The sequence below is a fragment of the Malus sylvestris genome, chromosome 6 (assembly GCF_916048215.2).
Source record: "Malus sylvestris chromosome 6, drMalSylv7.2, whole genome shotgun sequence".
NCBI classification, from domain to species: domain Eukaryota; kingdom Viridiplantae; phylum Streptophyta; class Magnoliopsida; order Rosales; family Rosaceae; genus Malus; species Malus sylvestris.
Window position 1 is genome coordinate 15,124,106 of NC_062265.1, and position 144,179 is coordinate 15,268,284.

General features: G+C 37.8%; 3 protein-coding genes across 7 annotated transcripts; 2 read left to right on the forward strand and 1 right to left on the reverse strand.

Moving 5' to 3' along the window:
• The first annotated feature begins 21,720 nt into the window (after nt 1-21,720).
• Nucleotides 21,721-110,333, forward strand: LOC126626447 (uncharacterized). Its single transcript, XM_050295772.1, has 2 exons — nt 21,721-21,948; nt 109,750-110,333. The coding sequence occupies exons 1-2, from the start codon at nt 21,765-21,767 to the stop codon at nt 110,238-110,240; spliced, it is 675 nt and encodes a 224-aa protein (XP_050151729.1). The 5' UTR covers nt 21,721-21,764; the 3' UTR covers nt 110,241-110,333.
• LOC126626446 (AT-hook motif nuclear-localized protein 26-like) lies at nt 94,415-96,324 on the forward strand. 3 transcript variants are annotated; one of them, XM_050295769.1, is made up of 2 exons: nt 94,415-94,764; nt 94,996-96,324. In XM_050295769.1, exon 2 carries the CDS (start codon nt 95,017-95,019, stop codon nt 95,941-95,943), a length of 927 nt encoding a protein of 308 aa, XP_050151726.1. In that variant the 5' UTR covers nt 94,415-94,764; nt 94,996-95,016; the 3' UTR covers nt 95,944-96,324. The 3 variants fall into 3 exon arrangements, with proteins under 3 accessions (XP_050151726.1, XP_050151725.1, XP_050151728.1); XM_050295768.1 differs by having other exon boundaries at nt 94,416-94,764; nt 94,947-96,324; XM_050295771.1 differs by having other exon boundaries at nt 94,416-94,764; nt 95,057-96,324.
• Nucleotides 103,516-118,947, reverse strand: LOC126626444 (kinesin-like protein KIN-UA). 3 transcript variants are annotated; one of them, XM_050295765.1, is made up of 19 exons: nt 118,406-118,946; nt 117,616-117,722; nt 117,403-117,525; nt 116,151-116,336; nt 115,829-116,050; nt 115,537-115,693; nt 115,059-115,208; nt 114,586-114,674; nt 114,184-114,387; nt 113,772-113,918; nt 113,354-113,485; nt 113,130-113,261; nt 112,634-112,769; nt 112,436-112,528; nt 105,338-105,463; nt 105,099-105,224; nt 104,405-104,548; nt 104,058-104,186; nt 103,516-103,975 (listed from the first exon to the last, which is right to left on the reverse strand). In XM_050295765.1, the coding sequence occupies exons 1-19, from the start codon at nt 118,611-118,613 to the stop codon at nt 103,815-103,817; spliced, it is 2,772 nt and encodes a 923-aa protein (XP_050151722.1). In that variant the 5' UTR covers nt 118,614-118,946; the 3' UTR covers nt 103,516-103,814. The 3 variants fall into 3 exon arrangements, with proteins under 3 accessions (XP_050151722.1, XP_050151723.1, XP_050151724.1); XM_050295766.1 differs by having other exon boundaries at nt 117,616-117,716; nt 118,406-118,945; XM_050295767.1 differs by lacking the exon at nt 104,405-104,548 and having other exon boundaries at nt 118,406-118,947.
• Between the last annotated feature and the right edge of the window lie 25,232 nt (nt 118,948-144,179).

Sequence of the window (144,179 nt, forward strand, 5' to 3'; positions counted from 1 at the left end):
TGAGTCACCACTTATTTACCCATCCATGCCCTTGAAAAGTGCTTTTTGCAAGAGGTGAATTACCTTCTGTCGCCCATCACTTCTCAAATAAGCTTGTTGTCTGTTCCTTGCAAAAATGGTTTTTAATTCTTTACGGGCCATCAATTTGCCCAAGCCCAATCTTCTCTTTGCTTTTTGTGTTCTTGGGCCTTCATCCTCATTAAGCCCAATATTAAATATCCACGCAAGTAGGATCAAGATGGATTTGTGATAAGATTTGGATTAATCACCAAAGTATTAGGATTGGTGTTTGATAATGAATGAATTCATCATGTAATATGACCAAATTCAGAGTACTAGTTTAAGACGAAGTAAATGAGCCTTGGCAGTGATATAGTTTTGGTGGAAGAATGTAGTAGTATCAGAACTCTATTTAAGCATCAAGAAGTCTGTCCCTATATATACAACATGATTTGCAACATAGAGAGAACCTTCAACTCAACACACAAATCAACACTTTACGCGAAACCCTTTCACACCTTTTTGTTTTAACTAACTACTTTACTGACCGTTTAGCCCAAATTTTGACTAGATAGACAGGTTTGCATTGATAGTCGACAGACGACGATCCACTGGATATATGCGATTTTCCAAAAGCAACCAGTGAAACTGAATCTGTAGATTTATTTTACCTTAGGAGTTTCAACCGGCTAGACAAACGAGGATTCTCTATTAATATATGGATGGTTAGCTATCTTAAAGTCTCAGCCGCCGAAAAGTCTTTGATTCTTCTCTAGCAAAAGTCACTTCATCAACCTTTTCAGCAAAGTGAGGTGTTGTATGATTAGTTACTCTCAGGTTACATTTAGAGTTCGACATACAGATGGCCGAACCTTTTTCACGATTAAGATTATCATCTCTTTTTAAGTATCTTTATCTATGTAGTTTGTTACTGATCCGGCAGACCTATATTCTCATTAATATAGTCGAGGCTACCGAACATGGTGTACAAGATCGAAAACTTCATAGCAATTTGCATACTTTGTCTTTAGGTTGGAGAACTCAAGGTTAAGAGTATTTCTTCTTCGGCCACAATCGCTTGATTCAAGATTTAGCGGTGCCTTTTGTTGGAAGTATGCCCACAAAGCCAGTCATTTGATGTAATAGCTTTTGGAATACTTATTGTATTAAACTTTTATATGTTTAATGAAGGGCAAAGCTTATTGTTAATCACTATTTATTGTATCTTGTGTTTAAGCAATAAGGGAATCCAAGGAATGTATTTGATCTAAGAGATAAGTGATTTAAGTAAGTTAGATTAACGAGACCTTTCTCTTATGTTCATTCCTAAAACGTTCCTAGCCATAGGATTGTCAATTGGGCATTGACAATCCGCTAAGGTTAGTATGTGTTATGTCAACTCCAGCGGGAGTGTGACAAGTCTCAAGCCATAGGATTGCCAATTGGGCATTGACAATCCGCTAAGGCAAACACATAGGTGCTCGAAAGAGTGATCGAGTACACGGAACAACGATCAAAAGAGAGTTCGAACATACATGTCATGTAAGAACTCGAGAGTTGCAATATGCAAAGTAGTCCTTTGACCTGAGGCATCATAGATGTCTAATGGTTAGGTCCTTGATCTTTGATCATGTTAAAGGCATTCCATTGGAATGTCCACGACATTGTTGGGGTCAAGCTATCTAGTCGTGTAGGCATATGAATGCACAACAAGGGATCTCTAACCTTCCATGGTGGAAGGAGAATACTCTAAGATATGATTCGAAAGTCTTTGGCCAAAGCATATGAATATGACTTAGGAAGTTTGTTCCAAATCATATTCAATTGAATCATATAGATAAGTATCACATTGGATAGTAGACATGAAACAAACTATCACTCAAACAATGTGATTAAGAGTATTGTATTAGAGAAGGACCGTATTGCATTGTAGTTGTAACTGGATAGGTTCTCCAACCACTTCTACTTAGCTTGGGTAACCATGATATGCTGCTAGGTGTCACTCATGGTATGTGGAAGCCCTAAAGATTAGCAAACACTAATTTTAAGGGAGAATTGAAATGCAATCGATCGTTAAGAGTAACAATCGCCCACTACCTTGCTAAATGGAACCTAATGGATCGTACACCGAATAAGGATGTTGGTGAAGAAATTAAATGAAATGGATAAGCAATTAAATGGTTTAATTGAAGAATGGTCAAGATTAATTAATTAGTTAATTAATTATACGAAATGTTCGTATTGGGCTTATATGTTGGTTTTGGGTTTCGCGGCCCAAAAGCGTTTTGGTCCACAAGGCCCATTATGTTTAAGTTGTATGACAACTAAAACAAAATGGGCAAATTAGCCCAATAACAAGGTAAGGCCAGCCATAGGGTGAGGGGTTGCAAATTTGGATTAATTACAAGTTTGCCACTCACATGTGATGAAGTATAAATTCAACTTTATAGCTTTATTTTCATTTAGGGTTTTTCTTGGTGAAATGAGGTGAAACACTTTCTCTCATTTTCTCTAAAGAGACCGGCCACTTAGAGGAGTTTTAGCTAGCAATCTATTCTTCTCTAAGTCATCCATTTCATCTTCACAATCACATCCTTGGTGAAGAGACTTAGAGACATCAAACTTTTGGTGTTTTTGGAGAACAAATCCTCAAATCCTCAAATAAGCAAAGGAGCACTAAAAGGAGGAAAATCACAAGGAAGATCCAAGGAGCAAGGAGGTGACTTGAAGGCCCTCCACTTGGGTGAATCCCTTGTGTAAACAAGGATGAGCTTCAAGGGTAAAGAAACTCTAAATCTTACATTCTCTTTAAATGTTGTTAAAGAGTTTATTGGTTCACCATATACTAGGCTTTGAAAGTCATGGGTTTTATGAATTGTTTTTTAATGCATGCCTACTTTAATGTGTTAATAGTTTGCATATGTATTCAAATGTTCTTACTTGTTCTTAGCTAGGACAAAATTTTTTCCTTCACCTTTACCACATCACCATATAGAGGATTACTTGGTCGATCAAGCTCGGTTAGTGAGTTGGCACGCCAGCATCAGCATTCAAGCCACCAATGTAGTTAGCTCTTAGTTACTTCAGCATGTGTGTGACATAAACTGTGTAATTTTAAGACTCAACACAGTCACAACAAAATCTTTGTCCATGTTGGAGGTATGACAAATTGTGTAAGCAACATTAATTTGAAGTTCAATTAAGTAAAGCAACAACCTTTGGTCGTTTAGATATGGGAGCATAAGTCCTAAAGGGGCATGACATGGAAAGAAACTTGTATTATTTGTCCATTCTCAAGGGCTTATTATTAACCCTTCAATTATGTTTGGGTGAGGGATTTTCCAATCACAAGGAATTGATGTCATGTTAGCAAAGAATTTATCATAAAAAATTGAGATCTTTCATGAAAAGGGCTTGGGCTAAGTTTATTTTAATAAAAATGACAAACAAACTTAAATTTTAATGAAAATGACACAATTTTAATAATAAAAAAAAATTGACGTGCGGGATCCGTGCCTCCATCACAGACACTATTTATAAAACTGAACACTATTTATGAAACTAAACACTATTTATGAAACTAAACTATTTATGAAACTGCACTATTTATGAAATTGAACGGTATTACACTATTTATTGGTGCAATTTCATAAATAGTGCCTAGTTCTTGGTCATGTTTCATAAATAGTGCTTAGTTCTTGGTCATGTTTCATAAATAGTGCCTAGTTCATGGTTTTGTTTCTTAAATAATGCCTAGTTATTGGGTCCAGTTTCATAAATAATGTATAGTAATTGATACAGTTTCATAAATAGTGTCTTTTTTTTGTCTGGTTCATAAATAATGCCAAGTTACTGGTCCACTTTCATAAATAGTACCTAATTGTTGGTCATGTTTCATAAATATTGTCTAGTTTCATAAATAGTTTCCACCTATTAGTTTAGTTCTGGAAATAGTTCCTAATTCTTGCTTTCGTTTCATAAATAATGTCTACTTATTGGTCCAGTTTCATAGATACTGCCTACTTATTGGTCTAATTTCATAAATAGTGTCTATTTATTGGTCAAGTTTCATAAATAGTGTTTAATTTTTGGTTCAATTTCATAAGGTTTGAAACTTAGACCCTTTTTGGTCCTGTAAAAGCACCAATTGTGCCCGTATCATTAAATAAAGTTAGTGGATGATTTTTTTATTAAAATGTAAATATTTGAAGCCATTTTCATAAAATTTTCTTAAAAAATTAGAGGCGATGGATCATGAGGAGTATGAACTTGGGCTCATGCTCAAATTAAATTAATTACATACCTTTGTAATGCCCATGGAGGGCTTTTATGAGTCTCTCCTATCTAATATTTTGTGATCTATTTCTTACTACTTGAGCTCCATCCCTTACCCAAACCTAGCCTTAAGAAATAATATGTCACAGCAAGAGTTTTGGGTTAAAATTATCATAACTAAGTGTTTATAATTGTGATGAAGGATAAAGATTGCTTGAAGGTACATAGATGACTAAGCTATCTTTCATGCATTATTAGCCCCAATTACTTGTGTATGAATACACATTTGTGGTTTTCACTTGCGCACAAATATTGGAAACAAATATTGTCTTTAATCATCTACGTACCTTCGATCAATACTTTATCCCTTATGTTACTCATTACCAACATTTTATCAAAAAATTTCCAACACCAAGTTGCGATGAAACAATTGATTTCCTTATAGAAGGCACCTTGAAGCAGACAAATTTAGGTGGCATGCTAGTCAATTTGACATCAATGTTTTTGGTTTAAGAAACTTCTATGATAAAAATGATCATGAGGAATGTATTACTAATGAGTGCTACTATTACCCCCCCCCCCCCCCACCTCTTTTTATCTCTTCACTTCAATTATTTTGTCACCCATCATTAAAAGTAAAAATAAGAGAATACTATTTCCTCATATGAAAAGAAAAATCCAGACAACCACCCAACCATACAACTATTCCCTGCCCCTCCCACTCCCCCCCCCCCCCCCCTAAAATTCTAGCTACCCATCCCTCCCAAAATCCATCTGCACAACCACCCTGTACACCACATGTGCGCCCACAAACACCTAGAACCCACCCCAGTCTCTACTTTTGCAGAACCACCACAGCTCCCAAACCGCCTACTTCCACCCATCTAGACCTCCTCTGTACACATTTCTAGTTGCCGAATTCAAATCAATATGGCAAACTATCACGAAAGAGAGAGTGTGTATGTGTGTCCGGGTGGGGGAGGAGGGGGGTGGGGTTGAGTGATGGCTTGGTAGTCAAGGTTGGTTTGTGAGGGTTGACAACGTTAGGGTTTTTATTTTAGCATTTTCAATTAAATAGATGGTACAAATGTGGTATGAAAAGTGGTTAGAGTAGTATCTTTATTTTCAATTTTAATTTTATTTAGAAGTCTTTGTGTAGGTCTTTCATGGTCCTTTTGCAAGAGGGCCGTCAACAAAATATTTAATTTGATATGGGTGAGAAAATAAGATAAAGGAGTGGGGTTAACAACACTCTTACTAATAAATAAGTAATGATAATAAGAAAATAACAACATGTACCTATACTTAGGTACTTCCCATAATTCAGTCATGCTTCTTCCACTTATAACGATGACATTTTTCTCCAACAATTGTTGAATAAAGAAAAAAGCTCCATGGTCATCTTACAAAACAAATCACAACTTATATAAAATGGTTCTACTTCAAATTTCATCGAGCCCTTTTGCATAAAACCCCATCCATTGAAGATTGCACAAGTACTTAAGTGGGAATAATATTGATGCAACTAGTGGTGGATCGCAGCACATCTTTCTAAAACTTTAACATGGTATCAGAGCGGGGATTTGGACCTAGGGATGGCCATTTAACTCGTCAAATCCGATCCCCGCAAGTAACTGATCCGAATGGTTCGGTTTCTGACACACCCCAACCCGGAATGTCCACCTGGACTCCAAATCGAGCTGTGTTGGCCGACACCAGAAGGGTGACAAAGCCATAAGGTGTAGTGATGTGGAAAATGTGAATAAATTTAAATCTAAGTGCCTAAATGTAAGAGTGCGCATGTGAGCGGGAATGAACCCATTTCACATGTGATGTCAAAGCATAAGTAAAGTACAGTAAAGGTAAAAGAGGAATTATACCGTCGGTAGTATTCCCACAACAACAGTTTGCCAGAAATCCTCGTCGACATGATAGCTCGGCCACTAAAACCTTGAGGGGCGTAAAACAAGGGTGAGTGGTCCTAGAAATAAAGTTTTATAAAAACCTTTTTCAGAACATTATAACCCCTCACTGTAAAACAAGTATAGTTCCCAAAATATACATAAAACGTATAATATGAAAGTACTTACCATAACCTGCAATATCTCAATAATTTAATACAGCACAATATCCCATAAGTAACACATGACGTCCGTAATCACATAATCTCGCATAAGCAACCTATCATATCGAGTGCTTATTGACACATGTTGACACACGAGTTCATGCAAAGGTATTCTGACATGAACAGGACTGAGTGATATACATTCTAGTAGTACAATCACATGAAGACTGGCGTTATACGCAACACATACGAGTCCTAATTGCCTTTAGCACTCTAGGATAGGACTAGCACCTACAATGGATCCAAAGTTAGTGTACGGTGCGATGTGCACATACACGTGAAAGACTGGTCCTGGCCTGGGTGAGTACTAACACTGGTGCAGCATATAACATAAACAGTCATGCCATAGTGATTTGATAATTCACATCGACATAACAGTAATAAATAAAATATTAATCATGGCCATAATTAAAATCCCATAAACGTACACATACCTAAGCATCTCGTAGGATTTACGATGATTTCATAATCTTTCGTTATTTCGTTAATTCTTATAAACGTTAGTCTAATCTAGGCATACGTAGGAAATTCCTTTTCAAATGTATATATATACACACACACACACACACTATATGAAAGAAAAGACCCATTCACAGTTACTTGCAAGGTCACAGCCGTTCGAACTAGGATAGCCGGAGTCTCCAATAGTAATCGCACCTAAGCATAATATGGGGACCCATTAGTAAAACTCCACTAAGACAAATAAATTTGGGAAAACAGAGTGTGGATTTGGAATCAGAACGTTGAAATACGCTAGGGAGGGTCCCCGGTAAATTTGTAAAAAATCAACGAAAAATCAACCAAGACGCCTCGATGGTCAACTATGTTAAAACTTTAGAATTTCACTAAATGGATGTCAAAAACGGACTCAAGGTGTCCAAAATAGCATAGGAGGGTTTCCGAGAAAATTTTGACCAGTAAAATTCCTCGGTTCCTATTAGCTCGATTTCACAACCATTTTCAACACAAAATATATGGATTTGAAGCTCAGAGGGAAAAGCAGGATTATATACCAAAATCATGTCGAGCCATGGTCAGTATCGACCGAAAAAAGGCCTGCAAAACTCCAATGGTTCGTCAGATAGCTGGGGAAGATTTTCCCGAGGTATTTCTGCACCAAACATGATCATTTTTCATATGGTAATTCAGAAGTCAAGCCATCTCATCGAGAAGAAAAGAAAGGACGAACCTCGAAGCTTACCTAGGCCGTAAATGGAAAAGTTACGCTGGAGAAATTTAGCTTAGGACGGACCTTTCCTCAATTCGTGCATAAACAAAGAGTACAGATCTCGAGTGAGGGTTTGGTGGCTTATAAAGAACTGGTGGTTTTGTGGTCTAGGTTGTTTGCCGTGAAAAATGGTGAAAGGGTGGTGGAGAAGCTTTAGCATGGTGGAGCAGAGAAGGGGAGAGTTAAAGTGATAGGGTTAGAGCGAGTGAGGGAGAGAGTGAAATGAAGGAAGAGAGTTCATGGCTATCAATGGTGGTTCACGATTAGTTGAGATTCTTGGTGGTAGTGATCATCATTTTGGCGAGACTGGCGTGGTGTGGTCTTTGTGTTTGCAGGGAGAGAGAGGAGAAGGAGGAGAGAGAAAGAGGAGATCATAAAGAGAGAGACAGAGAGAGAGAGAGAGAGAGAGAGAGATTGAGTGACCTATGAGAAGTGGGCTGGGAAAGTGGGAAAGAGGGAGAAATGAGGCATGGGCCCCACTGGCTCACAAAAGAACTCAAAAAATATCTCCCAACATAACTTACCAAATTGCCCTTCACGTTTGTAAATTCGTAAAAATCTCCATCTTAGCTCTGATTTCGATTTCGTTTGTGCGCACGCATTCGTATCTTTGCATACTACGCAAATGTGCTAAAATAATGAGTCATACATCTCTCTGAACGATGGTCAACTAAATTCAAAATCATTGCCTCTAGGGGCATTTTCATAAATTCACTCATTTAAAATTAATAAAATCGTAAAATGAGGGGCAGGTTGTCACAGTTTCGGGCATAAAAGTTCGGGTATTTTACGATTATGGGTAACCGTCAGGTAAAATTTTTAGTTTCGAGTTTAGCTATGGTTATTGGGGTATCCGCCCTTAAACCCATACCCGAAACTAAACTATTTCATCCATGAATAAAAAAATTATAAATATTTATTATATGAAAAGGGTTGGTAATAATCATGCATTATTAAATATGAAAATAATTATTTACTTTTATATCATTAATAATAGAAATTATATGCTTATAATTTTAAAGAGTGTAAATGTTTTCTTAGTAATATAAATTTTTAATATTACTTATTAGATGCATTGTATCAATTGTATTAATAATAGCAATTTATTTAATATCATTTTTTTTAATATTCTTCATTTAGTTAATAGGGTGAGCATTCAGGGAAAATAAACGAGTTCGGGTATAGGGATGGCACATCCGAACCAAATCAACCCCATTGCCATCCCTATCTGGACCAAAATTATTGGGTTCACTTACAAACAAAACCAATGTAGCTCCACATGTGACCCACTCTAGAGTGGCCCAATATGAGGGAGCGTGTTGAATAAAACAAAAAGTCTGACATTAGTCCTCACAAAACAAATTACAACTCATATCAAATGGTTCCACTTGTAATTGCATTCAGGCATGTTACATAAAAAGCTCACCATATTGATTGCATGAGTGATTAAGTGTAGACAATATGAATGGGACTAACTAGACCTCACATTTTGGACCCGTCCCGACCCGACCTGTTAATATTAGTATTGGGTGGATGCTTAACGGGTCGGGTCACTAATGGGTGAACCCATTAAATAACGGGTCACTTTGGGTCAACCCGTTAGCACTTGTTAGTGGAGGATGTTGAGTAATTTCACTTTAGGTCACTTCGGGTGCATGTTTCTCATTTAATGCTTTATTCTTGCTTAAATACTACTCAAACACTTTTGGGGTTGCCTGCATAGGCTGTACTTAGAAATGAGAGCGGTCCAAGGGACAAGTTTTCTCCTGGGCATACATATTGATGAGGTGGTTGGTGACATAAAGGTTGGGTAGGTGGATGGGGTTGTGGGCGATCATGTAATGGTGCAAAGAGAGGTCGTCTTGAAGGTGGCGGTGGCGGCCACAAGTGTGGAAGAGAGTGGCGTAGGTTTGGGGGCAGTGGGTTGGTGGGGGATGAAGGGAGTAGAAGAGTGAGAGCGCTTCCTAGAGGTGGCCGTAGGTGGCGAGAACCCGCACCTAAGATCATTATCATTGGTTTGCACGTCGAGCAGGGTAAAAGATGAGGTAAAGGTTGTCTGAAAAAAGATGTGAGATGATATGGTGGGAGCACATGGGCGTAACATGACACTTGTTCGTGTGCAGCTTCCTCCTCGACCTCGACCTCCCAGCTAGTCAGCAAAGCCACTAACAGTCAATGGCAGCACCGACCAAAAAAAAATATTTGTTAACAGGTGTTAACGAGTGAAATGGGTGACCTATTGGATTAACGGGTTGGGTTTGGATGACCCGTTAGCTTAACGGGTCAAGTTTAGGAGACATGTTAGCATAACGGGTTGGATTGAACCCGACTCAAACCAGATAAACCCGACCCATTTACAGGTCTAGGACTAATGATGGATCGCAGCCTTTCTCTCTCTTTGAAAGGTTAAAATAAATAGATTAAAGAATTAATATTAATGATCAAAGGTCATTATAGTTCTAATAAATGTCAATAAAAACAATTCTCCTATTAAACCAAAGGACAATAAAAATATTTTTTTTTCCAATTAAGATCAGTAATACTTACTATTACTTCCCTTCATTGATAGCTTTAAAATTATAAATGTTGATTTATTCAGTCCTAAATCCTAATATTAAAAATATTTTTTTAAACTTAAACAATTTCCCGTGAAAAAGTCAAAGGAGAAATTAATGAAAATTTGGGCACATTGTGGCCTGCTTTGTGGCCATGGGCGTTTCTAAGGTGCAAACCTTACAAACATACCTTGTGTACGGATGACAATCAGGCAATCCTGATTTCTTGAGCTCATGATAGAATAGGGTTGGTGTGACCCAGTGGAACGAAAAAACTTTTGAATTTTTTTCAGCGGGCATCTTTCATTCAAAGAGAAAGGGGGCTGAGAGTTCGCGCGTTCAAGAGGGAAAAAGACGCAGAAATAGTAAGCTGGGGTGAAGATTGGATTTGATGATGATGCATCTATTAATTCCCTTAATGCAATGGCTATTCGGGTGTTAATAGATGTGGATGTTTGTCTGCCACTTAAGCGAGTTCTAGTGGTGAACGGGAAAAGTTGCCAACTTTTCTCAATTATGAAAAGCTGTTTGAGGTTTGCTTCTATTAGGAGAGACAAACAGTAGAGAATTGTGGATGTGATCAGAAAGAGAAGGATGTAAGTTGGTCAATGATCAATAAGATGTTCGGGGATGATCCAAACGTGCTGTCGAATGAGGATGTAAAGGGTTTAGGGTTTGCATTGCCAAATAGGGAGGATGATCTAACTTTTGCTTCCCTCAACCATGAATTATTAAGGAAGATAGGGTTGGGGATAAGTCAAGAGTAGGTCCGGATGACGACGACAAGACAGTCATTGAGTTGGGTGGGGCTCATCTAAAAATAGAAGAAAATATCTATTAAGTGAAGGTGCAGGCTGTAGGCAGGTCGTGGGTGAAAATCAATGATGAAGGCATTCATTTGGTTTCATATGAAAGTTTATATTGTTTAGTTTTAAGTTTTAGGTTTTCATGTGTAATACCCTGATTATTTTTAAATGGGTTGTGATTTTCACACACTCTTAACTACTTTTCCCACACCCCTATTTTTTAGTACTTAATTGGTATCCTACTATTTAATCTTCCATATATACCCCTCCCTATTTAATCTTTCATTAATTACCATCAAAAAGTAGGAAGGGTATATATGGAAGATTAAATAATAGGATACCAATTAACTATTAAAAAATAGGAAGAGGTGTGGGAAAAGTAGTTAAGGGTGTGTGAAAATCACAACCCTTTTTAAATATGTGATTTAGTTACGAAATTCAAATTAATTGACGATTATGAAATTTAAATGGGGGGAAATGTGAAATTTTGTTCTTGGATTTTATTATTCAATATTTGGTAGTCATATTTGGAGTTATGATACATTTATATTTATGGCGTATATTTGTTCAACAAGTGGAAAAGATGAAAATGCCCCAAGTTGGCTAAACATAATTATACAAGAACGTATTTCTTAGCATATGATTTGTAAATGAACGTATTTCCTTTTATGATTTGTTGTATTTCTTAGCATATTTCGATAGAGCTTGATCCCACAAGCGCGTAGGTGAAAACCATTTGCTAATCGAAGTTATAACGAATGAGATGTAAATGAACAAAGATAGGGGCAAAATGGTCATTTGACCATTAATCTGGAAGGTTGCTAAAGCTGTCACTTGGTGCAGAAAAGCCACATGTGTGGCTGGGATTAGGGTGAGAAAAGAAAAGGAGGGTAGGGGACCAATCAGAAGGGAAGAAAAGAGGGGAAATGGGAGTAAGGAGGGGAGGGAGAGAAGATACCCAGCGAATCGAGTCAGAGACACGACTCGCGTGACCCAGTTGCCGACCCAACCACAACAACAAATTCTGACGCCTTTCACAGCATTTGCCCAGTGAATCAAAATGATCCACCATCACCAAACAACTCAAAGTCGTATTCCTTTTCATTTCCCACCTAAACTCGAGCTGATTTGGTCATATTTCATGACAAATTTGTGTTGTTGGTGTCTCGAGATCACAACGGCAATTCTGCCTTTCCCATACTTTCTGTCATTGACCACGACCCTTAACCCACTCATCTCGAACCTAGGAGAAAACCTAATCAAAATTTAGGGCGTTGGAGCTCAGGAATTGTCGAATCGAAATGAGCCCATTTATAAGGTTTATGGTGATCCATGCTAGATTTCAGGTGTTTTTCGGCCGAATTGTACTTTGGTCCCCATATGAAAATTCTTCCCCTTGACTTGTTCTACAAGTCTGTGAAATTTGGTAATTTTTAGAGTTAGTCGGAAAATTGGGTTTCCGTTCGCTGAAAACTACCACCGCTGAAAACTGCCACCTGTGGCGACGCGTGTGGAGGCGCATGGCTAGTTGGCCGACTGTGCCTTTTTACGTTAAATTCGATATTCTAAATTCATATTTGATATTCATTTCATGTGATTCAATAATTGAACATATTCACCACTTGAATATTTTTAGTAAATGGTTTAACTTTGACGGCGACCTACGAATAACTTGATCCAGTTTAAGGGTACATAGGCAGTCCAATGAGGAGGTTAGATGCAGCCATAAAGTAACAAAAATAAAATTTAAAATAATTGTTTTTAAAGGAGATTTAACATGGTTAATAGAGTAAAGATTAACCATGACTTTATTTTGGCCTATCATCAGATTTTGCTTCCGAATAATTTTTAGGTTGTTACATCATGTTTTAACTAATGTTTTAGGGTTTAGATTGTTCAGATTGACATAATGTTTCGTTGGGTGTTTACGTTACAATGTTTTTTTTGTCAAATTTCCTTTTACTTTTTGGAATGTAACACTTAGCAGTCAAACTTCCAATCCTTAATATATTTTCTTTTGTAATCGTTAAGTACATGTTTCATAAACATTCACATATTTTGATAACATACAGGGGTTGGTTGCTAGAACTGTCAAAACTTCATAAGACATAAGTTTGTGCTTCATTAACGTTCACAAACTTTCATAACACACAAGTAATGGTTTCATATACTATCACAAACCTTAATGACCTATAAAGGTTAGTTTCAGCAATTGGCACACAATAATTAAACATAAGGGACGGCTTCAGATATTGTCCCAAACATTGTTTCCATATATAAAATTGCAAGGGATGTCACTTACGCCATCCAAAATAAGTAACAATCTGGAAGGAAATGAAAAATGTAATAATATAGAGAAATCAGCTACAAACATCCACAAAACAAGTTGTCCAACAAATTTAATTCATCCCAACTAACTACAAACTGTCTCAACAAAATAAAATTTTCTCCAACACCATATATGTATATAATACTTGTTTATGGACTACCATTGTTCTTCAGCGGTTATTCTACACTACACAGTTTCTAAACTAAAATTTTCAATCATGCACCACATACTACACATTGTGAAGCCCGTGCAACATGTCGATCGCCATCCTCAGTGGGTTATTAGGGATGTTGGTGGGCGTAATTCTATCCAAAGAAAGGCCACAAGACAAGAACTCAATCACTTTTAAAGTGAAAATGTCGCAATCCCCCTATGCGATACAATAATTCAACAAGTTTCAATACCAATATACAGACAATTCAATGTAAACTCACTAACAATTTAATAAAATTTGAACTCGAACTCACCCATTGTCTTGTTGTATGGACCTTAGACTTAGGGCTAGGTTGGGATTGTGGTGCTTTTAAAAAAAATAAACAACTTATTAAAAAATCTGTAACATCAAATGTGATTTTTCTAAAAACTACTGTTAATGACAGTAGAAAAGAATAGAAAAGTAGAAGTAGGGTTTACTATGCTTTTAAAAAAAATGTTTTTTTTTACCTCCTTGGACGGGCTTCAGAGGACATTAGGCAACAGTAAGTGATGTGACCTAATTTAGCAGTCACTTAACATGTTGGGTTTTAGACATCATTGAGTCGTACACCATTATTCTCCCAGCTGCAAGATTCATCTCAACAACAACGATTGGTGGTCAAGGTTGAGGGGCATGTAGACCCTCTCCACATCAACCAACCATGATGTATAAAATGGCTCCCCTCCCTTTTCACAGTCTTTAACAGCACTGGTAAGAAATTTTTAGACGCTTGCCTTTGTAGCCTCTAGTTGTTCTTTGAGCTGTCCTCGCATTATAGGAGCGCTCAAACTACGACTGTCCACAATTGGAAAATAAATCAAAAAACATGTACAACACGTAAAACATTCGAAAACACACCCAACATCACAATTTGAAAACTTTAGAATATTAGTAGAAATTTGGTCGGATACTTTACCAAAAATTAGTCGGTTGTGTTGGTGCTCAACACTTTTCCTATCCTCCAACCCTTCTCGACATGCTTCTTCAGGAGATGCAACTACAAATGAAAGTGTGGCAATACTCAAATTTTAATAAAACTATGACCCCAATGTAATCCCAACACATTTATATAACTCCAACCAAATAGGAATTAGTGACTTACATTGGTTGACATCCACCATTCCTTGTCAAGGAGCCGCCTCAAAAAATCAATGTGTCTAACCATTGTATTCTTCAACTGGGCAACCGAACAAACAATGTACCCAAAAAAAATTAAGGCCCATCATTCTAATCATTTAATCAATATAATTTTCAACGTATAAAATCCAAACATCAATTATCGTTTACTTGTTCTGATTCTCTTTCACCTTTTTGAATTGATAGAAATACTTGACCGCCTCAACCACACAGTTTCTGTCCATTGCTTTAAGTACTACTTCCCTTTGCAAAACATTCTTCTTCGGCTCACCGTCTTGGAGTTTTTTTCACTTTGTGACGTCAAAGATCAAGGTTGCGTGGCAAACGACTTTCATCTTCTTCTTCACCCTTTGTTTCATTCTCAAAGCCTTTGATGTCCCACTCATGTACTGGCCTTTCCTTTTCGTTCTCACTTACTCACCAATTAACAATCTCATCGTCAGAACTTTGGGCTTCTTCATACTGCTTTAGTACACATTCTCCAATCAATCCAGCCATTTCCATGCATACAGCTTCGGGACTATCCCACTTAACAATTTGTAGAAGCTCGTTCAAACATTCTTCGTCCACACCTCTCATAACCTCCTTCTTTCTTGATCCCTTAGCCTCCCCTCTTTTTGCTTTCATCAACCTCATTTTGACCACCCTCTTTTTCTTCTTCTTTTTCTTCTATTTTCCTTTTCATCAGTTTCTTGTTTTGCATCTTCTTCTTCTTCTTCTTCTTCTTCTTCTTCCTCATTCTTCCCATCCCCATTTCATCTTTTTATTATTTTCCATCTTCTTCTTCTTTTTCATCCTCTTCCTCTTGCTTTTCCACATTTATTTTTCTTCTTCCCCATTCTTCCCTTCCACATGTTTTACCTTAACTCCCCTCCTCAATTCCTTGACCTCCTCGATCAACGATTCCACCTTCTTCAATATCTTTATCTCTGAAATATCCTTCTCATGCGCCAAATTCGCTAAAGTCACCTTCAACTCTTTTATTTGTACTATCAACTCATCGACATCATTTACATCAAAGTGAAGGTGTCAGGCATCATTACATTGGCATCATCGCTCCATGTCCAGTAGCCTTTGTCCCTCTCTGATGCAGTCGACACAATCTTTCGAATCCCCACCACCTACCATTTAACACAACTTTTCATAATTATATTTCTCACACATATAGTTTTCACAAACATACACCAACATTCACAAATGTTCACGTTCATTCATAAAGTTCATACAATTTCAAATGAAGTCATACCCCTTATCTCTTATTTATGTACATCTACAACTGCTCATAGATGGGCTGCTTGTAACATCCCACATCATCCAGGAAAGTGGATCTTGTAAGCCTTATATGTATATTCTCATCTTTACTTAGCACGAGGCCTTTTGGGAGCTCACTGCGTTCGGGTTCCGTAGAAACTCCGAAGTTAAGCGAGTTCACACGAGAGCAATCCCAGGATGGGTGACCCACTGGGAAGTTCTCGTGTGAGTTCCCAGAAACAAAATCGTGAGGGTGTGATCGGGGCCTAAAGCAAACAATATCGTGCTACGGTGGAGTCGAGCCTGGGATGTGGTAAGGGCCCGGGCTGGGATGTGACATTGCTTCTTCAATGTCAACCACTACATAATTCTTGGGATGGTTGCCAGATCAGTCATCTTGTAATAGCGTAATGGCTTCTCTAGTTGGGGAATTATTTTGTAAACCCACACTTATACGTACACTATATTAGTACTCAATCACAATAATTTAACCATTATTACTGCTCAATCAAAGCAACAAATAGTATCTGAAAAGCATAACTAAACCCTTTGCAACCCCATCTGGATCTCTGCCTCCTTTTACTTCCCTTGCCTTCTTCCTTTTTTGTCTCTTGATGTCCTTCCTCATCATCATCCATTCTTCATCTCCCTCTTCTAGAAGTAGCAAAAGAGAGGTTGTCTTGTAGTTGCTCAAACGATATCACACTTGAGGAATAACTATTGAACCTATCCATGTCATTTAGGAGCTTGTCTTGGGGACGATCGATCTTTGCTTTATATTTTCCTTTCCTACCCTTACCATTGCTACTCTCTCCTACAAAACCAAATTTCTCAAGAAAATACTTAGTTAAAAGCCTAATGTTGGAAGACACAATCTCTATATGATAGAGTTTATCATAACAAAGCCCTGTAATGAGCCAAAAGTCCATCTTCGTGAGCAGGGTCACTTTGTAGCCTATTAAATATATGAGTCCCTCTAAATCTTTCACCCTTGATTACTCACTCTACAGAGTGACAATTCATCCACCAATTGATCACTAAAAGCTAGTCTATCGACACTCTCTAAGGGTGCATTTGTTTACACTCACTAGATTGAACTGGACTAAGTGGCAGTGCCATCTTTGTTACATGTTAGGACAAGCATTAATGAGACTCACCCCGACTAAACAGGATTAAGAACTTCGCTAGAGGGTCTTAGCGACGCCCCCCCCCCCAAAAAAACAACGGGATTGCTAGTCTTGCCTCCTTCGTCTACAAGTAAGGTCTCACGAACCAACATGAGCAGCATCAACCCCTCTTCTCTAGTGACCAAACCAGAAATGGTTGTCGTCAATCTCCATTGTCCCGCAAACCTAGCACCATTTTGGCATTTCGATCAGCAATTTGGGGCCTTTCGTCATCTGGTCGACCTAAACGACGGCAAAGATGGATCTTTTGCTACCCCCACTTCGCTTTTCCCCTCCCTTCTCCTCCTTCCTCACTTCCCACAACCTGAAAACCCAGAAAATTGAACTAAAAAACCCATAAAACCCAAAAGATCAAACCCATAAAACCCAAAAAAAATATGTGAGATGAGCTTGAATCAACGATGGGAGTGATGTAGATTGCAAACTAAACCCAAAAAACATAAAAATCGTTGGAGAAAAATGAGTAGAGATAGTTTGACTAGAGAAAAAGGGAGAGACATAGAGACTTCTAGAAAAAAAAAAAAAGAACAATAATTTTTATTATCCTGCTCTTTAGTCCGAAACTACACCAAACACTTCACTAAGTTAGTCCAGGTTAATCTATTCTAAGCTTGTCCAGCTTAGTCCTTGAAGCCAGTCCAGTCTGAGATAGTCTGGTACAAAAAACACACCCTAAGTATCCAAAGCATGATGCCCTAAAACCAGCAAGTTGTGTGTCATTAAACTTTTAACGCACGACTCCTAGAAAGTAACTTGGTTGAGAAAGGTTGTTCACTTTTCCCTTATACGATTTTTTCTCTTTTGTTACTAAATGAACCCTCTGAGTTGCCATGTTTTATACACATAACAATACAAGCATTCAGCACAACCAAATTGAACAATATATACCTTGATAACAACCAAATTTAACAATGTATAACATTAACACAACCTTCATGACTTAAGTAATATCAACTTCTACAGTGAACAAACATTCACGACTTAAGTAATATTAACTTAATTCATAAGATTAACAACGATTTCATCACCACAAACCATTCCCAACTCAATAATATAACTTCAACAAAATAAAATTGAACGACGTATCTCTTATACATAACCTGTCATCAACAAGTTTTCATAACACTACATCTACAGCGAATAAACCTTTATGACTTAAGTACTATCAACTTAATTCATAAGATTAACAATACAACAACAACAACAACAAAGCCTTTTCCCACTAAGTGGGGTCGGCTATATGAATCCTAGAACGCCATTGTGCTCGGTTTTGTGTCATGTCCTCCATTAGATCCAAATACTCTAAGTCTTTTCTTAGGGTCTCTTCCAAAGTTTTCCTAGATCTTCCTTTACCCCTTCGGCCCTGAACCTATGTCCCGTAGTCACATCTTCGAACCGGAGCGTCAGTAGGCCTTCTTTACACATGTCCAAACCACCGTAACCGATTTTCTCTCATCTTTCCTTCAATTTTGGCTACTCCTACTTTACCTCGGATATCCTCATTCCTAATCTTATCCTTTCTTGTGTGCCCACACATCCAACGAAGCAACCTCATCTCCGCTACACCCATTTTGTGTACATGTTGATGCTTCACCGCCTAACATTCTGTGCCATACAGCATCACCGGCCATATTGCCGTCCTATAAAATTTTCCTTGAGCTTCAATGGCCTACAACGGTCACACAACACGCCGGATGCACTCTTCCACTTCATCCATCCAGCTTGTATTCTATAGTTGAGATCTTCATCTAATTCTCCGTTATTTTGCAAGATAGATCCTAGGTAGCGAAAACGGTATCTCTTTGGTATTTCCTGATCTCCGATCCTCACCCCTAACTCATTTTGGCCTCCATTTTCACTGAACTTGCACCCCATATATTCTTCTTTGATTGGCTTAGGCGAAGACCTTTAGATTCCAACACTTCTCTCCAAAGGTTAAGCTTCGCATTTACCCCTTCCTGAGTTTCATCTATCAACACTATATCGTTTGTGAAAAGCATACACTAAGGAATATCATCTTGAATATGTCCTGTTAACTCATCCATTACCAACGCAAAAAGGTAAGGACTTAAGGATTGTTAATGCATAAAATCAGTGAGGACTTTGGTACAACAGAAAGTATTAAGTTTGTGATCTTCGCTAGATTGCTCCTGTCATTAGTGTGGATAAGTATGTAACTGGATAGAGACAGGAAAGCAAACACAAGATGTACGTGGTTCACCTAGATTGGCTACATCCACGGAGTAGAGGAGTTCTCATTAATTGTGAAGGGTTTACATAAGTACATAGGTTCAAGCTCTCCTTTAGTGAGTACAAGTGAATGATTTAGTACAAATGACATTAGGAAATATTGTGGGAGAATGATCTCGTAATCACGAAGCTTCTAAGTACCGAAGTATGATATCGTCCTCACTTGCCTTATCTGTCTCATAGGTAGATGTGGCATCTTCTCTTGAAGTACTCTTCCTCCATCCAGGGGTGGTATCTTTAACTGGTGGAGATGCACAAGGTAATGTATCAATTTCGCTTGAAGCTTACTTGTAGTTTCAGGCTTGGTCAAGCGCGATACAAACAATGTAGTAGGAGTCCCCCAAGTCGTCGAGCTAGGGGATCTGCTGAAAGAGGTAACAGACAAGGTAAGCAATCAGAGCTCCAAGCAATCAGTCCTAGATCAGAAGTTTGATTTCGAGTTCCGCCTGATTGTTCTCATTCTCCCAATCTTGAAGGCAGCATGAAGGATAAAGAGAAGAAAAAGGAGAAGAGATGATATGAGATACTTTTGCTTTTGAAGAAGTAACTTTCCACAGGCTTATTCTTGAACTGGGCTAGAGGGTTTTCTGGTTTCCTCTAGAGTATAAGGCTGACTCAAGAATTTGAAGGTCAAAACAGGTCCATCAAATCTAAAGTACGTTCGACCTTACTGATATAGGATACTTTTGCTGTTGACAAAGTAGTGGATGTATCGGCATGTGTTCTATTATGCTTGTCATCACATGCTTCCTTGTATCCTTCTGACTTGCCCTATCTGTTCCTCAGGCAAATATGGTATCTTCTCTGGAAGCATAAGATGTTGAAGATGAGTACTCGAGAGCAATGCCAGGTAAGTAATCAGGTAAGGGGTTCCAGGCAGTCAGTTCCTGACTGGAAGCTTGATTCCAAGTGCTGACTGATTGCTCTCTTTCTCTTTGTCTTGCAGGTAAGAACAAGGCCAAAGGAAAAGACAGGGAAAAAGCATGATATGGGATACTCTTGCTTTTAACCCTGATAATATGAGATATTCTTGCTCTGGTGTAGCTTGTTTGCAGAGGTATTATCGGGGGGAAAGAAAGCTGAGTATTTCGAGAGGCTTCGTTGGGAGTGCCCTCTCAAATATGACGAAGGGTTGAGCATTTTTGCAGGTCTGCCTGTCTGTTGAGGATGGAGGTCGACATATATAAGAGTCTCCCTAACAACAAGTAGTAATGCTATTCATTTACCCTGCTTGGTCATAGCACGATAATGGGAGCTGCCAGCTTCTTGTGTTTTAACTCTGTCAGAGCACTTTGAAAAAGTTGTCCGTGGTATCAGGAAAGCTGATGTTGCGTGTGAAGATTACAGACAAGCTTTATCCAAGGAGATCTGGCTCTCGAAGTTGAGAAAGCAGTGCCTCTTCGGTTTTCAAACAAGCAATCCTGTCGGGGATCTAGCTCTCGAGATTCAGAGAACGGTGCCTCTTCGATTTTTAAGAAAGCAATCCTGCTGGGAGTCTAGCTCTCGAGATTCGAAGGGCGGTGCCTCTTCGAATTTTGAGAAAGTAATCATGTTGGGAGTCTAGCTCTCGAGATTCGGAGGGCGGTGCCTCTTCGATTTTGGAGCAAGCAATCTTGTTGGGAGTGTTTTCTCGAATGTGAGTAAAGGTTGGGCATGTTTGCTAGTCTACCTTGCCACGGAGCACAGAGGTTGACACACAGGGACTTTCCAATTATCCAGCAGTGGTGCTGTTCCTTTACCCTTGTGGGTAATAATATGGTAGCTAGACCTTCAAAATTTATGTGTCTAAACTTTGTTAGTGTTGTTTCTTTGCTATTCTTTTACCCTTCTTGGTCATAGCGATGTAGTGGGAGCTGCAAGCTTCATGTGTCTAAACTTTGTCAAAGATCTTTGGCAAAGTTATCTGTGGTACCCTTGAGCTGATGTTGCGTGTGGAAAGTGGATGATTGAACCGTAAGATTCACGTGCTTTCTACTTCACCAGAAATCTTCGACAGAATGCCTGTAATTTCCGCAAAGCTGAGTGTGCATGTGACAGGTGCTAACAAGGCTGAAAAGGTAGGTGCCTCTTCGATTTCTGAGATCGGCCCTCGTGGTCTCTGAGCAGCCCAGCTTTTGAGAAAGCAAGCGCCTATTCAATTTCTGAGATCGGCCTTCGTTCTCTTTGAGCAACCCAGCTTTTAAGAAAGCAAACGCCTCTTCGATTTCTGAGATCGGCCTTCGTGGTCTCTGAGCAGCCCAGCTTTTGAGAAAGTAAATGCCTCTTCGATTTCTGAACAGGCACCTCTTCGATTTCTGAAGCTTCGTCGAGTGCAGATTTTTATAGGGGCTGGCATTAAGTTCCAAAGCACACCAGTAGAAGCTCTCTTCTTGCACTTCTAAGATCTTGATTTGTCCAACCTCTTCTCTCTTCAACACCTTTGAAAATGTCTGGCCCCTCCGACCGTCATTTTGACTTGAACCTTGTTGAAGAGGCAGCCACGCCTTCTCCAGACAACATATGGCACCCATCCTTCTTATCCCCTACTGGTCATCTGACCGTTGGGGATTCCATGATGAAGAATGATATGACCGCTGCGGTGGTGGCCAGGAACCTTCTCACTCCCAAAGGTAACAGACTACTTTCCAAAAGGTCTGATGAGTTGGCTGTTAAGGATTCTCTGGCTCTCAGTGTTCAGTGTGCCGGTTCTGTGTCTAATATGGCCCAACGCCTATTTGCTCGAACCCGCCAAGTTGAATCATTGGCTGCTGAAGTGATGAGTCTCAAATAGAAGATTAGAGGGCTCAAGAATGAAAATAAACAGTTGCACTGGCTCGCACATGACTATGCTACAAACATGAAGAGGAAGCTTAATCAGATTAAGGAATCTGATGGTCAGATTTTACTTGATCATCAGAGGTTTGTGGGTTTGTTCCAAGGGCATTTATTGCCTTCGTCTTCTAGGGCTGTACCGCGTAATGAAGCTCCAAATGATCAACCTCCGATGCCTCCTCCTTCTAGGGTTCTGCCCAGTACTGAGGCTCTAAATGCTCCCCCTCCGGTGCCTTCTCTTTCTGAGGCTCTACCGACTGCTGAGACTTCTCCTAAGCAACCTTTGTTGGAAATGTGCCCTAAAGCCAATCATATGATGATACTTTACGGACATTTTACATGTTAAACTAATCTAGTTTAACTATAAAGGGCAAAGATGAAGGATAATTTTGTGAAAACATGTTCATTTAAGCAACATCATATAGCATGCAATTAACAATTAAAGGCGGAATCATGCTAGCATGCACTTAAAAACAAAACATTAACCAAGAAATTCAAAGCCTAGTAGATTGGTGAACCATTAATCAACTCAAAACAAAGTGAGTTGACATTTATACCTTTGTAGATTCCTCTTTGCATAAGCAAAGGCTAATCACCCAAAGAGAGGGCCTTCATTCCTTGCATCTTAAATCTATATTTTTGGATGGAAGAATAGGTTTCTCCAAGTTCCCAAAGTAGGGAACCTCTAAGTCTCTTCACCAAGGAGAGATTGGAGAAGAAATGAGTGACCTTGGAGTAGTGGGATTGCAAGATGCACCCCCCAAGGGGGCCGGCCTCCTAGAGAGAAAATGGAGAGACAAGTTCTCACCAATTTTCTCTAAAAGAAACCCTAATGAATAAAAGGCTATAAAGTCATATTTATACCTTTATTCATTTGAGTGGCAAACTTGTAATTAAAGCAAGTTCACTACCCTTCCTCTAAATGGCCGGCCATGGGGTGTTGTTTGTGCTTTTGGGTCTTAGTGAATCATTATTCATTAAGTTGTCATACAACTTAAGTCAATGGGCTTGACGTTCGAAGCCCATTGGGCCTTAAGGTCCAAAACCTATCCCGAGGTCACAAATGCAATACGGTCTTTCTCTAATCTAATACTCTTAACCACATTGTTTGGTTTGATAGTTTATTTATTCAAATCTACTATCCAATGTGATTCGTGTGCTTATATGATTACCTTGAATGTGATTTAGAACGACTTTTCTAAATCTCATTCATACTCTGGCCAGAGATTCTAAATCATATCATAGAGTATTCTCCCTCAAACAGTTTGAAGGTTAGAGATCCCTTGTTCCGCATTCACTTGCCTCCATGACTAAGTGGCTTAACCCCAACGATGCCGTGGACACCCCGATAGGGTGACTTTGACATAATCAAAGATTAAGGACTTAACCACAAGACAACTGTGATGCCTCAGGTCAAAGGACTACTTTGCATTATCCCAACCATGAGTTCTCATGTGACATGAGTATGAGAACTCTTCGTTAATCGCGTTCAGTGAACTCATTCTCTACTGAGCACCTACGTACTTGTCTTGATGTCACACACACCAATGACTCGAGACTAGTCACTCTCCCTGAGAGAAGACATAGCACGTACCGATCTTGACGGACTGTCAATGCCCAATTGGCAATCCTATGATCAGGAACATTTAGGATGTGTCTACGAAAGAATGGTCTCATGAATCTAACTTCATTAGATTGCATTCTCCCAATCACATATTCCTTGGACTTTATCGTTTAAGCATATAACATTTATATGAGACGGCTCAAACAATAATCTTTGCCCACTTGCAATGTCCGTAAAGTATCATCACATGATTGGTTTTAGGGCACATTTCCAACAATCTCCCACTTGCACTAGAGCCAATCAGCTTAGTCATCAGTGATGATACCTCTTATGTAGTCATTTCATAAATGGCTGAATAGTAGGCCTAGGCAATGGATATCTATATGTTATCCCTAGAAGCAACCTTGAGAATAACGACGTCACCATTATACATGATTCTCAATCATGTGGTTCAGTCTCTCATTTGAGTTTGGACCTTGATGAGACCTTGATTCCCTGGCTTGAGCTATCGCCCCATTAGTGTCATACACTTTCTGGTTGGAACCGAATAGGGAGTTCATAAATGAACTTTCCCATCCAAACAACATTGTTGTAAACTTCTATATGGCAATATATTTTGCATTCATAATGGAACACACTAAAGTCATTACTTTAATGTTTCCATCCAAATATCTCTTTAGTCATAATAAAGAGATATCCGTTTATCTCTTCATTAGTAATGAAGAAACATCCAATGATGTATTAGATTCATAATTTAATACATTTACGATTCCATTACGTTACTCTTATTCTTCCTCAATCTTTGAGGAATTTATCCTTTAGTATTTCTTAAATACTTAAGGACTTACTTGACAGTTGCCATGGTTCTGATCCTGGGCTTACACTGATATCGTCTTGTACCTTTCTAGGTACAACCCATATCAATGTTTTTCATACAATATGAAATACATAAATCACCTTTCTGCTTACGCATAAAGGATTCTATTTACGCATTATTTCTTTGGGAGTCAAAGGGTACGTTCCCTTTGAGAAGAGCTACCTCCTAGTCTCACTAGAGTTGTTCTTCTGATTAAAGTTTATCATCATATGAGAAACTTCCTAGCATCTTTTGTCTATTATTAGGGATTTATATAATCAAATTATATCCTAAAATCTATCAATATAGATTTCCATCCCATGTATATAGACTATGTCTCCCATATACATTCTATCTTCATATAATGTTTAAAGTCATAACTTTAACGAAGAAATATTCTTTTCATTTCCAAAATTAATATATCATACATATATTCATATATATCACATAAATATATATATATATATATACAAATTTAGGAATATGATTAACTCCCACTAATCTTTTGTAAAACTAGTAAACAAAAGATTCATTTACATCTTTATGATAAATCAAACGATTTGACCTTTCTCTCATAAGACGCTTATAGCTCCCACTAGCTTGCTAAGATCCATGATGGATGGATCTCTACAACTTATATGTCTTGTGATTCATAGTTTTAGACATATATTATCAAGACTATCTTAATAATGGTTTCGGAAACCCATATTATGTCCAAACATTGAATCACCATTTAGTTGTAGCTAGCAATCTTCGAATTAATTGAAACTAAGACTACGTCAAAAATGGTTCCTTCAAAGTCAACCATTCTATTTGATTGTAGTCACCTTAAGCTACCAATTAGCTTATGAAGGTTTCATTATTTCGGGTCAAATGGTACTTTACCATTCCCATGAGTATATATCGTATATGCACTCAATGTAGTCATAAGGATTTTCATTCTTATTTCTTTCGAATTAAGAGGTGCAACTCTATGACATAGTCATAAAGTTCATACCATTCAACTGAGACGGTTTATAAATCCTTCTCGACTACCTTGGAGCTTGTGGTATAGGAACTAGGTTGTTATATTTGTTGATTACTTTCTTGTCTCTCAAAGAACCATTCTTTGAGTTCTATCCTTCGTTCATTTGCTCTTAGGCAAATCACATTGTAGGATTACAATGAACTACCCAACAAAACAACATTTGTTAGTTGGTTTATAGAAGCGATATCCAAAAGTTAATTTAAGGATATCCTACAAGATTGTTATCAAACAAATATTGTGTATTAACACACAACCCCAAATCTTAACATGCTTAAGATTTGTCTTTCTTTCCAACTACATCTTATGGAGTCATGAAAAATTCGGAAGATCTTCTAATTGACAATCATATTGTTTTTAGAAGTATATATCCTATATATATGGGTAATTGATAATATCCAACGAACTAAATCTTATTCAAGTTCGTTCTTCTCCTAATGGAGAAATCCATTATCTTATGATGCTTCTTTCCTTGATATCTTTCAAGAAAACTATTCTAAAGTGTTACCATTCCTTGGATCAAATCTGAGGATGTAAATACTTTAGACGTCTTACTCATCAACTTACATTTCTTGAATTCTTTGAAACATTTTGCAAAGTATTCGGACTTGTGTTTATTCAAAAATAAACTATAGTCCAACCGAGAGTGATCTTCGGTGAATGTTATCCAACATGAGTAGTATTATGTTTGTGGACAAGTGCCACTAACATCTAAGTGAATTAACCTCAACAACTTTGTGATTCTTTCTTCTTTCCAAAAGAATAAAGATTCGAACATTTCGCCTCTATACAATTTTAACAAGAAGGTATTGGATCCGGATCTAATGATCCAAAGCGTCCATCTATGACCAACTCGTAATTTATGTTTTAGAGGTATCACAACTTTAGTTGGGATTAGTAACTACTTTGCAACCTTTTGGGTTTTAAGCATCGTTGTATTCTAAACAGTTAACACTACCATATCATCTCTACTATAGAGACAATCAATTAGATTACTATAATCCAATCATTGATTAATAAAGAACAATGTTTTGTCAAACAAAACATTCATCCATCTCTACTATAGTGACGGAATTAAATTCCTTAAAATTGGAATGTAAAGACAATCTTTGGTTTTTCCAATTTCTTTGGTAGTTCATATGAGGAAGTAAGTATCATCTGCTTTCGCAGAAATCTATATTTTATTCGCTTTCCGAATGTGAAGTACTTTCTCTTCTCTCATATATCTTCTACTTCTTATTAGCCATACTTTTACAACGATTGTAAAAGTTAGTTACTAATACGGAATCAAACATTCAAGTAGAAGAACCAACTGTTTTGAACTATTCAAGAACAATTTACAACGCCTTCGAAAGGTGTGTTCTTGACACTTGCAAGACATTTCTTGCAAATACCCCTTCCAATGTCCATCCTTTCATAAAGAAAGTTTGTTCCCTTGGAGTTATTTCGCTTTCTTCATTTGACTTCTCCTTTGACTACCATAGTCAAGGTCCCTAAACTCCCACTATCTCTCTTGAAATTTATTTCAATTGTGTTATACACATCAAACATTTTGGAGAGCATGTGGTTATTGTACACTACATAGTTTACAATAAACTTAGTGAACGATTAGGATAGGGACACAAAGGTGAAGTCCTTGCCTAGTTCCCGTCTCTAGAAGTGTTTTAATACTTCAACACTCAATGATTCAAAATCATCATAAGTCCATGTTGATGGACTATTTTTGTCAACCAACCATTATGTTCTAAACATAATTACAAACTTTCAAGAGTTGTTCAAAGCAACTCTCATTTCTTCATACAACAATTTGTAAGTGAAGAATCATGGCACATTAAGTGTCCATGCCTTTGTGCTTTCTTCTTAAGTTCTTTGTTCATTTAACAAAGAAACAAGCACTAAGTGTTTGCATTGACTAAGGGTTGTTCAAAACAACTCATTATTTCTTCATACAACGATTTGTAAGTGAAGAACTAATAACACTAAAAGTGTCCTTTTCTTTATGCTAATCTTCGTAAGTTCCTTTGTTCATATAACGAAGGAATAAGCATTGGTTGTTTGTGTTGTCCTCTTCATGATAGACTTTTCTAACATGTTCTTCCAATGATACATTATCATTAGGAAGATTGTGAGGATGAGACTACTTAGATACATATGCAATCCTTTTAAGACATTCTTTGGGATTGTGGTACCAAGTCCGGAAACTAAAACATTCGGTTTTATTTGTCAAGTGTTGGATAGCGTTTGCAAATATATTGGTAAACAAATACATAATGAATATAAATTGATTGATTTTAAGCTTTTTGATTCGGGTCTTTAAATCAAATAGCACCACCCACTATTTTTGGCAAATTCCATATCCCTCAAAGGAATTCGAGAGTTTTGGATGAAACTCCTAGTAGGTTATGGGAGGCTCACTATTACCAAGCCCACCTCACAATGATATGATATTGGCTAGCATTAATAATAATGAGAGAGTACGCTTACTCATTTGCAACTAATGCAAGTACCCATCTTATTTGGCCTCTAGAGAATGTTACCTCACAATGATATGATATTGGCTCCATTGCACTTAGTTAAGTCATTCCCACCATGCTTAGTTCATGAAGGGGTTCAAGAATAGCCTCACAATGATATGATATTGGCCATCCTCGTTGCCTACACCAACCTCATCATATGTTTATGGATTCCTCCTGAGTATAAGCATGCACTTTGTACTCCCCCATGATAGGGTGAAGCCGGTGTACAAGTCATAAACGATTGGATCCCACCACGGTGGAAGGCCTACGAAAGAGTGTTCTAAGCACTCTCACGCTTATCAACTTAATAATGGTTTGGTTGAGGGTTTTAGGTCTCATCACATATAAACATACATTTTAATCTCTATTAAAACTATTTTGGTCCTATTACAACTATTGGTCCATATGATTGTTTTTAGTTGTATATAATACTCCCACTATGCTTATAAAATGGTTTTTAAAGCAAGAGTATATGATACTACTAACATAACCTTTGCATTCATTTGATGGACTATATAGTTGCCTTAGGGCCTTAGGATGACTATGAACCTTTCTTTAGATTCAACACGAGCCTTGTGTTGAATCTTGGTCTAGGGATGGTGATTGATTTTAGTTACGCGTTTAATCACATTAAGGCGTGTTGTCTTAGGGGCGTTGGACCCAACTACTTCATTTTCATGCATATCATATAAAGCAAGAAAGAAGTACTTCAAAGTAAAGGTGAGCTTATGCTCATTACAACATTTGCATAAAACAAATTACTTTAAAGTAAAGAAGAGCTTAAGCCCTTTTACAACATTTGATCAAATCAAATTACAACCAAAATCTAATCTACACATTCCCATGGTTCAAACAAATTTGAAACGGCCTTTCACATAGCTCAATTATATTAGGCTTAGGTTCATAATCACCCTTTAATTAATTAACACTTTAACTAATTAAATTGAATGCAACATTTTCATTTGGTTTTTGTATCCATAAAATTGATTTAAATGGAGCTAAACAAAATGAAAATCCAATTCTCATTTAAAGAGACAAAACAATTTTTGTTCTCTACTTAATTTGGGCCAATATGCAATAACCACAACTTTTGGGCCATAAAGCAATTAACCTCAACTTTTGGGCTATGTTGCAAAACTTTTGGGGACACTTTGTAAAGACACAAAAGTCCACTACTTCATGTAATTACAATAGAACCCAAAATTTAATCAATGCAAAAACTTCATTAAAGGATCAAAACAATTTGTCCTTTAGCGTTTTTGGACCTAAACGTAAAAACGTAAACTTTTGGGCCAAAGTGCAAATACACAAAAGTATCAAAACTTTATGTAATTGCATAAAAGACCCAAAAGTACTCCCACTTGAGGGAGGGCCAGTTTTGGAAGAAGAAATGGAGTGATGTGTGTGTTGATTTGTAGTTTGACATAAAGCATGCAAGTGAACAAGTGGTGTGTGTGAAAGGGTTTTAATCCTTTCAAACCCACCATTATTTCTATTGCCATTTAAACAAATATCTAAAACATTTAAACATTTGAAAATGCATAAAACATAAACTTTATGAAATAATTCAAAACTTTGAATCAAAACACAAACCTTTTTGTTCTTGGCAAAAATGTCAAGAACAATGAAGAACATTCATGAAAAAACCCAAAATTTTTCCATGAACTTTTTCCACCCAAAAACATTCCAAAACCATTCAAACTTTAGGGAAATAACATCTAACCAAACTAGGGTACATAGGGGTTCCAAAAGTCACTTGAACACTTTTAACAAGTCAAACAAGAACCCAAAAATCCACCCTTTGTATTTGGCCGAAAATTCCCAAAGTCATGGCACCAAATTTTAGCTCCAATATTCATGCTCATATGAACTACATCTACAACATTTGAGATGGCAAATTTTCCAACAAAATTTACATTCAAAGAAACAAGAATAAAGCTTGTAACATATTACAACTTTTAAATCACAAACTATGAACTACAAAACCCAAAAGGATTCACCAACTACTAGACCTAGGCTCTGATACCACTTGAAGGATGATTTTGTGAAAATATGTTCATTTAAGCAACATCATATAGCATGCAATTAACAATTAAACGCGGAATCATGCTAGCATGCACTTAAAAACAAAACATTAACCAAGAAATTCAAAGCCTAGTAGATTGGTGAACCATTAATCAACTCAAAACAAAGTGAGTTGAGATTTATACCTTTGTAGATTCCTCTTTGCATAAGCAAAGGCTAATCACCCAAAGAGAGGGCCTTCATTCCTTGCATCTTAAATCTATATTTTTGGATGGAAGAATAGGTTTCTCCAAGTTCCCAAAGTAGGGAACCTCTAAGTCTCTTCACCAAGGAGAGATTGGAGAAGAAATGAGTGACCTTGGAGTAGTGGGATTGCAAGATGCACCCCCCAAGGGGGCCGGCCTCCTAGAGAGAAAATGGAGAGACAAGTTCTCACCAATTTTCTCTAAAAGAAACCCTAATGAATAAAAGGCTATAAAGTCATATTTATACCTTTATTCATTTGAGTGGCAAACTTGTAATTAAAGCAAGTTCACTACCCTTCCTCTAAATGGCCGGCCATGGGGTGTTGTTTGGGCTTTTGGGTCTTAGTGAATCATTATTCATTAAGTTGTCATACAACTTAAGTCAATGGGCTTGACGTTCGAAGCCCATTGGGCTTTAAGGTCCAAAACCTATCCCGAGGTCTTTAACGAACTTATTCGTTTGATTAATTAACATATTAATTAATCCTTGCCATAAATAAATGATTAAACCATTTAATCATTCTTACTCATCTCCGTTTAATCTCCAATCTCCACCTCTTATGGTGTGCGATCCATTAGGTTCCTTTTAGTGAGGCAGTGGGCGATTAAAACCATTTCAAATCGATTGTGAATTCAAACTTACTTTCAATTCTCCCTTTAGTGATTACACACGTTTAGGGCTTCCACAAACCATGAGTGACACCTTGCAGCATATCATGGTTACCCAAGCTAATCAGAAGAGGTAGAGAAAACCTATTCAGTTTGGGATTACAAATGCAATACGGTCTTTCTCTAATCTAATACTCTTGACCACATTGTTTGGTTTGATAGTTTATTTATTCATGTCTACTATCCAATGTGATTCGTGTGCTTATATGATTACCTTGAATGTGATTTAGAACGACTTTTCTAAATCTCATTCATACTCTGGCCAGAGATTCTAAATCATATCATAGAGTATTCTCCCTCAAACAGTTTGAAGGTTAGAGATCCCTTGTTGCGCATTCACTTGCCTCCATGACTAAGTGGCTTAACCCCAATGATGCCGTGGACACCCCGATAGGGTGACTTTGACATAATCAAAGATTAAGGACTTAACCACAAGACAACTGTGATGCCTCAGGTCAAAGGACTACTTTGCATTATCCCAACCATGAGTTCTCATGTGACATGAGTACGAGAACTCTTCGTTAATCGCGTTCAGTGAACTCATTCTCTACTGAGCACCTACGTACTTGTCTTGATGTCACACACACCAATGACTCGAGACTAGTCACTCTCCCTGAGAGAAGACATAGCACGTACCGATCTTGACGGACTGTCAATGCCCAATTGGCAATCCTATGATCAGGAACATTTAGGATGTGTCTACGAAAGAATGGTCTCATGAATCTAACTTCATTAGATTGCATTCTCCCAATCACATATTCCTTGGACTTTATCGTTTAAGCATATAACATTTATATGAGACGGCTCAAACAATAATCTTTGCCCTTTATATTAAACTAGATTAGTTTAACATGTGAAATGTCCGTAAAGTATCATCACATGATTGGTTTTAGGGCACATTTCCAACAAAAGATTATTGTTTGAGCCGTCTCATATAAATGTTATATGCTTAAACGATAAAGTCCAAGGAATATGTGATTGGGAGAATGCAATCTAATGAAGTTAGATTCATGAGACCATTCTTTCGTAGACACATCCTAAATGTTCCTGATCATAGGATTGTCAATTGGGCATTGACAGTCCGTCAAGATCGGTACGTGCTATGTCTTCTCTCAGGGAGAGTGACTAGTCTCGAGTCATTGGTGTGTGTGACATCAAGACAAGTACGTAGGTGCTCAGTAGAGAATGAGTTCACTGAACGTGATCAACGAAGAGTTCTCATACTCATGTCACATGAGAACTCATGTTTGGGATAATGCAAATTAGTCCTTTGACCTGAGGCATCACAGTTGTCTTGTGGTTAAGTCCTTGATCTTTGATTATGTCAAAGTCACCCCATCGGGGTGTCCACGGCATCGTTGGGGTTAAGCCACTTAGTCATGGAGGCAAGTGAATGCGCAACAAGGGATCTCTAACCTTCAAACTGTTTGAGGGAGAATACTCTATGATATGATTTAGAATCTCTGGCCAGAGTATGAATGAGATTTGGGAATGCGTTCCGAATCACATTCAAGGAAATCATATAAGCACACAAATCACATTGGATAGTAGACATGAATAAATAAACTATCAAACCAAACAATGTGGTCAAGAGTATTGTATTAGAGAAAGACCGTACTGCATTTGTAATCCCAAACTGAATAGGTTTTCTCTACCTCTTCTGATTAGCTTGGGTAACCATGATATGCTGCAAGGTGTCACTCATGGTTTGTGGAAGCCCTAAACGTGTATAATCACTAAAGGGAGAATTGAAAGTAAGTTTCAATTCACAATCGATTTGAAATGGTTTTAATCGCCCACTGCCTCGCTAAAAGGAACCTAATGGATCGCACACCATAAGAGGTGGAGATTGGAGATTAAACGGAGATGAGTAAGAATGATTAAATGGTTTAATCATTTATTTATGGCAAGGATTAATTAATATGTTAATTAATCAAACGAATAAGTTCGTTAAAAGACCTCGGGATAGTTTTGGACGTTTAGGCCCAATGGGCTTCGAACGTCAAGCCCATTGACTTAGGTTGTATGACAACTTAATGAATAAAGATTCACAAGGGCATAATAGCCCAATAATATCCCAATGGCCGGCCATGATGTTTAGGGTAGTGAACTTGGACTTATTTACAAGTTTGCCACTCAAATGAATAAAGGTATAAATATGACTTTATAGCCAAAATTCATTAAGGGTTTGTTTTGGGGAAAATTGGAGAGAACATGTCTCTCCATTTCTCTCTAAAGAGGCCGGCCCCTTGGGGGGTGCATCTTGCAATCCCACTACTCCAAGGTCACTCATTTCTTCTCCAATCTCTCCTTGGTGAAGAGACTTAGAGGTTCTCAATTTTGGGAACTTGGAGAAACCTATTCTTCCACCCAAATCCTTAGATTTAAGATGCAAGGAATGAAGGCCATCTCTTTGGGTGATTAGCCTTTGCTTATGCAAAGAGGAATCTTCAAAGGTATAAATTTCAACTCACTTTGTTTTGAGTTGTGTTTTGGTTCACCAATCTACTAGGCTTTGAATTTCATGGGTAATGTTTTGTTTTTAAGTGCATGCTAGCATGATTCCGCCTTTAATTGTTAATTGCATGCTTATTGATGTTGCTTAAATGAACATGTTTTCACAAAATATTCCTTCAACCTTTGTGAAGGCTCCCTCTTGTTTGTTTATTTTGACTCATGTATATGTACATATTTGTAACTTATCGGAGATATCAATAAATAAGATTTGCTTCATTTCAACGTATTGTGTTAAATACACCAAAGCCTTCTTCACTAAGTTCTTTGAATTTTTCTTTTGTTGAAGCTTGTATGTTGAAGCTTTGTGAATGGAACATGTAGGTTGAGGTAGTGTTCCCTTAATTTCCCGAGTGAGGAAAACTTCTCGGTTTGAGACTTGAAAAATTCAAGTCACTGAGTGGGGTCGGCTATATGAATCTTAGAACGCCATTGTGCTCGATCCTGTGTCATGTCCTCCATTAGATCCAAGTACTCTAAGTCTTTTCTTAGAGTCTCTTCCACAGTTTTCCTAGGTCTTCCTCTACCCCTTCGGCCTTGAACCTCTGTCCCGTAGTCGCATCTTCTAACCGGAGTGTCAGTAGGCCTTCTTTGTACATGTCCAAACCACCGTAACCGATTTTCTCTCAGCTTTCCTACAATTTCAGCTACTCCTACTTTACCTCAGATATCCTCATTCCTAATCTTATCCTTTCCCGTGTGCCCACACATCCAACGAAGCATCCTCATCTCCCCTACACCCATTTTGTGTACGTGTTGATGCTTCACCGCCCAACATTCTGTGCCATACAACATCGCCGGCCTTATTGCCGTCCTATAAAATTTTCCCTTGAGCTTCAGTGGCATACGGCGGTCACACAACACGCCAGATGCACTCTTCCACTTCATCCATCCAGCTTGTATTCTATGGTTGAGATCTCCATCTAATTCTCAATTCCTTTGTAAGATAGATCCTAGGTAGCGAAAACGGTCGCTCTTTGGTATTTCCTGATCTCCGATCCTCACCCCTAACTCATTTTGGCCTCCATTTGCACTGAACTTGCACTCCATATATTCTGTCTTTGATCGGCTTAGGCAAAGACCTTTAGATTCCAACACTTCTCTCCAAAGATTAAGCTTCGCATTTACCCCTTCCTGAGTTTCATCTATCAACAATATATCGTCTGCGAAAAGCATACACCAAGGAATATCATCTTGAATATGTCCTATTAACACATCCATTACCAACGCAAAAAGGTAAGGACTTAAGGATGAGCCTTGATGTAATCCTACAGTTATGGGGAAGCTTTCGGTTTGTCCTTCATGAGTTCTTATGGCAGTCTTTGCTCCTTCATACATATCCTTTATAGCTTAGATATATGCTACTCGTACTCCTTTCTTCTCTAAAATCCTCCAAAGAATGTCTCTTGGGACCCTATCATACGCTTTTTCCAAATCTATAAAGACCATGTGTAAATCCTTTTTCCCATCTTTTTATCTTTCCATCAATCTTCGTAAGAGATAGATTACCTCCATGGTTGAGCGCCCTGGCATGAACCCGAATTGGTTGTCCGAAACTCGTGTCTCTTGCCTCAATCTATGCTCAATGACTCTCTCCCAGAGCTTCATTGTATGACTCATTAGCTTAATACCTTGATAGTTCATGCAATTTTGTACGTCACCCTTATTCTTGTAGATAGGCACCAAAGTGCTCTTTTGCCACTCATTTGGCATCTTCTTCGTTTTCAAAATCCTATTGAAAATGTCAGTGAGCCATGCTATACCTGTCTCTCCCAAGACTTTCCACACTTCGATTGGTATATCGTCTGGGCCCACTGCTTTTCTATGCTTCATCTTCTTCAAAGCTACAATCACTTCTTCCTTCCTGATTCGACGATAAAATGAGTAGTTTCTACACTCTTCTGAGTTACTCAACTCCCCTAAAGAAGTACTCCTTTCATGTCCTTCATTGAAAAGATTGTGAAAATAACCTCTCGATCTGTCTTTGACCGCGTTCTCTGTAGCAAGAACCTTTCCATCCTCATCCTTGATGCACCTCACTTGGTTTAGGTCCCTTGTCTTCTTTTCCCTTGCTCTAGCTAGTTTATAGATATCCAACTCTCCTTCTTTGGTATCTAGTCGCTCATACATATCGTCATAAGCCGCTAACTTAGCTTCTCTCACAGCTTTCTTCGCCTCTTGCTTCGCTCTTCTATACCTTTCACCATTTTCATCGATCCTATCCTTGTATAAGGCTTTACAACATTCCTTCTTAGCCTTCACCTTTCTTTGTACCTCCTCATTCCACCACCAAGATTCCTTTTGGTGTGGAGCAAAGCCCTTGGACTCTCCTAATACCTCTTTTCCTACTTTTTGGATACAACTAGCCATGGAATCCCACCTTTGGCTAGCTTCCCCCTCTCTATCCCACACACACTGGATGATTACTTTCTCTTTGAAAATGGCTTGTTTTTCTCCTTTTAGATTCCACCATCTAGTCCTTGGGCACTTCCAAGTCTTGTTCTTTTTTCTCACTCTTTTGATATGTACATCCATCACCAACAAGCGATGTTGATTCGCCAAGCTCTCTCCCGGTATAACTTTGCAATCCTTACAAGTTATATGATCCCCTTTCTTCATTAGAAGAAAATCTATTTGTGTTTTTGACGATCCACTCTTGTAGATGATCACATTTTCTTCTCTCTTCATAAAGAAGGTGTTGGCTAAGAAGAGATCATATGCCATTGCAAAATCCAAGATAGCTTCCCCATCCTCGTTTCTCTCCCCAAAACCATGGCCACCATGAAAACCTCCATAGTTGCCTGTCTCCTTGCCCACATGTCCATTTAAATCTCCTCCTATAAATAACTTCTCCGTCTGAGCAATTCCTTGCACCAAGTCTCCTAGGTCTTCCCAAAATTTCTCCTTCGAACTCGTATCCAACCCTACTTGAGGTGCGTACGCACTAATCACATTGATGAGTTCTTGTCCTATTACAATCTTGATTGCTATGATTCTATCTCCTACCCTCTTGACATCTACAACATCTTGTGTCAAGGTCTTGTCAACGATGATGTCAACACCGTTTCTGGTTCTATTTGTGCCCGAATACCAAAGTTTAAACCCTGAGTTTTCTAGATCCTTTGCCTTAAGACCAACGCACTTAGTTTCTTGTAGGCACATAATATTTATCCTTCTCCTCACCATAACTTCCACTACTTCCATAGATTTTCCCGTTAAGGTTCCTATATTCCACATTCCTAAACGCATTCTACTCTCTTGAACTCTACCCTTCTATCCTAACTTCTTCACCCTCCCCCATCTAATAGGATCAAAGTACTTCTTTTATGTGTCTTGTGTAAAGTTGATAGGAGCATATGCTCCCAAACAACTTTGAGTGGAGTCGTTCGAAAAGAAGTTTCTATGGCCCCCTTGCTCATTTAACACTGCATCCTGGTGCCGATGGAGATATAGCGACCCTTGCTCACTTATCACTATGCTCGGGCCACACAGCGCACCACTTACGATTGACGTCCTAACTTTAGCGCGATTTCGTTCTGGATTCATTTTCATAAGGATTCGACGTAACCGAGGAGTGCCGGCTATCGACTACCTGACGCCCTTCCCCTCCTCCTTTATCCGGGCTTGGGATCGGCAATGTAAGATAAACTTACACAGGCGGAGTTAATTCATAAGATTAACAATGATTTCATAAAAAAAATAAAAAATCATTCCCAACTCAACAATATAATTTCGACAAAACAAAACTAAACGACCTATCCGTTATAGACAACTTGTCAACAACATTTCATAAACCTACATCCCACAAAAATTTTCCAAAACTTCCACAAAAATCCACCAATTTCAACTAATTTCATCAACCCTAAACCCATTTTCAACTAATTTCATCAACCAACTGCCATAATTAATCAAATTAACATAAATAACCAAATTTATTTCTAGGGTTCCATATTTCCTAATGATGAGTTGATTTTATACTATATATTTTCCCCTATTCTTGGTATGTTTTGGTGAGCTTTTAATGTTTTGTTATGTATTTTCAATGTAGGACATGCGACTTCCTCTTGAGCAAAAAGTGATCAAACACCAATTGAAGGATGTTCATGAGTCCTTCAACTTGTTCATGTCAATGTTTCAGATTTTTCTACTAAGCGGAGAATTTATGTCGAAGTAATAAAGGAGCAGCGCGTAGCATTGTCAAATTGACCCTTTGAAATTATTTGGGCTTTTGGGCATCCAAGATGGTGTTTTTGCTATTAGGCTCTTCTACGAACTTGGAGAGGGCGACCTAAGTTTTAATTTGGAGCCCTGTGGTCCAAAAATGTGGGATTCTTTGTGCACCCAGATTTCCCAAAGTTAGAATAGGAATGTATTTCCTAGCTATCTTATTTTATTATGTTTCTTGGTTTCTAGAAGACCTTTTCTAGGAAGGATTTTATTTTGTAGTAGTATAAATAAGGCTATTTAGCATTAGGGTTCTATATGCACTACTTTGAAGTATTTGGCTTAAAGAGCTTTTGACAATTCAAGTTTATTTACAAGGTGTTTTATGTCCATGTACTTAATAATATTTTTCTTTATGATTATGCATAACTAGTCCAATAGATGGATGCATGCTTGCTTTGAATTATTGATTACCGTATTTGAAACTATCTAATTGTCTTAATGATTCACGCCCATTTGGGTATTTAGACAAGTAATTTGATGAACTTTTTGTTGGAACATCACCCTGAAATTGAGGATAGCCTCTTGTGATTAGTAATTGTAAGTTCACTTAAGGAAAACATCATGCTCTTAAGGGTTTCATGGTTTTTCAAAGGGTTTTCACAAAACTTAATTAGGCTTGCATGTATATTTGATCTGAATATTATAGACGGGTTGCATGTTAGATATACGTTTTCACTTGAACATCACAAGGAGGATATGCATTAGGAAAACCCAACATTCAAAGAATGTATATGGAAATTCACAAGTGATTGGTAAAATTTTATAAGATTGTTCATGACGACGGCGGAAACCGTAGTGTCTTTTTAAATTGATTTTCAAAACCATTTTCTTTTAACTATTTTTCAAATTTTTTAAATTGTTTGTATTATTTTTAAAATTCCAAAATCAACATTTTTCAAACTTTGTTTTAAATAATTAATTAAGAGTTGGTTTTAAATACAGATTATTCATTCAATCCCTGTGGAGGACGACATTGCTTGAGCCGTTTATACTACAACTACCTTGTTCTCTTGCAAGTATTTTTAAGTGTTTTTATCCCTTCTTTTGCATGTGGTAAAAATCCTATCACCAAACTCACCAAATTTCAAATTTGCTTTGGAGAATGAAGTATGATGTCAACTATTAGGGAAGCAACGACTCTAGACCCAACTCAAATCAAGCAAGCACCACGTACTTTTTGTGGAACTAACTGCTCGCCCTCGAACCAAACTCGTCTGAATTTCTAAACTTATGTGTCAAAGTGCAGTGAGGCTAGTGACAACAAGCACAACACAACTACGACTGGGTATTGAACGACAACAAATTTTTCGAACTATAAGCAACTTTTCGAAAGATGTTTGAGGGCTGTAGGAGATTGAGAGTTTTGGGAGGAGAAGGTAAATTTAAGATGGTAATTGTTGATGTCGGGGTGAGGGGAGTGGGTGGGGAGGGAAGTGTTTAAATTCCAAAAATACTGAACTGATGCTAGATACCATTTTTAACACATGACGGGTCATTTATGTGCCAGTTTCACCCTAAGCTTATTTTGATGGATTAGTTTTTAGTCATTCATATTTCATCCAACGGCCCACATTTGGTCCACACGTGCAGTCCACAAAGCTCGGTTGCGCACCTTAGAAATTGCGTTGTTCTCATTATGTGTCAACTTCTGGGTTTAGTCAGGTTCGGTAGGGACAAACATTCGGGCTAGGCCATGAAAGCAGAGCAGTTTATGGATCAGCGATATGAAGTATATGATACTCTCATGCACAAGAAAAACCACCAACACCAGATTTTTCTTAGGAAATAAAAATATAGAAGGAAAATCTGGCAATGTAGTATTGTATTTTGTCACAAGTACTTAATCTTACAATGTCATATGAAATAATTAAATCATGATGAATCTAATGTACAAGATGCAGTTGCTGAATTAAATTACGCGGAAGTGGAATCTTTGGCTTCGTCTGGAGATCTCATCGACGATGCCAAGGAGATTATGCAGTAGTTCAGTTCCCTAAGATTACTATTTCTTTTGTTCATCGGAGTGACAACCAAGTAGCTCATCATCTACCGAGATATGCCTTACGGTGTAATTAATTCGGATGTAATTTGAGTTGAAGATGTCACATTCCGGGCTCGACTCCATCATAGCATGATATTGTCCGTTTTGGGCCCCAACCACGCCCTCACGGTTTTGTTTCTAGGAACTTACACGAGAACTTCCCATTGGGTCACCCATCATGGGATTGCTCTCGCGTGAACTCGCTTAACTTCGGAGTTAAGATGGAACCCGAAGCTAGTGAGCTCCCAAAAGGCCTCGTGCTAGGTAGAGATGGGAATGTACATATAAAGCTCATAGGATCCACCCCCTGAGCGATGTGGGATGTTATAATCCACCCCCCTTAGGGGCCCGACGTCCTCGTCGGCACACATCAGGTCAAGGATTGGCTCTGATACCAAATTGTCACATCACGGCCCAGGCTCCCATCACATCCCGGGCTCGACTCCACCGTAGCACGATATTGTCCGCTTTGGGCTCCGACCACGCCCTCACGATTTTGTTTCTGGGAACTCACACGAGAACTTCTCAGTGGGTAACCCATCATGGGATTGCTCTCATGCGAACTCGCTTAACTTCGGAGTTATGATGGAACCCAAAGCCAGTGAGCTCCCAAAATGCCTCATGCTAGGTAGAGATGAGAATATATATATAAAGCTTACAGGATCCACAGTTGGAAAATATTAGTATTTGAGGTATTATATTGTTTGGGTTTTCTTATAAATTTAGTTTGGGTTTAGCTTGTTACCATTAGGGTTAGTTTGTTCTCTATAAATATAACACTTCATAGCTCTGTAGTATAAGTTAGTCACGGTGTAGTCTCTTGGGGTTTTTGTAGCCGTTTCAGCATTCTTGTTTATTTATTAATATTTTTATTTTATTTATTCATGTTTGTCGCGCAGTTTAATATTCAACTGAAGCTCCTAATTGGATTGAGCTAGCTATACATTTCAAACGATGCTGATCAATGTCTATTATATTTATTGATAAGCACACAAGAGGTGGTGACATGCGCGACATTCATCTCAGATGTCATCCTTATTTGGAAAATTTTATTGTAAAATTCATGCCACACTTGTTTGTCATTTGTAAGAAATATCCTTCACTAGAATTACTGTCAATTTGAATAGTTACAAATATTTTTGGCTCCTGTATAAAAGGGCAGGCCGTTGTATCCCGTCATAATGAACATTTTTTCTTCACCAAATTGATGTGAAGGTGCAAGACCTTATGAGTAAAGAAACGAGAATTAACTATGTGTGTTACGCTGATGATATAATTTTTGCTATTTAAGAAAACAACAACCAGAGGTTCAGGGGCGCTGCTGCAGGCGCCAGTACCGGCTGAAGACCCAGAGGCCATAAAAAGTAGAATTATCATGCAAAGAACGGGAAAAAGTAGAGTGCGGCTTTTTAAAAGTATATGAAGATTTAAAGTATGCTTCACTATCTGATCTAACATGACTCTAAATAAAAGCACTTTAAATTGGAAGAAGCTATTTACATTTATATTATCTCTTTACACATATACAAGTGGGTCTATTTAATTAGATATGATTGAGCTAATAACACTATCCATATTTTCCAAAACATCAATCTGTAAATAATTGTTGCTTAATTAGGAAATGAAACAGGTACAATCATATATATTGGTTTTGATATTATATAAACATGAAACATGTGGATAATGTTATTTATCCAATGAAATCCGTACAATTTTCTTTGTTATTTTCTTCCATATAAAAATCTCAACTTCACAAACATAGCAGAATTTTAATGATCTATACACAAAAACAGTACTATCCCAACGTAGATTACACCAAAAGAAACTATGAAAAGATATCTATAGGTAATATAATACACAGATTTGATATGTGTGCTATGTAAATCTTTAGGATTGTCAACTGACAAAAATATATTGAAAAATAATCAAAAGAAATCACTTTTAGTTGGTTGTAAATGTTATAAACTATGGAAATTTAAAAGTTAAGAAACCATGTAAGCATTATCTCAAAGTTATCTTATATGTTTTCTTTTCATTTTTCAGTTGATCAATTCGTAGACTGATGAAGACAAATTTCTACCCGTATTAAATCAAGTTAATACGAAACATGCATACGTTAGTTGTAGAGTTTTTTAAACTTGTTTAGTTCAATATATTAAAATATCATAAAGTTCAACTTCCAAGTTACTTCTCGTACTAATTAAAATGACTCATGCACTATGTATATATAACAATTCTCATTGGATCAATTATTTGTCTAATACATACGAAATCACTTTACAAGAATTCCCTGTAGAAAACAATTGCCACTTTCATTAGCTTCATCAGCTACTTCGGAACTGAATTCTAGGTTGAGTATATTATAACTAATATTGATGTTAATTGCACATCAAGTATATTGCCTTTTGGCCAACAAACTTTCCTAGCTTGCAAAATTGTTTTATCTATATTCCATGTATGCAACCAAAACTTGGTCATCACATGCATTAGAGTTTGATTTCAAACTGCATGCATTAGAGTTTGATTTCAAACTATCTCAGCGAATTAATTTGAAGTTTGTCAATATATTAATTTAGCTTAGCTTAGAGTATTTAGTATGCTACACTTATCGTCTATTTGTACCATCTCTCTAATAGAGGTAGGGCCTACCAACGCATGCGGCTTTAAGAGATGGTACAAATAGTTTGTAAGAATAATATTTTTGTTAGTATTCTATCTTTGTTTTGGGTTGAGAAACGGAAATTTCATAAACGCTGGGAGAAAGCCAAGTAAATACAATAATAGTGGTCAAGTGGTAAAGACGCGGACTACGGATGTCCAATAAACAAAAAAGTATGGGAGTTCTCAAGTTCAATACTCTGAGCTAGTGAGTATGCTTGACTACGGCCACGGGCAAGGTAAAATTCCCAATAACCTCTCCGGACCTAAAAATAGGTAGATAACCATGTCTTGCCAACTAACGGTTGTCCCCCTCTTTAAAAAAAGAAAGAAAGAAATAAAAAAAAGTGTTAACGGTAACGTGAACGTATGTCCTGATTAATCAATAAAGTTGAATGGTTTATTGGAAAATAAAAATAAATAAAAATAAAAAATAAAAAATAAAAAAACCACTTCTATGGCCGCCAATTAATTAAATTACGTTCAACCTTTATAACTAATTAAGATATGAGGACTGAATTCCAAGTAGATTTGGAATGAGGATATAGAACTTGATGGATATTTCATTGGTTAGATTTGGATTTCATCACTAGATGTAGCATTTATCAATGCAAGGTAGCTATACCAATATCTAAATAGAACTAATTTGCAAGTGTAAATAAGTTTAGAAGTTTAAGGATTACTAGTTGGTGTAAATTGAATTAGGAGGGTGTTGACGCAATGCTAACTAACTATTGGTGGCTTAATGGTTAATTAACTAATGTTAATAATTCCAATTAAGCAGTTGACGCGATGCATGACCAGAAAGATTCCTTACAGCAAATTTTCATCAATCACGTGGCTACCTTAATTTGTCGTTTTCAAGCTAAATTAATTAAGTAATCTCCAAGTAAAATAATGAGCATAATTAATTAGTTGATCATGATCAACTCACCAGCTATCCATGCTTTTTAACCAATTTTATGATATAAAGAAACCCACATGGCCACATCCACATGTGAAAGCTCTGTTGGTCTTCCCTGGAGAATATGAGAAGATGGGTCGCAAGTCGCAACCAGCCAGCAGCCTCGAACCGGAAATATAGGGCAGCTTGCTGTGGTGAGAGAGAAAGCAAAGCAGAAAGAAGTCATGACAGAAGCCAGATTCGAGGCATCAATTGATGCCTTTCACATGGGGGTTAGGGTTTAATTATGTGCCCATTTCATGGACTTGGTTTTTAGATATAATTGTTTATTAATGGAGATGGGAATGGGGTTGTTTTGTTTATTGGAATACGCTTAAAATTTAGCTAATTAAAATATGATTAAGTCCCTAACATCAAGGCAGTGACACTTTCTAATAACTAATTAAAACTTTTTTCGCGTTCTGTAATTTGTATGTTTATCTCAATTTCTCATTCATCATCACCCTCATCCACTACTTGTTTCCTCAAGGTAAAAGCCTCCCCTTCTTGAAGACCTTAACTTCCAACTTCCATGTCACTAACTGATCTGGACTTGAAAGACGTGAAAATGGTAGTCGGGCTGCTTCTTGGTTTGGCTCACTCATGGAAAAGAATAATTAAACAATATAGTGCATTAATTATCGTTTAGGAAACCACAAAGTTAAACTTTGGTTATCTTTCAAATGTTAAAGTAGATCACGAATTAGGGTTTGATTTAGTGGTAGTTGTCTTTATTTGATTAGAGGATGCCTCGGATCTGTCTTAATAGATGTTTGTGATTGATTTCGATGCCTAACTAATTATGATAGTGTAACTTTGTAATCGGTGTGCTCATTGTAAGTACCTTTATACATATCTTTGTTTTTTTTAGTACACCTTTATACATATCTTATAACTAGTCAATAAGAAAAAATAAAAAATAAGGCAATAATTTTATCAAAGTCGTTTTAATTCAAGGGTCTTACTTAGGCACAATCGCATGTCGTCGTAGTTTTTATATTTATCTTAATTCTTATCCCGTCAACATAACGTTGCTAACTTCATATCGAAAGCCTTGAAATTAGGACATATTTGCAATAAAGTCTAAATTTAAAGTCAAATTTGGGGGTAGGCTAGGGTCTAGCGGCGAGTGTTCGGTTGTTGGAAGAAACTATCGTACGTTCTTTTTTGAGTGATTAAGGTCAACAATAAGACAGATTAGGGTTTCCAATTGATTACGGTACGTGGTACACTTTGGCCATGTTTGGCAGATTGAATAAAGGATCAGATAGGACTAGTTATACGGATGCAGGTGTTTGGCGTTCACTCGTACTAAATAAGCGCCAGATTAATTGAACCGGTCTGTTTATTTAACACGGTATACGTCGGATTAATAAAACCAACCAAAAGGCTTGGATTATTAGTCGGCCCTCTCTCTCTTTCGCCTTCTCTCGGCGTCGTCGTCCTCCCCGTCACCTTCTCTCACCATCACCGTCTTCCCCATCCCTTTCTCTCACCGTCGTTTTCTGTCGCCGTCATTTTCTGTCGCCATCGCTTTCTCTCGCCATCTCTGCTCTCTTAGTCTTTGTCGCCTTCCTTGTCGTCCTCTCCTTGTGGCCTTCCTCATCGCCTACTCGCCGTCCTCCCCTGCAACTAGGTCTTGCAAAGAAACATGGTGTGACAGAGAGATGATTTCAATTTGGGATTCTTCTGCAACTGGCTGTTTGAATTTATTTGGGATTCTTCTACAGTCGGGGAAGAAAAAGAAGGGAGGGAGAGGGAGGGAGTTTGAGGGGTGTGGCGGAGAGATCTGGGAACAAAAGTGATGGTTTTTGTTTTTTTTTTATTTTTTATTTAAGTTTAATTTTATTTTAAGTTTGATTCCTCCTATCCTGTATAAAATCAAACACAATATAAATAATATAGTCATTAGTCTGATACTACACCAAACGCCCAACTAATTTAGTCAGTACTATATGGTGGCTATTTATCCTATCCGACAGAAATAGTCAGTATAGTTCGAGCTACCAAACGAGGCCTTTGGGTACATGTGAAATGCAAACTACTGACTTATTGATAATGTAACTCCTTTTACGCTTTTAGCTAGCTCGAAGTAGGATTCATTTTAAGGAAAACTAACGAAAAGTCCATAAAAACTTCTCTTTTAACGAAAAGCCCTTTTTAAAGGTATAGTGAACAGTGCCAGTTAAAGGTAAAAATGTGGTTTTTCGTTAAAAGTGAACAGTACCAGGAGTGTTTTGTTAAAACTCCCTTAATTTTATTCAGTAGATTAATCCAACAATAACTTTCGATGTAGTTATGGGAAATCTCTTTAGTTAAAAAAGACTTTCAAGCCAACCTGTCATTTGATTTGGGGAATTTTTTTTACCCGTTTAAAGGTTTTTTAGCCAAAATGATTTCTAAAATTGGCATAACTCCTCACTTTGGTCTTTGAGATTTGAAATCGATAAAAGTGGTCCCTGAGTTTGTCCATCATCAATCATTTTGGTTCTTCCGTGAAAAATTATGTTAAATAAGGACCAAAATAACAAAAATAATTACACTAGTAGGAAAAAAAAAAAACTATTTGCACGACCAAAGTTTTCATGACGCATCAAATTTTGTCGCGTAACTATCAATTGCACGACGAAACAAGGTTCGTCGTAGGACCACAAGTGATGTCATAACGATAAAGCCTTCTACGACAAAATAGAGGCTCACTTAAGGCCAAAAGAATAGTATGAAGATGAAATTTTAGATCAAGTAAAATGAATTTGCTTTTGGTCCGTTAAGCAAAGCAGTAAGTAGAGTTAGACCAAATACACATTTCAACTAATCAACATGCTCCACTAGTTTCGGACCCAACGCCAATTGCTCTAGTACCTCCTTTTGATCCTCGATGTCTAAGGTGCCCGTGCCATCGACTTCTTCGGTGAATCATCCACTGACCAACGCACCTTGGACTCACCGACACCCCGCACTTCTAACCAGCCGGAGTTGTCTCTGTCGACTGAGAATGATCCCAGAAATGTATTAAATAATTTTGTTGATATCGTAATTGATTTCAGTTTAAAATTATTTGTTAATGATTATAATTGCCTTTAATGTCTGAATGCTGGTTTCATTTTCATATCTGTAATTAAATTATTGAAAATGCTCTAGCTGGATGTGTTTATTGTTGTATTACTGTTTGCAAGTTTTGGAAAATGTTATACTTTTAGAGGAGGTTCTGTCGAATTTTAAAAAACTATTAAGTTGGTTTTGACCTTAAATTTTGTTGTTTTGTAGTTTAGAAACATATTAGGGGGCCATGCAGACGGCTGAAGACCGCAAAGGTGACACGCGCCACAAACAGCTAGATCAAGATTTACATTTGATCCTCAACATCATGCAACTGCTATGAAGGAGCAGCATAGTAGGTTGGCCTTCGACGTTGGCTTCGTTGTCTTCGAAAGCCATGCCGGAGGCGAACAAGAAGGACATGTTGCATGAGTTGTCGGTTAGTACTATCAACTTCTATTACTACTTTTTTTTTTTAATAAAGTATACAAATATTAAAATATTTTACTATTTTAATTTTTTTTTTGTTTTGCAGCATCTTTATGAGAACCTCGATGCCGACCAAACAACCTACCTACACGAGGTCTTCTCAAGCCAATACACTTAGTGGAAGAGTGACCTCCACAAGCATTATGAGTTATATTTAGATCTAGAGACCACTCATGCAGATAACTACCCTTGGGGGTTAGATGAGCGCACGGAGGATTGGGCGTGGCTGTGTTCACATTTTCAGGAGCCTATGTATGTGGTAAGTATAATAATATTAACAAAAGTGAGTGAAGGCAAACACGATAAATAGGTTGAAAAAGAAACGTCTCCAACGCTCCGGTTCAAGGTGCTTCTCCTATAAGTCGGCGTAAGGTAAAAGTATATTAATTTTAAATTGTAATACATATTAATTTCTATTACAACTAATAACAAATTTGTTAATATTTTTTTCAGCAAGGTTCTAAGTTTCCAAAGATCGACATGTTTAAGGAAGTTTATGTTCGACTCGGCAATGAGATCATTGAACAACTTCATGTAGTTTATGTAATTGTTATTATTCTTACATTTTTAAATAGTCTTAACACTAATTAAATATTATTTAATAAATAAAATATTAATATGTTTTTTTCTATTATTACAGGTAGTATGGTGGAGAAGAGCAAGGATTTTCTCCAAGAGCTGGCATCACAGCTTCCCTGAAGGCCCTGATCTAGGACGTCTCTCCAACCAAGGATGTGGATTTTCAAATCTTGACTGAGATCCTGGATCAGAACCTCGGGCATAGGCAAGGTAAGGTTGTCTGTGGGATAGGAATGCGCATCATTGTGACAATGCTGCCTCTTTTTCCAAACAGAGAACGAGACAGGTTGCCATGTTGGCACAAAAAGTTACAGATCTGAAGTTAGAGCTTGTGGCTCATGCGTAGCCGACGGCCCAGGATAGTAGGTCTACTATGCAATCATTAGTTGCGAATTCTTCGAACCATGCTGGGATACTCACCTTGCATGAAGGCTCGCGTGACTGCTTTTGGCTAAGAGCCATCATGAAACATATTTGAAGTACTAGCAGTCATTTTATCGTTGTTGACGTTTTTACAACAATCTTTGAAGAAAACGCTGCATGTATTGATCAACTGAAGAAAGGATACATTAAGGGAGACAACACCAAACACATTGCGCCGAAATTTTTTTATTCTCGTCAGCAACAACATCATCAAAACATTGAAGTCAAGCGAATCCATTCCCAGGAAAACCTGGCTGGTCTCTTCACAAAGTCATTTCCCAAGTCTACTTTTCAAAAGCTCGTCTAAAGAATCGGTATGTGTAAACTTTATGACCTGAATAGCTTGTAATTCTCTTATTTGGAAGTTATGTCAAATGCTCTGAGTTTCCAAAAGTTATGTAAAACTCCTTGAGTATCTAAAAGTACACTCACTTGATCTTAATGTATTCTTTTTCCCTACGATTAGGAGCATTTTTCCCACTAGGTTTTTGCTACTTTAACGAAGTTTTAATAAGGCACCCATCCTGAGCTAATCATACTCTTATAAGGTTTACTACTTTCGTCCCGTATGACGTTTGTTTTGACATTACGCATACTTCTCACTTTTCTCTTTAACCTATGGTTTTTGCACCTACTTTAGGTTTTACCATAGCGGGGTTTTGTGAGTTTTACTACCACTGCATAATTTCGTTAATTTGAGGCTCGCATTCGCTTGTTGTGTTGATGACTTCATCAACTGATCTACTTCATCTGCTGAAGACCTGATGTGATGTTTTGTTCGAGTATTTACACACTCCAAGGGAGTGTTGCACTCATATTAGATTAGGAATGTGATCATGTAAATCCTATCATATCTAGGATAGCCTTATGGCATTCTACCAATCTATTGGGGTAAGGAATTTACCTTTCGTACTATTATAAATAAAGGCACAATGGGGTGACATAACACACCTCACAATTACACATCTCTCTCTTCTCTCTTGTTGTCGCCAAACCTCCTCCCTCTATCCCTATTTTGTTCAGTACATTTGGTTTAAAAATTTGACCTCCTAGCATTACTCATTTTTAAACCAAATTTTTAAATGAGTAATGCTAGGGATGTCACATACTTGCTGTGAATATTTTTTTGTGAATATTAAGTCACATTTTTAAACCATATGATTATCATTCATTTGTGAATATTAAGTCCATTGGGTGGTCCCATAAAAGTCAATAATTTAGAACCCTAATAAATCCCAAATGAATGATAATCATATGGAAACCCCAATCATATAAATGAAAGTCATATCAAACCGCATGTGATTACCGTTGTACCATGTGTGTATGTAATAAAAGATATGATTAACCGATTAATCATAAGGACATGATATTATGTTTTATTTTTACAATATTGTCATGAGATAAATATTTATATTGTCAGATTACAAATTTTAACTAAACTATAGAATGTCAAACTTATTAGTTATTCAATTACACAGTCTGACAATATTATGCAGTTAAGACGGCAACATAACAACCTCTTTGTTATGTTCGTCCAAGATCACGGATCAACAACACTACTCTACAACACTTTTTTTTTCATCTTCGGAGATCAAATTAGATGATCAAGTTTATAAAGAGATTGTAACCCTAGACTCATTAATACAATACATTTATTTTGTACACGTGTTCTCTTATTATTTGCTACAAAATTTTCGAGTTTATGATTACATTATATATTGAATTGTGTGATGTTCGTACATAAATTTTTTTCTTATGACACATGAAAAAAGTGACACCTTAAGTACAATAATATTAGAAGTACTTCTCTAAAAAATACTTAAGCTCTTAATTCTATTTTACTCGAAATGCTTCAATTGGAAGTACGTTAATATTTTAATAAAAGAAAATTTTGGTTCCATCCCTATATTTCCTACTCCATTAATTAAAACCTTATTTCTTTTCAATTTTTTATCAAGATCCTTAGATTTTAATAAACGTCATTATTTATTTTAATTATAAAATATTTTTTATTTCTAAATATACTCAATGAGTGTTAAAAACGTTATATTTGATATATTTATAATTATGGCTAAATTTTTTATTATATATTTTTAATTTTAGTTTGTACCCATTTTTAATTTGCAACCCTTCTTTTAATTTATACCCTTTTTTTAGCTTTAATTTGTACCCATATTGTGACAACCCGTCCCGAAATATTTTAGTGATGGTGTGAAATGACTTTTATGCCCTTTAATCGTTGAGTTGTGTTGTGTGGTTTAAGCTTTGGATTTGGACCAATCCTTTTTATTCCTAAGCATTTGGAATTTAAGTCATTTGTTAGTTTTGTTTGGTGACATAATATGGACCACACACACACACACACCCACCCACACCCACACCCACACCCGTTGACTCTCTCTCTCTCTCTCCTTCCTTTTCGGATTTTTTTTCCATTTCCGTACAATCGTACGGACAACTCCTACCCTAACTCTCCATTCGGATCAGGGTTTTGGAAGCTGTTTTCATGCTCCTTGCAACCTTAGGAGTTGATCTATAGCGTTGGTTGGACGTGGGGACTTCGCAGACTCAAGAACCAGGGAGCTCCGATGGGTGTACAGTTCACTTGTCTTGATCGCGAACTTTTCGTCCGAGTTTTAGGGTGCTAGGGAGCTTTAGAACTTCTTCACGACGCTTAGGGAAGAGTTTTGGAGTGTTTTGGACGTCGGGAAGCTCGGGTTTGGCAAGTTGCAGAGGTGGCTGGATTATCAAAAATTTTCCGATAAGTTTCCGTTGCTTTTAGGACCTTTGAAAGGTAAGATCATGTTCTACATGTTGAGGGCTTCATTTTGGTATAAATTTTAGGAATTTTGCTTGAGAATTGAAGAAGATATTAAGGTTTGAAATTTTTCCAGAATCCAGCGATCACAGCGGTGACTGGCACCAGACTCCAACGAACCAAGGAAGAAGAAGAAGACAGAATATTCTAACGGCATCAGGTATCTTTAACGGTATATGCTAATTTTTAACGGAATATTCCCTAACGCTGTTAAGGAATCCGTTTGGTGTGCCAGGCACGTGCCTGCGCATGGCTGCGCATCTGGTCGTGCCTTGGCCGGCACGTGGGACATCAAAAATTTTTTCTAAAATTATGGGGATGTTCCTGAGGTTGAGTAGGACATGTTGGTATATTCATATACCCCAATTGAGCAATGTATGAGAAGTTATTACCTAGTTTTGTTTATGGGCCTAAAAATAATGTTTAAATAGTTGTTTCGCATATAGGTGAGACTTATCATGAGGACGAGCACAGTCAAGTAAGGCTCGGGGGTTACAACCCTTCCACATATCAGTGAGTGAGCTTCTGGTTTTTAGTGTATATATATATATATATATATATATATACAGTTGGTATTTTTCCCAGAAAAATTAATTAAATGGTTTGATACTTTGAAATGCCATGTCAAATGCTCTCTATGTTTAATTGTGCATTAGTATGGTTATATATATATATTGTTGCTCAATGCTTCAGACGCTTAGGTAAGCTTCAGGTGAGTATATTGATAGTAGTGATGGTAATGAGTATATTAGTGTTAAGATGTACTTTGAGTTTATTATCCTACACCCCGGTGTTAGTGCTCTGCCCGATGACAGGGCCTAGCCTTCACGTGATCATTCACCTCCCGCACTACATGCTCACCTTGAATCCAAGGCAGGTGCCAGCCTGTCGTATAGACCACATTAGGTGGTTCCAACTCGTAGGTGACTTGCGAATACTTCGCACAGCCTTCACGTGACCGTAGCACTTAAGCGTATTTATTTACACCTAGCCTGTCATACATACTAGGTGGTTTCGACTCGTGTGCAGAATTTGATTGATGAGTTGTGGACCTAGCCGTACAGGTCACTTTAGGTGACTCCAGCTGGCATAATATTTCCTATTGATTTATTGCACCTGGCTTGCTTATTTCTTCCTGAGATTGGACATGGTATATTCAGTGGATTTGTTATTTTGAATATGATTTTGAGATATAATCATATATGCTATTTTCTGGGAATTATATAGGTTTTATGGCGGGGGGTTACTACTTTGATAGTGAAATGGTTTTGAAAAGCTTTGTTTTTACCCACTCACACTTTATGTTTTACGCCCCTCCAGGTTCTAGTTAGGAGTGCTCGTTGGTGGCTTACGAGGAATTCACAGCAGGTCTGACAGATTATCACTATTGTAGGACCATCTTTGGTATTGTATAATTAGTATTCGTCATGTTGGACTACACTTAGGCTACCTACTCTCTGATTATGTGTAGTCACTTTTAATATCACACTTTCACCTTATCTCATCTAGTATTTTAGTCCGTTGGTTTTTATTTACTCGCATTTCTTATATCATTATTGCTTCCGCACTGTGCACATGGCTACGTCATCCTCATGTGACGGCTAGCATGCCTCGATTTAGGTCGGGGTGTGTCACATATATTAATTATTTTTTGTGCCCATATTTTTTAAACTTTTATTTTTATTTGTACCCATATTTTTTAATTTATTTGTAGCAATTTTTAATTTTGCTAAATGTACCCATGTTAATTATATCTATTTATTTTATGTTTTAAAATATATCAATAGTTATTTTTCAAAATATGTTAATAATTATGTGTGTACATTATTTTTTGCTATAACTTTTGTGAAGAACAAATATTACTCTAAAATTAATTTTTAAGTATTTATTATATTTTAAAAATATTTTTTAATATTTTTTAAATTTCATCATTTGTGGGACATTAAATGCATAAATACATGAGTTAAATCTCTTAAATGATGCTAGGGACCTCAATCAAATTATTTAAACAAACAAGGTTTTAGTCAAACAATTAGATTGATTAGGGACCGAAACCAAAATGACTTTTTAATAAAAATACAAGTTCTTTTTCAATAAGCACTTGAAGTTCTTCTTAAAACGCCATAGTAAGTGATGATTTTTCGATGGAGCACTCCAGGTGCTAAAAGCACTTCTAACTTGTTGTGTGAAAATTATCATACGTGAAAAGGCTTTCTTTTCTTTCTTTCTTTTTTTAGTTTTTTTATATTCTTTTGTATATTGTGTAGTATGTCACACCCCGACCCGGGCTCGAATCTGCCGTAGCACGATATTATCCGTTTTTGGCCCCGACCACACCCTCACGGTTTTGTTTCTGGGAACTCACGTGAGCAGAACTTCCCAGTAAAGTGTGCAGAGACGTTTAAAGTAGTAATGCAAGTACTCAGAGCGTATCTATTTACACTCAGCCTATCGTACAGACCACAATAGGTGGTTTCAACTAGTGTGCTGGAATTGGTTTATGAGCTATAGATTCAGCCGTACAGGTCACATTAGGTGACTCCGGCTAACATATCATTTTATATTGATTCACAACACCTGGCTTACATATTTATTACTGAGATACTTGGCATGGCACATACTTTGGTTTTCATTGCTCTCAAGCCTGATTTCTATATACATATGTATTATTATTTTCTGGAAAATTATACGGGTTTTACAGCGAGAGGTTATTATGTTCAAAAAAGAGAAATGTGTTTTCAAACGTTTTGTTTTTGCCCATTCACCCTTCTATTTTTCGCCCCTCCATGTTTTAGCTACTGAATGTTCGTATCGATGAGGATTCTGGGCAAATCTCAGTATAGGTGGCTACCTCTGAGGGTATGATCCTTACCCATACTGCTGTACTTTACTTATGCTCTGACGTCGCATGTGAAATGGGTTCATTCCCGTTCACAGCGCACTCTTGTCTTTAGGCACTTTTAGGTTTAAATTCATTCACATTTTCCACATCCCTATACTTTATGGCTTCGTCACCTTCCAGGTGTCAGCCAACACAGCTCGATTCGGAGTCTTAGTGGACATTCCGGGTCGGGGTGTGTCGGCCGACATATCATTTTATATTGATTCACAGCACCTGGCTTACATATTTATTACTGAGATACTTGACATGGTACATACTTTGGTTTTCTTTGCTCTCAAGCCTGATTTCTATATACGTATGTATTATTATTTTCTAGGAAATTATACGGGTTTTACAGTGAGGGGTTATTATGTTCACAAAAGAGAAATGTGTTTTCAAACGTTTTGTTTTAGCCCACTCACCCTTCTGTTTTTCGCCCCTCCAGGTTTTAGCTGCTATAAGTTTGTATCGACGAGGATTCTTGGCGAATCTCAATATAGGTGGCTACCTATAAGGGTATGATCCTTACCCACACTAATATACTTATGCTCTAACGTTGCGTGTGAAATGGGTTCATTCCCACTCATAGCGCACTCTTGTCTTTAGGCACTTTTTGACACACCCCAATCCTAGAATCAAGGTGTGCTGGCCGTCACGTGAGCGTGACGTAACCAAAAGTGTGATGCGGAAGCAAAAGATAAGAGAAATACGAAGGAAATAAAACCAACTACTAGCAATAATAACCACTAACATGCTAGAGTGAGTTAGAGTGTGAAACACACATATTCAGAGTATAAGTACTAGGTGCAGTCAAGTAGGACCATAACTAAATTACAACACTCGACGGTGAGTCCTACATTTATGTAGTCTGTCAGTACACCGTGGAAATCCTCGTGAGCCACCACACCGCTAACTAGAACCTGGAGGGGCGCAAAACAAAATTGAGTGGGTCAGTAAAACAAAGCTTTTCGAAAACACTTCATTTAATAACATTTCTAACCCCTCGCTGTAAAACCTGCATACTTTCCCATAAAATAACATAATATGCATATAATTCTTCAAATAACTCAAATCACCAATCTTTTTCAAAAACCAGAAAGTGTGTCATGCTATAAGCGTCAATAACAGAATAATGATGCAACATTATAACAAGTGAAATAAGGAATCAACCGGAGACCCTGCAGCTGTCCTGTACGGTAAATTCTATAGCTCAATATCCAACCCAACCGGAGTCACCACTGTGACCTGTACGGCACTACTCTGCATATAAATTGGAACTACCTGAAGTACTCTGTACGACAAGAATGGTGTAAGAATACGCTCTAGTGCTTCTCTCATTAACAACTGTTTAACAATCTAAAGTCACCTACAAGTCGGAACCACCTCTAATGGTCTGTACGACATGTCGGAACTACCTCTAATGGTCTGTACGACAGGCACCTACTTGGATCCAAGGTGAGCGTGTGGTGCGGGGTGAATAATATAAGCACTGATACCAGGGGTGCAGGTTATGAGCTCTCAACACAATTCACATCATCAATACACCATATGAACGACATAAAACTCACATGTGCGTCCACAACACCATTTCACATATATGCATCAAATACTAATTCATATATTTCATAATATGCATGCATGGCATTTGAAAACATACTTTCATTTAAATTCAATTTCTGGGAAAAATCAATAGTATATAGGTAAATACAGAAAATACTGCCCACTCACTCACTGGTAAGTCGAAAGGTCGTTACCCCCGTGACGCCCTTGAACGCGCTCGTCCTCGGGATAGGTCTCACCTATATGCGAAACAACTATAAAAATATTATTTAAAGCATACAACCAACAGTACGTAATAACTTCTCATACGATGCTCAAATTGGGTATATGAATATACCACAGTGACTTACTTGACGTCACGGACGTCGAGGTATTTTTAGAATAATTTTTGGACTTGCCACGTGCCCCCACGCGCCAGGATAGGCACGGTTCTACACGCCCCCACGCACGTCATCCCCTACCTCCAATCGCCGGACTGGTTTCGCCGGCGCCGGAAAACTGGAGATTTTTCAATCGCCTTGTTCTCCATCATTTCTCAACCATTTTCTACGCATTTTATACCAAAATGAAGCCCTAAACATGTAGAATCACGATGCACTACTCTAAGGCTCAAAAAACACACTAAATCTCACCGGAGAAAATCCAAGAAAACCGGCCAACTTCGAACCCTACGATCCCGACGTCCAAAACCTTCAAACTAAGTACTCCGAGCTTCCTTGGGACCTCACTAAGCTCCCTGTAAGCTTAGAATTCCCTGAAAATCCACATTTCACGTCCACATGAACAGTACTTAAAACTGGGGGTTCGGATTTCAGGAGTTTTCAAAGGTTCTAAGTTCCAAAAATGATACCAATAAACTCACAAGCTTGCAAGGATGAAGGAACTCACCTTTTGGCATCGATCCGTGAAGATTTGAGTATTTTTGGGTCTTGTCCGTACAAGTTCGAGAGGGAGAAAGAAAGAATGAACTGAGAGGGAAGAGAGAGAGGGCACGGGGTGAGTGCTTGTCACGTGTATGTGTGTGGTCCACCCAAAACAAACCATAATACAAATTCCTTTAAGTCTCTAACCACACAAATTGTATACAACTTTTAATCCACTTAAAATTTTTCAAGAATTTAGGAGAGTATGCAATATTCAAACAACATGTCACACGTACCTTAATAGCCTTTTAAGGGCAATTCCGTCATTTCACATCCACAATAAATAAATTTCGGGACAGGCTATGACAATCTCCGCCCTCCTTATAGAATTTCGTCCTCGAAATTCATACAACACTCAATCCACTAATATTCATAAAATAACCTTGGATACATCTCTTTCATTCGATCTTCCGTCTCCCAAGTAGCTTCTTCTACTGAGTGGTTCCTCCACAATACTTTTACCAAGCTCACTGTCTTATTCCTTAGAACTTTGTCTTTCCAATCCAAGATAGTCACTGGTTCTTCATCATACGTCAACTCCGAATTAATCTCCAAAGGTTGAACCGGAATCACATGCGACGGATCTGCTACATAATGACGAAGCATTGAGACATGAAACACATTATGTACCTTAAATAACTCCGGAGGCAACTCCAATCTATAAGCAACTTCACCAATCCTTTCAGTGATCTCATAAGGTCCTATGTACCTAGGACTTAGCTTGCCTTTCTTTCCAAACCGTACTACACCTCTCCAAGGTGACAATTTCATGAATACCAAATTACCCACATCATATACTCGATCAGTAGCAAGTCTATCTGCTAAACTCTTTTTTCGATCCTAGACCGCCTTCAGGTTAAACTTAATCACCTGAACATTTTGAGTAGTTTCATCCACAATCTCTGGACCCTCTAGTACTCTTTTGCCAACCTCTGACCAACACAATGACGTACAACAAGCTCTACCATAAAGTGCCTTAAATGGTGACATACCAATGCTTGAATGAAAACTATTATTGTAGGCAAATTCCATCAAGTCTAAACGATCATGCCAAGAATCACCAAACTGCAACACTGAAGATCTCCACATATCCTCTAACGTCTGAATAGTCCTCTCTGATTGTCCATCCGTTTGAGGGTGATAAGCAGTGCTGTAAAGCAATTTCGTACCAAGAGCTTCCTAAAAAGCTATCCAAAACTTAGAAGTAAATCTTGGATCTCGATCAGAAATAATATTCACTGGAACTCCATGATACTTCACAATCTTTGTGATGAACAACTTAGCCAATTTATTTAGAGGATACTTTTCCCTTACTGGAATGAAGTGTGCTGACTTGGTAAGCCGATCTATAACCATCCAAATGCCATCAAATCCATTATGTGTACGAGGAAGCTTATACACAAAATCCATAGTTATATTTTCCCATTTCCACTGAGGAACGGGAAGTGGTTGCATCCGCCTAAAAGGCTTATTTCTTTCTGCTTGGACCTGCTAACAAACAATACACCTACTTACATAATCTGCAATTTCCCTTTTCATACCCGGCCAATAATAAAATGGTCGAATGGTATGGTACATCTTAGTTTCTCCTGGATGCATTGCATAAGCTGAACAATGTGCTTCATCCAAAATTTCCTTCTTTAATTCCTCATTATTCGGCACATACATTATGTTCTCCTGCATAAGCATGCCATTCGATTCTCGAATCCTAAGGTCTTTCTTTTTCCCTCCATTTCTCAATTGGATCATTTCTTAGATCTTTTCATCTACCATCTGAGCTTCAAGTACACGATCGACTAAAACTGGCCTGACTTGGAAACTAGCAAGAAAAGCTTCTCTTCGTTCTTCTAACTCCAACTTTACTCCAGTAGCACTCAAATTTGCAAGAAGAGGAACACGACAAGCAAACAAAGCATTAAGTCGACCTTGAGGTTTTCTACTCAGTGCATCAGCTACCACATTTGCACGACCCAGATGATACTCAACAGTGCAGTCATAATCACTTAGTAACTCCATCAACCTTCGCTGACGAAGATTAAGATCATGCTGAGTAAAAAGATACTGAAGACTTTTATGATCTATGAAGATCTTACATTTCTCGCCATAGAGATAATGCCTCCAAATCTTTAAAGCAAAGACAATGGCTACCAACTCAAGATCGTGAGTAGGATAATTCCTTTCATGAATCTTCAACTGTCGAGAAGCATAGGCGATCACTCTATTATGCTGCATCAAAACACATCCCAAACCATTCAAAGAAGCATCACTCTAAATCTCAAAGTTACCGTTATCATTAGGAAGTACCAATACTGGAGCATGAGTGAGGCAATATTTCAGCTGTTGGAAACTTTGCTCACAATTCTCGTCCCACTCGAATTTAACATCCTTCCTGGTTAACTTCGTTAGTGGTAAAGTAATCATAGAAAAATCTTAAACAAACCGTCGATAATAACCTGCTAGACCAAGAAAACTTCGCACCTCAATGACGGTTCGTGGCTGTTCCCAATTATCCACTGCTGCAATCTTTTGAGGATCTACTTGAATTCCTTGTGCCGATACTACATGTCCCAAAAATGCCACTTGATTCAACCAAAACTGGCATTTGCTAAACTTGGCATACAACTGATGCTCCCTCAATTTCTTTAATACCAAGTTAAGATGTCGAATATGATCTGCTTTCGACTTAGAGTATACCAAAATATCATCAATAAAAACAATGACAAATCTATCAAGATATTGCTGGAATACTTCATTCATTAGCCTCATGAAAGCTGCTGGTGCATTAGTCAATCCAAATGGCATCACCCAAAACTCATAATGTCCATAACGGGTCCTGAAAGCCATTTTATGTACATCATCATCTTTAATCTTCAACTGATAATAGCCAGATCTCAAATCAATCTTAAAGAACACACATGCACCCTTGAGTTGATCAAACAAATCATCGATACGAGGCAATGGATAACGGTTTTTAATCGTTACCCGATTCAATTGCCTATAATCAATACATAATGTCAAAGTTCCATCTTTCTTCCTTACAAATAACACCGGAGCTCCCCAAGGTGAAGTACTAGGTTGAATGAAACCTTTATCAGTTAATTCCTGTAACTTTCCTGTAACTAATTTTTAATTATCTCAATTCAGCTAGAGCCATTCTATATGGAGTCAAAGATATAGGATCCGTACCTGGAAGCAAATCAATCGAAAACTCCACATCTCTGTCTGGCGGCAATCCAGGAAAATCATCTGGGAATACATCAAGATAGTGCCTGACTACTCCAACTTCCTCCACACTACTAGGAACAACATCATTTAACACCACATGTGCTAAGTATCCTTGACAACCTTTCGATAACAACTTATTTGCTCTCGTGGCAGAAATAACACCATGTTTCACCCCACTTCTTTCACCCACAAAAGTAACCTCTGGTAGTCCAGGACAAAGAAAAGAAATTGATTTCCCGTAACAATCTATTGTTGGAAATGTGCCATAAAGACAATCATATGATGATACTTTACGGACATTTTACATGTTAAACTAATCTAGTTTAACTATAAAGGGCAAAGATTATTGTTTGAGCCGTCTCATATAAATGTTATATGCTTAAACGATAAAGTCCAAGGAATATGTGATTGGAAGAATGTAATCTAATGAAGTTAGATTCATGAGACCATTCTTTCGTAGACACATCCTAAATGTTCCTGATCATAGGATTGTCAATTGGGCATTGACAGTCCGTCAAGATCGGTACGTGCTATGTCTTCTCTCAGGGAGAGTGACTAGTCTCGAGTCATTGGTGTGTGTGACATCAAGACAAGTACGTAGGTGCTCAGTAGAGAATGAGTTCACTGAACGTGATCAACGAAGAGTTCTCATACTCATGTCACATGAGAACTCATGTTTGGGATAATGCAAATTAGTCTTTTGACCTGAGGCATCACAGTTGTCTTGTGGTTAAGTCCTTGATCTTTGATTATGTCAAAGTCACCCCATCGGGGTGTCCACGGCATCGTTGGGGTTAAGCCACTTAGTCATGGAGGCAAGTGAATGCGCAACAAGGGATCTCTAACCTTCAAACTGTTTGAGGGAGAATACTCTATTATATGATTTAGAATCTCTGGCCAGAGTATGAATGAGATTTGGGAATGCGTTCCGAATCACATTCAAGGAAATCATATAAGCACACGAATCACATTGGATAGTAGACATGAATAAATAAACTATCAAACCAAACAATGTGGTCAAGAGTATTGTATTAGAGAAAGACCGTACTGCATTTGTAATCCCAAACTGAATAGGTTTTCTCTACCTCTTCTGATTAGCTTGGGTAACCATGATATGCTGCAAGGTGTCACTCATGGTTTGTGGAAGCCCTAAACGTGTATAATCACTAAAGGGAGAATTGAAAGTAAGTTTCAATTCACAATCAATTTCAAATGGTTTTAATCGCCCACTGCCTCGCTAAAAGGAACCTAATGGATCGCACACCATAAGAGGTGGAGATTGGAGATTAAACGGAGATGAGTAAGAATGATTAAATGGTTTAATCATTTATTTATGGCAATGATTAATTAATATGTTAATTAATCAAACGAATAAGTTCGTTAAAAGACCTCGGGATAGTTTTGGACGTTTAGGCCCAATGGGCTTCGAACGTCAAGCCCATTGACTTAGGTTGTATGACAACATAATGAATAAAGATTCACAAGGGCATAATAGCCCAATAATATCCCAATGGCCGGCCATGATGTTTAGGGTAGTGAACTTGGACTTATTTACAAGTTTGCCACTCAAATGAATAAAGGTATAAATATGACTTTATAGCCAAAAATTCATTAAGGGTTTGTTTTGGAGAAAATTGGTGAGAACTTGTCTCTCTAAAGAGGCCGGCCACCTTGGGGGGTGCATCTTGCAATCCCACTACTCCAAGGTCACTCATTTCTTCTCCAATCTCTCCTTGGTGAAGAGACTTAGAGGTTCTCAATTTTGGGAACTTGGAGAAACCTATTCATCCATCCAAATCCATATATTTTAGATGCAAGGAATGAAGGCCCTCTCTTTGGGTGATTAGCCTTTGCTTATGCAAAGAGGAATCTACAAAGGTATATATTTCTCAACTCACTTTGATTTGAGTTGAGTCTTGGTTCACCAATCTACTAGGCTTTGAATTTCATGGTTAATATTTTGTTTTTAAGTGCATGCTAGCATGATTCCGCCTTTAATTGTTAATTGCATGCTTATTGATGTTGCTTAAATGAACATGTTTTCACAAAATATTCCTTCAAGTGGTATCAGAGCCTAGGTCTAGTAGTTGGTGAATCCTTTTGGGTTTTGTAGTTCATAGTTTGTGATTTAAAAGTTGTAATATGTTACAAGCTTTATTCTTGTTTCTTTGAATGTAAATTTTGTTAGAAAATTTGCCATCTCAAATGTTGTAGATGTAGTTCATATGAGCATGAATATTGGAGCTAAAATTTGGTGCCATGACTTTGGGGATTTTCGGCCAAATCCAAAGGGTGGATTTTTGGGTTCTTGTTTGACTTGTTAAAAGTGTTTTCAAGTGACTTTTGGAACCCCTATGTACCCTAGTTTGGTTAGATGTTATTTCCCAAAAGTTTGAATGGTTTTGGAATGTTTTTGGGTGAAAAATGTTCATGGAAAATTTTGAGTTTTTTCATGAGTGTTCTTCATTGTTCTTGATATTTTTGCCAAGAACAAAAAGGTTTGTGTTTTGATTCAAAGTTTTGGTTAATTTCATAAACTCTTTGTTTTGTGTTGGTTGATGTGAATTTTCTATCACCAAAATTTTTTTTTGAAAGGTGATAGAAATTGTGATCTTTCACACCTTACACACCTTACACACCACATGCATGGTTTTATGATTCACAACAACCAAATTCCACTTGCAAGGCTTTATGAAATTGTTGAAAAAATTTCCAAATTTTTGTGGACTTATCTCCACTCCCTTTCCCTCTCTAAAAACCGGCCCTCCCTCAATGGGAGTACTTTTGGGTCTTTTATGCAATTACATAAAGTTTTGATACTTTTGTGTATTTGCACTTTGGCCCAAAAGTTTACGTTTTTACGTTTAAGTCCAAAAACGCTAAAGGACAAATTGTTTTGCTCCTTTAATGAAGTTTTTGCATTGATTAAATTTTGGGTTCTAATGTAATTACATGAAGTAGTGGACTTTTGTGTCTTTACAAAGTGACCCCAAAAGTTTTGCAATATAGCCCAAAAGTTGAGGTTAACTGCTTTATGGCCCAAAAGTTGTGGTTATTGCATATTGGCCCAAATTAAGTAGAGAACAAAATTGTTTTGTCTCTTTAAATGAGAATTGGATTTTGATTTTGTTTAGCTCCATTTAAATCAATTTTATGGATACAAAAACCAAATGAAAATGTTGCATTCAATTTAATTAGTTAAAGTGTTAATTAATTAAAGGGTGATTATGAACCTAAGCCTAATATAATTGAGCTATGTGATAGGCCGTTTCAAATTTGTTTGAACCATGGGAATGTGTAGATTAGATTTTGGTTGTAATTTGATTTGATCAAATGTTGTAAAAGGGCTTAAGCTCTTCTTTACTTTAAAGTAATTTGTTATATGCAAATGTTTTAATGAGCATAAGCTCACCTTTACTTTGAAGTACTTCTTTCTTGCTTTATTTGATATGCATGAAAATGAAGTAGTTGGGTCCAACACCCCTAAGACAACACGCCTTAATGTGATTAAACGCGTAACTAAAATCAATCACCATCCCTAGACCGAGATTCAACACAAGGCTCGTGTTGAATCTAAATAAAGGTTCATAGTCATCCTAAGGCCCTAAGGCAACTATATAGTCCATCAAATGAATGCAAAGGTTATGTTAGTAGTATCATATACTCTTGCTTTAAAAACGTTTTATAAGCATAGTGGGAGTATTATATACAACTAAAAACAATCATATGGACCAATAGTTGTAATAGGACCAAAATAGTTTTAATAGAGATTAAAATGTATGTTTATATGTGATGAGACCTAAAACCCTCAACCAAACCATTATTAAGTTGATAAGCGTGAGAGTGCTTAGAACACTCTTTCGTAGGCCTTCCACCGTGGTGGGATCCAATCGTTTATGACTTGTACACCGGCTTCACCCTATCATGGGGGAGTACAAAGTGCATGCTTATACTCAGGAGGAATCCATAAACATATGATGAGGTTGGTGTAGGCAACGAGGATGGCCAATATCATATCATTGTGAGGCTATTCTTGAACCCCTTCACGAACTAAGCATGGTGGGAATGACTTAACTAAGTGCAATGGAGCCAATATCATATCATTGTGAGGTAACATTCTCTAGAGGCCAAATAAGATGGGTACTTGCATTAGTTGCAAATGAGTAAGCGTACTCTCTCATTATTATTAATGCTAGCCAATATCATATCATTGTGAGGTGGGCTTGGTAGTAGTGAGTCTCCCATAACCTACTAAGAGTTTCATCCAAAACTCTCGAATTCCTTTGAGGGATATGGAATTTGCCAAAAATAGTGGGTGGTGCTATTTGATTTAAAGACCCGAATCAAATGGCTTAAAATCAATCAATTTATATTCGTTATGTATTTGTTTACCAATATATTTGCAAACGCTATCCAAAACTTGACAAAGAAAAGCCGAATGCTTTAGTTTCCGGACTTAGTACTACAAAACCATAGATTGTCTTTAATGGCTTGTAAATGTACCTAAGTAGTCTCATCCTCACAATCTTCCTATTGATAATGTATCATTAGAAGAATATGTTTCTATCATAAAGAGGACAACAATTTTAAATGTCATAATTCTTCAATTACAAATTGTTGTATGAAGAAATAGGAGTTGCTTTGAACAACTCTTAGTCAATGCAAACACTTAGTGCTTGTTTCTTTGTTACATGAACAAGGAACTTGAGAAGAAAGCACAAAGCCATGGACACTTTATGTGCCATGATTCTTCACTTACAAATTGTTGTATGAAGAAATGAGAGTTGCCTTGTACAACTCTTAAAGATTTGTAATTATGTTTAGAACATAATGGTTGGTTGACAAAAATAGTCCATTAATATGGACTTATGATGATTTTGAATCATTGAGTGTTGAAGTAATAAACCACTTAGCGAGACGGAAACTAGGCAAGGACTTCACCTTTGTTTCCCTACACTAATGGTTCACTAAGTTTATTGTAAACTATGTAGTGAACAATAACCACATGCTCTCCAAAATGTTTGATGTGTACAACACAATTGAAATAAGTTTCAAGAGAGATAGTGGGAGTTTAGGGACCATGACTAATGTAGTCAAAGGAGAAGTCAAATGAAGAAGATTAAATTAACTCCAAGGGAACAAACTTTCTTTATGAAAGGATGGACATTGGAAGGGGTATTTGCAAGAAATGTCTTGCAAGTGTCAAGAACACACCTTTCGAAGGTGTTGTAAAATGTTCTTGAATACTTCAAAACAGTTGATTCTTCTACTTGAATGCTTGATTCCGTATTAGTAACTAAGTTTTACAATCGTTGTAAAAGTGTGACTAATAAGAAGTAGAAGATTAATGAGAGAAGAGAAAGTACTTCACATTCGAAACGTGAATCAAATGTAGATCTCTGCGAAAGCAGATGGTACTTACTTCCTCATATGAACTACCAAAGAAATTGGAAAAACGTAGATTGTCTTTATATTCCAATTTTAAGGAACTAAATTCCGTCACTATGTGAAATGGATAAATGTTTTGTTTGACAAAACATTGTTCTTTATTAATCAATGATTGGATTATGGTAATCTAATTAATTATCTCTATAGTAGAGATAATATGGTAGTGTTAACTGTTTAGAAAATAATGATGCTTAAAACCCAAAAGGTTGCAAGGTAGTAACTAATCCCAACTAAAGTTGTGATACCTCTAAAACATAAATTACGAGTTGGTCATAGATGGACGCTTTGGATCGTTAGATCCGGATCCAATACCTTCTTGTTAAAATTATATAGAGGCGAAATGTTCGAATCTTTATTCTTTTGGAAAGAAGAAAGAATCACAGAGTTGTTGAGGTTAATTCACTTAGATGTTAGTGGCACTTGTCCACAAACATAAAACTACTCATGTTGGATAACATTCACCGAAGATCACTCTCGGTTGGACTATAGTTTATTTTGAATAAACACAAGCCCGAATACTTTGCAAAATGTTTCAAAGAATTCAAGAAATGTAAGTTGATGAGTAAGACATCTAAAGTATTTACCTCCTTAGATTTGATCCAAGGAAAGGTAACACTTTAGATGAGTTTCCTTGAAAGATATCAAGGAAAATAGCATCATAAGATAATGTATTTCTCCATTAGGAGAAGAACGAACTCGAATAAGATTTAGTTCGTTAGATGTTATCTATTACCCATATATAGGATATATACTTCTAAAACAATATGATTGTCAATGAGAAGATCTTCCAATATTTTCATGACTCCATAAGATGTAGTTGGAAAGAAAGACAAATCTTAAGCATGTTAAGATTTGGGGTTGTGTGCGTATAAGCAATATTTGTTTGATAATAATCTTGTGGGATATCCTTAAATTAACTTTTGGATATCGCTTCTATAAACCAACTAACAAATGTTGTTTTGTTGGGTAGTTCATTGTAATCCTACAATGTGATTTGCCTAAGAGCAAATGAACGAGGGGTAGAACTCAAAGAATGGGTTCTTTGAGAGACAAGATGGTAATCAACAAATATACCAACCTAGTTCCTATGCCAAAAGCTCCCAGGTAGTCGAGAAGGATTTATAAACCGTCTCAGTTGAATGGTTTGAACTTTATGACTATGTCATAGAGTTACACCTCTTACTTCGAAAGAAATAAGAATGAAAATCCTTATGACTACATTGAGTGTATATATGATGTATACTCAAGGAAATGGTAAAGTACCATTTGACCCGAAATAATGAAACCTTCATAAGCTAATTGGTAGCTTAAGGTAACTACAATCAAAAGGATGGTTGACTTTGAAGAAACCATTTTTGACGTAGTATTGGTTTCAATTAATTCGAAGATAGCTAGCTACAACTAAATGGTGATTCAATGTTTGGACATAATATGGGTTTCCGAAACCATTATTAAGATAGTCTTAATAATATATGTCTAAAACTATGAATCACAAGACATGTAAGTTGTAGAGATCCATCCATCATGGATCTTAGCAAGCTAGTGGGAGCTATAAGCGTCTTATGAGAGAAAGGTCAAATCGTTTGATTTCTCATAAAGATGTAAATGAATCTTTTGTTTACTAGGTTTACAAAAGATTAGTGGGAGTTAATCATATTCCTAAATTTGTATATATATATATATATATATATATATATATATATATATATATAAATATATATGTGATATATATGAATGTATATATGATATATTAATTTTGGAAATGAAAAGAATACTTCTTCGTTAAAGTTATGACTTTAAACATTCTATGACGATAGAATGTATATGGGAGACATAGTCTATATACATGGGATAGAAATCTATAATGATAGATTTTTTAGGATATAATTGGATTATATCAATCCCTGATAATAGACAATGGATGCAAGGAAGTTTCTCATATGATGATAAACTTCAATTAGAAGGACAACTTTAGTGAGACTAAGAAGTTGCTCTTCTCAAAGAGAACGTACTCTTTGACTCCCAAATAAATAATGCGTAAATAGAATCCTTTATGCATACGCATAAAGGTGATTTATGTATTTCATATTGTATGAAAAACATTGATATGAGTTGTACCTAGAACGGTACAAGACGATATCAGTGCAAGCCCAGGATCAGAACCATGACAACTGTCAAGTGAGTCCTAAAGTATTTAAGAAATACTAAAGGATAGATTCCTCAAAGAATGAGGAAGAATTAGAGTAACGTAGTGGAAGCGTAAATGTATTAGATTATGAATCTAATCCATCATTGGATGTTTCTTCATTATGAATGAAGAGATAAACAGATATCTCTTTATTATGACTAAAGAGATATTTGGATGGAAACATTAAAGTAATGACTTTAGTGTGTTCCATTATGAATGCAAAATATATTGCCATATAGAAGTTTGCAACAATGTTGTTTCGATGGGAAAGTTCATTTAGTGAACTCTCTATTCGGTTCCAACCAGAAAGTGAATCTAGTGTACTGACACTATGACACTAATGGGGCGATAGCTCAAGCCTGGGAATCAAGGTCTCATCAAGGTCCGAACTCATATGAGAGACTGAACCACATGATTGAGAATCATGTATAATGGTGACGTCGTTATTCTCAAGGTTGCTTCTATGGATAACATATAGATATCCATTGCCTAAGCCTACTATTCAGCCATTTATGAAATGACTACAAAAGAGGTATCATCACTGATGACTAAGCTGATTGGCTCTAGTGCAAGTGGGAGATTGTTGGAAATGTGCCCTAAAGACAATCATATGATGATACTTTACGGACATTTTACATGTTAAACTAATCTAGTTTAACTATAAAGGGCAAAGATTATTGTTTGAGCCGTCTCATATAAATGTTATATGCTTAAACGATAAAGTCCAAGGAATATGTGATTGGAAGAATGTAATCTAATGAAGTTAGATTCATGAGACCATTCTTTCGTAGACACATCCTAAATGTTCCTGATCATAGGATTGTCAATTGGGCATTGACAGTCCGTCAAGATCGGTACGTGCTATGTCTTCTCTCAGGGAGAGTGACTAGTCTCGAGTCATTGGTGTGTGTGACATCAAGACAAGTACGTAGGTGCTCAGTAGAGAATGAGTTCACTGAACGTGATCAACGAAGAGTTCTCATACTCATGTCACATGAGAACTCATGTTTGGGATAATGCAAATTAGTCCTTTGACCTGAGGCATCACAGTTGTCTTGTGGTTAAGTCCTTGATCTTTGATTATGTCAAAGTCACCCCATCGGGGTGTCCACGGCATCGTTGGGGTTAAGCCACTTAGTCATGGAGGCAAGTGAATGCGCAACAAGGGATCTCTAACCTTCAAACTGTTTGAGGGAGAATACTCTATGATATGATTTAGAATCTCTGGCCAGAGTATGAATGAGATTTGGGAATGCGTTCCGAATCACATTCAAGGAAATCATATAAGCACACGAATCACATTGGATAGTAGACATGAATAAATAAACTATCAAACCAAACAATGTGGTCAAGAGTATTGTATTAGAGAAAGACCGTACTGCATTTGTAATCCCAAACTGAATAGGTTTTCTCTACCTCTTCTGATTAGCTTGGGTAACCATGATATGCTGCAAGGTGTCACTCATGGTTTGTGGAAGCCCTAAACGTGTATAATCACTAAAGGGAGAATTGAAAGTAAGTTTCAATTCACAATCAATTTGAAATGGTTTTAATCGCCCACTGCCTCGGTAAAAGGAATCTAATGGATCGCACACCATAAGAGGTGGAGATTGGAGATTAAACGGAGATGAGTAAGAATGATTAAATGGTTTAATCATTTATTTATGGCAAGGATTAATTAATATGTTAATTAATCAAACGAATAAGTTCGTTAAAAGACCTCGGGATAGTTTTGGACGTTTAGGCACAATGAGCTTCGAACGTCAAGCCCATTGACTTAGGTTGTATGACAACTTAATGAATAAAGATTCACAAGGGCATAATAGCCCAATAATATCCCAATGGCCGGCCATGATGTTTAGGGTAGTGAACTTGGACTTATTTACAAGTTTGCCACTCAAATGAATAAAGGTATAAATATGACTTTATAGCCAAAAATTCATTAAGGGTTTGTTTTGGAGAAAATTGGTGAGAACTTGTCTCTCCATTTCTCTCTAAAGAGGCCGGCCACCTTGGGGGGTGCATCTTGCAATCCCACTACTCCAAGGTCACTCATTTCTTCTCCAATCTCTCCTTGGTGAAGAGACTTAGAGGTTCTCAATTTTGGGAACTTGGAGAAACCTATTCATCCATCCAAATCCATAGATTTTAGATGCAAGGAATGAAGGCCCTCTCTTTGGGTGATTAGCCTTTGCTTATGCAAAGAGGAATCTACAAAGGTATATATTTCTCAACTCACTTTGATTTGAGTTGAGTCTTGGTTCACCAATCTACTAGGCTTTGAATTTCATGGTTAATGTTTTGTTTTTAAGTGCATGCTAGCATGATTCCGCCTTTAATTGTTAATTGCATGCTTATTGATGTTGCTTAAATGAACATGTTTTCACAAAATATTCCTTCATCTATATGGGCACGATTATAATGCAACCAATCTGCCCCTAAAATCACATTAAAATCCACAAATCTAACGGGATAAGATTAGTTGACATAACCACACCATCTACCATCACTGGACACCCTGGATAAACACTATCAACATAACATTTGTCCCCTCTAGGCATAGCAAACTCTAAATCAAATCCTACAGGTGTAGGGTGAGGTTGAGTCATTTGAGCAAATGTATGAGAAATTACAGAATGAGTAGCACCACAATCAATCAAAACTCTAGCAAAGTGACCAAGAATATTTAACGTACCCATAATCAAATCTGGATGGTTCTGAGCATCTTGCAGTGATATGTGATTAACACATCCCTGAGCTTGTTGTCGTCCACCACGACCTCTGTTACCTTGGTTACCTCGCCCCTGAGAAGTACATCCATGTCCTATCTGGCTAGACTGCCTAGATGGTCCTGCACTGCTAGAAGCAACCTCTCCCTGTTGGGGCTAGCCTCCCTGATACCACTGAGATCCGCTAGCTGGCATGGAAGGATATGAAGTATAACCTCCAGGATCTTGGGAATACCCAGTCTGAAAATAAGGATCCTGGGAATACTGATGTTATCCGGAAGCATAGGGAGCAGCTTCACCCTGATAGTGGTAAGCACCACCACGACCCGTCTGACTATAACTGCCTGGTCCAAAGTTCTGCTGAATCGGCACTGAAGGTGGCATAGCAGACTGCTGAGACATCTGCTAACTCTAGGGACACTGAGCATCCCTATGTCCCATCTATCCATAAGTGTAGCAACCACCACCACTTCTCCTACATTCTCCATGATGTCTGAAATTACAATGGCGGCACAACGGAGCACCAGAACCACCATCACCACCAAAGTCTCTCTGCCTTTGAAACCTGGGTCCACCAGCAAACCTTCCACCTCTCCTCGAGCCTGTGACACTAAATTGATGCGAAATATATAAGCACACAAATTAAACCCTCTTTTTATCAATTGTAGCAAAGTATGTAAGTAGGGATCGTTCTAGGCCGGGGATTAGGAGGGATTGCCAAATCACTTGAAAACTGACACAAAACGTAAAAGCAAAGTTTAAAACACTAAACTAGACCCAAAGAATGCAAAACTAAACTATAAAACACCAAAACAAAGCAAAAGACTCAAAACAGCAAATAAACACTCAAAACTGCCTTAAAAACACTTTCTGGGCAGTTTTGAACACAAACACAAATTTGGACGAAAATAGGGTATAACTTGACTCAAGACACTTAAAAACACAAACTAAATTGATTTCTAACTAATCGAACACTTCAAAATAAATGGGGATTGAGTTTTGACAAAAATTGAAAACAAAAACAAAACTTTGTAAATTGAACAGATTCTAAAACGAATTTGATAAAAATGAATGGATGGGAAGCTAGCTAAGGGGTTCTTCTCCACACATGTCACACTTGCATACAAAACGATTTCCAATTGCTTCTCAATAAACCATGAATTCCCAACACCCCAGATTAACCGTGAATTGCACTAATTAACCCTCAGATTTTCCTAAAGTTATCGAATTGGATGAATTGCATACGACAACCCAAAGCATTCCTCACAAGTTCCCTGCATGAATTGCATCACAAAGATACAAGCAAAGATCATTAAGTTCTATGAAAATCATAAGCATTGGCGAGGAACTTGTTACTATGAATTGCATGAAACTTATGCCAAGAATTTACTTAACACGATTGTGATCAACAACCTTTACTACTTTTGAATATAAGTTCGTAACGATTAGGTGAAATTCCCTTATATCCTAGCATCAAACTTATGCATGAAAATTAAGCGTGCACTCTCAACCAACACACACAAATCAATTTTAATTCATGTAGATAAGCAAATTGAGTTCACAACTTATGAAATGCAATTAGAAGTAATCAAATCATATAGCAAGCATGAACATGGTTTCGAATCCCCCCCTAGCCAAGGGGGTTTAGTTCCTCATAAGCACAAAGCAAAGATAAATAAGTTTAAACATTGAAATCCAAAGAAAGAGAACACCTAAAACACTCCAACTTCGCAACAAGTGCATCCACGATTCCTCCATCCTCCTTGCTGCGGCAGAGAGACTTTGGACAGGTTTTTGGGTTATTAAATGGTGTAGAATGGATGGAGGATGTATGGTGATGTTTAGGATGGATGGGTGGTGCGGCAAGGGGTTGTTTTTGGCAGAAATTTGGGAGAATGGTGGTGGAAGGCTGCGCAAAGGTAGGGGATGAATTTCTGGCGTGAATTGTTGTGTATGAGAGGTGGTAAATTCGGCCAAGGGGCTTTATAAGTATATATAAGCATTCAAAACTGATGCATAAAATAACTAAACACACAAATTAAACCCTCTTTTTATCAATTGTAGTAAAGTATGTAAGTAGGGATCGTTCTAGGCCGGGGATTAGGAGGGATTGCTAAATCACTTGGAAACTGACTTGAAAACGTAAAAACAAAGTTTAAAACACTAACTAGACTCAAAGAATGCAAAACTATACTTTAAAACACTAAAACAAACCAAAAGACTCAAAACAACCCCTAAACACTCAAAACTACCTTAAAAACACAATCTGGGCAATTTTGGGACTCTCACACAAACTTGGACAAATTTTGGTTTTCTAATGAACTAAAACACTTAAAAACATAATCTAAGACAAGTTCTAATTAATATGACTCAAAGAAATAAGATGGGGTTGATTTTCAACGAAAATAATTAAATTAAGACAAGAACAAAGTAAACAAATTCTTAGACAAATTTGGGTGAATCAAAACACTCTAACACACAACCAAAACAGAAATTAAACACTTTGAAACAATAAAGTAAAAGGGGGATTTTGGTTTTAATGAATTTGAAAACAAAACAACTTTGTAAAACAAAACAGATTGTAAGTGAATTTGAATGAAACTTATGGATGGAAGATTAGCTAGGAGGTTCTTCTCCACATATGTCACACTTGCATACAAAACGATTTCCAGTTGCTTTTCGATAAGCTATGAATACTCAACGCCCCAAATTAACCGTGAATTGCACTAATTAACCCTCAGTTTTTTCCACAAGTTATTAGGTTGGATGATTGCATACGACAACCCAAAACATTCCCTACAAGTTCCCTACATGAATTGCATAATAGAGATACAAGCAAGAATCATTAAGTTCTATGAAAAACATAAGCATTGACGAGGCACTCGTTACTATGATTTGCATGAAACTTATGCCAAGAGTTTACTTAACGTGATTGTGACTAGCAACCTTCACTACTTGTGAATATAAGTTTATAACGATTAGGTGAAACTCCCTTATATTCTAGCGTCAAATTCATGCATGAAAATTAAGCGTGCACTCTTAACCAACATACACAAATTAGTTTTTATATGAACGGATAAGTAAATTGAATTCACAACTTATGAATCACAACTGGATGTAATCAAATCATATTGCAAGTATGAACATAGTTTCGAATCACCCCCTAACTAAGAGGGGTTTAGTTCCTCATACTCACAAAGCAAAGATACATAAAATTAGACATTAAAATCAAAGGAAAGAAAACACCTAAAATGCTCCAACTTGGTAGCAAGTGCATCCAAGATTCCTCCTTTCCCTATGCTTGCGGCAGATTGGGTTATGGACAGATTTTGGGTAGTTTTATGATGTAGAATGGATGGGGAATGGTATGGAAGGGTTTAGGGTGAGTGTGGAGGAGTGTTTGATGATTGGAGGGTGGTGGAGAACTAGGCAAAGAGGGTGGAAGAAGGTGGAGTGGCTGTTATGTTTTCTAGGCACTAGAATGGTGTTTTTGGGGTGTTTTGCTTCCTAGGGTGTGTATGGACGAATTTTTGTGATAAAATGATGAATATGGGGGATTGTCCTTTGGCCAAGGGGTGTAAACATGTATTTATAGGCCCCAAAAACCTTAGAAAATCAGGTTAGGTTAAGGATGAAATGCATGGCAATTTGTGTGTGTGGTGTGCAATGGTCCAAGGGTGAAAATGAAGTAATGATGCAAAGTGTGAAGGGTAAAATGGAGTGGTGTTGTAGCTAGGGAGCATGAATGATTGTGTACATTGCATAGAGATGGAAAGGGAGGTGAAATGTGTCAACAAATGGGTCAAAGGTGCAACAACATGTGTTGCACATGGCATTGGATTCCAAATGTGAATGATGGAGCATCAATTGGTGCATGTAATGGATGTAAATGTTGTCTAAAATCTAATGAGTGAAGGGAACAAGAGGTATCAAGAAATTGAGTGTAATAATTAAATGAATTGAAGCATGAAATTAGAAATTATGTAGGGGACAAGAGTGATCAAGCATGGCATGGAATCCAAAGGGAATTCTATGTGGTTTGCATGGCAAGGAATGCAAGTTGGGGTGACAGATTTTTGGGCTGTTTTCTTCATCTTTTGGACCATAATTCTTCATATTCTTGGCCTCTTTAGTTCTCAAATTCGTCCATCCACTTGGCCCATGCATTTGCTATCCATTCCAAGCCCGAAACATGCTCCAAAGGCCTCCAAAATGCATCTTCTTGCATACTTTGTCCATAAAATCTGAAAACACACGAAAATGACTTTAAACATTAAAATAACTAAGGAAACACGACATAAATGCACAAGAACAAGCCAACTAAATCGCATAAATGTGCTCCTATAAAAAACCCTAGGTAAATCAGATATGGATTTGGATAACCCAAATCCATCAGGAAATAGGTTTAAACAATCAGAATTTTCAAGGGAAAAGGCCCACAAGGTGCAGCAGGTATGGATAATGCAAGATAAGGCTTCTAGAAAGCCTTGCAAGGCAAGGAAAACAGATTCTAACAAGGGCAAGGTGCGGCAGGTTTTGGGATATAAGGATAGGGCTTCTAGAAAGCCCAAAACCAAGAGGAAATAGGCCCTAACCCACGGCAAGGATGAAGAAATGTTTTAAAACCTTTCTTTGTGTCTTCCAACTCTTAGGAACCTTCTAATGTTGATGAAACTCAAGGCCATCTAGGTTTAGGAAAGATCAACCCAAAGTAGAAACTTTTAGGCTTAACTTTCCTACTTCAAGTAGGAAACCTTGTTTGAGTAGGAATCTTCATTGTTCTAGGAATCCATCTTCAACTAGGAATCCCTCGTTGATTAGGAATCCTTCTTCAATTAGGACTCCTTCTTGGACTAGGAATCCTTCTTGGACTGGGAATCCTCAAATCTTCAAATCTTCAAATCTTCAATTTCGCCCAAACCTTTTGTTCCAAGCATGTGCTATTCACTCTAAGCTCACTTTTGCTCCAAAAAGCTCCAATTTGCATCTTTTTATGTAATATGCCCTTAAAACCTGAAAACACATGGAAATAGCTTAAAAGACTACTTAAACTAAGAAAACATAACGAAAATGCATAAGAGCTAGCTAACTGAGGCGCATAAATATGCTCCTATCAAATTCCCCCACACTTAGCTTTTGCTAGTCCTCGAGCAAAACAAAGAAACAAGAGAAAAACGAAACGAAACAAACAAACAAAACATAACCTAAACCTTCCAACGTTTGCCTCAGGAATTTCCAATGCACATGACATATTAAAAATCATCATTCCCACAGATTTAGTCATCTTCACACTTAAGCACATACTTAATCATAGTCACTACTTACTAGTTCACATTTAACCAATTAAAACGATGTTTTGAATGTAGTAACATGCCTTAGAGAATCCCTCAATTCCTTACAAGATATGCACTTAATTTTCACTCAGATTTTCTAACTACACACCCTATACTAGTTATATGTGAGAAGATTGATGTAGACATAAAAACGAACGCTCACAAATATATATAACAAAGAAAGCATTTTCTAGAGTTAATAAGCATTTAGATATGATCTCATGAATGGAATGCTACTACTTAGATGCGAGAACCAGTGACACCATATGCTCATACCAATTCTAAACTACACAAATTGAAACGCACAACACTCAAGATTAAAGTCAAGGGTTGTAACGGGGCTTGGGGTATTGGCTAACAAAGAATGGATAGGGATAACAAAGGTTCTTTAAGCAATAGCAAGCAAGCAATGAAATCGAAACTTAGAATTCACTTTAAAGAACAGAAATCAACTTTTAAACACAAGGGAAGATTCATGCAATACTTAGGGTCGAATTCAATGTTTTGGACCCTTTCTTCAACAATCAACACTTAAGAACTCTTTTTCATATTTTCCACAACTTTTCTTTTTTTTCTTGCTCTTTTCCACGAAATTTCTTTCTATTTTTCCACGAATTTTTTCTTTCTTTTCTTTTCTCTTTTCTACCCGTGCCACATTAAAGACTTTGGCACACACATACATCCTTTCCCCCACACTTGTTTTCTGCAATATATTGATCAAAAGGAATTCATCTTGAGTCATGCTTTACTATGCTTCAAGAACAAGGGTATGGATGGTCCTAATCTAGGCTAGGTGAGGATAATGTGGGTTAACAACAATATAGGCTAAACAAGGCTCAACGGGGTTAAAACCTACAAAACAAATGAACATGGGGGACACGGCAATTTGGCTTAAATGGTGGTCACTACACAACTTCATCTTGAATATGTGTTATGCAAATCAATAGCATGCTTTGAATGAAATGGGCATGAGTTCTAGTGTTTGGAACTAAATGATGAAACGCCTTCTAAGTAGCAACCAAGCAAAGACTAATGAGATCATGCAACGACTTTAGAAAACAACAATGCACAGATTATTAACTCTCCAAATAAACGTTTAGGCTCAAGTCTCACAAGGTTGTAGCGTTAGTTTGAGTTCCTTCCTTCAAGCATGTTACAAAAACTAATTTTTTCCTTTGTGATTACATGTGAATTCATAAGTTATAACCACAACCAAGCATAAACCAAAGAGTAATTCAAACTTTCATCCATGTTTATAACTCTCTTTAACAGTCATGCAATTAAAAACCGAATCCTCATCATTGTGTTAGAAGGTACCCTAAGACATAAACAAACACACAAAACAACTTTAAAACGACTCTTTTTGGTTTTGTCAAAACATTTTTTCAAATTTTTTCTGGGATTTTCGGATTTTTAAGTAAACCACACTAAAATGCATCAAAACAGCCTAAAAACACCTAAAAACAGCAAGGAACAACATTGGAATTTATGGGTGATACAACCCTACGAATTTGCATCAAAACACTTTGGTTACCCCCCCCCCCCCAACACTTAAATCAAACATTGTCCTCAATGTTTCAAGCATAAACTAACACAAATAACAAGTAAACAAACAAACAGCAACTAACATAATAAACATGGCAGAAACGAAATAAACAACAAAGAGAAGGGTTTAGGAACACAAATCTGGAAGGGTTTAGGAACACAAATCTGGAATTGGAATTGAAGCGCTTTCTTTAACGTCTTGTAGCCGGACGATGCTCCATTGAAGCTTTATGGAACCCCACGGCAGGGAGGGGTGTTTTTACCACCTGTCCTACGAACCACTTCATGCTTTAGATCTTTGAAGGGAAGGGGATAATGATCCTTCCTGATGTTGATGTTGTGCTTCCCTAAATCAGCATGAACTCTTACACCACGTCGAATTCGATTAGGTATCTGCACCATACGAGGTAACAACCTATTAGTTGAAATGGGAATCGAAATTGGAATAGGTGGCTTACCTATGTACGGCAAAGAAGTGGCAGCACAATGAACAGATGCACAAAGGGTGCTTTCAGCCAGATTTGGTGATTTCAAGGTTGGGGCCGTGCACCCCTTGTTGTTCACTCCAATTCCTTCCTCGATGGTGGTTCGAGGTACATTCTTCTTGATTAGTGTTGAACATTCCTGCCCTATATTTTCAATTACATTAATGGGACAACAAGAATGAACAACATTAGGAGTCTCAATAAATTCAAAAACTTTAAAACTAATCATGTCACCACCAAATGCCATAGTGACTTTTCCTTTGGCCACATCAATCTTGGTTTGAGCCGTTTTCATGAAAGGTCGTCCAAGTAAAAGTGGTGATGGTGGAGAATGGCCTGAATCCTCCATATCGAGCACGTAGAAATCTGCAGGGAAAATCAAGTGGTCTACCTACACCAAAACATCTTCCAAAACTCCCTTTGGATAGGCATTAGATTGATCGGCCAATTGAATAATCACACCATCATTTTTCAACTCACCCAAGTTCATATTTGCATAAATGGAATAAGGCATGACATTTATAGATGCACCTAAGTCTAACATGGCAGAATCAAAACGAGTATTACCAATTACACAAGGAATAGTGAAACTACCGGGATCCTTGCATTTAGGTGGCAGCTTTCTTTGCAACATGGCAGAGACATTCTCTCTTACATGTACCACTTCTTTCTCCCGAAAACGTTTCTTTGTTGTACAAAGCTTCTTCAAAAACTTGGCATACTTCGGGATTTGCTTTATACCATCAAGGAGAGGGATATTGACATGCACATTTCTAAATGTCTCCAGAACATCTTTTTCCTCCTCTTCGTTCTTGGCTTAAAAAAATCTGCTAGGAAACGGTACATTTGGGGGAATAACATTAAAACTAATTGGAATTGGACCTTTCTTACCTGATTTGGACGGATTGGGATGTGGAGAGGGTGTAGGGGGTTATGGCAAGGATTGCTCAATCTTTGCCGTGGCCTTGGCATAATCCTCCTCTTCAATTTGCAACTTCTTATCCTCCTTGGGGGCAGATTTAGATGGTTGTGGGTCAGTTCCTACTTCTTTCCCACTCCTTAGCATGATGGCCTTGGCAGTTTCGAATCCTCCCCTTGGATTGACAACGGTTGAACTTGGGAACTTGCCTTGCTCTTGGAATTAGCCCACAAACTCCGCAATCTGCCTTACTTGCTTCTCCAACTCGTCCACCCTCTTGTCCTTAATTTGCATACTCTGCGCCATAGAAGTTAGTAATTGAAAAATCTGATCATTATCAATAGAAGAACCTTATTTGTTTTAGGCAGGTTGTGCTTGGGATTGGGTTGGTGCAAACGGCTTTTGATAGAAACCCGGGGGTTGTTGCCTAAATGTACTTTGTTGTTGGCCTTGTTGGGGTTCTCGCCATTTGAGATTTGGATGATCCCTCAATCCCGGATTGTATGTATTAGAAAAGGGATCATTTCTTGGTTGGTATTGCTGTCCAAAACCCACGGCATTGAGGGTCTCCCACCCTCCATTCTCTATCAATTGTGGGCTTTTGTCCGTAAGGTGTCCTTGCATGGAGCACACACCACAAGCACTTACATTTTGTACTTTTGGTCATTCCATAACCTGAGAAAGAAGAGTAGTAAGGTTAGCCATTTGATTTTGAAGTTCGGAGATGGCACTTACCTCATTCACTTGGTGTTGCCGTGGGGTACTCCATTGTCCAACACCTTCGTATTGTTGAGCATTCAATGCTCGATTAGCTATCAATGTCTTTGCAGCCGTAGGGGTCTTGTCTACCAAAGCTCCTCCCGCCGAGGCATCTAGCATTTGACGTTCAATTGGTAGAAGCCCCTCGTAGAAGTATTGTAGAAGAAGCTCCTCCTTCATTTGATGTTGTGGACATGAAGCAACAAAAGATTTAAAACGTTCATAATACGTAGGAAAAGACTCATCTTGTTGAATTCCACTTATCCTTTTTCGTAGGAGAATGACTCGAGAAGTTGGGAAAAACTTCTCCAAGAAAGCCCGTTTCATGCTCTCCCAAGATGTGATCGTTCCGGGAGCTAATTCATACAACCAATCTTTCACCTTTTCCATGAGAGAAAAAGGAAAGGCCTTCATCTTTAATATGCTCCCGTCAACATTGATTGGAGTCATGCTTGAACACACCACCTCGAACTCTTTCAAGTGCTTGTTAGGATCCTCCATGGACAACCCATGGTACTTTGGAATGTGGTGTAGCAAACTTGACTTCAACTCGAATTCCTCGGTCTTTCCTTGGGCAGTCGCGGGATATTGAATACATAGAGGTGCAACATTGTCCAATCCCGAAGCCAAAAGCTCCTTGATTGTACGATTGTCTTGTGCCATGGCTTCCTCTACTTCACCCACTCTTGTCGTGGGTTCCTCTTCCTCAAACTCAACTTCGTCTTCTAAGTTTGAACTAGATTCACTAGGTTCTAGATTCTTCCTTTTTCACCTCAATTCTCGCTCGAAATCGTCGTCAAAGTCCAAGATGTGTTCACGAATCGGATGAGAACTCCGAGTCATAAACTAGTACCTAAAACAAGAAACAAAAACAAAGTCAGAATCTGGAATTAATTAAAACAAACTGAAATAAAACAATCCAAGGGATTAGCAACTTTGCTAATCCCCGGCAACGGCCACAAAAATTTGATGCGAAATATATAAGCACACAAATTAAACCCTCTTTTTATCAATTGTAGCACAGTATGTAAGTGGGGATCGTTCTAGGCCGGGGATTAGGAGGGATTGCCAAATCACTTGAAAACTGACTCAAAACGTAAAAATAAAGTTTAAAACACTAAACTAGACCCAAAGAATGCAAAACTAAACTATAAAACACCAAAACAAAGCAAAAGAATCAAAACAGCAAATAAACACTCAAAACTGCCTTAAAAACACTTTATGGGCAGTTTTGAACACAAACACAAATTTGGACGAAAATAGGGTATAACTTGACTCAAGACACTTAAAAACACAAACTAAATTGATTTCTAACTAATCTAACACTTCAAAATAAATGGGGATTGAGTTTTGACGAAAATTGAAAACAAAAACAAAACTTTGTAAATTGAACAGATTCTAAAACGAATTTGATAAAAGTGAATGGATGGGAAGCTAGCTAAGGGGTTCTTCTCCACACATGTCACACTTGCATACAAAATGATTTCCAATTGCTTCTCAATAAACCATGAATTCCCAACGCCCCAGATTAACCGTGAATTGTACTAATTAACCCTCAGATTGTCCTAAAGTTATCGAATTGGATGAATTGCATACGACAACCCAAAGCATTCCTCACAAGTTCCCTGCATGAATTGCATAACAAATATACAAGCAAAGATCATTAAGTTCTATGAAAATCATAAGCATTGGCGAGGAACTTGTTACTATGAATTGCATGAAACTTATGCCAAGAATTTACTTAATACGATTGTGATCAACAACCTTTACTACTTTTGAATATAAGTTCGTAACGATTAGGTGAAATTCCCTTATATCCTAGCATCAAACTTATGCATGAAAATTAAGCGTGCACTCTCAACCAACAGACACAAATCAGTTTTAATTCATGTAGATAAGCAAATTGAATTCACAACTTATGAAACGCAATTAGAAGTAATCAAATCATATAGCAAGCATGAACATGGTTTCGAATCCCCCCCTAGCCAAGGGGGGTTTAGTTCCTTATACGCACAAAGCAAAGATAAATAAGTTTAAACATTGAAATCCAAAGAAAGAGAACACCTAAAATGCTCCAACTTCGCAGCAGGTGCATCCACGATTCCTCCTTCCCCCTTGCTGCGGCACAGAGACTTTGGACATGTTTTTGGGTTATTAAATGGTGTAGAATGGATGGGGGATGTATGGTGATGTTTAGGATGGATGGGTGGTGCGGCAAGGGGTTGTTTTTAGTAGAAATTTGGGAGAATGGTGGTGGAAGGCTGCAGCAAAGGTAGGGGATGAATTTCTGGCGTGAATTGTTGTGTATGAGAGGTGGTAAATTCGGCCAAGGGGGTTTATAAGTATATATAAGCATTCAAAACCCTAGGTAAATCAGATATGGATTTGGATAACCCAAATCCATCAGGAAATAGGTTTAAACAATCAGAATTTTCAAGGGAAAAGGCCCACAAGGTGCGGCAGGTATGGATAATGCAAGATAAGGCTTCTCGAAAGCCTTGCAAAGCAAGGAAAACAGATTCTAACAAGGGCAAGGTGCAGCAGGTTTTGGGAAATAAGGATAGGGCTTCTAGAAAGCCCAAAACCAAGAGGAAATAGGCCATAACCCACGACAAGGATGAAGAAATGTTCTAAAACCTTTCTTTGTGTCTTCCAATGCTTAGGAACCTTCTAATGTTGCTGAAACTCAAGGCCATCTAGGTTTAGGAAAGATCAACCCAAAGTAGAAACTTTTAGGCTTAACTTTCCTACTTCAAGTAGGAAACCTTGTTTGAGTAGGAATCTTCATTGTTCTAGGAATCCATCTTCAACTAGGAATCCCTCGTTGATTAGGAATCCTTCTTCAATTAGGACTCCTTCTTGGACTAGGAATCCTTCTTGGACTAGGAATCCTCAAATATTCAAATCTTCAATTTCGTCCAAACCTTTTGTTCCAAGCATGTGCTATTCACTCTAAGCTCACTTTTGCTCCAAAAAGCTCCAATTTGCATCTTTTTATGTAATATGCCCTTAAAACCTGAAAACACATGGAAATAGCTTAAAAGACTACTTAAAATAAGAAAACATAACGAAAATGCATTAGAACTAGCTAACTAAGGCGCATAAATATGCTCCTATCATAAATCCTCCACTGGAAGAACTCGAGCTCGCTCCACTTCTCTTGAAATTCTGTGTCTTAAGGGGTCCCTGAGTGGAGATACCTTTACCACTATCATATTTCCTCTTATTATCATTCTTATCTTCATCTTCCTCACTATTACTAGGAAGGTTTTCGGAATCCTCCATCCGAACCAAAATCTCAGAAAACTCATAGTAAGTGGTGCAAGGAATCGCACTGGCAAACGTCCGCCATTTCCTCTTAGTTCCCTGCTTAAAACGGAGAAGCATCTCTACCTAATTACCAGCTGTATCAGGATCATAACAAGATAAGTCTGTAAACTTCCTGTAATACTCATGCGCCAACATATTATTTTGCTTCAATTGAGTGAACTCCTGCTTCTTATGATCAATGTACTCTGGAGGAACAAATCTTTTCTTAAAATTCTCTTTGAATACCTCCCAATTCGATGCCATCTCAGGTGACGTAAACTGAGTTTGATTTACCCACCAAACTGCTCGCTCTCGTCCTAAAAACCAAGTAGTGGTCTCAACCCATCTACTAGCAGGAAGATTCCCTTAACTCTGCATCACCTGAAAAGTCTTCTCAATATGGTCTAGCCACTTTTCTGCCCCTTCATAACCCTCATTACCCATGAAGCGGTCTAATTTTAGATTATACATGGTCTCTAGGGGTGTTCTCTGAGGAGGAGGAGGAGGACAGATTGCATTCTGAAAGGCATAGGCCATCGCTTCCCCTAATTGAGCTATACCAGGGAAATTACGCTCAGAAGTACGACGTGATTCCCTACGAGGTGGCATAGTTCTGACAGAAGACACCAAAAGATCTTTAGAGCATTAACAATTTATACAGGACTGTAAACCTAAACTCTGATACCAAACTGACACACCCCGATCCTAGAATCAATGCGTGCTGGCCGTCACGTGAGCGTGACGTAACCAAAAGTACGATGCAGAAGCAAAAGATAAGAGAAATAAGAAGGAAATAAAACCAACTACTAGCAATAATAACCACTAACATTTCTAACCCCTCGCTGTAAAACCTGTATACTTTCCCAGAAAATAACATAATATGCATATAATTCTTCAAATAACTCAAATCACCAATCTTTATCAAAAACCAGAAAGTATGCCATGCTATAAGCGTCAATAACAGAATAAGGATGCAACATTATAACAGGTGAAATAAGGAATCAACCGGAGACCCTGCAGCTGTCCTGTACGGTTAATTTTATAGCTCAATATCCAACCCAACCGGAGTCACCACTGTGACCTGTACGGCACTACTCTGCACATAAATCGGAACTACCGGAAGTAGTCTGTACGACAAGAATGGTGTAAGAATACGCTCTAGTGCTTCTTTCATCAACAGCTGTATAACAATCTAAAGTCACCTACAAGTCGGAACCACCTCTAATGGTCTGTACAACATGTCGGAGCCACCTCTAATGGTCTGTACGACAGGCACCTACTTGGATCCAAGGTGAGCGTGTGGTGCGAGGTGAATAATATAAGCACTAACACCAGGGGTGCAGGTTATGAGCTCTCAACACAATTCACATCATCAATACACCATATGAACGACATAAAACTCACCTGATACTCACCTGTGCGTCCACCGCACCATTTCACATATATGCATCAAATACTAATTCATATATTTCATAATATGCATGCATGGCATTTGAAAACATGCTTTCATTTAAATTCAATTTCTGGGAAAAATCAATAGTATATAGGTAAATACAGAAAATACTGCCCACTCACTGGTAAGTCGAAGGGTCGTAACCCCCGTGACACCCTTGAACTTACTCGTCCTCGGGATAGGTCTCACCTATATGCGAAACAACTATAAAAACATTATTTAAAGCATACAACCAACAATACGTAATAACTTCTCATACGATGCTCAAATTGGGTATATGAATATACCACAGTGACCTACTCGACGTCACGGACGTCGAGGTATTTTTAGAATAATTTTTTGACTTGCCACGCGCCCCCACACGCGTCATCCCCTACCTCCAGTCACCAGACTGGTTTCGCCGACGCCGAAAAACTGGAGATTTTTCAATCTCCTTATTCTCCGTCATTTCTCAACCATTGTCTATGCATTTTATACCAAAATAAAGCCCTTAACATGTAGAATCACGATGCACTACTTTAAGGCTCAAAAACACACGAAATCTCATCGGAGAAAATCCAAGAAAACCGGCCAACTTCGAACCCTATGATCCCGACGTCCAAAACCTTCAAACTAAGTACTCCGAGCTTCCTCGGGATCTCACTAAGCTCCCTGTAAGCTTAGAATTCCTTAAAAATCCACATTTCACGTCCACATGAACATTACTGAAAACTGGGGGTTCGGATTTCAGGAGTTTTCGAAGGTTCTAAGTTCTAAAAATGATACCAATAAACTCACAAGCTTGCAAGGATGAAGGAACTCACCTTTTTGGCGTCAATCCGTGAAGATTTGAGGATTTTTGGGTCTTGTCCGTACGAGTTCGAGAGGGAGAAAGGAAGAATGAACTGAGAGGGAAGAGAGAGAGGGCACGAGGTGAGTGCTTGTCCCGTGTGTGTGTGTGGTCCACCCAAAACAAACCATAATACAAATTCCTTTAAGTCCTTAACCACACAAATTGTATACAACTTTTAATCCACTTAAAATTTTCCAAGAATTTAGGAGAGTATGCAATATTCAAACAACATGTCACACGTACCTTAATAGCCTTTAAGGGCAATTCCGTCATTTCATATCCACGATAAATAAATTTCGGGACGGGCTGTGACACTTTTAGGTTTAAATTTATTCATATTTTCCACATCTCTATACTTTATGGCTTCGTCACCTTCTAGGTGTCAGCCAACACAACTCGATTCAGAGTCCTAGTGGACATTCCGGGGCGGGATGTGTCATAGTATGTTGAGGCCATCTAGTTTACATTAAATAAAAAAGTAAAGAAAACTTATATAACACGAGTTTAATAGAAAATAGAAAAATTTAAAAAAAATAAAAAAATTTATCCATAATAAATTTATATATTTCTTATGCATAGTGATTACTAGTAAAAGGTAATTTTGATTATAGATGATTGTTAAACTAAGTAAATATCAATATATTGCAGTCGTCATGTACCCGTGTAAGATTTTAATGATAAGAGTTCTTAGTTTTAGTCCATTGTGAGGCTAAACTCACTCCTCTCTTAATGTAGATAATATCGGTTGTTCAGGAAAAAAAATAAAAAGAGTTCTTAGCATTAATTAATTCATGCATATATTTCACTAAGTTCCTATTTAAGCTCTTAAAATCAAAGTCAAATGACAATGTTCATGCCTTTGGGCCATGCCAATATTTCTCTTATTATATGTAGTAGTCGTTGGTATGTATTACTCGTTAACAATCAAGAAGTTTAAATGGTCAACTATTGAAAAAGGAATAGGAGAAACAAGATCCGGCTATGTTTGGATTATGCCCGAAACTTTTATTAGATAATCTAATATATATGCCATATTTGAGGCATTGACGCCCAAAAAAACTAGCTCAAAATTTTAGAAATCTATTTTTGCAACCGAATATTCACAGCAATTATGTGACTTAATTATCACGAATTAACAATTCATATAGTATCTAATCCACATAATTAGCAATTTTTTGTTATTTGTTTTGTCGTACTATCCTTTGGGTGGTCCCATAAAAACTAGCTCAATATTTTTTAACCCTAATAAAATCGCAAATGAATGGTAATCATATGGAAAACCTAATCATATAAATGTAAGTCTGCTCTTATCAAACTGCATATGATTATCGTCCTTACAATTAATATAATTGTACGAAAGATGATTAACCGAATAATCATATGAACATGATAATATGTTTTATTTTTACAATATTGTCGTGAGATAAATGTTTATATTGTCATATTATAAAGTTTAACTAATTTTAGAATGTCAAACCTTTTAGTTATTTAGTTTCACAGTCTGACAATATTATACTGTTAAGACGACAACATAACAACCTCTTTGTATTTGTATATCTATTTTTATAAAATAGCAGCAACTTCAACGACTATTTTGGTACATGACAATTGACATATGGTGTGGAGCAACCTGGGTGTCTTATTTGACATGTTTTGGACTTTGGAGGGGTTGGAGGAAATGAAAGTTGAAGAACAAGAGGATCGATCATTGGGGTTGTGGGGTCCACAAAGAGAGGTAGAGACCGACGAAGAGCATCTTTCGTTACATGGGTTTGCGTCCAAAGAGTGCATGCGAGAGGGGCAGAGTGTGACTAGCCTCTTAATTTTGTTTCTTTGCTTCTGTTTGTGATCATCAAGTACAAAGAAAGTAACAAGAAAGAAAGAAGAAAAAAGAGTAACTGGTGTGTTGTGTTGGAGGTAGTTAGAATTCAACTTTTGTTGTGGTGGACCAATGGCGACGGATGACATCGATTGAATATATACGGATATCTAGAATATTATATACATTGTTCTAAAATTTCCGTCTATCCCGACTAGGCACTAGGCGGCTGATCATCAACCCAATTAGTCCCTAGACGTAATCCTCTTAGTCTGGCTAAACCCGCTTAGGCACCCGCATAGGTCTCGACTCTCACTTAGACATAAACTTGACAACTTTCTTTTTTCATGTTATTTTGTCAATAAAATAAAAGTGACTTGTTGAATACTTGGATGAAAACTCATTAAATGTTTGTTCTCTATGTTTTCAGTATGTTCTAATACTTTTATTTTGTAATTTATGTATCCCAATAAAATTATATGTTTTCTAAGCTTCGCCTAACCGTCTAGACGCTAGGTCCCAAACCGTTGTCCGACTAGCGTCTAGCTTCTTTTAGATACATGAGATCGAAGTTCGTGTGTGCAGTGCAGGTTGCTGCAGTGGTGGCAGCAAACTCTCCGGCGCTCGTGCAGTGGCTCTTTCTGTTGAGTGTCATCGCCACCCACGCGTCTTTTGCTCTCACTCCCACACCCCCAACACTCTGGATTCTGCGGTCAAACCGTACTGGCTATTGCTAATACTTATACTTTGCTATTTTGCTATTTGTTTCCCCACACCAACCGACTATTACCCTTACCCTTCACACCTTGTCCCTCTCTATATATGCTATTGTCTCGAATGCTTTGCCGTAGCCATACATTCAAATCGGTTTAAAAGATTAATTTTTCTCTATACATAATAGGGTTGAGATTTGGCACACTTTTTACATATATTTTAACATACGTTTTGTGGAGTTCACTTCATAATCTATCAACGATCAAACCGTCTATCTTTATGTCTTACTTCAAAATCATGTTTATAAAAAATTACTCAAATTCAAAATCATATGACTGTTAGAGTAAATTTAGTATTTTTTTAGTAATGTATTCGTCTATTTTCTTTACTTCAAATGAATAACTTAATGATTTTGGATTTATAAAACTTTTGCAATAATGATCTATAAATGAAGTACATTATAGATGGTTCAGATTGTTGAAATACATTACGAAGTGAGCCCTACAAAATGAGTATCAAAATGTGTAATAAAAATGTGTGTCCCGGATCCTAATCTATACATATAATGGAAAATCTTGCTATATATTTTACTGTTCTTTGTCTATTACTCTATTGGCGGATCAGCTACTTAGGATTTGATTGCTTATGTTATTTATAAACATTTGGATAGTTTTTATTTGCAAAACACAAACGAAAACATGTTGGAGGATTTATGTATATTATGTGCCATGTATTACATTCTAATAAATTGATTAAAGTACTGGAATGTAACTTGTTAAGAATAATATAGATCAAATACAATTGCCCCACATCAGGTTAATGACTATTCAACATCTAGATATATATACACATAAGTTAAACTACGACTTTTAAGTTAAGCTTCATACCTGAATTGAGACTCTAATTATGAAGTTCAAGATAATATCGATGTGACATTGGAGTCTAAACAACTTGAAACCTTAACAAGTGTATCATATATGATGATTCGAAATGGAGGCATGGCATGCGATTATTAGTCAACGTAGAGTAAGCACATGATTAACGTAGTGTAGTTCAAAGAAAACTTTGAAAGAGTAGGACTCATTTGAAAGTGTTTTTAAAATGACTGAAAGTGCTTTTAAATAAAATGTTTTAAGGTTCTAAAAGCACTTGAAGTGTTTCCTGAAAAAAAATACAAATTATATGCTTTTTGTAGGAAGAATTTCTGATAGGAGCATATTTATGCGACTTAGTTAGCTTGTTCTTGTGCATTTATGTTGTTATTTCTTAGTTAATTTAGTATTTCAAGTCATTTTCGTGTGTTTGTAGGTCCAAAGGGTTAAAGAGGTAAAGAAGTGCATTTTGGTGCCTTTTGGAGCAGTTTTGGGCATGGAATGGATAGCATATGATTGGAGGAAGGTGGATGGACGAAATTGCAGACCTAAAGATGCAAGGATTCCTAGTTGAAGAAGGATTCCTAGTCAAAGAAGGATTCCTAGAAGAATGAGGATTCCTACTCAAAGAAGGAATGTTAGCCAAGGTTTCCTACTATGGTTTTGACCTTTCCTAATCCTTAAAATTCCCTAAGTTCCAGCAACAAAGAAGGGTTCCTAAATACTTTGGGACACTTAAATAAATGTTCTAGAAACCCTAAATCCCATTCCAAGTTGGTGCCGCACCTTTCCTCCCTTTTCCTTCCCTTGCCGTGCAAGGTATTTCCTTTCCTTTCCTTTTTCCTTGTTTCACATACCCTTTCCCCTTTCCCTAAACCTTTGCCGCATATCCCTTTGACTTCTCCCTTAGGATTCTGATTTTATTTCCCTTTTTCTAGTGGATTTGAATTAATTTATGTTAACCAAAATAAGTTAGGGTTTTGATTTCCTAAAACCTTAAATAAAACCCCTTTGCTGCACACAATAGGAGTCATTCATCATCATTCACTTCCATACACTTTCACCATCCATCCAAAACCCTCAGAAACACATCAAACCACTTCTTGCCGCAGCTTTCCATTCATCCACTCACCACCATACATACTTTCAGCCATTCTCCCATACAAACCACCACTTAAACCTTCAGCCATATCTTGTGCCGCAACAAAGAGAAGAAGGAGGACCCTTGGAGTGCTTGCTATTCAAGTTTGGATTGCTGGATCATTCGTAGGTGTTTTCAATCTTTTGTTTTCAATGTCTAAATTTATGTATCTTTGTTTTGTGAACATAAGGAGCTAAACCCCTTTTAGCTAGGGGGAATTTCGAAACCATGATCATATTTGCAATATGAATAGATTACTTCCACTTGTGATTCTATAAATCTTGAATGCAATTTACTTAAATGTTTGATTGATAACTTATTCTTGTTTGTAGATTAAAGATGCATACTTAGTTTGCATGCATGAATTTGATGCTAGAATGCAAGGGAGTTTCACCTAATCGTTATCAACTTGTATTCATAAATAGTGAAGGTTGCTAGTCACAATCATGTTAAGTAGATTCCTAGCACGAGTATCATGCTCATCATAGTTACGAATGCTTTGTTAATGCTTATGATTTTCATAAAGCTTAATGATCTTTGATTGTGTCTCTATTATACTGTTCATGTAGGGAACTTTTGAAGAATAATTTGGATTGCCGATGCGTTATCAGTCCAATTCAATGATTTAAGGAAAATCTGAAGATTAATTTAAGCGTACCTAATTAATTTGGGGTGTTGAGATTCATGGTTTATTGAAAAGCAACTGGAAATCGTTTTGTATGCAAGTGTGTCATGTGTGGAGAAGAACCCTCTAGCTAGCTGATCACCCATCCATTTATCCCAAATTCATCCAAAATCTATCTTAAGTCTTTAGTTACTTGTTTTTACTTAAAATTCGTCCAAAACCCAATCCCCTTTACTTTAGTGAGTCAAATTAGTTAGAATCTGTTTTAGTTTGTGTTTTTAAGTGTTTTGAGTCAAGTTTAATTCAATTTTCGTCCAAATCACTCTCTAGTGTCTAGTTTGAGTCTATTTAGTTGTTTTAAGCTGTTTTGAGTCATTCTAGTTAGTTTTGAGTCTTTTCAGTTTGTTTTGAGTTCTTTAAGTCTAGTTAAGTGTTTTCAAGCCTAGTTTTGTGTTTTAAAGTCAGTTTGGAGTAGATTAGCAATCCCTCCTAATCCCCGGTCCAGAACGATCCTTACTTACATCTTTACTACAATTGTCAATAAGAGGGTTTAATTTGTGTGTTAAGTTAATTTTCGCATCAATTTCAAATGCTTTTCTAAAGATTCACTTACATATTTACTAAGGATTAGTCTGAAAATATTTTCACTAAAAACACTTTTAATTATTTTAAAAGCACTTCCAGAACTTTTAAATGACGAAGCAAAACCCAAAATATTTGTGGGATTTACCTATAAACATAAAAGACCAAATTATACAATATCATGCATGTGGTCATGCGGATGTCCCAAGGTAACCCATGTAGTGAACTATGTGTTAAATAATACCCACGTGGTGTAGTGATTTTATACAAATTCTCACGAAATGACTTTTATCGACAATATGTGAGCCCTATATATGCAAGTGCAACTTTAAGACAAGAGTAAATTGTAACTATGGTCCCTTAATTTTCATTTAATTGGAGCAATGGTCCTTCAACTAAAAATACATTATCATTGGTCCCTCAACTCATCAAAACGTGCAGCTATGGTCCCTCAACTTTAATTCAACTGGAGAAATCGTCCCTTAACTTTAACCCAATTGTAGCAATAGTCCTTCCAACATAACTCGTTTTGACAAAAATTTTGACGTAGTTGACGAAAATGATCATAATTACACACTTTGATGAGTTAAGGGACCCTAATTATATAAATGGTTATTCCAACATAACTTATTTTGACATAATTTTGACGAAATTGATGAAAATGACTATAGCTACACATTTTGATGAGTTGAGGGACTAATGCTAATGAATTTTTAGTTGAGAGACCATTACTCCAATTTGATTACCGTTAATGTATCATTGCTACAATTTACTCTTTAGACAAAGCTTATGACCAATATTTCAATTTTAACTCAGATTGGCAAACAGTCTCACAAGATCAGTATAAGTAACACTATTTCTTTTTCTTTTTTTTTCATAAAATTAGGTCACCTTGAGAGACCACTATGCCACAGATATAAACACGTAAACATATTGCTCGTTATATTTCTAAAATCCTTGTCACTGGATAAATTCGCTAATTTCACACAATTGTTTCGTTCATGCTTTTTTTCCTCTTTACTCTCTATATTCCCATACACAATGATGGAGATGGAGTATTTGAGATCAGCAAATTTCAAAAAGTACGAAATCAACTGGTTTCACATTGGGAGAACAACATCCGGAGCAACAACCCTAACAGTTTTTAGAAGATATGTTGAGAAAATATTTTAACATAGGTGTATCTTGTATGTACTCTAGTTTATTTAAAATATTCCAATAGTGTAACGTCGTCAACTTAATTGAGAACTTCGTTGCTCAAATAAAAATAGAAATATTGTTGTCGGTTTAAATCTTCAAAAAATTATTAATCATATATATCTTTCTTGGTCATTCTAACTTTTTCTGTCACTTCAAAGACCTTGAAAATGAGTTTTCAGAAAAAGAAAAAAAAAAGACCTTGAAAATGAAGGGCTATTATAGTGCCTCTTAAAAAAAAAAAAAAAAAAAAAAAAAAACCGTAACTTTGTCAATGTTCGGCTATTGCTTTATGCTCCTGTAATTGTACTTCCACGTATGACTACGAGTGTGTCTTGAGGTAACTACCATTCTAGACCAATCAAACCATCAATTTATGACATTGGAGTTACATAATCGTCGATTATCTATAATATTATGAAATTTGGGCTCACCTTGAAAGTTAAACTGTGGGATCAATCTTTTTTTTCTTCCTACTTATTGTTCCAATATTTAGATTTAAGGTTGTGCATCTTTCTTCTTTATACATTCATGAGATTCTAAACCCCTCTATTGTAAAGTAGATATTGAGAAATACGTAGCCAAGTAAGGACTGGTTTGACATCGCTGAAATTATTTGAAAAGTAGTTTTTTTTTTTTTTTTAAAGCAAGGGTCAAAATTATGTTTGGTAAATAAATAAATAAAGTGTTTTTTGTCAAAATTATAAGTCCAAAACAGCAGAAAACAGAAGCAGCTTTACCCCTACTTTGAAAAATAATATTTTTTTTTTCACATCACAGCAACCTCAAACTAGCCCTAACTAGTCTTTGGTTTTGTTTCTTTTCTGTTTTAGTGGGCTACTGATATTGTTAATATTACCCTACGCCAAACCCAAGTACACGCCCCGGCCAATTGAAACCTTCAAAGGTCTTACTCAAAAGATCGAAAATATTACCCAATAAGGGCACTCACTAAGCACAAACTAAGAACAATATCGAAAGTTATTGAAAGTTCTCCAAATTCTTTTATATCAATTTGGGGTGGCAAATGATGTTACATTTTCTAAAAACAAATGAGATAGCACTAATATAGTGTTTTTTTCCCAATATAGTAAGATCTCAAGTTTGATTGTCTTAATTTTTTTTCTTCTTGTGACAGATAAGGTTTGACTGTTATGTGATCGTTTTAACATATTACTTTACACGATAACCAGTTACAACACGTAAATCATTGTAGTAACACAGAGATAAGAAAGGTCTTCAACCAAAATCATGTCATGTATGAGAAAGACGCAATCAATGTCAATGTGTGAAACCATCAGTAAACATCCAAGAGGCGAAGATGAGTTTTACAGAAAGAGACCCGAAAGCAGCGGGGGAATAGACACTTGTCATTACAAAAGCAAGTGGACAGTGGCCAAATAAAGGCGTTAAGGTTTAAACGAATTAGAAGATAAAGATGGAATTCGCAGACCAATGGTGCATGTGGGTCATGGAAAATTGAATCACGCCCTCTCTCTCTCTCTCTCTTTCTCTCTCTCTCTCTCGCCAATGTAATCACACGAGAGCCCAATTTTAATGTGACAGCTGCATATGCTTGTCTCCTCTCTTTTTTTTCTTTTTTTTTCTTTTTTTAAATATTAACAGTGATTTTGTCACGATAATCTATCATTTAGCTAGAGAGCTGAAAAGACTCATAAAGGCATTTCAGTTCCTGGTTACCATCGTGTGGTTCATCAACATAAAAAATCGAACTCAAAACGTACCGTGTAGAATACGAGTCAACAATTAACCCCCAACCACTAAACCACTTAGTAGTAATTGCTTGGCTCCTCTACTTCGAATTACACTCGTGCTGACAGCATTAGTAGATTCGATGGGATTCAATTTGATAAGAAGAAAAGAAAAAAACAAGAGAGACTTGGAGACAAAATGGTCCCATTATATATGACAGCTGGTTCTCTACGTTTTCAATTTACTAACTTTTATTACAAATTAAGACTAATTCGACCAATTTATTTTCTAAACTTGTTCCACTCTACTAAGTTTTACCTTGAACTTCTATTTCAGCTAATTATTCATCTAAATTTTAATAAATATTACCTCTCACCCTTCGATTACCTAACAACATCAAAACTTTGTCCAAGTATGATCCCAATTTTCCCTCATTCAAAAGTAAATACAATTTTTTTCTTCACTACAACCCAGAACCTAATTCTCCTTGGAGCAAGTCTAAATATTGACTTTTTTATAGCAACCACTCATCTATGGCAGGTATTAAACTACGTGTTTACCTTTTTAAGTTCTTCACGTGCTGTTCACGTGACAAATATAAACGAAAAGAATGGATTTGAAAATTTGACGCACAGTAGGAAGTTAATAATTATTTATAAAAATTCTAAGGATAATTGGTCAAAACAAAAGTTTATAGTACAAATTGACAATGACTTAAAATTCAGGAATTAAATTGTAAGATTATCGGCAAAAACCTCTTCTATTTACGGCCTGAAATATTAAAATCATTATGTAAAAACACCTCTGCAAAAAAAATAATAAAATATGAGACTGTTTAGTTTTTTTTTTTTTTTTTTTTTTTTTTTGAACAAAACGAGTGGGTTAAATTGTTAAATGCTAGGGGGAGGGATTAATGGAGATCAAACACGCACCAGGGTGCATAGCTATTATTGCTTTTCGCCATCGTAGTAAAGCACCATCTGCGAGATTGTTTAGTTATCAAACTTTATAAAAACGAATAGTCAAAATTATTTAAAACATTACAAACTGTTTATCTGTTTGCTATAGTTGATTAATTAAAGAACGTACTTTAATATTTTAGAGAAATGATCCTTACATTACAATATAAATAGCTTCTATCATAAACACAAATTTTTGTAATTTGTATAAAGAAAGTTGAGATTTTATCATAAAATCAAGAATAACTCAATTACTTATAAACACATGAAAAACCATTCATTTCTTCAATATAAGATTGGTACTCTCAACATTGTCAACTAATCTTTTACGAAGGAATTACAAATCTTTGAGAGCCATGGTTTGTCCTTAATTCAAACCAATTTTGAGAGAGAGAGGGAAAGAGGTTTTAGAGAGAGAAGGATGGGGTGTGGGGACCATTCCACCGCCCATAAGCGCGCATAGTCTTACTCTTACCGAAACCAAACCCATATCCATCCCCTCTCTATTTCTCATCTCAATCTAACCCTAACCCAACACTCTCCTCACGATCCTTCAAAGACCAAGACCACCCCCATCCCCATACCTATTTTCTCTCCTCATCTCCTCCTCTTCCTCCTCAACACAAAATTAACCTTAATTTCCCTGTACCCTCAACAGTCAAGGCTGAAGAAGCAGCAGCATGCCAAATTCAGCTCCAATTTTGTGGGTGGCACCAGAAATCTGCTCAGCAACTCCCTCATCCTTTCCGCTCAATCGTGGTTCACTTAACAAGGTAAACAACTAAAAGCAACCCCAAAAGCGAGACAGCCCAAGTCTTCCTTTACCTTTTCTTTGCTAGCTTCTCATCCCACTTTCTGTCCTTTTGAATTTTTCTACCAAGACAACTTTTTAGCTCTTGTTCTAGCTAGGTAGCTTGCACTCATTTCTATTCTCAATTTCTTGCTATTTTCTCAGTTCTGTGCTTTTGGAGGGAAAGAATAAGATTATTTTGTTTTCCAAGTAGTGAAAATTTAAGCCTAACGATATGGACACCCATTCCCTTCCCCCTCCTTTCCATACGAGAGATTTCCACCTGCATCACCAGCAGCAGCATCCTCAGTTCCTCCACCAGCAACAGAATTCCGAAGACGAGCAAACAGGAAGCAGTGGCCTTAACAAGGGACAGAAGAGAGAGCGGGATATGGACAACAATGACAGCGGTGGCAATGGAGGCGAATTAGGCAAAGAGCTCAATGTCACCATGTCCGGTGGTGACGGATCAGAAATGACGAGAAGGCCCCGAGGGAGACCTGCCGGATCCAAGAACAAGCCTAAGCCCCCCATCATCATCACCCGGGACAGCGCCAATGCGCTCCGCTCCCACGTCATGGAGATTGCCGACGGGTGTGACATAGTGGAGAGTGTCGCCACCTTTGCTCGCAGGCGCCAGAGAGGCGTCTGCATTATGAGCGGGACCGGCACAGTCACGAATGTGACCCTCAGGCAGCCCGCCTCCCCAGGGTCCGTAGTGACGTTGCACGGTCGATTCGAGATCTTATCACTTGCGGGATCATTTCTTCCCCCACCAGCCCCACCTGCCGCGACTGGTTTGACCATATATCTGGCAGGAGGGCAAGGGCAAGTTGTAGGGGGAAGCGTTGTGGGGACGCTAATTGCATCTGGCCCCGTTGTCATCATGGCAGCTTCGTTTAGCAACGCGGCATATGAGCGGCTTCCACTAGAGGAAGACGAGGGTCAACTGCCAATGCAAGGTGGAGGTGGAAGTGTTGGTTCTCCAACCGGGGTTGGTCATCAGAACCAGCAGCAGCAACAACCGCAGCACCAACAACTTTTGGCTGAAGCTGCGAACTCAAATGCGCCTCTTTTTCATGGGTTGCATCCCAATCTTCTGAATTCCATGGAATTGCCAGCTGAGGCAGCGTACTGGGCTACCAGCCGCCCGCCATTCTAACCACCGGACCAGCCCTATTAGATCATCAGGAGAGTTCATTTGCTTTGTCATCATCACCTACGTATGTTACCAAGATGTGTCATCACCGACTATGTAGCTAGGTAGTAGCGAGCTGTATGGATAGAAGAAGAATTTGGGTTTGTCGTCGATCAGCATTTCAGATTTTTAGTATGTTTTGCTTCTTTTTTCGAGTTGGTTTTTTTTTACCAAAAAAAAAATATTCGATGATTAGATTACGTACCATATGTTTTACATGTTTGATTGAAAGACTATATTTCATGGATTATTCTTGGTGAGTTTTCGTTTAGTGAAATGTACTATTGCCAGAGCTTTGTTTAATATGAAGAGGAACAACATCCAAGAAGAACAATCTATTTTCAAGCTAGCTTGTTATTTTAGTTAATCTCTACTAGGAATAGGAAAAGGCTGTTCAAACCAAACCCTTATGCGTTTTTTAGTACTTATTTTTGTATCAAGAATTAAGTTTAAACATGTTCATCAATCTCTTCTTTGTTAGAAAACTTTTGTATTCTCTTATAGTTAACCTATATTTTATGTGGTTTTGTGATATCTTATCATAATTACAATACTTATATACTGATATATAGAGTACTCATTATTTTTCATAGAAACAAGAGAATATGAACTTAAAATATTTTCTAACAAAGTATAAAGAAGTATCACTAAACCTGTATTTACTTGGTAATCGAAGCCGCATGATTAATATTTAGGGTTTGAAACTTTGATATTTGAAAGGAATGGCCAAATACATAGGAGAAGGCCAGGAGAAACGAGGAGGTATGGGCTCCTGAGAGTTTCCATGTGTTTCTTCTTTCCTTTGTTTTAGAGAGAGATTTTATCAGAAATATTTAGGGATATGGAGACATGAAAATATTTTGGTACTGGTTTACACGTGCACTGCAAGCTCCTTTTCGAGGCAAACATCTACAACACTACTCTTCCATTAAACGCGCACAACTAGCTCTCTCTCTCTCTCTCTCTCTCTCTCTCTCTCTCTCTCTCTCTCTCTGTTTCAGAGAATAAGGATTGGGCAAGCAGCTGCAGCTAATGGCAACTGTACTTCTCGAACTTGCTCTCTTACAACTTTGCTCTTGCTTTTCCCCAAGCTTTAGAAGCTTACTAGACTTGTCCATTCTTTGTTGGAGTCAGCTGCTTCTTCAAGTCACATTTAACTTTAAATTTTCTTTATCATCTGTGATTACCTTTGCAACATGTGTTGAGCCAACAACAGATTCTAAGAAACACTAATGTAGTTTAACATGTTATTTTATCTAACAGTAATCAAAACCCTAATTACTATAACTTTACCTACTAAAAACTCATGAGTAATTACTGAGGAGTGATTTTAACACACCCCTTTACTCGTCATGCACAATCTTATTTATTTTAGGAATTAGATTGATAAATTAAAGGTGAATAACGAATGTACATAGACAACAATGTGTAGAAAGAGAAAAAAGATGAGCATAAGTCATTTCTCTAATCATTAACCGTGTAACAGTGCTATTTAGTAAGAGAAATTACTAGTTTTGTACATTGCTAGAGTCCGCTTAGTCAATGTTATTCTATTACTGTGATTACTTTTCATCAAGTGTTGAGCCAACATGATCTGTTGTTAAACTCTACCCTTATTACTAATTAACTTATATTTTTTTAAACTATTAATTAAATTGGGTAAAAAGAGACATGCATATTACTTAAGGTGAATTTGAACCACATTATTATGGCTCGCTCATAAGAGACTTAGCCTACTCCTCCACGCCCTTAGTGTAGATAATATCGTTTGTTAAAAAAAAAAAAAAACAATACTTGAAACTATAAGATAGTCTTTCTGTCTAAAAACACCACAAACCCTAATCTAAACTCAAACCAACAATCCTATCTTACACGTATTGTTGATCATAGCTTCTTTCTCTTAACAAAGGATACCATCATCATCATCTTTTTCTCCATATACCTAAGTGCAAGCTCTTTAATTTTAACAGATCATGAAAAGGTAAAATTGTCATTCGGAAGTCGTCAAAAGACATGATTTTTAATTCCATTTTATTTATAACGTTCTGCTATTCTAGAGTCCCTTCTGACCAGGTTATTCCCAAAATTATTTGGTGCGTAATTGGTCGACAATATGTGTAAACCGATCCATCATTTGCTTTTCTCCTCAATAATTCCCAACCTACAACATCAAAATAAATATTGCTGCCATATTTCGGTTTAGCAGTTCTAGAGCATCATTTCAACAAATTCATGCAATTATTTATTACTTAAGTTTTTGAGCGGTAAAAACAAATAGAAATTTTTTATATCATCCAAGTGTTAATCAGAACTAGTTTTTGAGCCGGTAGCTATGCCTGTCGCTCGGAAAATTTCACAATACTGTTGAGATCCTAGCTGCTCGAGAGGGCCTTCGACTGGCATCTCAATGTAATTGGACGCAAGTTATTCTGGTGGTTCAAGCTATTGGCAACCTCAAATGTGATTCCTCTTCCAATGGATTATTGATTGAGGATACCATACCAAGTGTAGTTTGGGGTTTTGATTCTGCTAGAGTTCACCATGTTCGTTGATCCGCTAATTATGAAGCACATAGAATGGCCAAGTTGGCCTTAATTTCCAATTTTTCTAGTTGTTCATTTGACACACCCCGACCCGGAATGTCCACTAGGACTCCGAATCGAGCTATGATGGCCGACACCTAAAAGGTGACGAAGCCATAAAATGTGATGATGTGGAGGATTGTAAATAAATTTAAACCTAAGAGTGCCTAAATACCAGAGTGCACCGGTGAGCGGGAATGAACCCACTTCACATGTGACGTTAGAGCATAAGCAAGTACAGAAAAGTGAATTAAGAATCTTACCCTCGAAATAATCTCCAATACTAAGAATCATCATGAATCTTCGACAATAAGAAATCTCAGCTAATAAAACCTGGAGGGTGAAAACAAGACAAGGGTGAGTGGCCCTGTAAGTAAAATTTTAATAGAAACCATGCAAAACATTATAACCCCTCACTACAACACTTGTATAGTTTTCAGAAAATTCATAATATGCCACAACACATCATTTCATCAATAATATCAACTAACCATGCGATTAATAACTCATACTAGTATGCAAGTCAAAGTCACCTAGGGTGACCTGTACAACTTACCCATCTCATCACATATGCCAGTTCATAACATATTCATTACATATGCTAGCTCATTACGTAATCATTACATATACTAGCTCATCACATATCCATCACATATGCTAACTCGTCTCTTATTCATTACATATGCTAGCTCATCACATATTCATCACATATGTTAGCTCGTCTCTTATTCATTACATATGCTAGCTCATCACATACTCATCACATATGCTAGCTCATCTCTTATTCGTTACATATGCTAGCTCATCACATATGCTAGCTTGTCTCTTATTCATTACATATGCTAGCTCATCACATATTCATCACATATCTCATCAATCGTGGCTAGCATATAAGTCAGAGTCACCTCTAGTGACTTGTACGACTGTACTCATATTTTATTAATCATTGCTAGCACATAAACCGAAGTCACCTCTAGTGACCTATACGGCACTACGCCTGCACACAAGTCGGAACCACAGTAGTGGTCTGTACGACAGGATTGGGTGTAAATGAATACGCTCTAGTGCTACGATCACGTGAAGAGTCACCTACGAGTCGGAACCACCTGTAGTGGTCTGTACGACAGGCCTGTGCACCTACCTTGAATTCAAGGTGAGCGTATGGTACGGGAGGTGAACATTACGTGAAGGACTGTGCCTTGGCCACGAGCGGGAGCACTAACACCGAGGTGCAGGTTTATGAGCTTTGAATGCATCTAATACAACATGTACGACTCATAAGCAACCTGTACGACAATGCCGGAGTTGCCTACTATTGCAACCTGTACGACAGTGTCGGAGTTGTTTTAAACATAAATGTAGTCATATTATAACCCCATCAATTCAACTAATACTGTATACTTACTTGAACTTACCTAAACTTACCTGAACTTACCTGTGTGTCCTGCGTTCACCTTTGCACTTCAGAGCGTTCACAATAATTATATGCAAAGAATATACGTATGGATGAAATCTAAAATAAAAACATTTCATAGTATTCCTAATTATATAATACGGTGTTCTAACTATTAATCACCAAAACATAAAGTTAAAACGCACATTTTTCACCAATATCCCTCACATTGCTCAATTCTTTAATCAAGGCTATTGTCTCGATTATATAATCTCATTTCTTATATAGCTGCATCCAACGTCTCGTTAGACTACCTACGTACCCTAAACAAGGATCAAGCCATTCATAGTTTGCAATAATCATTTATAGTAATACGCATATGGATATATCACGATGAAATCTAAACTTAACCATTACATAGTATTTCATAACATATAAATATATATATGTCATGGCATAAATTTCTTAGTTTTATTTAAAAGCATTTATAGAATTATCAATCATAAAAAATATGATAAGCAAGGAAGGATCCACTCACATGGAGTCCGCGCTACAACTTCCTAGCACAAACATCGAGGCGTCACAAATGATTGGCAGTTGTGACCAATTATTAAACCATATCTCAGAATTCTCGTTGATACAATACATAACTTACATCGCACATGAGTCTACGTAATTTGGTCCAAAAGATCTGCAAAATAGATCTCTGATCCGTAACTTCCAAGGATCCACATTATGCTTCTAGAATAACATACTAAAGTTTCGGAACAATCCAACGGTCGGATCTCCGCCAATTGCCAAAACCAAGTGGCGGTTAACATTTTATTTTACGAACTTACAAATCCAATTCGAGAAGATCCGTATGTCGGATTTCCAATCCTTAAGTTCCTATATTTCTCAATTATTATGAATAATAACCTATTAAAGTTTGATGACAATCCAACGGTCGGATCGTCGACTTATATAATGGCCTATTAACGTATCTTAGAGAATTTTGGTTCTAACGATCAATCTACGTCATTCAATTCTCAAAACTGAATTCAAGGCATTAAATATAGCCTAAAAATAGCATTGGCGGCCCTCTGGCCACGCGCCGCAGCACGAGCTGCCGTGGGTAGCGGTTGGCCGCCCCGACTCGCCGAAAAAATCAACTATCTCTAAAAATTACCAAAATTTGCAGATTTGAAGAAGATCTCAATGATTAGAACAACTTTCATACCTGTGACCAAGGCCAATTTGGCCTGGAAAGGCTTCAATTTCATCAAAACCCATCGGAACCCTAGAATTGGGTGTGATTCGATTCGACCTCCAAACGTGTTCCGACACCTCCACCACTGATTGGGATTTGTTTCTGGGTTCTAAGGGAGTCTAGTGGGGATATAAATTTGCTGGATTACCTTCACGATCATCGGATTTTGCCATGGCACCCTCGGAACCCACAGTTTCATTCTACTCGAATTCAAGCTCAAATCCTATAAAATTTGACTGGGAATGGAAGAGGAAATGTCACATCCCGACCCCGGGCGGATCACTTCCCGAGCTCGCTCCACCACCGTAGCACGATATTGTCCGCTTTGGGCCTCGACCACGCCCTCACGGTTTTGTTTCTAGGAACTCACGAGCAACTTCCTAGTGGGTCACCCATCATGGGAGTGCTCTGGCCACCTTCTCGCTTAATTTCGGAGTTCCTACAGAACCCGAAGCCAGTAAGCTCCCAAAAGGCCTCGTGCTAGGTAGGGATGAGAATATACATTTAAAGATCACTCCCCTATGCGATGTGGGATGTCACAATCCACCCCCCTTAAGGGCCCGACGTCCTCGTCGGCACAACACGGCCAGGGTTAGGCTCTGATACCATTTGTCACATCTCGGCCTGGGGCGGATCATTTCCCAGGCCCGCTCCACCACCGTAGCATGATATTGTCAGCTTTGGGCCCCGACCACGCCCTCACGGTTTTGTTTCTGGGAACTCACAAGCAACTTCCCAGTAGGTCACCCATCATGGGAGTGCTCTGGCCACCTTCTCGCTTAACTTCGGAGTTCCGACAGAACCCGAAGCCAGTGAGCTCCCAAAAAGCCTCGTGCTAGGTAGGGATGAGAATATACATTTAATGATCACTCCACTGGGCGATGTGGGATGTCACAGGAAAGGACTAGGGGATGATTGGGAATGATTTCTTGGTCCAAATTCGTGAGAAATCCGGTGGAAAACCACCGGAAAATATGGAGAATTGGACTGGGTGTACATGGGTCACGGGTTGGGAACCCGTTTCCCCCTTTTTCCCCCGCTCTCCATTCTCCCTCCTTTCCCTCCTCGCTTATGCTTCTGATTGGGCAGTCTTCTCTCTTCCTCTCATCTGATTGGGTAGCAACCCTTCCCTCTATTCTCTCTCTCGTCCCCCCCGTTCTTCTTCCTCTTTTTCCTCAACTATTTTTAAAATCACTAAATGATAAACAAAATATATCATTATAAAAATGTATAAAATATATAAATAGTGACTAAACAAAAGTACTTCTCGGTTTTATAATTCCGTAACGTCAAGTACTTCAAGAAAACGCTAAGTATTAATTCATACACCTCGCTATACGTTAGTCAACGGATGTCAAGACCCTCGCCTCTAAAGGCATTTTCGTAAAATCACACTTTTAAATTTTGTAAAAGAACATAAGATTTGGGACGGGTTATCACATGATTTGAGGAACCTCCTGATCTTCTCCGGGATGCTCTTTTATATATATATATATATATATATATATATATATATAGTATTTTATGCTGTGCAAGATGAATTCATAAATCAAATTCACTTTTAGTTGTACTTTTTTTTAATTTTTCTATGAAAACAATAACCTTGCATGCATGATCAAGCTAACAATGATATGTTCGGGTAATTATCATCATGATTCCTGATAATTTAGAGCAATTATTTTGTGCAATAACAAAGTAGAAAGATATCTCTAAAAGTTTAACTTGTAACTTTTTTAGTGTACTAGTAACACTACATGCGTGCATGTCACAAGTACCGGGACATAAATTGGTCATTCCTATGGAGAGAGGATCCTCACCAAATCCTCTTTGTGAGGATCCCGGTGATCCTTTAATCATATCCGTTCATCGTACATCGTACGACTAGTTTTTGTCAGGTACTATTTATATTCAATTTTAAATAAAAAAATTTACAATAATTTCTTACTGCACGATATATGATGAACGGATATGATTGAAGGATACTCAAGATCCTCACAAAGCGGATCCAATGAGGATCCTCCTATATTCCTATGCGCCACACATTCCCTCATTGTGTCTTGGAATCGTCGGTACGAAATTGTACACACGAATACAGAAGGTAATCTTTTGTTTGTCCATTTTCCCTAATATCCAATTTATTTTATTTTATCTTGTATGATGATGCACTAGCTTAAACGCATACTATTTTTATTCTCTCGCACACGTCTAACTATATCTGGTCTTGAATGAATGAATTAAAGAAAATTCAAGGCAAGGCGGAAATCATTTCCCTCAGGCAAACATGGCATGCTTAGCTCATTTCACACAAGGGATGCCCAATAAACAAGTTAGTTTCTTTTGCCTATTTGTTTCATATACAAATCAATATACAAAGTAGTGCATAGCTACAGTGCGATGTGCTGAAACATGAACTAATTGACGATAAGTAGATCAACAAATTAGAGTTTCGTGTGTAATTAACTAAATTTTAGGACTATAAAGTAAACGAGAGGCTAATTTAATAGTGACTTCCTGATGAACAAGCTGGCCGAAGTGTTCATGCTTGTTGCTGCTGCATCTTGGGATTAATCCTCGCATTTTGCCCATTTGTTTCCCTTTCTGTGATGATTCTTTAGTTATCAATCCGTAGCCGCCTTAGTTCAGCTTGGAAGGTAGGGCTCGAAGTTAGTGTTCGATATGCAAGAGTTCTTATGTCTTCGCGTGAACAATCTCTAGAAATGCGGACCAGCTCCCACAGGGCACCGCTAGTGATCATGTCTTTAGCATTCACTTCTGAAAAAGAAGACAGTGTGAGCAAACATTCTAACAGAAGATTAGCTTGTATCATAATGTTTCGAGGAAGAGGACAGCTTACCATGTTGCGCTAAATGACAGAGTGCAAGTTCAATATGGCGTTTGATTGGTGCGGCGTCATTGTTAGCATTCTGTACAATCCATGCAACTGCGCCATCTTCAATCAGAAGAGACTTTCCAGTCTTGGTACCTACAATGAAATAACGGTAATAACCACTTTAACTCCGTCCAAATGATGATTAAACTATATATGCTTTCATGAATTCTTCATAAAACAATTTTTTATCAACAGAAGCAAACAAATTTATTAAGTAATAGGCAGTGATAACAAGCGATTAATTTCATAAGCATGGACTACTTTTTTCAGACACACAGGAAGAACTTTTCCATGAACCAATGCCTCTTTACCCTGTGTAGATGCTCTAGACTCGCATTTTGCGAAGTTTGCTATTCCTCGAGCAACTTGTGCAAGAACATCAGGATGTCCACATCTGACCATTCCTAACAACGCCTTGATGCCACCTTCACCCCTTATCTTATTCTGTAATTTATCTGAGCAATGCAATTTCATTTTTGTCAGTAACAGTAGAGTAGACTAACTTAAATTTGCTTTTATTTCATGACACCACTACAAGCACTTCAAGAAGGAATTAATGCAATTGTAAAAACTGCATTTCCGAACTCATTACACGGTTTACACCTTGCAACAGATGGACTGGCCACAATCCAAAAACCTAGTTTGGATGAAGTTTGATGTAATTATAACCTCTTAAATGTTAAGCCTTATTAGTAACAGCATATGGAAAAAACCTTAACTAATACATCAATCTTTTTGTGAGTCATTTACTTCTTTGAGTTAATCTGAATAACCCAACCACAAGCACTTAAATGAATTATGACCACTCAATATGAGAATACAAGATGGCTTTACCATGGTGTCCAGCAAGTATAGACTAACTTTGATCTAGAGTAAGGTCACTAATTGCAGCTACAGAAGAACATTAAATTCGAAAATTGATTTCATGAGCTTTCATTTCAGGTATATATGATTACTTTTAGGATACCATTAAGGAATTGAACACAAAGACGTCAGAAAGTTTACCATTTCCGCATAGATTAGCAATGGCTCCAGCAACCATTCGAAGAGTTTGGGGATCTTCACCGTTGGCTGCTGTCATAGATAACAAACTAATTCCCCCTTGAGTCATAATCAGCTCCTGGTTGGTTTCTGATTTAAAACAGCAAAGAAGAATTATAGCGCAAATTAGAGACCAGTGACTTTCTCAGCCAATATTGTAAAATATTCTAATAATTATGAATTTGTGGACTCAAAGTTTATACCATTCATAGCTAGATTTGCGATTGCACCAGCTGCAACTCTATGTATGGTTTCATCCTCAGAGTTTTTAAGTAGCATCAACAAGGATGTAAGACCACCAGCTTCTACGATTTTCTCCTGATTTGCTTCTGAATATTAGGAGGAGAGTACGTGTTATTGCTTGCTGATGCAGTGATTTCTAAAAATATTGATATTAAGTGGTAATATCAGATATAGAGGTAGAGCTTTATTCAACATGGCAATCCTAACCCACGTCAATCATATACAAGGAAGACATGACCAAAAAAATAAAGGAGAGAAATTGAATACAATAAGCAATTAGTGCAAAAACAGATAACAGAATGTACGTAATCAAATGTGACCGCGTGAAACTATCTCATCCCAGCTTTTCACATCACCATCTTGGTAGCTTACCATACTTGTCTTTTATATTAACATAAAAGGATCTTCTATCCATAGTACTGAACTGAAAATTGGATTCCAGACACAACCAATAATTCCTTTATATCATTTTAAGCATTTTTTATTCTTTTCAATTCTCTCTTCTAAAACCGACTGCCCTCTAATACAATCATATCATGAAGTATCGCCTAATTTCCTTTGCACTTGCCATTGATTCTAAACAAACCACAACAAATAACAGAACAACAACAACAACAACAACAAAGCCTTTTCCCACTAAGTGGGGTCGGCTATATGAATCCTAGAACGCCATTGCGCTCGGTTTTGTGTCATGTCCTCCGTTAGATCCAAGTACTCAAGTCCTTTCTTAGGGTCTCTTCCAAAGTTTTCCTAGGTCTTCCTCTACCCCTTCGGCCCTGAACCTCTGTCCCGTAGTCACATTTTCGAACCGGAGCGTCAGTAGGCCTTCTTTGCACATGTCCAAACCACCGGAACCGATTTTCTCTCATATTTCCTTCAATTTTGGCTACTCCTACTTTACCTCGGATATCCTCATTCCCAATCTTATCCTTTCTCGTGTGCCCATACATCCCACGAAGCATCCTCATCTCCGCTACACCCATTTTGTGTACGTGTTGATGCTTCACCGCCCAACATTCTGTGCCATACAACATCGCTGGCCTTATTGCCGTCCTATAAAATTTTCCCTTGAGCTTCAGTGGCCTACGACAGTCACACAACACGCCGGATGCACTCTTACACTTCATCCATCCAGCTTGTATTCTATGGTTGAGATCTCCATCTAATTCTCCGTTCTCTTGCAAGATAGATCCTAGGTAGCGAAAACGGTCACTTTTTGTGATCTTCGCTAGATTGCTCCGGTCATTAGTGTGGATAAGTATATAAATGGATAGAGATAGGAAAGCAAACACAAGATGTACGTGGTTCACCCAGATTGGCTACGTCCACGGAATAGAGGAGTTCTCATTAATTGTGAAGGGTTTACACAAGTACATAGGTTCAAGCTCTCCTTTAGTGAGAACAAGTGAATGATTTAGTACAAATGACATTAGGAAATATTGTGGGAGAATGATCTCGTAACCACGAAACTTCTAAGTACCGGAGTGTGGTATCGTCTTGACTTGCCTTATTTGTCTCATAGGTAGATGTGGCATCTTCTCTGGAAGTACTCTTCCTCCATCCAGGGGTGGTATCTGTAACTGGTGGAGATGCACAAGGTAATGTATCAATTTCACTTGAAGCTTACTTGTAGTTTCAGGCTTGGTCAAGCGCGATACAAACCATGTAGTAGGAGTCCCCCAAGTAGCCGAGCTAGGGGATCTGCTGAAAGAGGTGACAGACAAGGTAAGCAATCAGAGCTCCGGCTGATTGTTCACATTTTCCCTATCTTGCAGGCAGCATGAAGGATAAAGAGAAGAAAAATGAGAAGAGATGATATGGGATACTTTTGCTTTTGAAGAAGTAACTTTCCACAGGCTTATTCTTGAACCGGGCTGGAGGGTTTTCTGGTTTCCTCCAGAGTACAAGGCCGACTGAAGAATTTGAGGGTCAAAACAAGTCCATCAAATCTAGAGTACGTTCGACCCTGCTGATATGGGATACTTTTGCTTTTGACAGAGTAGTGGATGTATCGGCACGTGTGGTGTTACTCTTGTCTCCACATGCTTCCTTGTATCCTTCTCACTTGCCCTATTTGTTCCTCAGGCAGATGCGGTATCTTCCCTGGAAGCATAAGATGTTGAAGATGAGTACTTGAGAGCAATGCCAGGTAAGTAATCAGGTAAGGGGTTCCAGGCAGTCAGTTCCTGGCTGGAAGCTTGATTCCAAGTGCTGACTGATTGCTCTCTTTCTCCTTGTCTTGCAAGTAAGAACAAGGCCAAAGGAAAAGACAGGGAAAAAGCATGATATGGGATACTCTTACTTTTAACCCTGATGATATGAGATATTCTTGCTCTAGTATAGCTTGTTTACAGAGGTATTATCGGGGGGAAAGAAAGCTGAATATTTCGAAAGGCTTCGTTGGGAGTGCCCTCTCAGATAAGAGAAAGGGTTGAGCATTTTTGCAGGTCTGCCTGTCCGTTAGGGATGGAGGTCGACATATATAGGAGTCTCCCTAACATCAAGTAATAATGCTATTCCTTTACCCTGCTTGGTCATAGCACGGTAGAGGGAGCTGCCAGCTTCACATGTTTTAACTCTGTCAGAGCACTTTGAAAAAGTGGTCTGTGGTATCTGGAAAGCTGATGTTGCGTGTGAAGATTACAGACAAGCTTTATCCAAGGAGATCCAGCTCTTGAAGTTGGGAAAGTGGTGCCTCTTCGGTTTTCGAACAAGCAATCCTGTCGGGGATCTGGCTCTCGAGATTCGGAGAACGATGCCTCTTCGATTTTTGAGAAAGCAATCCTGCTGGGGGTCTGGCTCTCGAGATTCGGAGAGCGGTGTCTCTTCAATTTTTGAGAAAGTAATCATGTTGGGAGTCTGGCTCTCGAGATTCGGAGGGCGGTGCCTCTTCGATTTTGGAGCAAGCAATCTTATTGGGAGTGTTTTCTCCAATGTGAGTAAAGGTTGGGCATGTTTGCTAGTCTACCTTGCCACGAAGCACAGAGGTTGACACACATGGACTTTCCAATTATCTAGCAGTGGTACTGTTCCTTTACCCTCTCTTCGATTTTTGAGAAAGTAATCATGTTGGGAGTCTGGCTCTCGAGATTCGGAGGGCGGTGCCTCTTCGATTTTGGAGCAAGCAATCTTGTTGGGAGTGTTTTCTCGAATGTGAGTAAAGGTTGGGCATGTTTGCTAGTCTACCTTGCCACGAAGCACAAAGGTTGACACACAGGGAATTTCCAATTATCCAGCAGTGGTACTGTTCCTTTACCCTCTCTTCGATTTTTGAGAAAGTAATCATGTTGGGAGTCTGGCTCTCGAGATTCGGAGGACGGTGCCTCTTCGATTTTGAAGCAAGCAATCCTGTTGGAAGTGTTTTCTCGAATGTGAGTAAAGGTTGGGCATGTTTGCTAGTCTACCTTGCCACAAAGCACAAAGGTTGACACACCGGGACTTTCCAATTATCCAGCAGTGGTACTGTTCCTTTACCCTTGTGGGTAATAATATGGTAGCTAGACCTTCAAAATTTATGTGTCTAAACTTTGTTAGTGTTGTTTCTTTGCAGTTCTTTTACCCTTCTTGGTCAGAGCGATGTAGCGGGAGCTGCAAGCTTCACGTGTCTCAACTTTGTCAGAGAACTTTGGCAAAGTTATCTGTGGTACCCATGAGTTACTGTTGCGTGTGGGAAGTGGGTGATTGAACAGTACGATTCATGTGCTTTCTACTTTGCCAGAAATCTTCGACAGAATGCCCATAATTTTCGCAAAGCTGAGTGTGCGTGTGACAGGTGCTGACAAGGCTGGAAAAGTAGGTGCCTCTTCGATTTCTGAGATCGGCCCTCGTGGTCTCTGAGCAGCCCAGCTTTTGAGAAAGCAAGCCTCTTCGATTTCTGAGATCGGCCTTCGTGGTCTTTGAGCAGCCCAGCTTTTGAGAAAGCAAACGCCTCTTCGATTTCTGAGATCGACCCTCGTGGTCTCTGAGCAGCCCAGCTTTTGAGAAAGCAAACGCCTCTTCGATTTCTGAGCAGGCGCCTCTTCGATTTCTGAAGCCTCTTCGATTTCTGAAGCTTCGTCGAGTGCAGATTTTTATAGGGGTTGACATTAAGTTCCAAAGCACACTTGAATATCCACCAGTAGAAGCTCCATTCTTGCACTTCTAAGATCTTGATTTGTCCGACCTCTTCTCTCTTCAACACCTTTGAAAATGTCTGGCCCCTCCGACCGTCGTTTTGACTTGAACCTTGTTGAAGAGGCAGCCCCGCCTTCTCCAGACAACATATGGCGCCCATCATTCGTCTCCCCTACTGGTCCTCTTACCGTTGGGGATTCCGTGATGAAGAATGATATGACCGCTGCGGTAGTGGCCAGGAACCTTCTCACTTCCAAAGATAACAGACTACTTTCCAAACGGTCTGATGAGTTGGCTGTTAAGGATTCTCTGGCTCTCAGTGTTCAGTGTGCAGGTTCTGTGTCTAATATGGCCCAACGCCTATTTGCTCGAACCCGCCAAGTTGAATCATTGGCGGCTGAAGTGATGAGTCTCAAACAGGAGATTAGAGGGCTCAAGCATGAGAATAAACAGTTGCACCGGCTCGCACATGACTATGCGACAAACATGAAGAGGAAGCTTGACCAGATGAAGGAATCTGATGGTCAGGTTTTACTTGATCATCAGAGATTTGTGGGTTTGTTCCAAAGGCATTTATTGCCTTCGTCTTCTGGGGCTGTACCGCATAATGAAGCTCCAAATGATCAACCTCTGATGCCTCCTCCTTCTAGGGTTTTGTCCAGTACTGAGGCTCCGAATGATCCCCCTCCGGTGCCTTCTCTTTCTGGGGCTTTACCGACTGCTGAGACTTCTCCTAAGCAACCTTTGTGAAGGCTCCCTCTTGTTTGTTTATTTTGACTCAAGTATATGTACATATTTGTAACTTATCGGGGATATCAATAAATAAGCTTTCCTTCATTTCAACGTATTGTGTTAAATACACCAAAGCCTTCTTCGCTAAGTTCTTTGAATTTTCTTTTGTTGAAGCTTGTATGTTGAAGCTTTGTGAGTGGAGCATGTAGGTTGAGGTAGTGTTCCCTTAATTTCCCGAGTGAGGAAAACTTCTCGGTTGGAGACTTGGAAAATCCAAGTCACTGAGTGGGATCGGCTATATGAATCTTAGAACGCCATTGTGTTCTGTCCTGTGTCATGTCCTCCGTTAGATCCAAGTACTCTAAGTCTTTTCTTAGGGTCTCTTCCAAAGTTTTCCTAGGTCTTCCTCTACCCCTTTGGCCCTGAACCTCTGTCCCATAGTCGCATCTTCTAATCGGAGCGTCAATAAGCCTTCTTTGCACATGTCCAAACCACCGTAACCGATTTTCTCTCATCTTTCCTTCAATTTCGGCTACTCCTACTTTACCCCGGATATCCTCATTCCTAATCTTATCCTTTCTCGTGTGCCCACACATCCAACGAAACATCCTCATCTCCGCTACACCCATTTTGTGTACGTGTTGATGCTTCACCGCCCAACATTCTGTGCCATACAGCATCGCCGGCCTTATTGCCGTCCTATAAAATTTTCCCTTGAGCTTCAGTGGCATACGGCAGTCACACAACACGCCGGATGCACTTTTCCACTTCATCCATCCAGCTTGTATTCTATGGTTGAGATCTCCATCTAATTCTCCGTTCTTTTGCAAGATAGATCCTAGGTAACGAAAACGGTCGCTCTTTGGTATTTCTTGATCTCCGATCCTCACCCCTAACTCGTTTTGGCCTCCATTTGCACTGAACTTGCACTCCATATATTCTGTCTTTGATCGGCTTAGGCGAAGACCTTTAGATTCCAACACTTCTCTCCAAAGGTTAAGCTTTGCATTTACCCCTTCCTAAGTTTCATTTATCAACACTATATCGTCTGCAAAAAGCATACACCAAGGAATATCATCTTGAATATGTCCTGTTAACTCATCCATTACCAACGCAAAAAGGTAAGGACTTAAGGATGAGCCTTGATGTAATCCTACAGTTATGGAAAAGCTTTCGGTTTGTCCTTCATGAGTTCTTACGGCAGTCTTTGCTCCTTCATACATATCCTGTATAGCTTGGATATATGCTACTCGTACTCCTTTCTTCTCTAAAATCCTCCAAAGAATGTTTCTTGGGACCCTATCATACGCTTTTTCCAAATCTATAAAGACCATGTGTAAATCCTTTTTCCCATCTCTATATCTTTCCATCAATCTTCGTAAGAGATAGATTGTCTCCATGGTTGAGCGCCCTGGCATGAACCCGAATTGGTTGTTCGAAACCCGTGTCTCTTGCCTCAATCTATGCTCAATGACTCTCTCCCAGAGCTTCATTGTATGACTCATTAGCTTAATACCCCTATAGTTCATGCAATTTTGTACATCGCCCTTATTCTTGTAGATAGGCACCAAAGTGCTCATTCGCCACTCATTTGGCATCTTCTTCGTTTTCAAAATCCTATTGAAAAGGTCAGTGAGCCATGTTATACCTGTCTCTCCCAAAACTTTCCACACTTCGATTGGTATATCGTCTGGGCCTACTGCTTTTCTATGCTTCATCTTCTTCAAAGCTACAACCACTTCTTCCTTCCGAATTCTACGATAAAAAGAGTAGTTTCTACACTCTTCTGAATTACTCAACTCCCCTAAAGAAGCACTCCTTTCATGTCCTTCATTGAAAAGATTATGAAAATAACCTTTCCATCTGTCTTTAACCGCGTTCTCTGTAGCAAGAACCTTTCCATCCTCATCCTTGATGCACCTCACTTGGTTTAGGTCCCTTGTCTTCTTTTCCCTTGCTCTAGCTAGTTTATAGATATCCAACTCTCCTTCTTTGGTATCTAGTCGCTTATACATATCGTCATAAGCCGCTAACTTAAAGAAAAAAGAAGCAGCTCTATACCCTCAATATGAAGCATTGTTCCGCAGCTTACACCCAACTATATTTTCCAAGAATAAGCAAATAATTACAAAATGAAGATCGTGAATGATTTGAAAAACTAACAAGTATGTGATATTACAGTATCGGTGTACGGAAGACAAAAAAGGTCTGACCTTCAGCAGCAAGATTTGCTACAACTTTAACAGCATGAATCCTCACATCATTATCTTCTGCTTCAAGCAATGACAAGATCTTTTGCAATCCCACTGATAATATTGCCTTTTGTTAGTAATAAACAAGAGGAATGATTGATTCACTTAAAAAAATCTACCATGAAGTGAGAATAAGTTAGCACAGGAACAGTTAGTAACCTTGCTCAAAGAGTTTTGCTATCGAGGCTTTCTCCTCATTTCCTGAATCTTTAAGCTGCGGTTTCCTAACTTGAGTCATAAGGGACTCAAGAGCACCAATTTTTTCGGCCCCACTCCTGTCTAGTTGTTGACTTGTCTACAAAACCATATCCGTTAAATGCAGGTTTTAAGACTATGCGGACACAGGACTTGCCTGAAACGGGCCCATTTGATGCATAATGAAGGACATATATAAAATATAAATGAGCAGAGGGATGCATTGGGCCTCCTCATATGCCGAGAGTTTTAGTTCAGCTTCCAAAATTAAGAGCTCTCAGCTTCACTATCTTTGCGAGAGATGACGTCTCAAAATTTCAGATTCATGTTATACGCAAATGTGAATGTCTAGGAATATCATTATGGAGCATGTTGACCAATTCATTATGGTTAAGTTCAATTTGCGAAGCAAATAGAAATGATTCCAACAAAATACTTATAAATTATACGTGCAGCATACCTCATCAGCTTCAAAACTTCGTTGCAACAACTGACTGTGTAGTCTTGCTATTTCTCCTTCAAGTTTCTCTTTCTGATGTTCCTCATCTTCCAACATCTTACGAAGCTTTAAGATCTCCGAATTTCCCGCTGCCTAGAACATCAACATAATTTCTCTATGTGACACCAAAAAGATGTCAAAGACTGACTATATGAGATAAAATTATTATGTCAGTGATAACGCACCTCTGACCTTTTCCACTGAGTCAATTGACTTTTAAGATTATGCACTTCCTCCTCAACAGCCTTCCTAAGCATAGTCTCTTTCTGGAGCAACTTTGTTAGGTCGTCAATTTCCTCAACATGCAGCCTGCAACTCTATGTACAATAAAACTGTTAATACTCTTCAACAAATTGAACACAACCATTTCAGGGAGCTTAATAAAGGTGTGAGTAATAAAACCCTAAATCAATTACTAAAACTGACATGTAAATTTGTTGATACAGTAATGCTAAGGACTTCAATTAAAATCTGAAAATAAATAAGGTCTCAGTCAATGAACATTAATAACTAGGAACCGGATACTAATTTTTCCTTAATTATATGACAAGGGAATAGCGCAAACATATATATCATTGTTTCCTAGAGTTTAGACCATAGTACCTCTTTGCTTGATGCCACGTTAAAGCCATCATCCTCATGTCCATTTGTGATTTTTTGACTACCATGCTTTCTCTGAGTCATCACTAACTGCTCTTCGAGCTTCTTTATTGATTCCATATAGTCTTTCTGATATTTCAATCTTTCCTTCTACAAGGGGGAGAACATGGATTTAAATAAGCATTAACATTCTTTGGGGGTAAAAATGAGCATACGTGCGCTCATATGTACATTCAAGGCTGGCAGACAATACATTAAATTCTTTCTTTTTTGCTTAGCAAACAAATATCATCAGCTATATTTTCATTCGCAATAACGAGCCACAGTACTTTTGAAAAAATCAGTAACTAAAACATGTTAAAGTGTATACCGTATGAAAGGCAACTAGCTTTCCAAATGTCAGAAAAAAATTTACCTCCAGTGCATCTGTGTAGTTCCTTTCAACCTCTGAGATCCGATTTTGTGCTTCTATGCTTACTCTTTCCATCTCATCCTCAAATACTTTCTGCTGCCTCTCATGTTCTGCAATGATTTTGTCTAATTGTATATCTAGCCTCCTGGCCAAACTTTTGTAGTCGAATTCTTCCTTCAATTTCAACATATTTTCCACTTTCATAGCCTAAGTAGGAAAAAGGTTTCAGCATCTTCCAAATAACAGATATGCATAACACGTATATTTTGTGCAAAGTATTTCCATGTTTTTTCCGCTGTCAGTGATATTTGATCATACAGATAAAACTAACTATTTGGCAGAAATTTACATTTAGAGAGGCAAATTCAAAGTATAAGGAAACAAGGAAGTGACTTTGAAACCCACCCGCTGTCCAAACATAATAGTGCTAGCTGTCTCTCCTCGATGACGTGGGGATGGACCAATGGTAACAACTAGTGAAGTTCTTGCCGTGCCTGTTGGAATTTACAGGTGTCAGGCATATTATGTTGTAATGTCAAAAGATATACTGCAAATCCTGCTTCGTGTAAGAGTTTTTTTCTGTATTTATTATGTCAAAAAGCAGCATTGAATAATGCAACGCTTCACTTATTATTTATTTATCCATCTTTGACGGACAAGTATCTTTTAATCCATTCTGTGTCCTGATTCCTGTTCATCTATTCGAAACAGAACTGAACTATTTGAGAAGGTCAAGAATCATACTCAAAGATACCAATGCAAAACATCTAAACGCATACACATGAATGAAGATAGCATATTCTAATAAAATTTAATACAAAGCAGAGTCGAAACTGTGTAACAAGAAAAAGCTAAATGCAAATTTTAATGCATCTTACCTCCAAATGAATCCCGAAGCAACCTTGTGAGTTTGGAATCTCGAACTGGAACATGTGAACTATTCTCTGCCAATGCATTAATGCACTTTCCCAGTGCACTTAAGGAGAGATTGATTGATTTGGCTTCTTCTAGCGTATGTCCTTCACTTCCTGCCATATGAAAGATTAACAAAAAACCAATATCAGACCTACCCCCATAAACAAAATGTGTACGATAGAGAAAATAAGTATGTAACACATCTGCGCCTCTACCACAATACGCCAATCCCATCCCCAGCCATTCCTAAATAATGGCTGGTTTACAAACCCTAAGCTTATGGCAAGAAAGGATTAAATTTTCTGTGATAATTATTTCAGGATTTAAAACGAGGTTTATCTGTCCTCAAGAACAAAATACTGTATTAGGGAAAAAAAAGGAATAGTCAGTCAATCATAAGTAGGGAAACAGTTATTATCTCCATTCAAATCATGCCCATACCTGATTTGTCAATGCGCTCTGAACCAGCAAGATCCACTACAACCAGCTTGCTCTTTCGAACAACAGGAGCCTTTAGACTTTTTACCATGTGAGAATTGTTCCCATTTTGGCTTGAAAGAGCTGAATCTCTTCCCTTCACAGACTTCTTTACATTTACCTGTACCATTTGATATCCCCTTTCTTTTAGATCATAACCATTTATAATGCTACAACATAACCAATTATAAAATCTAGAATTCCATTCACTTTCACAGACATAAGCATAGCAAAACAGGAAAAACAAATGACTGACCATCAGAATAGCATGACTGCGGGAAGATTCAGTATTCAATTTTGTATTTGAAGCAAAGAGGTGGCCTTCCCCTAATCTTAGTAGTTCTACGAAACTCTGCTGGTCCCTGATTTCGACTAGGCTAGCCCCTGGTACTGAGACATCACCAGTCTTTGGGTCTTCCACTATAGAAATGTTGTCATTAGCAGGATCAAGTAGGTCCTGTATGGTTTCCATGTAAAGCTGTATACATGCAAAAAGAACCAATATGAAAAATCTTTAAACCAACAATAACACTGATATATAAGCCTATTACTAACACCAGATTCAGAAGGAAAACTACCTGAAAATACGAGACTGACAAAGAATCGGACTCCAGAGATACATCTGCTAAAATATCCTCCATAGCACGAACCATTATTCCACGAGCAGCAGTGTCTTCCTCTCCAAGTCGTCCAAGAGTATATGTTTTCCCTGTACCGGTCTGACCATATGCCATGACCGTTCCATTGTAACCTTCCAGAACACTCTGGTAAAGGAAATTACAAGATGGCATGTCACTTGAAGGAACTTCCACAAAACATCAAAGCAAAACAAGTGCTTCTTACTAGTATGAATAGGTATATTCATAAATATAGATATATAAGCATATAAACATATATATGCTTGCACACTCCCAACATATGAAACACCACAAGTCCTCACCCAAATGTCTAGAAAGGTAATTGGATTATGAAGACCTGCATACACACCCAAATTTCCCCAATTGACATTTAGAGCACAACTTTCCCCCTTTAGTCCTTAGCTGGTGTCCTTGGCAGAAGAGAAACCAGTTACATACTGAGACAAGGCAGGCTCAATCCCACACACAACGACTGACTCATGTACAGCCTAAAGCCTTGAAAGCTTCAAACCCACATGAACCAATAGGTTCAGTCCCCTCTGATACCATGTGTGACAACATGAATACGCACCCAAAAGAGCTAGCCACAAGTTCCGAATTGCTTTCTAGACCTACACATATGCCCATGATCTCCCCAAAACTTAAGAGACTCTTCAATTATATATTTATGCACAGAGTCAAGTGGTGCTTGGGTGTTAGCTTTTGGTTTCTCCAATAATAATTTGGTTTTTCTTTAAGAAAACAAATTCAAGTATCATCCTCGTACAAACACAAGCATGCCTAAACAAACAAAAAACAAGCTTATGTAAATTCTTAACTCCAATATCTAAGGCTTGGGTGATATACTTTCCAACATAATATTCGGTAACGATAAATTCTACCAGCTACAAGTAGAAGTATAACATTCTTAACTACAAAAGCATACTATTTTCTATCAAAAAATTTAGTAGCGACAACTAAAAGTAGATATTTTTTACAGTGTGATTCAAACATAAGTAGCTGAAGAAGAAAAACTTTCAGTAAGATCCATGTTACAGATTTTGTGGACCCTTGGAACAGACTAAATGCCTAGCAAAAGTTTTCCCAATATTAAAATTTTAGCATAATAAACTTCCCAAAGTACAGTTTAAAAGGGGAAAAATTGAGCTTTAAATGAGTACAAGAAGGAAACTAATGTTTAACGCATATGCACCTCAACAACAGGCTTTGCCACTACTTCATAAACACGTTTTTGGGATGCAAACTCTGTGAGCACTTCATCGAACTCATAAGTATCTGTGTCCCAATTGTTTTTCCGAAGTTTCAACCTTTTTAGCTGAAATAGAGCAAAACAGATTTAATATCCGTGACCATAAAACAACGGTAAGACAGTAAGCTGTAACTCAATTAAGAATAAGGAGGATACCTCTGGTTGCAACTCTACACAGTCCGCAAAATCAGCATCTGCAACCATTTCCTCCTCATTACGTGGTCGCAATCTTAGAGCTACTCGAACTCTTCCAAGAACTATACCTAATAAAACAAGGTCAAACGAAGTAATGAACAACTACGAATTAAGAATCTAATTCCTAAATTATGGGAAAGGAAAAGGAATTCATACTAGGAACCTCTTTTTATGAACAAAAATGACAATTTGGGAAAAGTAAAGCTAGTGGCAATGTAAGAGTTTACTGATTAGCATTTACACTAGCAAAAGAAAAGGACAATTAATTTTCACTAACCTAGCATTCGAAATGAATTTACAACTCAATTACAAAGGACCATAAAAGGGCTTGGGCTTTCCACACATAAATCATGCATAAAATAAAATCCCCTTCAATAACTCCATAATTTATTTCTCATTTTTTTTTTAATCACCAAAGTATTTCTGTATACTTGATTCATGTGGAATACCACAATTCATTAAAAAACAACCAAATGCTCCCTAATTTGAAAAGAATTTGGCTCCAAAAATTGGAAAAAGTTATCCATCCTCAGAAAGTGAAATTTGAATTCGGCAACTTTATTTGTTTAGCTTTGTGGAAGTACTTTTCTTGCTTGTATAGCTATGCAAATACAGATTGCCAGTATTAGTACATAATTAAATCACATATTTTTCACACACAATACCTATCAAAACTACGAAAATATAAAACAAGAAATAAGTTCCTCAATATCACAAACCACAAAATCCACCAGAACCCAAAATTCCTCACCTCCTGTATTATCATTCTTAGAAGCAGCAGCTCCAGTAGCGCCACCGCCGCCAGTGGAGCCGGTGCTGTTCCGGCGTGGCCCAGAAGCAGGCAAAGACTTGGATTTGACAGAAGACTTGGGATTGGAATTTACAGAGAGAGGCCTATCCACCCTCAAAGCACCCCTCTGACTGCCATCTCGGTAATTATACCCGCCCGACGCCGCCATTGCAATTCAAACCAGCAATGAAGCTTGAAAAATGGATCTTTCAGCTCACAAAAGGGCAGGGAAAGAACACACGAAAAGGGGCTATCTTTGAAATCCCAGGAGAATACCCAGAAAAACCAAAGTGGCAGTTTTCAAAATTTGAACAATTCCCAGAAAAACCCAGGTGCAAGGTTTTCGAATTTGAAAGGTTCCCAGAAAAACCCAGGTTGGTTTTCAAATTTGAAGATGACAGTTTGTGTGGGAGATTGGTAGTAGTTTTAGCGAGTCAGAAAAATCCGGGGTTTTTTTTATCGAAGCGTACAGGGGGACACCGGGAGAGAGGGAGAGAGAGTATGTATTTGACCTCGTTTACTTGTGAAGAAAGTGAGAGTGATGGTCCCGTCACATCTTCTGGTGGGCCTAACATTTTGGTCATTAGGCGGAAAGTACGACAATACCCTTCCTTTTGTTTTTGCACAAGTTGCGACTACAACTACCAACTACAATGAATTGACTAAACTGACCCCACTAACACCCACCAGATTTCATATGATCATTTTTCTTGTTGGGAATATTTTATGTATTCTAAACCCAACTACATATTAATAAAAAAAACTTATCAACTAAAAGGATAAAAATATATTTTTTATCTTCTATCACAACAGAAAAAGTTACGAACAGTAACGTAATTTTACAAAACAAACTTTTGGTTGTTTTTTGTTTAAACCTCACCTACAAATAATTTTATCATCTCTAATTTAAAAAACAAATCTCTCGCTCTCTCCTCACTCTCACGTTCTCTCACTCTCTTCCTCTCTCCTTCAATTTAAAAAATAAGGCGTAAATATTAAAATGGTCATTGTGTTTTAATCATTGAGTCAATTTAGTTCATGTGTTTTCAATTTGGTCTTTGTGTTTATCTCCATTAGCCAATTAAGGACATTTCCATCTAATTTCTATATGAAAAAAATATTATAAATTATTATAAACATTTGTAAAATTATAATTTATTTGATTTTAAAAAAAATATTTACAATGAAATAAAATTTAAAATTAAAAGATAAATTATTCTCTTCCCAACTCTTCGACCTCCTGACACACCCCGACCATGGATGTCCACTAGGACTCTGAATCGAGCTGTGTTGGCCAACATCTAGAGGGTGACGAAGTCATAAAGTATGATGATGTGGAAAAAATGTGAATAAATTTAAACCTAAGAGTGCCTAAATACCAGAATGCGCTGGTGAGTAGGAATGAACTCACTTCACACATGACGTTAGAGCATAAGTAAGTACAATAGAGTAAATTAAGAATTGTACTCTCGAAATAATCTCCAATACTAAGAATCGCCACGAATCTTCGACAATAAGAAAACTCAGCTAATAAAACCTGGAAGGTGAAGACAAAACAAGGGTGAGTGACCCTAGAATTAAAATTTTAATAGAGACCATATAAAACATTATAACCCCTCACTACAACACCTGTATAGTTTCAAAAAAAAAATCATAAATATACCACAACACAACATCTCATCAGCAATATCAATAATCATGTGATTAATAACTCATACTAACACACAAGTCAGAGTCACCTATGGTGACCTGTACAACTTACCCATATCTCATCACATATGCTGACTCATCACATATGTCATCACATATGCTAGCTCATCACATATCTCATTACATATGCTAGCTCATCACATATCATATGCTAGCTCATCACATATGCTAGTTCATCACATATCTCATCGCATATGCTAGCTCATCACATATCTCATCGCATATGCTAGCTCATCATATATCTCATCGCATATGCTAGCTTATAAGTCGGAGTCACCTTTAGTGACTTGTACGACTTTTCCATAGCTCAATAAGTATACCTACACACGAGTCGGAACCACTTAAAGTGATCTGTACGACAAGACTAGATGTAAATAAATACGCTCAAGTGCTACAATCACGTGAAGACTATGCGAATAATCGCGGGTCACCTACGAGTCGGAACCACCTATAGTGGTTTGTACGACAGGACTGTGCACCTACCTTGGATCCAAGGTGAGCATAAGGTGTAGGAGGTGAACATCACGTGAATGACTGTGCCTTGGCCACGAGCGGGAGCACTAACACTGGGGTGCAGGTTTATGAGCTCTAACTGTATCTATTGTCACATATACGATTCATGGTCAACCTGTACGACAGTGTCAGAGTTGCCTATCATTGCAACCTACATGACAAGGTCAGAGTTGCCTAAACATACATGTAGTCATACCATAACCCCATCATTTCAATTAATACCATAAACTCACCTGAACTTACCTGGGTGTCCTGCGTTCGCCTTTGCACTTCAAAGTGTTCATAATAATTGTGTGCAGGTAATATACATATAGATAAACCACGATGAAATCTGATACTCAACCACATTATAGCATTTCCAATTATATATATATATATATAATGTGGCATAAAAATACATAAACTATAACGCCTTACTCCCGAATTATTTATTTTGCGGGAAGAATTATCAGGGATAAGTCCAACTAAACACTAGTTTAATTAACAATCATTACTTACGTTTCCTTATTTCAATTTCTTAATTCCTTCCACATTGATTTACGACTGTCACAGCCCGTCCCGTGATACTTTTTTTCGAGGTTATGAAATGACGAAATTATCCTTGACGGGTGCTAAGGTAGGTGTGTGACATATTATTGAACAATGAATTTTCCCTTAAGTTTTGGAAAGTTTGAATTTTGATTAAAGGTTGTATGTGTTTTGTGTGGTTAGGGAAAGAAGTTGGACTTGTTTTGGGATGGACCACACACACACACACGGGATACCCTCACCCCGTGCCCTCTCTCTCTCCTCCTTCTCTGTCACTCTCACTCTCTCCCTCTCGAAACTGTACGGACCGACCCAAAAACCCTTGAAACTTCATGGATCGAAGTGGAGATTAGCACCATTGTGTTCGTGAGTGCCCTACGAACTCAAAGGTTCCATTTTCAGGTAAGAAACCCTTCGTTTTCACGTTGAAAACTCAAGGTTCGAATTGAGTACTATTCATGAACTTTGTAATGGTTGGTTTTTAGGACAATCCAAGTTCATAGTGAGCTTAAGGAGGTTCTCATGAAGCTCGGGGACGTTTGTTGGAAGGTTTTGGACGTCGGGATCACAAGGTTCAAAGGTGGCCGGTTTTGGTGAAGTTTCCCGACGTGATTTTCGAAGGTTTTGAGACTCCAAAGAGGTATAGCCTTCTTCCCCTCGTGATTTAGGACATTTTGGTGAAAATTTCATGGAAAATGGTTGAGAAATGACAGGGAACAAGGAGATTGAAAAATCTCCAGTTTCCGGTGATCGGAAAAACCAGTCCGGCGACTGGAGGAAGAAGATGACGCGCCGTGGGGTGCGTGGGTCCGTGCCCTTCCCAGCGCATAGGGGCGCGTGCAGCCTCAAATTTTTTTTCTAAAAATATGTCGACGTCCGTAACGTCGAGTAGGTCACTGTGGTATATTCATATACCCAAATTAAGCACCGTATGAGAGGTTATTACGAATTGACGGTTATGTGCTTTAATTAACGTTTTTATAGTTGTTTCGCATATAGGTGATACCTATCCCGAGGACGAGCACATCCAGGGACGTCACGGGGGTTACGACCCTTCGACTTACCAGTGAGTGGGCAGTATTTTCTGTATTTACCTATATACTATCGATTTTCCCAGAAATTGAATTTAAATGAAAGTATGTTTTAAAATGCCATGCATACATATATATGAATTATATGAATTAGTATTTGATGCATATATGTGAATTGGTGTTGTGGACGCACAGGTGAGTATCAGGTGAGTTTTATGTTATTCATGTGAATCATTGATGATGTGAATTGTGTTGAGAGCTCATAACCTGCACCCCTGGTGTTAGTGCTTATATTATTCACCTGCACCGCAGGCTCACCTTGGATCCAAGTAGGTGCATGTCGTACAGACCATGAGAGGGTTCCGACATGCTAGTTGTACAGATCACTAGAGGTGGTTCCGACTGGTAGGTGACCTTAGATTATGTGCACAGATGATTGATGAGAGAAGCACTAGAGCGTATTATTACACCATTCTTGTCATACAGACTACTTCAGGTAGTTCCAACTTATGTGCAGAGTAGTGCCGTACAGGTCACTGTGGTGACTCCGGTTGGTTTGGATATTGAGCTATGGAATTAACCGTACAGGACCAACTGCAGGGTCTCCGGTTGATTCATTATGTCACCTGTTATATTGATGCATTCTTAATCTGTTATTGACATTTATAGCATGGCATATTTTTGGGTTTTGATAAAGAATTGTGATTTGAGATATACGAAGATTATATGCATATTATGTTATTTTCTGGGAAAGTATACAGGTTTTACAGTGAGGGGTTAGAAATGTTTTAAATGAAATATTTTTGAAAAACTTTGGTTTTACTGACCCATTCAATTTTGTTTTGCGCCCCTCCAGGTTCTAGTTAGCAGTGTCGGTGACCCACGAGGATTCCCACGGCGTACTGACAGACTACATAAATGTAAGACTTGTTGGAAATGTGCCCTAAAACCAATCATATGATGATACTTTACGGACATTTCACATGTTAAACTAATCTAGTTTAATATCAAGGGCAAAGATTATTGTTCGAGCCGTCTCATATAAATGTTATACGCTTAAACGATAAGTCCAAGGAATATGTGATTGGGAGAATGCGATCTAAAGAAGTTAGATTCATGAGACCATTCTTTCGTAGACACATCCTAAACGTTCCTGATCATAGGATTGCCAATTGGGCATTGACAGTTCGTTAAGATCAGTACGTGCTGTGTCTTTTCTTAGAAAGAGTGACTAGTCTCGAGTCATTGGTGTGTGTGACATCAAGACAAGCATGTAGGTGCTCAATAATGAATGAGTCCACTGAACACGATCAACGAGGAGTTCTCATACTCATGTCACATGAGAACTCATGGTTGGGATAATGCAAAGTAGTCATTTGACCTGAGGCATCATAGTTGTCTTGTGGTTAAGTCCTTGATCTTTGATTATGTCAAAGTCACTCAATCAGGAGGGTGTCCACGGCATCGTCGGGGTTAAGCCACTTAGCCATGGAGGCAAGTGAATGCGCAACAAGGGATCTTTAACCTTCAAACCGTTTGGGGGAGAATACTCTATGATATGATTAAGAATCTCTGGCCAGAGTATGAATGAGATTTCAGAAGTCGTTCCAAATCACATTCAAGGTAATCATATAAACACACGAATCACATTGGATAGTAGACATGAATAAACTATCAAACCAAACAATGTGGTCAAGAGTATTGTATTAGAGAAAGACCGTATTGCATTTGTAATCCTAAACTGAATAGGTTCTCCACCTTTTCTGATTAGCTTGGGTAACCATGATATGCTGCTAGGTGTCACTCATGGTTTGTGGAAGCCCTAAACGTGTATAATCACTAAAGGGAGAATTGAAAGTAAGTTTCAATTCACAATCGATTTGAAATGGTTTTAATCGTCTACTGCCTTGCTAAAAGGAACCTAATGGATCGTACACCGTGTAAGGTGGAGATTGAAGAAACAATGGAGATGAGTAAGAATAATTAAATGGTTTAATTATTTATGGCAAGGATTAATTAATATGTTAATTAATCAAACGAATAAGTTCGTTAAAGACCTCGGGATAGTTTTAGACCTTAAGGCCCAATGGGTTTCGAACGTCAAGCCCATTGAATTAAGTTGTATGACAACTTAATGAATAATGATTCCCAAAGGCCCAATTAGCCCAATAATACCCTAAGGCCGGGCATTTAGAGATGGAGTGAGTTTTGGACTTATTTACAAGTTTGCCACTCCAATGAATTAAGGTATAAATATGACTTTATAGCCAAAATTCATTTAGGGTTTTCTTTTGGGGAAAGGATGAGAACATAAGCTCTCCTTTCTCTCTAAAGTGGCCGGCCTCCTTGGAGGGTTTAGCTAGCAATCCTACTACTCCAAGGTCACTCATTTCTTCTCCAATCTAACCTTGGTGAAGAGACTTAGAGGTTCTCAATTTTGGGAACTTGGAGAACCATTTCATCCATCCAAATCCATAGATCTAAGATGCAAGGAATGAAGGCCCTCTCTTTGGGTGATTAGCCTTTGCTTATGCAAAGAGGAATCTACAAAGGTATAATTTCTCAACTAACAAATGTTGTTTTAAGTTGAGTCAAGGTTCACCAATCTACTAGGCTTTGAATTTCATGGGTAATGTTTTGTTTTGAGTGCATACAAGCATGATTCCGCCTTTTAATTGTTAATTGCATGCTATAGATGTTGCTTAAATGAACATGTTTTTCACAAAATTTCCTTCAAGACTTACCTGCGGGTGTTGTAATTTAGTTATGGTCCTACTTGACTGCACCTAGTACTTATGCTCTGAATTTGTGTGTTTCACACTTAAACTTAGTCTAGCACGTTACTTGGTTATTATTGCTAGTAGTTGGTTTTTATTCCTTCGTATTTCTCTTATCTATTGCTTCCGCCTCGCACTTTTGGTTACGTCACACCCACGTGACGGCCAGCACGCCTTGATTCTAGGATCGGGGTATGTTAGTTTGGTATCAGAGCCTAGGTTGCAGTCCTGTATAAATTGTTAATGCTCTAATGATCTTTTGGTGTCTTCTGTCAGAACTATGCCTCCTCGTAGGGAATCACGCAGTGCTTCTGAGTCTAATTTCCCTGATAGAACTCAATTAGGGGAAGCGATGGCCCATGCCTTTCAGAATGCAATCCATCCTCCTCCTCCTCAGAGAACACCCCTGAAGACTATGTATAATCTGAAATTGGACCGTTTCATGGGTAATGAGGGTCATGAAGGGGCTGAAAAGTGGTTAGACCATATTGAGAAGACTTTTCAGGTGATGCAGAGTCAAGGGAATCTTCCTGTTAATAGATGGGTTGAGACCACTACTTGGTTTTTGGGGCGAGAGCCAGCAGCTTGGTGGGTAAATCAGACTAACTTATGTCACCTGAGATGGAAGCTGACTGGGAAGTATTCAAAGAGAATTTTATGAAAAGATTTGTTCCTCTGGAGTACATTGATCGTAAGAAGCAGGAGTTCACTCAATTAAAGCAAAAGAATATGTCGGCGTATGAGTATTACAGGAAGTTTACAGACTTGTCTCATTATGACCCTGATACAGCTGGTAATCAGGCAGAGATGCTTCGCGCATTTTAAGCTGGGAACTAAGAGGAAATGGCGGACTTTTGCTAGTGCGCTTCCTTGCACCACTTATCATGAGTTTTATGAGATTTTGGTTGGGATGGAGGATTTCGATAACCTTCCTAGTAACAGTGAGGATGATGAAGATAAGAATGATAACCAGAAGAAAGATGATAGGGGTAAAGGTATTTCCACTCAGGGACCTCGTAAGACACATAATTTCAAGAAAAATGGAGCGAGCTCAAGTTCTTCCAGTGGAGGATTTAGTGTCACAGGCCCGATGAGAGGTGGAAGATTTGCTGGTGGACCCAGGTTTCAGAGACAGAGAGATTTTGGTGGTGCTGGTGGTTTTGGTGCTCCGTTGTGCCGCCGTTGTAACTTCAGACATCATGGAGAATGTAAGAGAAGTGGTGGTGGTGGTGCTTGCTACACTTGTGGACAGATGGGACATAGGGCTGCTCAGTGTCCCTAGAGTTAGCAGAGATCTCAACAGTCCGCTATGCCACCTCCAGTGCCGATCCAGCAGAGCTTTGGATCAGGCAGTTATGGTCAGATGGGTCATAGTGGTACTTACCATTATCAGGGTGATGCTGCTCCCTATGCTTCTGGACAATATCAGTATTCCCAAGATCCTTATTCTCAGACTGGGTATTCCCAAGACCCTGGAGGTTATACTTCTTATTTTTCCATGCCAACTAGTGGATCTCAATGGCATCAGGGAGGTCAGCCCCGTCAGGGGGAGGTTGCTACTAGTGGTGCATGACCATCTAGGCAGTCTAATCAACCAGGACAGGGACGTACTTCTCAGGGGCGAGGTAACCAAGGCAACAGAGGTCGTGGTGGACGACAGCAAGCTTAGGGATGTGTTAATCACATCTCACTGCAAGATGCTCAGAACCATCCAGATTTGATTATGGGAACATTAAAAATTCTTGGTCATTTTGCTAGAGTCTTGATTGATTGTGGTGCTACACATTCTGTGATTTCTCATACGTTTGCTCAAATGACTCAACCTCACCCTACACCTCTAGGATTTGATTTAGAGTTTGCTATGCCTAGAGGGGACAAATGTTATGTTGATAGTATTTATCCAGGGTGTCCAGTGATGGTAGATGGTGTAGTTATGCCAGCTAATCTTATCCCGTTAGATATTGTGGATTTTAATGTGATTTTAGGGGCAGATTGGTTGCATTATAATCATGCCCATATAGATTATTACGGGAAGTCAGTTACTTTTCATCGTCCTGGACTACCAGCAGTTACTTTTGTGGGTGAAAGCAGTAGGGTGAGACATGGTATTATTTCTGCCATGAGAGCAAAGAAGTTGTTATCGAAAGGTTGTCAAGGATACTTAGCACATGTGGTGTTAAATGATGTTGTTCCTAGCAGTGTGGAGGAAGTTTGAGTAGTCAGGCACTATCCTGATGTATTCCCAGATGATTTGCCAGGATTACTGCCAGATAGAGATGTGGAGTTTTCTATTGATTTGCTTCCAGTTACAGATCCTATATCTTTAACTCCATATAGAATGGCTCCAGCTGAACTGAGAGAGTTGAAAATTCAGTTACAGGAATTAATTGATAAAGGTTTCATTCAACCTAGTACTTCACCTTGGGGAGCTCCAGTGTTATTTGTAAGGAAGAAAGATGGAACTTTGAGATTATGTATCGATTACAGGCAATTGAATCGGGTAACGATTAAAAACCGTTATCCATTGCCTCGTATCGATGATTTGTTTGATCAGCTTAAAGGTGCGTGTGTGTTCTCTAAGATTGATTTGAGATCTGGCTATTATCAATTGAAGATTAAAGATGATGATGTACCTAAGATGGCTTTCAGGACCCGTTATGGACATTATGAATTTTTGGTGATGCCATTTGGATTGACTAATGCACCTGCAGCTTTCATGAGGCTAATGAATGAGGTATTCCAGCAATATCTTGACAGGTTTGTCATTGTCTTTATCGATGATATTTTGGTATACTCTAAGTTAAAAGCAGATCATATTCGACATCTTAACTTGGTATTGAAGAAATTGAGGGAGCGTCGGTTGTATGCCAAGTTCAGTAAATGTCAGTTTTGGTTTAATGAAGTGGCATTTTTAGGGCATGTAGTATCAGCACAAGGAATTCAAGTAGATCCTCAAAAGATTGCTGCAGTGGAAAATTGGGAACAGCCACGAACCGTCACTGAGGTATGGAGTTTTCTTGGTTTAGCAGGTTATTATCGACGGTTTGTTCAAGATTTTTCTATGATTGCTTTGCCACTAACGAAATTAACTAGGAAGGATGTTAAGTTCGAGTGGGACGAAAATTGTGAGCAAAGTTTCCAGCAGCTGAAATATTGCCTCACTCATGCTCCAGTATTGGTACTTCTTAATGATAGTGGTAACTTTGAGATTTACAGTGATGTTTCTTTGAATGGTTTGGGATGTGTTTTGATGCAGCATAATAGAGTGATTGCCTATGCTTCTCGACAGTTGAAGATTCATGAAAGGAATTATCCTATTCACGATCTTGAGTTGGCAGCCATTGTCTTTGCTTTGAAAATTTGGAGGCATTATCTCTATGGTGAGAAGTGTAAGATCTTCACAGATCATAAGAGTCTCTAGTATCTTTTCACTCAGCATGATCTTAATCTTCGTCAGCGAAGGTGGATGGAGTTACTAAGTGATTATGACTGCACTATTGAGTATCATCCGGGTCGTGCAAATGTGGTAGCTGATGCGCTGAGTAGGAAACCTCAAGGTCAACTCAATGCTTTGTATGCTTGTCGTGTTCCTCTTCTTGCAGATTTGAGAGCTACTGGAGTAAAGTTGGAGTTAGAAGAACAAAGATAAGCTTTTCTTGCTAGTTTCCAAGTCAGGCTAGTTTTGGTTGATTGTGTACTTGAAGCTCAGATGGTAGATGAAGAAATTCAAGAAATGATTCAATTGAGAAGTGAAGGGAAAAAGAAAGACCTCAGAGTTCGAGAATCAGATGGCATGTTTATGCAGGAGAACAGAATGTATGTGCCGAATAATGAGGAACTAAAGAAAGAAATTTTGGATGAAGCACATTGTTCAGCTTATGCGATGCATCCAGAAGGAACTAAGATGTACCGTACCATTCGACCATTTTATTATTGGCCGGGTATGAAAAGGGAAATTGCAGAATATGTAAGTAGGTGTATTGTTTGCCAGCAAGTCAAAGCTGAAAGAAAGAAGCCTTTTGGTCGGATGCAACCACTTCCCGTTCCTCAGTGGAAATGGGAAAATATAACTATGGATTTTGTGTATAAGCTTCCTCGTACACGAAATGGATTTGATGGTGTTTGGGTGATTGTAGATCGGCTTACCAAGTCAACACACTTCATTCCCGTGAGGGAAAAGTATCCCCTGAATAAATTGGCTAAGTTGTTCATTACGAAGATTGTGAAGTATCATGGAGTTCCAGTGAATATTATCTCCGATCGAGATCCAAGATTTACTTCTAAGTTTTGGATAGCTTTTCAGGAAGCTCTTGGTACGAAACTGCTTTACAGCACTGCTTATCATCCTTAAACCGATGGACAATCAGAGAGGACTATTCAGACGTTAGAGGATATGCTGAGATCTTCAGTGTTACAGTTTGGTGATTCTTGGCATAATCGCCTAGACTTGATGGAATTTGCCTACAATAATAGTTTTCATTCGAGCATTGGTATGTCACCATTTGAGGCACTTTATGGTAGAGCTTGTCGTACGCCATTATGTTGGTCAGAGGTTGGCGAAAGAGTGTTAGAAGGCCCAGAGATTGTGGATGAGACTACTCAAAATGTTTAGGTGATTAAGTCTAACCTGAAAGCAGCCCAGGATTGACAAAAGAGTTTAGCAGATAGACATGCTACTGATCGAGTATATGATGTGGGTAATTTGGTATTCTTGAAATTGTCACCTTGGAGAGGTGTAGTGCGGTTTGGAAAGAAAGGCAAGCTAAGTCCTAGGTACATAGGACCTTATGAGATCACTGAGAGGATTGGTGAAGTCGCTTACAGATTGGAGTTGCCTCCGGAGTTATCTAAAGTACATAATGTGTTTCATGTCTCGATGCTTCGACATTATGTTTCAGATACTTCACATGTGATTCCTCCTCAACCTTTGGTGATTAATCTGGATTTGACGTATGATGAGGAACCAGTGACTATCTTGGATTAGAAAGACAAGGTTCTAAGAAATAAGACTGTGAGCTTGGTAAAAGTATTGTGGCGGAACCACTCAGTAGAAGAAACTACTTGGGAGACAGAAGATCGAATGAGAGAGATGTATCTGAGGTTGTTTTATGAATATTAATGGCTTGTTTGGTTGCATGAATTTCGAGAACGAAATTTTATAAGGGGGGAGGATTGTAACAGCCCGTCCCGTTATTTTTTTTATCGAGGTTATGAAATGACGAAATTGTCCTTGGCGGGTGCTAAGGTAGGTGTGTGACATATTATTGAACAATGCATTTTCCCTAAGTTTTGGAAGGTTTGAATTTTGATTAAAGGTTGTATGTGTTTTGTGTGGTTAGGGAAAGAAGTTGGACTTGTTTTGGGATGGACCACACACACACACACGGGATACCCTCACCCCGTGCCCTCTCTCTCTCCTCCTTCTCTGTCACTCTCACTCTCTCCCTCTCGAAACTGTACGGACCGACCCAAAAACCCTTGAAACTTCATGGATCGAAGTGGAGATTAGCACCATTGTGTTCGTGAGTGCCCTACGAACTCAAAGGTTCTATTTTCAAGTAAGAAACCCTTCGTTTTCACGTTGAAAACTCAAGGTCCGAATTGAGTACTATTCATGAACTTTGTAATGGTTGGTTTTTAGGACAATCCAAGTTCATAGTGAGCTTAAGGAGGTTCTCACGAAGCTCAAGGACGTTCGTTGGAAGGTTTTGGACGTCGGGATCACAAGGTTCGAAGGTGGCCAATTTTGGTGAAGTTTCCCAGCGTGATTTTCGAAGGTTTTGAGACTCCAAAGAGGTATAGCCTTCTTCCCCTCGTGATTTAGGACATTTTGGTGAAAATTTCATGAAAATGGTTGAGAAATAACAGATAACAAGGAGATTGAAAAATTTCCAGTTTCCGGCGACTGGAAAAACCAGTTCGACGACTGGAGGAAGAAGATGACGCGCGTGGGGCACGTGGGTCCGTGCCCTTCCCGGCGCATGGGGGTGCGTGCAGCCTCGAAATTTTTTTCTAAAAATATGTCGACGTCTGTGACGTTGAGTAGGTCACTGTGGTATATTCATATACCCAAATTAAGCACCGTATGAGAAGATATTATGAATTGTCGGTTATGTGCTTTAATTAACGTTTTTATAGTTGTTTCGCATATAGGTGATACCTATCCCGAGGACGAGCGCATCTAGGGACGTCATGGGGGTTACGACCCTTCGACTTACCAGTGAATGGGCAGTATTTTCTGTATTTACCTATATACTATCGATTTTCCCAGAAATTGAATTTAAATGAAAGTATGTTTTAAAATGCCATGCATACATATATATGAATTATATGAATTAGTATTTGATGCATATATGTGAATTGGTGCTGTGGACGCACAGGTGAGTATCAGGTGAGTTTTATGTTATTCATGTGAATCATTGATGATGTGAATTGTGTTGAGAGCTCGTAACCTGCACCCCTGGTGTTAGTGCTTATATTATTCACCCGCACCGCACGCTCACCTTGGATCCAAGTAGGTGCATGTCGTACAGACCATGAGAGGCTTCCGACATGCTAGTCGTACAGATCACTAGAGGTGGTTTCGACTGGTAGGTAACCTTAGATTATGTGCACAAATGATTGATGAGAGAAGCACTAGAGCGTATTATTACACCATTCTTGTCGTACAGACTACTTCAGGTAGTTCCGACTTATGTGCAGAGTAGTGTCGTACAGGTCACCGTGGTGACTCCGGTTGGTTTGGATATTGAGCTATTGAATTAACCATACAGGACCAACTGCACGGTCTCCGGTTGATTTATTATGTCACCTGTTATATTGATGCATTCTTAATCTGTTATTGACATTTATGGCTTGGCATATTTTCTGGGTTTTGATAAAGAATTGTGATTTGAGATATACGAAAATTATATGCATATTATGTTATTTTCTAGGAAAGTATATAGGTTTTATAGCGAGGGGTTAGAAATGTTTTAAATGAAATGTTTTTGAAAAACTTTGGTTTTACTGACCCACTCAATTTTGTTTTGCGCCCCTCCAAGTTCTAATTAGCAGCGTTGGTGGCCCACGAGGATTCCCACGGCGTACTAACAGACTACATAAATGTTGGACTCACTTGCGGGTGTTGTAATTTAGTTATGGTCCTACTTGACTGCGCCTAGTACTTATGCTCTGAATTTGTGTGTTTCACACTTAAACTTACTCTAGCACGTTACTTGGTTATTATTGCTAGTAGTTGGTTTTTATTCCTTTGTATTTCTCTTATCTATTGCTTCAGCCTTGCACTTTTGGTTACGTCACGCCCATGTAACGGCCAGCACGCCTTGATTCTAGGATCGGGGTGTGTCAATGACCAACATCCAATCACTAAAAATATAAGGTTAAAGCTCATATTTTTACTGATTTCCTTCACATTGCTTAATTCCCAAACAAGGTTTTTGTTTCAATTATTTTATGGTTGCATCTAATGTCTCGTTAGACTGCCTACGTACCCTGAACAGGGATCAAGCCATTTGTAGTTCACATTAGTACTTCAAAGCATTCACAATAATTATACACAATAAGCAATTTATAAACGTTGTGGAATTACCAATCACACACACACACACACACACACACACATATATATATATATATATATATACGATAAAAACGAAAAGACCCACTTACTTGAGGTCCACGCTACAACTCCCTAGCACGCATATCAAGACATCATGAACCATCGTCGCCTATGACCAATTATCAAATTAAATCTCAGAGTTTGTACCAATAAAATACACAATTTACATAAAACACATCCCAATGTAATTCAATTCAGAAGATTCGCATACCGGATTTCCGATCCGTTGCTTCCAAAGATACACATTATATTTCTAGAACAACATCCTAAAGTCCAATTACGATCCAACGGTCAGATCTCTGCCAATTGTCAAAACCAAGTGGCGGTTAACCTTTTATTTTATGAACTTACAAATCAAATTTTGGGAAGATCCGTATATCCGATTCCCAATCTGTAAGTTCCTATGGTCCTGAAATAGTACGTACTATAACGTATTAAAGTTTGGTGACGATCCAACGGTCGGATCATCGATTCATACAATGATCTATTAACGTAAGTAGAGAATTTAGATTCCAACAATCAACCTATGTCATACAACTACCAAAACTGAACTCAAGGCATCTAATTAGCCTAAGAATAACATCGACCGCCCCTAGCCACGCGCCGCCGCACCAGCCGCCACGGGTGGCGGTCGGCCTCCCCGACTCGTCGGAAAATCCAACTATTTCCAAAAATTATCAAGATTTACTGGAATGAAGATCTCAATGAGTAGAGTAAACTTTATACTTGTATTCAAGTCCAATTTGGCTTGGAAAAGCCCAAATTTTGCTAAAACCCGTCGGAAACCCTAGTTTTTGGGGTGTCCTCAATTTGACTTCATAGCAACTCCGACGCCCCCAAAATTGTTTGGCCTTTGTTCCTAAGCTTCAGGGGAGTATTTTTGTAGTGACAATTGGCTGAGTTAGTTTCACGATTTGTGGATTGCCGCCAAACACCCACACGCACCACCGGTGCATTTCTCCCGAATCTAAGGTCAAAATGTATGAATTTAGGGGTAGAAATGGTAGAGAGAAGGCTAGGGAGGTGTTTCTAGGAGATGGTTTGGCTTAAATCACCGAAATTTGGCCGGGAAACCATCGGTTTCTATGGTTCCTGTTGGCGGGGTCATACTAGTCAAGGAAGACCAGTTTTGGGTTCCCTCCTTTTCTTCTTCTCTCCTTTCCCTCCTGGTTCTTCTCTCCTATTCGTCACTATCCCTTTCTCCTCATTTCTGATTGGGCAGTGCCCATCTCCTTCCTCTCCCTCTCTTTCGCTGCCATCAAGCAGCCATTCCCCTTCCTCTTTCTTCTTCTATTTTCTCCCACAACCCTTTACATAAAAACAAATATAATAATAAGAAATGAATAAGATAATAAATAACAATCCTTACCAACGTACTTTTGGAATACGGTAAGGTAATAGTTCATACGCGTCATGAGCTAACGATCAACGAAAATCAATACCCTCGCCTTTAGGTTATTCTCGTAAATTTCACATTTTAAGATTTATAAAATAATAAAATTTGGGACGGGTTGTCACACCACCTCCCTAACATACCCCCTCTCTTTTCCATGTCACAACCTTAATCATTTTTTATATTGGAAGTTTTATTTCTTATATGTGTTATTTCTCATTGATTTGCATTTTTCTATAAAGAGAAAGGGTAATTATTTCTCATATAATTTTTCTTATGACATTTTTTACAAGAGATTGAATGAAATGTCCTTAATTGGCCAACAGAGACAAACACAAGAACCAAATTAGCCAAATAGAAAATTAATTGGCCATATGGCTATAACACAGGGATCACTTTTACATGTAAGCATAAAAACAAAAGTAAAAAATTTCGCTCACACTTCATGTGTGGGCATATTGACACACCCCGATCCTAAAATCAGGGCGTGCTGGCCATCACGTGAGCGTGACGTAACCATTTCCATAGTTCGGAAGCTTTAAAGATACAATTACTAAGATGTAACACTCGATGGTGAATCCTACTTTTGCGAATTCTGTTAGAACACCGTTGGATTCCTCGTGGCCACCAAAGCTATGCTATCTTGAACCTGGAGGGTGAAGGAAATTTTGTGAAAAACATGTTCATTTGAGCAACATCTATAGCATGCAATTAACAAATTAAAGGCGGAATCATGCTTGCATGCACTCAAAACAAAACATTACCCATTAAATTCAAAGCCTAGTAGTTAGGTGAACCAAGACTCAACTCAAAACAAAGTGAGTTAAGAAATTTATACCTTTGTTGATTCCTCTTTGCATAAGCAAAGGATAATCACCCAAGAGATAGGGCCTTCATTCCTTGCTTCTTAGCTCCATGGATTTGGATGGAAGAATTGGTTTCTCCAAGTTCTCAAAGTTGAGAACCTCTTAGTCTCCACACCAAGGAAGGATTGATGAAGAAATGAGTGACCTAGAGGAAGTAAGATTGCTAGCTATGTTCCTCTAGGGTGGCCGGCCTCTTAGAGAGCAAAGAGAGCTTTTGTTCTCATCTTTTCTCCCAAAAGAAACCCTTATGAAGAAAAGGCTATAAAATCATATTTATACCTATCTTCATTGGAGTGACAAACTTGTAATAAGTCCAAAACCCACTCCATTATCAATATGGCCTGCCATAGGGTGTTATTGGGCTATTTGGGCCTTTGTGAACATTTAGTCATTAAGTTGTCATACAACTTAAGTCAATAGGCTTGACGTTCGAAGCTCATTGGGCCTTGAGGCCCAAAACTAACCCGAGGTCTTTAACGAACTTTATTTGTTTGATTAATTAACATATTAATTAATCATTGCCATAAATAATTAAACCATTTAATTATTCTTAATCATCTCCATTGTTTCTTCAATCTCTACCTTACACGGTGTACGATCTATTAGGTTCCTTTTAGCGAGGCAGTGGGCGATTAGAACTCTTTCAAATCGATTGTGAATTGAAACTTACTTTCAATTCTCCCTTTAGTGATTATACACGTTTAGGGCTTCCACAAACCATGAGTGACACCTAGCAGTATGTCATGGTTACCCAAGCTAATCAGAAGAGGTGGAGAACCTATTCAGTTTAGGATTACAATGCAATACGGTATTTCTCTAATACAATACTCTTGACCACATTGTTTGGATTGATAGTTTAATCTTGTCTACTATCCAATGTGATTCATTTACTTATATGATTACCTTGAATGTGATTTGGAATGACTTCCTAAATCTCATTCATACTCTGGCCAGAGATTCTTAATCATATCATAGAGTATTCTCCCTTAAACGGTTTGAAAGTTAGAGATCCCTTGTTGCGCATTTACTTGCCTCCATGGTTAAGTGGCTTAACCCCAACTATGCCGTGGACACCCTCGAATGGAGTGACTTTGACATAGTCAAAGATCAAGGACTTAACCACAAGACAACTGTGATGCCTCAGGTCAAAGGACTACTTTGCATTATCCTAACCATGAATTCTCATGTGACATGAGTATGAGGACTCCTCGTTGATCGTGTTCAGTGGACTCATTCGCTATTGAGCACCTACATGCTTGTCTTGGTGTCAATTACACCAATGACTCGAGACCAGTCACTCTCCATGAGAGAAGACACAGCACGTACTGATCTTACTGGACTGTCAATGCCCAATTGGCAATACTATGATCAGGAACGTTTAGGATATGTATACGAAAGAGAATGGTCTCATAAATCTAACTTGTTTAAATTACATTCTCCTAATTACATATTCCTTGGACTTATCGTTTAAGCATATAACATTTATATGAGACGGCTTAAAACAATAATCTTTGCCCTTGATATTAAACTAGATTAGTTTAACATGTGAAATGTCCGTAAAGTATCATCACATGATTGGTTTTAAGGCACATTTCCAACAATCTTCCACTTGCACTAGAGCCAATCAGCTTGGTCATCAGTGATGATACCTCTTCTTTAGTCATTTCAAAAATGGCTAAGTAGTAGGCCTAGACAATGGATATCTATATGTTATCCATAGAAGCAACCTTGAGAATAACGACGTCACCATTATACATGATTCTCAATCATGTGGTTCAGTCTCTCATTTAAGTTCGTATCTTGATGAGACCTTGATTCCCTGGCTTGAGCTATCGCCCCATTAGTGTCGTAGTGTCAGTACACTAGAGACACTTTCTGGTTGGAACCGAATAGAGAGTTCATAAATGAACTTTCCCATCCAAACAACATTGTTGTTAGCTTCTATATGGCAATATATTTTGCATTCATAATGGAACACACTAAAGTCATTACTTTTAATGTTTCCATCCAAATATCTCTTTGGTCAGAATAAAGAGATATCTGATTATCTCTTCATTCATAATGAAGAAACATCCAATGATGGATTAGATTCATAATCTAATACATTTACGCTTCCATTACGTTACTCTAATTCTTCCTCATTCTTTGAGAAATCTATCCTTTAGTATTTCTAAAATACTTAAGGACTCACTTGACAGTTGCCATGGTTCTGATCCTGGGCTTGCACTGATATCGTCTTGTATCATTCTAGGTACAACTCATATCAATGTTTTCATACAATATGAAATACGTAAATTACTTTTCTGCGTATGTATAAAGGATTCTATTTACGTATTATTTCTTTGGGAGTCAAAGGGTACGTTCCGTTTGAGAAGAGCTACCTCCTAGTCTTACTAGAGTTGTTCTTCTGATTGAAGTTTATCATCATACGAGAAACTTCCTAGCATCTTTTGTCTATCATTAGGGCTTGATATAATCCAATTATATCCTGAAATCTATCATTATAGATTTCCATCCCATGTTTATAGACTATGTCTCCCATATACATTTTATCGTTATAGAATGTTTAAAGTCATAACTTTAACGAAGAAGTATTCTTTTTCATTTCCAAAATTAATATATCATATACTTGTATATATATATATATATATATATATTCAATTTTAGGAACATGATTAACTCCCACTAATCTTTTGTAAACGTAGTAAACAAAGGATTCATTTACATCTTTATGAGAAATCAAACGATTTGATCTTTCTCTCATAAGACGTTTATAGCTCCCACTAGCTTGCTAAGATCCATGATGGATGGATCTCTACAACTTACATGTCTTGTGATTCATAGTTTTAGACATATATTATCAAGACTATCTTAATAATGGTTTCGGAAACCCATATTATGTCCAAACATTGAATCACCATTTAGTTGTAGCTAGCAATCTTTGAATTAATTGAAACCAAGACTACGACAAAGATGGTTTCTTCCAAGTCAACCAATCTCTCTAATTGTAGTCACCTTAAGCGACCAATTAGCTATAAAGGTTTCATTATTTCGGGTCAAATGGTACTTTACCATTTCCTTGAGTATATGTCGTATATACATTCAATGTAGTCATAAGGATTTTCATTCTTATTTCTTTCGAATTAAGAGGTGTAACTCTATGACATAGTCATAAAGTTCAAACCATTCAACTGAGATGGTTTATAAATCCTTCTTGACTACCTTGGAGCTTGTGGTATAGGAACTAGGTTGTTATATTGGTTGATCACTATCTTGTTTCTCAAAGAACCCATTCTTTGAGTTCTATCCCTCGTTCATTTGCGTTAGGCAAATCATATTGTAGGATTACAATGAACTACCCAACAAACAACATTTGTTAGTTGGTTTATAAAAGTGATATCCAAATGTTAATTTAAGGATACCCACAAGATAATTCTTTAAACAAATATTGCTTATTAGCACACAACCCCAAATCTTAACATGATTAAGATTTGTCTTTCTTTCCAACTATATCCTATGGAGTCATGAAAATTTTGGAAGATCTTCTAATTGACAATTATATTGTCTTAGAAGTATATATATCCTATATATGGGCAATTGATAACATCCAACGAACTAAATCTTATTTCGAGTTCGTTCTTCTCTTAATGGAGAAATCCATTATCATATGATGCTTCTTTCCTTGATATCTTTCAAGGAAACTGTTCTAAAGTGTTACCTTTGAAGGAAAAATTTTGTCCTAGCTAAGAACAAGTATGAACATTTGAATACACATGCAAGCTATTAACACTTTAAAGTAGGCATGCAATAAAAAACAATTCATAAAACCCATGACTTTCAAAGCCTAGTATATGGTGAACCAAAATAAACTCTTTAACAACATTAAAGAGAAGTAAAGATTTAGTGATTCTTTACCCTTGAAGCTCATCCTTGATTACACAAGGGATTCACCCAAGTGGAGGGCCTTCAAGTCACCTACAAGCTCTTTGAATCCTCCTTGTGTTTTCCTCCCTTTAGTGCTCCTTTGATGATTTGAGGAAAAAGGATTTGTTCTCCAAAAAAACATCAAAAGCTTGATGTCTCTAAGTCTCTTCACCAAGGTTGTATCTTGTGAAGATGAAATGGATGACTAAAGGAAGAAGAGATTGCTAGATGTCCCCTCCTTTAGTGGCCGGCCTCCTTAGAAGAAAATGGAGAAAATGTTTCACCCAATTTCAACAAGAAAAACCCCTAATGAGAAAATAGCTATAAAGTTGTTTTTATAACCTTTTCTTTGGTGAGTGGCAAACTTGTAATTAAGCAAACTTTGCCCATCCACCCTAATGGCCGGTCATCCTTTGTTATTGGGCTAATTTGCCCATTTTGTTTTAGTTGTCATACAACTTAAACATAATGGGCCTTGTGGACCAAAACGCTTTTGGGCCCCGAAACCCAAAACCAACATACAAGTCCAATACGAACCTTTCGTATAATTAATTAACTAATTAATTAATCTTGACCATTCTTCAATTAAACCATTTAATTGCTTATCCATTTCATTTTATTTCTTCATATACATCCTTACTCGGTGTACGATCCATTAGGTTCTATTTAGCGAGGCAGTGGGCGATGTTACTCTTAACGATCGATTGTGAATTGAAACCACATTTCAATTCTCCCTTTTTATTGATTAGTGTTTGCCAACCATTAGGGCTTCCACAAATCATGAGTGACGCCTAGCAGCATATCATGATTACCCAAGCTAAGTAGAATTGGTTGGAGAACTTATCCAGTTACAACTACAATGCAATACGGTCCTTCTCTAATACAATACTCTTAATCATATTGTTTAAGTGATAGTTTGTTTCATGTCTACTATCCAATGTGATACTTTCCTATATGATTCCCTTGAATATGATTTGGAACAATCTTCCTAAGTCATATTCATTTGCTTTGGCCAAAGACTTTAGAATCATATCTTAGAGTATTCTCCCTCCACCATGGAAGGTTAGAGATCCCTTGTTGTGTATTCATATGCCTACATGACTAGATAGCTTGACCCCAACAATGCCGTGGACACTCCAAAGGAATGTCGTTGACAGGATCAAAGATCAAGGACCTAACCATTAGACATCGATGATGCCTCAGGTCAAAGGACTACTTTGCATATTGCAACCTTAGAGTTCATACATGACATGTATGTTCGAACTCTCTTTTGATCGTAGTTCAGTGAACTCGAGTACTCTTTCGAGCACCTATGTGTTTGTCTTAGTGTCCAACACCAAATGACTTGAGACTAGTTATACTCACGATTGAGTCAACATAACACATACTAGCCTTAGCGGATTGTCAATGCCCAATTAGCAATCCTATGGCTATGAACGTTTTAGGAATGAACATAAGAGAAAGGTCTCGATAATCTAACTTATTAGATCACTTATCTCTTAGAACAAATACATTCCTTGGATTCCCTTATTGCTTAAACACATGATACAATAAATAGTGATTAACAATAAGATTTGCCCTTCATTAAACATATAAAAGTTTAATACAACAAGTATTCCAAAAAGCTATTACATCAAATGAGTGGCTTTGTGGGCATACTTCCAACAACCTTTCCTTGGATCAAATCTAAGGAGGTAAATACTTTAGACATCTTACTCATCAACTTGCATTTCTTGAATTCTTTGAAACCTTTTGCAAAGTATTCGGACTTGTGTTTATTCAAAATAAATGATAGTCCAACCGAGAGCGATCTTCGGTGAATGTCATACAACATGAGTAGTATTATGTTGTGGACAAGTGCCACTAACATCTATGCGAATTAACCTCAACAACTTTGTGATTCTTTCTTCCTTTCCAAAAGAATAAAGATTCGAACATTTCGCCTCTATACAATTTTTAATAAGAAGGTATTGGATCCGGATCTAACGATCCAAAGCATCCATCTATGACCAACTCGTAATTTATGTTTTAGAGGTATCACAACTCAGTTGGGATTAGTCACTACCTTGCAACCTTTTGGGTTTTAAGCATCATTATATTCTAAACAGTTAACACTACCATATCATCTCTACTATAGAGACAATCAATTAGATTACAATAATCCAATCATTCATTAATAAAGAACAATGTTTTGTCAAACAAAACATTCATCCATCCCTTATAGTGATGGAATTAAGTTCCTTAAAATTGGAATGTAAAGACAATCTTTGGTTTTTCCAATTTCTTTGGTAGTTCATATGAGGAAGTAAGTACCATATGCTTTCGCAGAGATCTACATTTGATTCACGTTCCGAATGTGAAGCACTTTCTCTTCTCTCATTAATCTTCTACTTTTTATTAGCCACACTTTTACAACGATTGTAAACATAGTTACTAATACGGAATCAAGCATTCAAGTAGAAGAACCAACTGTTTTGAACTTTTCAAGAACAATTTACAACACTTTCGAAAGGTGTGTTCTTGACACTTGCAAGACATTTCTTGCAAATACCCCTTCCAATGTCCATCCTTTCATAAAGAAAGTTTGTTCCCTTGGAGTTTATTTCGCTTTCTTCATTTGACTTCTCCTTTGACTACAATAGTCATGGTCCCTAAACTCCCACTATCTCTCTTGAAACTTATTTCAATTGTGTTATACACATCAAACGATTTGGAGAGTGTGTGGTTATTGTTCACTATATAGTTTACAATAAACTTAGTGAACCATTTGGATAGGGACACAAAAGTGAAGTCCTTGCCTAGTTTCTGTTTCTAGAAGTGGTTTAACACTTCAACACTCAATGATTCAAAATCATCATAAGTCCATGTTGATGGACTATTTTTGTCAACCAACCATTATGTTCTAAACATAATTACAAACTTTCAAGAGTTGTTCAAGGCAACTCTCATTTCTTCATACAACAATTTGTAAGTGAAGAATCATGGCACATAAAGTGTCCATACCCTTGTGCTTTCTTCTCAAGTTCTTTGTTCATTTAACAAAGAAACAAGCACTAGTGTTTGCATTAGCTAAGGGTTGTTCAAAGCAACTCTTATTTCTTCATACAACGATTTGTAAGTGAAGAACTATGACATTAAAAGTGTTGTCCTCGTTATGATAGACTTATCTAACATGTTCTTCCAATGATACATTATCAATAGGAAGATTGTGAGGATTAGACTACTTAGGTACATATATAATCCATTTAAGACAATCTTTGGGATTGTGGTACCAAGTCCGGAAACTAAAGCATTCGGCTTTTCTTTGTCAAGTTTTGGATAGCGTTTGCAAATATGTTGGTAAACAAATACATAACGAATATAAATTGATTGATTTTAAGCCATTTGATTCGGGTCTTTAAATCAAATAGCACCACCCACTATTTTTGGCAAATTCCATATCCCTTATCGGAATTCGAGAGTTTTGGAGGAAACTCTTAGTAGGGTATGGGAGACTCACCATTACCAAGCCCACCTCACAATGATATGATGTTGGCTACCATCAATAATAATGAGAGAGTACACTTACTCATTTGCATCTCTTGCAAGTACCCATCTTATTTGGCCTTTAGAAAATGAAGCCTCACAATGATATGATGTTGGCTCCATTGCACTTAGTTAAGTCATTCCCACCATGCAAGTTCGAGTCGGGGTTCAAGAACAACCTCATAATGATATGATGTTGGCTATTCTCGTTGCCTACCTTCACAACATCATGTATGCATATAGAACTCATCCTGAGTGTAAGCACGCACTTTGTACTCCCCCATGATAGGGTGAAATCGGTGTACGAGTCACAAACGATCGGAGCCTACCACGGTGGAAGGCCACGAAAGAGTGTTCAAAGCACTCTCACGCTTATCAACTTAATAATGGTTTGGTTGAGGGTTTTAGGTCTCATCACTTATAAACATACATTTTAATCTTATTAAAACAATTTGGTCCTATTACAACTATTGGTCCATGTGATTGATTTAGTAGTATATAATACTCCCACTAAGCTTGTAAAACGGTTTTTAAAGCAAGAGTATATGGTACTACTAACATAAGGTTTGCATTCATTGATGGACTATATAGTTGCCTTAGGGCCTTAGGATGACTATGAACCTTTGATTCGATCCAACATGAGCCTAGTGTTGAATCTCGGTCTAGGGATGGTGATTGATTTTAGTTACGCGTTTAATCATATTAAGGCGTATTTTTCCTATTGGGCGTTGGACCCAACTACTCCAATTTCATGCATATCAAATAAAACAAGAAAGGAGTACTTTAAGTATAGAAGAGCTTATGCTCTTTTACAACAATTGATCAAAACAAATTACTTTAAAGTAAAAAAGAGCTTATGCTCTTTTACAACATTTGATCATATCAAATTACAACCAAAATCTAATCTACACATTCCCATGGTTCAAACAAATTTGTGACGGCCTTTCACATAGCTCAATTATCGTAGGCTTAGGTTCATAATCACCCTTTAATTAATTAATTAACGCTTTAACTAATTAAACTTGAATGCAACATTGTCATTTGGTTTTTGTATCCATAGAATTGATTTAAATGGAGCTAGATGAAATGAAAATCCAATTCTCATTTAAAGAGACAAAACCATTTTGTTCTCAACCTAATTTGGGCCAAAATGCAATAACCTCAACCTTTGGGCTATGTTGCAAAACATAAACTTTTGAGGTCACTTTGTAAAAACACAAAAGTCCACTACTTCATGTAATTACAACTAGAACCCAAAAATTTCAACAAATTCAAAAACTTCATTAAAGGAACAAAACAATTTGTCCTTTAGTGATTTTGGGCCTTTACGTAAGAAACGTAAACTTTTGGGGTCAAAGTGCAAAAACACAAAAGAATCAAAACTTTATGTAATTGCATAAAAGCCTCAAAAGTACCCTATTTTAATAGGGTGGCCGGTTATAGAGAGTGAAGGGAGTGATGTGTGTGTTGATTTGTAGGTTTGACATAAAGTCATGCAAGTGGTGCAAGAGGTGTGTGACATAAATTCATGCAAGTGGTGCATGACATAAAGTCATGCAAGTGGTGTGTGTGTAAGAGAAGTACTTCTTACACACCCATCACCATTTCTATCACCTTTCAAAATTTCAATCACATTTAAACATTTGAAAAAACACAAAACAAAGACTTTGTGAAATAAATCAAAACTTTGAATCAAAACACCAAACCTTTTTGTTCTTGGCTAAAACATCAAGAACAATGAAGAACATCCATGAAAACCCATAAGAGTTCCATGAACATTTTCACTCAATAAAACTCAAATTTTCACTACTCAAAATGGGGTTAACATCCTAGGGTACTTAGGGGTT

Bases quoted from the DNA above. Each gene is read 5' to 3' on its own strand.
- LOC126626447 (XM_050295772.1), top strand. From the start codon at position 21,765: ATGTCTGGCCCCTCCGACCGTCATTTTGACTTGAACCTTGTTGAAGAG. The intron at 21,949-109,749 runs GTAACAGACTAC...TCACTTCCAAAG, and splicing joins GAACCTTCTCACTCCCAAAG to ATAACAGACTACTTTCCAAA.
- LOC126626444 (XM_050295765.1), bottom strand. From the start codon at position 118,613: ATGGCGGCGTCGGGCGGGTATAATTACCGAGATGGCAGTCAGAGGGGT. The intron at 116,051-116,150 runs GTAGTTTTCCTT...GCATGTATACAG, and splicing joins TGTCAGTCTCGTATTTTCAG to CTTTACATGGAAACCATACA. The intron at 112,770-113,129 runs GTATGCTGCACG...ATGGTTTTGTAG, and splicing joins GAAGTTTTGAAGCTGATGAG to ACAAGTCAACAACTAGACAG.
- LOC126626446 (XM_050295769.1), top strand. From the start codon at position 95,017: ATGGACACCCATTCCCTTCCCCCTCCTTTCCATACGAGAGATTTCCAC.